Source organism: Momordica charantia (genome assembly GCF_013281855.1).
Source record: "Momordica charantia cultivar OHB3-1 chromosome 3 unlocalized genomic scaffold, Mcharantia_2.0 BLBB01000003.1, whole genome shotgun sequence".
Classification (NCBI taxonomy): domain Eukaryota; kingdom Viridiplantae; phylum Streptophyta; class Magnoliopsida; order Cucurbitales; family Cucurbitaceae; genus Momordica; species Momordica charantia.
In genome coordinates this window covers 19,611,828-19,756,006 of record NW_028275161.1, presented here as the reverse complement: position 1 = coordinate 19,756,006, position 144,179 = coordinate 19,611,828, and the positions used below count along the sequence as shown (strand labels likewise).

General features: G+C 34.0%; 11 protein-coding genes, 1 non-coding gene and 2 pseudogenes across 17 annotated transcripts; 6 read left to right on the top strand and 8 right to left on the bottom strand.

The window, feature by feature from the left end:
* The first annotated feature begins 4,430 nt into the window (after nt 1–4,430).
* Nucleotides 4,431–9,356, top strand: LOC111010623 (uncharacterized). 2 transcript variants are annotated; one of them, XM_088121324.1, is made up of 10 exons: nt 4,431–5,031; nt 5,157–5,213; nt 5,580–5,777; nt 6,077–6,172; nt 6,287–6,413; nt 6,485–8,027; nt 8,199–8,364; nt 8,453–8,617; nt 8,730–8,882; nt 8,966–9,356. In XM_088121324.1, the coding sequence occupies exons 1-10, from the start codon at nt 4,966–4,968 to the stop codon at nt 9,170–9,172; spliced, it is 2,778 nt and encodes a 925-aa protein (XP_087977450.1). In that variant the 5' UTR covers nt 4,431–4,965; the 3' UTR covers nt 9,173–9,356. The 2 variants fall into 2 exon arrangements, with proteins under 2 accessions (XP_087977450.1, XP_087977451.1); XM_088121325.1 differs by lacking the exon at nt 5,157–5,213 and having other exon boundaries at nt 4,432–5,031.
* Nucleotides 9,357–11,618: 2,262 nt separating this feature from the next.
* Nucleotides 11,619–15,322, bottom strand: LOC111010966 (polyphenol oxidase, chloroplastic-like; annotated as a pseudogene). Its single transcript, XR_015789819.1, has 2 exons — nt 14,251–15,322; nt 11,619–12,512 (listed from the first exon to the last, which is right to left on the bottom strand). The product of XR_015789819.1 is annotated as a polyphenol oxidase, chloroplastic-like (transcript).
* Nucleotides 15,323–27,976: 12,654 nt separating this feature from the next.
* LOC148212535 (polyphenol oxidase, chloroplastic-like) lies at nt 27,977–29,903 on the bottom strand (annotated as a pseudogene).
* A 13,895-nt stretch (nt 29,904–43,798) lies between these two features.
* Nucleotides 43,799–45,833, bottom strand: LOC111010634 (polyphenol oxidase, chloroplastic). Its single transcript, XM_022284116.2, is given in 3 exon segments — nt 43,799–44,421; nt 44,424–44,761; nt 44,915–45,833. Coding segments are annotated over 3 exon segments (1,752 nt in total). The 5' UTR covers nt 45,819–45,833; the 3' UTR covers nt 43,799–43,911.
* A 12,453-nt stretch (nt 45,834–58,286) lies between these two features.
* Nucleotides 58,287–60,367, bottom strand: LOC148212534 (polyphenol oxidase, chloroplastic-like). The gene is made up of 2 exons (XM_088121999.1): nt 59,393–60,367; nt 58,287–59,238 (listed from the first exon to the last, which is right to left on the bottom strand). Exons 1-2 carry the CDS (start codon nt 60,324–60,326, stop codon nt 58,388–58,390), a joined length of 1,785 nt encoding a protein of 594 aa, XP_087978125.1. The 5' UTR covers nt 60,327–60,367; the 3' UTR covers nt 58,287–58,387.
* An 11,460-nt stretch (nt 60,368–71,827) lies between these two features.
* LOC111010674 (polyphenol oxidase, chloroplastic) lies at nt 71,828–75,139 on the bottom strand. Its single transcript, XM_022284173.2, has 2 exons — nt 74,377–75,139; nt 71,828–72,807 (listed from the first exon to the last, which is right to left on the bottom strand). The coding sequence occupies exons 1-2, from the start codon at nt 74,855–74,857 to the stop codon at nt 71,945–71,947; spliced, it is 1,344 nt and encodes a 447-aa protein (XP_022139865.1). The 5' UTR covers nt 74,858–75,139; the 3' UTR covers nt 71,828–71,944.
* A 13,140-nt stretch (nt 75,140–88,279) lies between these two features.
* Nucleotides 88,280–90,457, top strand: LOC111010632 (uncharacterized). Of its 3 annotated transcripts, none has more exons than XM_022284113.2 (4): nt 88,280–88,436; nt 88,576–88,692; nt 89,314–89,513; nt 90,037–90,457. In XM_022284113.2, exons 2-4 carry the CDS (start codon nt 88,606–88,608, stop codon nt 90,290–90,292), a joined length of 543 nt encoding a protein of 180 aa, XP_022139805.1. In that variant the 5' UTR covers nt 88,280–88,436; nt 88,576–88,605; the 3' UTR covers nt 90,293–90,457. The 3 variants fall into 3 exon arrangements, with proteins under 3 accessions (XP_022139805.1, XP_022139806.1, XP_022139807.1); XM_022284114.2 differs by having other exon boundaries at nt 88,298–88,447; XM_022284115.2 differs by having other exon boundaries at nt 88,308–88,453.
* Nucleotides 90,458–92,796: 2,339 nt separating this feature from the next.
* Nucleotides 92,797–94,610, bottom strand: LOC111010894 (alpha 1,4-glycosyltransferase family protein). Its single transcript, XM_022284470.2, has one exon. It carries the CDS (start codon nt 94,159–94,161, stop codon nt 92,836–92,838), a length of 1,326 nt encoding a protein of 441 aa, XP_022140162.2. The 5' UTR covers nt 94,162–94,610; the 3' UTR covers nt 92,797–92,835.
* A 2,242-nt stretch (nt 94,611–96,852) lies between these two features.
* On the top strand, nt 96,853–98,212 carry LOC111010895 (epoxide hydrolase 2). The gene is made up of 4 exons (XM_088121705.1): nt 96,853–96,997; nt 97,079–97,458; nt 97,536–97,771; nt 97,868–98,212. Exons 2-4 carry the CDS (start codon nt 97,141–97,143, stop codon nt 98,115–98,117), a joined length of 804 nt encoding a protein of 267 aa, XP_087977831.1. The 5' UTR covers nt 96,853–96,997; nt 97,079–97,140; the 3' UTR covers nt 98,118–98,212.
* Nucleotides 98,213–98,291: 79 nt separating this feature from the next.
* On the bottom strand, nt 98,292–106,691 carry LOC111010745 (wings apart-like protein 1). Its single transcript, XM_022284272.2, has 13 exons — nt 105,892–106,691; nt 104,798–104,897; nt 104,274–104,613; nt 103,554–103,666; nt 101,734–101,862; nt 101,542–101,635; nt 101,349–101,459; nt 100,630–101,201; nt 100,205–100,470; nt 99,893–100,040; nt 99,132–99,229; nt 98,967–99,048; nt 98,292–98,784 (listed from the first exon to the last, which is right to left on the bottom strand). Exons 1-13 carry the CDS (start codon nt 106,413–106,415, stop codon nt 98,701–98,703), a joined length of 2,661 nt encoding a protein of 886 aa, XP_022139964.1. The 5' UTR covers nt 106,416–106,691; the 3' UTR covers nt 98,292–98,700.
* A 709-nt stretch (nt 106,692–107,400) lies between these two features.
* Nucleotides 107,401–114,827, bottom strand: LOC111010920 (cold-responsive protein kinase 1). 2 transcript variants are annotated; one of them, XM_088121794.1, is made up of 8 exons: nt 114,371–114,827; nt 114,094–114,160; nt 113,836–113,926; nt 113,510–113,622; nt 112,404–112,614; nt 111,826–112,063; nt 108,718–108,868; nt 107,401–107,969 (listed from the first exon to the last, which is right to left on the bottom strand). In XM_088121794.1, the coding sequence occupies exons 3-8, from the start codon at nt 113,909–113,911 to the stop codon at nt 107,643–107,645; spliced, it is 1,116 nt and encodes a 371-aa protein (XP_087977920.1). In that variant the 5' UTR covers nt 113,912–113,926; nt 114,094–114,160; nt 114,371–114,827; the 3' UTR covers nt 107,401–107,642. The 2 variants fall into 2 exon arrangements, with proteins under 2 accessions (XP_087977920.1, XP_022140192.1); XM_022284500.2 differs by lacking the exon at nt 114,094–114,160 and having other exon boundaries at nt 114,371–114,824.
* Nucleotides 114,828–115,247: 420 nt separating this feature from the next.
* On the top strand, nt 115,248–115,351 carry LOC148212533 (U6 spliceosomal RNA). The gene has a single exon (XR_015790050.1). It is a non-coding gene; the product is annotated as a U6 spliceosomal RNA (small nuclear RNA).
* A 5,943-nt stretch (nt 115,352–121,294) lies between these two features.
* Nucleotides 121,295–134,034, top strand: LOC111010722 (mediator of RNA polymerase II transcription subunit 16). Its single transcript, XM_088121706.1, is given in 18 exon segments — nt 121,295–121,960; nt 122,309–122,377; nt 122,768–122,856; nt 123,361–123,473; nt 123,691–123,792; nt 124,915–125,002; nt 125,451–126,047; nt 126,707–127,325; nt 127,459–127,538; nt 127,664–127,746; nt 129,211–129,447; nt 130,049–130,220; nt 130,483–130,994; nt 131,492–131,645; nt 131,648–131,667; nt 131,819–132,196; nt 132,570–133,027; nt 133,651–134,034. Coding segments are annotated over 17 exon segments (3,702 nt in total). The 5' UTR covers nt 121,295–121,718; the 3' UTR covers nt 132,717–133,027; nt 133,651–134,034.
* Nucleotides 134,035–135,029: 995 nt separating this feature from the next.
* LOC148212532 (uncharacterized) lies at nt 135,030–141,248 on the top strand. Its single transcript, XM_088121965.1, is given in 13 exon segments — nt 135,030–135,421; nt 135,527–135,611; nt 135,719–135,791; nt 135,794–135,848; nt 135,952–136,054; nt 136,247–136,261; nt 136,951–137,084; nt 137,221–137,419; nt 138,230–138,304; nt 138,517–138,633; nt 138,962–139,006; nt 139,501–139,602; nt 140,675–141,248. Coding segments are annotated over 13 exon segments (1,308 nt in total). The 5' UTR covers nt 135,030–135,137; the 3' UTR covers nt 140,696–141,248.
* Nucleotides 141,249–144,179: the final 2,931 nt, after the last annotated feature.

The window sequence follows — 144,179 nt, the reverse complement described above, 5'->3', positions numbered from 1 at the left end:
TTTAGGGGACATAATTAACAATAACATTATCATATATCAATATGTTACCGGTTCCTGATGTGACTTATTTCCCTTTTCTTTCCCTCTTTATGAATAAGTTATAGAGATTTTTAAACCCTCATGACACATGAATTGAAATTGAGTTCGTTGAGGAACAACGTCAAAATCAAAACTTAATATAAATTTTCAACTTGTGGGTTTTGAAACTAAGGAATGAATAAGAGTTATGTATTAATTAAAGAATGAAATTGATAAATAATTAAGAGGATAAAGACTACTATTTCATTCATTAATAGAAGTATGTGAAAAACATACTAAAATGGTATTAAAATGAAAGCGCTCAAATTTAGAGAAATGATAGAGATATCATAGTTACAAAAGAAGAGCGATACAAACAATCAAGACGAGACGATAATTTTAATATCGTCCAAAAGTTGAAGTTTAAGATCCGTAAACATTGTCGAAGGAATGATTATTTCTCTCCCACTAAAGATTCTACAAAACTGACTAGATTATGAAATATCTCGGCTTTCTCCTATGTTCTTTCTTTCTCAAAAATATTAGTTTTTTTTAGTTATGAAATAAATAAACTAATGTAAATAAATTATATTAAACAAGTTCTTAATACAAATGTATTAATTTTGAAAACAAATGATTCATTCCGAACCTCCCAAAAATCATCCATCACTAAAATTTTTTTATCGTTTTTGAGTGTTTCAAATCACAAATAAAAATTTTACTTGTAAAATTACGGTATGAATATTTGTCAAAACTAATATTAATTACTAGAGTATATTGAAATAATTATTCATACATGTGTGATTTTAGAAGTTTTAGAAGTGGTAATTTCTACAAAAAATTCAACCCGAATACATTTGAATATGATTTTTATTTTGTCTAAAAGAATAAAAAACTTGTTTAAGCCCTCAACAAACAAAACAGTGAAATTTTTGTTAACAAAATTGTATGGCTTCGCCGGCAAATAACGGTGGGTTAAAAAGGTAAAAAAGGTAAACCTTGCAATTGCATGGAGATTGAGATTGGTAAGAGAGAATCCACGTGATGTAAGCACGTGATGGTTTGACGGAGTAATATATTACCAGGAAATTGGGCCCTTATTAATCGTATATTTTGGTGACGAAAACTTCAATAGACTTTCCGCCTTCTTTTATATCTCAAAAAAGAAAAAAGAAACGGCTACCTTCTTTATGAAGCAATTGATTTGATATTTAATTTAACCACCACATAAGAATATTTAATTGACATTTAAGGAAAATCTTTTTTTTCCCAGTTATGTGCGCATGCCGATTATTCTTCATTATTTTTAATATTATTTTATAAGTAATCTTAAAAATATTCTTTAATTTAAATTTCCGTGCATTAATTTTATTTTTAGTTAAATTACGTTGTCAATATTTTGAAACTTTTTCAATTCTTTAAGTTTGACAAAATATTAATACTTTTATTTCATATTAGAGATGCGTAAATTAATAATTTATATGATCGATATTATATACTTGCATATTAACTTTGGTTTTTTTAATGTAATATTTAAACTATCTTTTTTTTTAATTTTTATGTAATATTTAAATTATCTTTTTTTTTAATTTATATGTAATACTTAGATTATCTTTTTTTTAATATTAAAAAATTAAACACCTATTAAAACTCATCAACTCTCATCTACCCAACACAAATAATCATAAAAGTTAATAATTATCAAATTATATTGAAAAATGATGGCTTACTATTTTATAGATCATTTATTTTCTGGTAAATATAAATTATTTGAGAGATGCTCCACTTTTTAAAAGTATAAAAATAAAATTGAGATACACGTGAAAGGCACGTGTTAAAATTAATACTAACTATAGGTCTAAATACAAATTTTGTTTATACTATTACACAATTTTTTTAATCTATTTTTAGTCTTTATATTTTTTAATATCTATTTTAATCCATATAATTTCTAACTTTATCTATTTTAACCATTGTAGTCTCAAAATATTTACTTTGGTCAACTATCGTTGATTCATTGGTTCAGAGGGGCTAAAGTAAATCAAAATGATAGAGATGGAATGAGTTCAAATTTCATGATACATCTCTGAAGATTATTTGATAATGATTGAATCTACCATCCATTCTGTTCACACGGGATGAGTAGAAAACCTTCAATCTAATTATCTTAGTTATTTTTCTTAATCTCATTAACTACCAATCGAATCTCCAATTTGCTTTTATGCCCGTAAAGGATGATTTTCTTCCACCTATATAATCATTCTATTCGAAGTACGAGACCTGCAAAATTTTAGCTGTGCCCTTTCCATCACCAAGGATAAGCCCCCACGACCTGCTATATCCATATTTTTGTCTTTTTTTTCCTTAATTTAAAAATGTGACGAGGAGATCAGATCTTTAACCTCATACCAGGTGTGTCAATATAGTAAGCATCGTATTTTTGTATTACGCTTAAAAAAGTAAAAACCAAATAAAAATATCTTCAAGCTCCCTTTGTCAAACAAAGAAAAGGATTGATAAAAAAATTTTTAATCAATGGAACTATGTTTATCATGACATTTATTCTTTTCACTGCATCTCACAGAATTTCTCCATATTATGCTCGTGCAAAATTTTCAATACACTCGTTGATTAACACATATGTCAATGCCACGTTTACAGGGTGGGGGCCTTTGGTTCTGTCTAAAACGAGAATTTTCAGCCTGATTCAAAAGCCCAACTTAATTCTGAAGAAAAGCCCAATTTTAGATTGTTGATGAACTTAAAAAAGTCCTTATATGACATAATCTTTTAAATTATTAGGCACGGCCACGGCATACTATTTTAAGTTTTATATCTAAATATCAAAACGAGCATAGCTCAAAGATTATTGACATATACTTCAAATCAAGAGGTTGTGAGTTCGATCCTCCACCCCACATATTGTACTAAAAAAATAAATCTATATCTAAACAATTTATATTCATATACATTCATGATATATTATTTGTGAAGTCTATTGAAATGAATATCTTAAATAATGATGCATAATCACGAGGGAAAAAACTTGAGAAATCAAAACATTTTATTCCAAACATGGCTAATTAGCATCATCAGAACAATGCAATTCGGATCTTTTATAGATGACATTGATCTAAGAATACAAATTAAAATCAATTTTCTAATCATCAATTTAATTCTACCGAGTAATGATAACTCTAAATCAGACAAAAATTTAACCAAATTAGACACGAATTACTTTTCATAATTCCTTTCAGAAAAAAAAGAAGTTATTGACATTTTGAGTTTCCATAGATTTGTGGGTGTGGAGTTGCAATAAAGAAAAAGGAAAAAGAAAATTATAATGGAGATTTGAAAGGGCAGCTAAAATAAATTGTTAATTTGTTTAAAAAAAAATTGTTAATTAAAACCAGTACTGTCCAGTGAAGGTCAATAGAATCTCTCAAATTATAGTTTGTGGAACCCATGATGCTTCTGCATGTCTGCCATTTATTTCCATAAATATTCACCATTTGTAATACCGTAATTAAAAAATAATTGTCACCAGTCTTTAGTTAAGAGGTTAAAACTGATAAAAATTATAGAGGTAAAAATGCACAAGTAACTTATAAAAAAATAAAAAAATTTGTTAACTCCTCTTTAAAATACGTTTCTATCTCTTGCAATTTGATAATAACTCTCAAAATTGAAACTCTTAAATTAAATAAAAAAAACTCATATTTAATTATTGATGAATATTAATATGTAACAATAGAAACTTTATAAAACTATTATGAACCACTCACAACTAGATTTATATAATTCGAGATAAAAAAAAGATTGTCTATGTAACATAATATTTAGCTCAGCATGTTACAAGAATATCAAACTCAAAATTTATAAAGTCTAAAGCCAAATACAAATTAAAAATATTCAAGTTTCTATCGTCCATGTTTTCACAATACAAACCCATATAACAAAAGTTAATTTTTATATCGAAATCGGATTGAACACCACATGGTTTATTACATTACATTCTGAATTGTGAAAACTGTGTAGTTTGAGGGGGAAAAAATAGAAGAGTTCCTATCCTATCCTACGTAAGTAGTGTGTAGAGGGAAGAGTCAAAGCAAAATGTGGTGCTGCTGCGAGAGAAAAGTTGGAAAATTTAGAAAGTTTGAAAGAATCTTGTAAGAACAACACAACAGCAATACGAATAAATATCTGAACAGAAAAAAGGTTTGGAAAATGAGTTTACTATGAATTGAATTGGCTGTCAAACCAAATCAAACCAAACATCCCAACCTTAGCCTTAAATTTAGGAGCCATGGATTGGTCATCCGTTTGTAATGCCACCTTCACTAAACCAATCCAATTTAATTAATTACCCAAAAACAAAACACACACACACAAACTAATTTTTTGCCTACCCTCCCTTAAAATCCCTACTCTCTTTCTCCCCTCTTGGCTTCTCTCTATTATAGAGAAAGTTCCAATACAGTAAAATCCATTTCCCCCTTTTTTCTTTCTTTCTTTCTTTCTTTTTTCTTCTTTTAGGATCTTCCTTCAATCCTTACCCAAATGCTCCCCACGCGATTAATTTTCCCATTTTGAATTTCCCATTCTGCTCTCTTCTCTTCTCTTGTGTTGTTCTTCAATTCCTTCACAAACGTTAGAAGAAAAAGAAAAGAAAAAAAAAAACAACAACATTAGGATATTTGTTTCTCTTTCGTTTTTCCTTTCTGTACATAAACTTCTGTGGGTGGTTTTCCTTTTCCCTTTGAGAAAACTTAAGCACCGCTGAGCAGAGGAATTCAAAGAAAAAACAAAAAATATATACATATACATATATATTCATTCTTTTATGTAAAAAGTTGAAATCCCCTCCACCCCAATATTTCATCTACGTTTTTTTTCATTGTTTTTGTGGCATTCAAGTCTTTTGAAGGCTTGTTTTGGCCACTTTTTATGGCTACCGGTGGCTGGTGTGGTTTAGGTCCTTTGCTGTTTCGTAAGAAGGCTTATGGGCTCGAGGTTTGTTCTACATTCTGTTGTGATATCTGATTCAAATCCATGGCTTTTTGTTTTTATCTGTCTATGTCTCTGTTCTCTGTCTCTCTCTGTCTTAATCATCTTCTAATGCTTCAATCCATTTCCAGACTCATTCTTCTCTTTCATTTTCCATCTGTCCTTTGGGGAAGTGGGTTTACAAAAAGGTCGAAGCTTTTTCCATTTCTTTCCTTTGATCTTTCCTTGTATTGTTCAATAATTTTATGCACCCTCAGATTTTATGGTGATCAGCATACGCGAAGACTTGGGCTGGATGGAGTGGAAAATGAAAAAGAAAAAGAAAAAAAAAAAAAGAAGGGGGATATTTTTTGTTTGGTTTTCCTTGAAAATGATTCTGTAGAAATTTTTAGAGAATCCAAGTTGGCTTCAAAACTTTATGATGCCTCATCATCATCTGGTTGTTTCTTCTTTGTAAAGCTTGTTTAATCCCCTTCTTGATCAAACCAAAACACCCAAATTTTGTTCTCTGAAGAAAAACCTCTGACAAGGCTTTTATGCTTTTCCTGTTGTAGACAATGAAGAGCTCGTCTTCTTACGCTTTCTCCAAATCCATTACAAAGAAACCAAAGTTGTCAAAAGTCGCCAGAAGTAAGAAGTCTTCGAGACGTAAAGATAACTTTGTTCAAATGATGGAGCTGCGGAAGAAAATCTTGATTCTCAGAGACATCATTGATTTGCCTCCTTTAGAAGGGGCTGCATCTATTAATGAGGTATTTATGAAATCTGTTGATGAATTCTTCTCCAAGTTAAATGTGTTTAGGAAATTTCTATTTCTAATGATAATGAAATTGACTTTTTGATCATATAACTGCGTTCAAACTTCATCTCTTTGACCAAATATTCTTTCAAAGTACTGAAATTTCCAGCTGCTTAATAGCTAAGGCATCAAGAACTTTTAAATACTTGTGATTTTATAATCAAATTTCTCCTACTATGAATGTTTGTTCCATTTCTTAACCATCATCTGGTATGAAATATCTTTGATCTGTGATATGGGGGATTCTGGCAGCTGGTGGTGGGAACGATGGAAGATCTTCAAAAACTCTATCCTGAAATCATATCAGAAATCCAATATTCCGAAATGAAAGCAACATGCATAGAACAGGTATTTTATGAAGGTCTTTTTCTTTTCCATATCTGGAATGAGTTCTTGAATTTATCATTTGGTGCTGTTTTTTTATAGAAGAAATAATGTTATCTCCATTGCATTCCATATCAGAGTCTGGCCTACTTCTGCACTGCATTGAAGTCGATTGGAGATTCGTGGATGCTGAATCATGAATGGAGGGACAAATCGAAATATAATCTGTCATCATGTCAGGAAAACTCCAGCTTCAATGAAATTGGTTAGTTTTCAAGTTTTCTTTCGAGTTTTTGTAGAGAGTATCAGGTTCATAATCGACTTTCCTTTGTGTAGTTGAATCTGTGTTGGGGATCATTGATTGCATCGTTAGTATGGCGAATGAAAGGTTCGATATGATGGACGAATACGTTCATTCAAAGGACTCCTCCTCTTATTCGCGAACTAGCTCCTTCGGGAAGAGCTCGAGCTCGTTGGATTCGTGCTCCGAAACCAATAGCTCTTGCTGCTCTTCTCCTGAAACTCCCACCTCCGTCCTAGCAAACTTTCGCAACAGCCAAAGAAAATTATCAGAAAAGAAATCTTCAGAAAAGGAGAATGTCTCTTGTAGTTCCCCCCTTTTGTGGTCTCTTAGAGTTCAAGCAGTGGAAAAGTTGAACCCCATTGATGTCAAGCACCTCTTGCTCCCCAGGTTGTCTCATTGTGGAGGCAATGTCTGCCCTGTTTCGAACAAGGCGACGACCGTTGAGGAATCGAGGATGGATATGGATGACAAGCTCCTCTCTAAAGAGATTGATGCTGCTGCTAGAAATGAAGAAATTGAAGTGAGTGATATCAAAGAGGAGAAGTTGGATACAAAAGAAGAAATTGAAGTGAGTGATATCAAAGAGGAGAAGTTGGATACAAATGAAGAAATTGAAGTGGGTGATATCAAAGAGGAGAAGTTGGAGACAAAGGAAGAAATTGAAGTGAGTGATGATATCAAAGAAGAGAAGTTGGAATTGAGCACGGCAGCAAGCCAAAAGAACATTGCTGAGACAAGTGATGATAATAATTCCCAAGCTGCTGAAACTGTTGAAGAGTTGCCTGCATCAAAATTACCTGATGTTGCATCAGAGCCATCACCACTGCTCGCCTCAGTGTTGCCTCCTCCACCGCCCCCTCCTCCACATTTTCCGCAACCCTTCGTAGTCGTAGTCGCCCTGCAACTACCAACACCACCTCCGCCACCACCACCAATGATGCAACAAAATCCAGTACTGGCTCCACCCCTTTCACGGCCGCCTCCTCCGCCACCATTGCCTCAGATCACAGTGCTGTCAACTGCAGCAGTTCCTATGGCACCTCCTCCACCAGCATTGCCTCAGATCACAGTATTGTCAACTGCAGCAGCGCCTACAGCGTCTGCTCCACCAGCATTGCCTCAGATCACAGTACTGCCAACTGCAGCAGCTCCTACAGCACCTCCTCCGCCTCCACAACTGTTGAATGTAATAGAAACGGTGATGAAAGTGGCTGTACCTCCACCACCACCGATGGTTTCAGGGACGACGGTAAAGCTGGTTGGACCACCACCACCTCCGCCCACGCCCTCAAAAGGAGGAGCTGCAGCTTCAGCTCCACCTCCTCCAATGCCCCTAGGAAATGGCTGTGCTCCACCACCACCTCCTCCGGGCGGTGCAATGAGATCCGTGCGCTCCAAGAAATCCTCTACTAAATTGAAGAGATCTCATCAATTGGGAAATCTGTACCGAACACTCAAAGGGAAGGTGGAGGGATCCAATCAAAATCTTAAATCGGCTGGGCGAAAAGGCGGTGTAGGGAGCAGTACAGGCGGAAAACAAGGAATGGCAGATGCATTGGCGGAGATGACAAAAAGGTATGAGCTTTTGCTAATATTTCTACGAGTCCATAGCAAATGTAAATAGAAACAGAGGAAAATGGTTAAACTACTCTGCATACATACACTAATAAGCATCTGATCATAAAGAAACAGAGGACAGAAATATGAAGCTATAACATAAATGTTGTTTCTTTTGGGGTGTTTCAGATCAGCATACTTTCAACAAATTGAAGAAGACGTTAAAAACCATGCAAAAGCAATCACAGAGCTTAAACCTTCCATTTCAACCTTCCAGTCATCGGACATGAATGAGCTGCTGAAGTTCCACAAGCATGTGGAGTCCATACTCGAGCATCTAACCGATGAATCGCAGGTTTGTGACTTGCCGAATTTTGTTATTGTTACATCCGAAATGTTATTAAAAAATATGGCCTGCCGCCTGCACTTTCTTATTTTGTAAGGTACTAGCAAGATTTGAAGGATTTCCCACAAAGAAGTTGGAAGCTATAAGGACTGCGGCTGCGTTATATTTAAAGTTAGATGCAATTGTGTATAACCTACAGAATTGGAAGATTGTTTCTCCCATGGGACAGCTTCTTGACAGAGTTGAAAACTACTTCACTAAGGTAGCTTTTGAATGCCTATTTAGATTTATCCTTAATATATGTTTTACTCCAAAAAACTCAATTGATGTTTTGCACCATGTCATCCATGAATCATTGAATTTTTCGTCTGTAGATCAAAGGAGAAATCGACGCACTCGAGCGAACGAAGGATGACGAATCAAAGAAATTCCGAAGTCACGGTATTCAATTCGATTTCAATATCTTAATACGCATCAAGGAATCAATGGTGGACGTCTCCTCCAGCTGCATGGAGTTGGCTCTAAAGGTGGTTTTCTAACAAAAACTGTGTCACTCAAAAGTTAGTTAACTGAACCGAATAACAATTTGGTTTTTTGGTTGTTGATATAGGAAAAGAGAGAGTTGAAAGCAGCAGCAGGGAAGACACAAAACAGAGCCAAATCCGAAAGGACGAACAAGGGATGTGCCAAGATGCTATGGAGGGCGTTTCAGTTCGCGTACCGAGTCTACACATTCGCCGGTGGACACGACGAGCGTGCCGATAGGCTGACCAGAGAATTGGCTCTAGAAATAGAGAGTGAGCCTCACAACCTATGATTCTCTTTTTCTTTGAAGTTGTTTTCTTCTTCTTCTTGTTCATCTTTTTGGCTGAAAAATGGCACACAACCATGAGATCAGTGGTTGGTCTTACACCAATCTAGCATTTTACCGTGTGGAATGGTATTTGAGTAATGTGTTTGGCGTTTATATGTTGCTTAACCTTTTTCCTCTGATATCTGGATAGGGCCTTTTGTAAAAATTATATGTAACAAATATACGTAATACAATATCGCGCTAATGATCTAATAATGCATAAAACCATTTATCAATTAACAAGCTCTCAATCATGTTAAAAAAAGATTTATGTATTAAGATGGTAATTGTGTCTAATTAGCTGTCGTACTAAAAGAGAGAGTGTGTGAACATATTTTTAGATGAAGTAATTATTGAGTATATGGCTAATATTTCCTTTCCTCAAGATAGATATGCATACCAAAGGCCAAAATTATAACTTACAAAAAGGAAAAGGGAACACAATTTACCCCTTCCTAATGAAAGAAAGAAATCGCCTTCATTTCTTAAGTTTCTCATTATCCGCAGGTGGCCCACTGCCATCCACTCAACCAACAAAGTTCCTTCCATACTCAAAGTGGAGTTATCGTATGCATTATCAAAATTAACGGTTCCAAAGGAGATATATTATTGTCTTTCCTCACAAGAAAAAAAGAAAAAAGAAAAAAAAAAGATATATTGTGATTATTTATGTACTAAAAATATTTTTCAGATTCTAATAAACATGGAGTTAATTGTATGCATTTAATTTCCACAAAACAGGAACGCTTAATTTTTAGACATTCTTCTTTGTCTTCTTATTTATTTTAGATAAATAATACTAGAGAAATTCCAAATATAGTAGGATTAAGATTTTATATGCGTTAACAGTGAAACTAAAATTCATGCGGCCATGGTCTTTACTTATCCACCAAGGCACCAAATTTACACAAAGGCCCTTAGTTCTTCAATTAAGACATGGAACCATAATATATGGTTCGTAAATCGTTAATGTTTATAATGTTAAAGAATATACCAAAACCTCTCTAAATTGAGACAAACTCAACGATAAATAGTATATATTCATTTCTCTAGAAGTTGGAAGTTCCAACATCCCTACCTCCCGTTTGTTGTATTAAAAAAAGAATATAAAATTTATTGAGTATAGTATTGGACTGGAATTGAAAAAAGTGAGATAAAAAAAATAGTCACTTTTTTAAAACCCCAAAGAAGAGACGTTTCAAAATTGCAAGAATGGTGTGGAATTAGGGATCTTAAGCTCCCCGTGGCTTCCGTTTATCATGGTTGTGGTGATGGGGTACGTTCACAAAGCTCCCAGCAAACTTAGTATTATCCGACTTACAGTTGACTTACCGGGTCATCTTCATCATTTAGTGTAGAACTTTATATTATTTGATTTTTTTTTTAAAAGACACCAAAACCATTTTCATATTTGATATCTTAAATTTGGAATAAGGTTCGAACCGAACTGATTCCAAGGATTTTTGGTTCGGTTCCCGAAAGTCCTTCTCTCTTTCAGCACAGGCAGCGGCAACCCAGATGTCTCTCTCGGTCGGTTTTTTTTTGCTGATCACAGCTTATTTATTTATTTTTTGTTTCCAATGAAAATAATCTTAGTTTCAAGTTTTTTTTTTTTTTTTTTTTTTTTTTTTTTTTTTAATTATACTCACTTTGGCCAAAGGTGGTTGTTAACGCTGCTTTTTTTTTTCTCTCTCTTTCTCAATTTTTTTCCTTTTTTCGATCTCTCTTTTTTTCTTCATATTATAACTATAAATTATATTTTCGGTTAAAAGTCTGTGGGTTCAAATCCTCACTTGTTGGAGGCTACTTATCGCTTACCATGTATCGACATATGGGAAAATTATTCAATGGAGAATTTGGGACTAATACAAGTCTCCTTGGCTCGATGTCATGTAGCCTAGCCAAGTTGTTTCTGCTTTCGGCTGACCTGTCTTAGGTACGAGCTGACCTTTGAAGAACATCTAGGGGTGCAAAGGTAACGAAGATATTTTCCAACAACACGGTACGTTTTCCAGGCTGTCAGAGTCGTTAGAGCATTGTTGGAAGCCCTGTTGGAGTTCATTCCTATAAATAGACACCTTAGCCTCCTATGCAAGGTATCCGAAATTCTCACTTTGACTCGTGGAAGCTCGGTTGGAGTGCTAACCTTATCTTGCAGGTACCTCGAGCGTCTGCGTCTCTCTTTTGAGCGACCTTGATCGACTTTTGGATAAACATCAACCACATATATTGTTGTACTAAAATAAATCGGAGGACGTTAAGTTCACACCAAGCTGCAAATATATATTTCAAAAAGATCTACAAATTAAAGCAATATGGTCAAACACTTTGAAGCTTTAAGAGTGAATTACTAGGTACTTATGTTGCATTGAAATTCTCATGTGGGAAAAGATAACACAAATACAGGTAATGATTTTATTGATCAAGCATAAACTAGGGAATTTGTTGCATGCATATATATATATTACATTACAAGAAACTAAAGGGCATCATATGTATAAAAATTACACAAAGCCCTCAATTATTTTTCAAACACACAAATGAGAAGATCAGAACTGTAATTTAGAAACAACACAAAACACACACTCATATAGTTCAATTTATGGGCTGAAGCTCAATCTTAATCCCTCCAATGGTGACGTTTTCCCCACCAAGCTTGGGAGCAATCTTGACATGCAAAGTCTCAGCATCATCCAAACCCAGCTCCTCAATCAGCTCCGTTATCACAAAACGTAAAGAATTCTTGGCATTGTTGTGGTTGTGAGCGTGGGGGATGTTTCTAAAGCTGCCCGCAAACTCAATATTCGCGGGGGACACGTCCAATCCTTCATCCAAAACGTTGACCAGCACATTAAAATGAACCCTCGAACTCCGATCGAACTCAATATCCTCGATCACCAGCACCTCATCCTCCTCACCCTTCTGCTCTATGGTCCTCGATCTACTCGGCCTCCCCACCACCGTGTTTATCTCCGAATTAAGCATCGCCGGAAAATAAACCTCCGGTGGGGGAGCCAGTGGCGGTTCCGGCGAGGAGCTGGTGGGCGGATTCTGGCGAGGGATTTGCCTGGTATTCAACCACGGAATGTCCACGTCTTGGTAAACGTATCCAAGGTTGACGCTGTCCACGCAATCACGAACTTTGATACGAACAGCGTTTTTATTCTCATCGTACAACACGAACGAGGAATCCAGCCAGTCGGGATCGGTGTAATCTCTGCGTTTCGTCTCAAGCTTCTGCCAAATGCTCCACATCCGGTCCACGTTGGCACCCCGTGGTGCCCATAGAACAACGGATCATTACCTGTGAGAAATAGAACGAGAGTTTATGAAAATAATTGCTGTGCTGTGAGATGAAGTCAATTTCGACACTACCACGTGCTAAATTGTTTATAGTTGGTGGGTTAACACCATACCATACACTCGTTAGAAGAATCGAAAAACATACCTAGAATCAAATTGAAAAAGCAAAGCCCACAAAAACATATATTTTCTCTATTTTTAGAGACACAAAAAGGAGAGATTTTTATGAAGGGTTCAAAAATAGTAAAATAAACCAATAACATTTTATAACGTTATATATAATTAATGAATTAACATTAAAATCATTAAAAACGTTAATTAATTTTTGAGAAATTGTATTGGGTAGCTAAACGTTTATACATATTTACAAAAATGTCAACCACTTTTGTATTTTGCAAATATGGCAAAATATTTGAAATTTTATTTTCGGAATTTTTATTATTCCAGTTTTACCCTTATGATATTTGATATACACCCGATGTATATCTGATAGACGCCCGATAGATGTATATCTGATAGACGCCCGATGGATGTATATCTGATAAACGCCCGATGGATGTATATCTAATAGACGTCCGATGGATGTATATCTGATATACGCACGATGGAAGTATATCTGATATACGTCCAATATATCTTTGATATACTTCCGATCTACATCTAACGTACATCCAATGTATCTCTGATATACATTAGATGTATGTATTATACATCTAATATACATCTGATGTACCTCAATTTATGATATACTAAATATATTTGTAATGATATACCTATGTCTATCTTATCTGATATATATCCAATGTATATCTGATGTATATTTGATGTACATCTAGTGACATACTGAATATATTTGTAACCAATATCTGATATACATCAGTAGATATCAGTAGATTACAGATGCATCAATGTTAGATATCACTAGATCTCATGGTTATATCAATGGTAAATTAGAGACATATTAAGTATATATCATAGATGCATCAAAGTTATATTAGTGGTAAATCATATAATCATATGAGAAGTTATATTAGTAGATATCATAGTTATATCAGTGGTAAATTAATGACATATTAAGTATATATCACAAATATATAAGTGTTATATCAGCATGGTAAATCGATGGTAAATTATATAATCATATAAGAACTTATATGAGTAGAAATCATAGTTATATCATACTAATATTAGTAGTAAATCATATTAGAAGTTATATTGGTAGATATCATAGATATATCAGAAGTAAATCAATTGTATATAAGTATTATATCAGTGGTATATCAAATACATATCAATAATATATTACACATATATTAGTGGTAAATCAATAAATAGTAAATAATATAATCACATAAGAAGTTATATTAGTAGATATCATAGTTATATAAATGATATATCAATTGTATATCAGTAGTAAATCAGATGTATATTAAGTATATATCAGATATATATATATATATATATATATATATATCAGTGCTATATCAATGGTATATCAATGCTACAAGGGTAAATTTGATATTTTATTATTGGACCTCCGTTTTTTTTAAAAATTTTGCTATATTTGCAAATGTAAAATGTAGATGCTAAATTTGTTATTTTCTTAAATTTTTTTGCCATATTTGCAACTCCCCCTTAATTTTTCATAAAAAGATTTTCCTACAAATTAATTAAAAAAAGAAGATATTTTTTATATATTTTTTTTGTAAAATACATTTTTCTTTTGTTTCTAACATTACCCGCCGAGTAAAACGTCCCCATATCCTCGTTATGTGGACTGTTGGGATCGCCAACCCAGTCGTGGAGGTTATTGTGGGGAGAGCTCTCTATGGACCCCATCCCAGCAGTCTTAGCCTCCTCCCCGCGCCTGATCAGCTGCCCCAGGAATCCTCTCGCCGACTTCCCAGCCACCTTCATCTGTTTATTCATCCAACGGAGATTGCAATCCACGACGTCGAAAGGAGGGTCCTCGTCACCGTCGTAGTTGAGGTAAGCCAATTTGGGGGGCACGTGGCGTGCATCACGGAGCCTGTCGTAGAGTGAGGAATCTGGGTTGTTGTAGATTTTGGGCATTTTCATGCCCGGGGGAGAATCCCAGTTCCAGAAGGGGATGGCGAAAGTTGGGTCGTCGATTAGGTACCCCAGGATTCGCTCGAAGAAGTAGAGGTAGCAACGGTGGAAAGGGAAGAACAAGGCGTTCCAGTGGACTTCGAGCTCGGCTTTGGGGACACTGTCCAATTGTTTGTAGGCGTAATTGCAATAGGCACAGTGAACTTGGGCTTGGTTAGAAAACCTACGAGGGTCGTCGTAAGGGAGATGTTTCATTAAATAAATGGCTTTTTCGAATTTAGCGAGTTGTTCCGGGGTGATCAAGTGGGCGGCCGGGCGGACGCGGGGATGTGGGATCATAGGAGGAGGGATGAAATCTATGATGTCGTGGATTTTGGGTGGGCAGCAGTTCCTTGGGCCAGCGGGTGTTCTGGCTGGCCCACAGTTGGCGGTATCAGGTGATATAGTGTGAGTATCGTCTGCCAACGCGAACCTATCGCCGCCGCTGAGACTGGCCACACCGTACAGCCCTCCAAGTCCAAACAGCACATCTCTGCGATCAAACTTGTTCACAGAAATTCCTACTTCGTCGGGGTTGGACTTAATTATTGGGGTTTCGTCTCCATTGTTATAAGAGGCTCTGCATGGCACGAAATGGTAACTAACACCATGTCTTCGATTTTGAGGGCGGGATTGTTGGGTTTTGCTGTGATAATATGGGGGAAGTGATAGAAGAGAGGATAGAGAAGCCATTTATTTGCTTACAATTGGGAATTGTGATTTGAGGCTAAGTGTGTTCAACTTGATCTTAAATAAGAGAACTTCGATGTACTGTTCAAGTCACTTTAAACAAGAGTATGGAAAAAGTCTAAACTTAAAAAAGAAAAAAAAAACATCATCTAAATGATCCCTATCTCACTTACCCTTTAGTTAACTAACAAAAAGGAAGAGACACGAAATATTAAAATAAACAGCTTACAAATTTGTAACGTTGCTGTTAGGGGTGAAATTATACTTGAGGTGGGATCGCGAAAGCCCTTTGAGTATTCAAAGGGGTAAGGTGAACGACCAATCCGACCAGATCTAGACGAGATCGTCGAACTACCCAAGACTCTACCCAAGACTTTGGGAGCAAGCTATGCTCTCACCACGCTACCCTTGTTACTTTCAACGAAACTCTTTTCTAGCTTCGAAGTGTCTTGGATTTAGCACCACATTGGTCATGTGCAGATCTCTTTCGTGCAGGTGTTCACTGAAGCTACCAACACAGGAGATCAAACCAAATTCCTACATCAAGTTGGTGTAGGAAGATACTTATAAGTACATAGGTTTAGAAAATACTTAGGTTTGAACAAAGTGAGAGCGTATTTCTATTCTTACTGTCATTGAAAAAACTAACAACTTATTATTTAAAAAAAAAATCTTTATTGTTTGTATTTCTCTTTTAATTGTCAAATATTTAATCATAACAAAGACAAGATGCCCTTAGGTTTTATCTATATCCAATAACTTCATAATAAAACAAAATGTGGGGCTTGTAATTTATTTTGGGAAGTTTGAAATTAAATATATTGAAATATAGTTTCTTTTGTCACGGTATAGTTCAATTGATTAGAAAATCAATAATATAGTGGTAGTTTTTTTTTCTCCTTTAGTACAACATGCGGGGAGAGAAATCGAATTCGCACTCTCTTTATTTGAGATATTTGGTAATTACCATTAAATTATACTCGTTGTTAATTATGGTAGGGCTTAAATTCTCCACATGAATCTTAGAATGGTAACACTTTTACAAAAAGTAAAACATGTGTTTCAACGTTTTATTTCAATTTTTAAAGACTGAAAATAATATAATTCTATTTCTAAATTTTGGCTAAAAACGTCTTACAAAATATATATAAAAAACAAAAAAAGTAAAATAATGATCAGACACCAACTTATTCGAAAGCAGATAGACACATAATTATATGTATAGTTGAATTTGACAATATATTGCATCTGAGAAGTCATTCTTTATATTACTGTCAAAAATAAAAATAAAAAAGAAAAAAAAAACAGAGAGAGAGTTATAATTCGTCTTTATATATTTAATTAGGATGGTGAGATATTAGTTCTCTATTTCATATTTTTTATTTTTCTTTCCCATTTTTATATATGTACAAAAGTCTGTCTTCATTTAATCATCATCACTTTGAAACAATACTGTAATTAAAAGTAAACTATCATAAAAAAGGCATATACTTCTTCAGAAGCAGATAAAGACACTTTACTATTATCATTATCATTTTGAAAATCAGCAAATAATTAAACACTTAATCATATATATATATGCACAATTGACTTTGACAATATGTTTTTATGTTAAATAAGGATGGTGAAAGACATTAGTTTTCTCTTATGATATATTTTTTTAAATTTTTCTTCCACAATATTATATATGCAAAAAGCCAAACTTTTCGTGTCATGCAGTAAGATATATTAAATTACTGGAGGAAATTTTCCATACAGTTCCATTATCTTTGCGATTTATTTACATATATTAATGCATTAAAAAATTGTCTCTTCTATACATATATTCACGATAAACTATCTTATAACTTTTTTTTTCCTACTTCTCCTAATGAGATGGTATTTCATTCCTTTTTTAACTATCTTATATCTATTAATATAATAACTACACCAAAGATTTTTGGTATATGAAAAAGGAAGAATATCTAAGAAATCTATAAAAATCTACTGAATTTTAGCTCAAAATTGACATATATCATAAATAGGGATGTACGAAGGTATCTATTATTCCAATAAGATAGGGAGGTCAAGAAATATTGAAATTTTAAATTATTTGAAGAGATAAATAAATAGGCGAGAACACCCATTATAGGTAATTCATTTGTCCAAAAAATGTCCAGGTAAATAAAAAATATTTAAAGAAAGTGAATTGAAATGAGGTCACACTACAAGAAATCTGAGATTCGGCTACCAAATCTTCGGCGACCAAATAAAATTTAGTCACTGAAAGTATCTTTCGGCGACCAAACGAACTTTCGTCGCCGAAGGTCTGGCTTTCGGCGACGAAATCTTATGTTGTCGCCGAAAGTAACAGCTTTCGGTGACTACGCCTAATTTCGTCGCCGATGGCAGGACCTTCGGCGACGATTTTAAAATCGTCGCCGACGGCGGGACTTTCAGCGACGAACAAACACCTTCGTCGCCGAAAGCACGTTCCAGAACCTTGACGAAGGTTCTGGATTGACATTTGACGACGAAACGTACATTTCGTCGCCGAAAGTCAAGGTCTCGGCGACCAAATCTTCATTTCGTCGCCGAAAGTCAAGGTTTCGGCGACCAAATCATTTGGTCGCCGAAAGTAATTTATTTCATGTTTTTGGCGGGCCTTTTCGGCGACGAAACCAAGATTTCGTCGCCAAAAGATATGTTCGAATTACCTTTCGGCCACCAAATTAGGACCTTCGGCGACTACTTTAAAATCGTTGCTGCTCCAGCCGTCCGCTGCCGCCGCCGCCGCCTCGACCCCGTGCCGTCTACCTCATATTCCGTCGCACTGCCCCTGCCTGCAGCCTCCGATACCTCCTTCGTATTCAGTTTTGCTGCCCGCTACCGCTGCACCGCCGTCCGCTGCTCCCAGCTGCTGCCCCGCCCACCGTTGCACGCCCGCCGCCACCGCCTCGGCCTTGTAAGGTTTTTTTTTCACTTTATTTATGTTAATTTTTTTATATTAAATTATATTTATTTAGGTTATTTTATTTTTAAAATATTATATTTATGTATATTATTTTGCTTTTTTAATCTATAACACAAGCTTGAGTTATTTGAGAAAATTTTGAATTATATTTGGTTGTGAATGCCATGTGAGAAATTGTGAATTATATTTGGGATATTGTGAATGCTATGGAGAAATTGTGAAGTTGATATTTTGTAATCTTGAACAAATGCTTAAGTTATATTTTGTATAGTAGTTGATGTTTTATATGAGTTATTGGAGAAAATATAAAAGTTATTTGTTTGATTTTGACATACTTTTTTTTGTTGTAAGTGTTGAAGTCTTGTTTGTTTGATTTAATTTATTGGGTTTGTAAGTATGATTGTTTTATTTATACTTAAATTAGTCGATGTTTGTGCACATGATTGTTTCATTTATATGTATTCTTTATAATTTTATTTTGTTAGTTTTGAATTTATAATGAATTATGAATGATTATTATGTTAGTTGTGACCGATGTTGATCTAGATTTTTAGATGACCTCTCTAAGTATATTTTAGTTCTTTTTTTAGTGGCTAGATCTTAGGAATATATCTAAGATCTCGTAATACTTTCAAACTCTTCTACTTTTAACTACAACACTTATAATCGACAATATAGTGTTGTTGGAATTCAATAACCGTAAATGTGGCTATCCTGAATGTGGCTATCCTGCAGTTATGGTAGCCATTTAGAACATATGTCATGTATAGTTTAGCTACGCTTATGTATAATGTGGTTTTGAATGATTTTGTTGAGTCTGTGAAATGAATTGGTGATTATGGATGTTTTACATAATAAAAGTAAGTTTTTAAAATTTGAAGTTTGAAGATGAGTTTTTCTTAATTTTGTGGGGTTTTATACACACCTCTCTATAATTTGGATTGAAGTTTGGATTGAAGTTAATGAGAGTTATATGGACATGAGAGAGTTGTGTGTGTGTTTTGATAGTGAGACTAAGTTTTGTGTATTTTAAGTTTGTTTGGGAGAGTTTTTATTGGCTTTAAATATATGAGAGTGTTGGAGGGGAGCGTTATTAAGTGTTTTTGGATAACGTTGTTGAATTTTAAGTGAATTGTGATAGAGTTTATGTGAATGTTTTTTAGATTCGGTGAGAGTAAGTTTTGTAAATTTGAAAATTGTTTTCATGAGTTTTTGTTAACTTTTAATGCTTACTTTGAGTTCATGCATATGCAAAGCTTGAATAACATTTTTAGTTCATGACATGTGCAATTAGTTTGTTATGTGGAATGAGTTAGAATTGAAAGTTTGTTTGAATAGAGGTGGTAAGTTAACTTGTGGAAGTATTTGTTAACATAAGTTTATTTGTTATTTATTTTTTCAGGTTCGTTCAATTTCTGTATCGAAAGCTTCTGAAAAGTTGATTATCTCTCGTGAAGAATTTGATGATATGAGACATTTTCATATGTTTAGTTTTTTTATTTGAGACTTCTTAGAATTCGTTTAATTTTTGTTTGTATGAACTTCTTGTATTTTTTGTAAAACTAAATTTTATTTAATATTATAAGTTTTATATTAAACTCAATGTATGACAAGGTTTATTGTTGAAAAAAAATAAAAAAATAAAAAACCCTTTCGGAGACTAAAAAGGATTTGGTCGCCGAAGGTCAGATACCTTCAGAGACGAAAACAGATTTGGTCGCCAAAGACACCTTCGACGTATTTGGTCGCCGAAGATACCTTCGGCGACGACTTTAAATTTGGTTGCCGAAGATATCTTCGGCGACCAAACCTATTTTCATCACCGAAGGTACCTTCGACGACGAAAAATATAAATCGTCGCCAAAACCCTATGGCGACGATTTAGGTGACGACTTTGTTTCGTCGCCAAAGACTTTCGGGGACGAAATTTGACCTTTTAGCGACGAAAATTGTCGTCGTCGAAACTCCGAATTCTTGTAGTATCCTACCTTTCCTATAAAAAATTATAGTTGTCTTAAATAATTTGTTTCAGCCAACATTATTTTCTTCTTCGAAATATATATCAATTATTTAATACATATTTTGCAAGTGACATATAAAGCTTAAGCTAATGGATTGAATAACAAATAATAGATGTTTATATATATTATTTAATGCTTTGACTACAAATATTTTAGTCGTTCTACAAGACTAAAAAATCTTCTACAAAATGAAATTATAAATTTTGTACGTATTTAGATGGATGTTAGCTAAAAGTTAGCAATTAGAACTACTTATACGTCTATGCTTCTTAAGAAAAACATATACCTTTGTATATATACATATAGTGAAATATTTGATATATAATTGGAAAAATTTCATTAAAATTATGCATTAAAAAATATTTGCTCCTTAAGTATAAAAAATTAAATCTCATGTCATATATGTATATAATTATTTTAATTAGTTTCATTTAAACCAGCTTAAATTTTTTATTTAATAAAAAAATTATACATTTATACAATTTTTGTGTAATGCTCCAGACAAAGGATTCGGAATCCGGATTCGGTCTAATAGATCAGGTATTTTCTTGCAACCTGACTGCGCCACCGTCTAATTCTGAACTACTTAGAAGAGTGTAGATTATCTTTTCAAACTAACACGAGTCAGTATACTTTGCTCTTATTCACATGTTTTTGAGTAAAGCAATTAGGAGGTGACAATTTTGAATGTAATTTTGAGTCTAGTGGATTGCGGGGTAAAATTATTGTTCTTTACTTACGAAAATGATGAAAATTTGTTTATAGAAAATATAATTAAAGGTAGATCACGATCTTAATAACATACTTGTAAATACCTATATAATTTATCAGTTATTTATAATTTTAACAAAACTATAACTAAACAACCGACACTTATTTTAAAACTAGACATTATTTAGTATTAACTTCTTGTAGGTAGATATGCATTCTTCGTAATTCATATTTAACAATTATGTCTTTTGATGGATGACATTTTGTGGGTGAACTATGTTTTTCTACCATCTATACTATTATATGTGGTGTAGATCTATAATTTTATATATAATATAAATTATTGATATTCACCATTTAATTCAAGTCGCCATCTTATACCTATCTTTAAAATTTTAAAAATAATTATGTTAAATTACATAAGGTTGATATCTCTAATGTATACAAAATTCGATGTTTTTAAATCATCTCCCAACCACACAACTTTTGTCTTTACTACTCGTCAACCCATGTGCTCTAATAACATAACATATCTTGAAAAGCTAATTTGAATTATGATATTGAGCGACTTACATTATATGTATAAAATGAATTTGAAACTCTCTGCATTTTGCTTTGTGTGGAACTTTCTCAAATATCTACTTGTAAGCATTTGATATGTTGGGTCCTAATGAGCTCATGGTAATAATCTGGGTCGCACAATAAATATACATAAATTGTATGTAGTGGGTCAAATAATACATGATATTAGATCTATTTGCAGGAGTCCATGAAAGTACGATTATGAGACAAAGATAGGTTTCTTGGCTTGTTACGAAGCAGAGATAGGTTTTCTATTAAGAAATCTTCGATGCTACCATCAAGAACGATTAGATAGCTAGAAATTTTTTAAAAGGAGATCATGCCAAAGAACGATGCTCTAAAGGGACAATGCAAGAACAGATGGTCCAAAAATTCTCTTGAACGATTGCATAAGACGCACCAAGTGGCTGATTTGTAGAGAAGGCAGTCAAGCCTACAGTTTGTCACGAGTTTTTAGGCCCATGATGGAAAGTGCACCAAATAAAGAAGAGAATTTATATATAATCTTTTATTTTTTGGTTAAAATTAATGGGTGAAACATAAATTTGCAATACCTAGCTAGACTAGACGTGCATTTTCCGGTTGCTAAAGACTAAAAACGATAATATTTCGAAGGTGGATATTTAATTAATCTACACATCTGAGACAAAATCGAAGTTTTTTTGGATTGGAGACTCACCTGATTGAGCTTACCAAGAAAGAAAGGAAATAAGTAACTCACGTGGTTGAAACTTTTAAAATAATAGAAATATTTTTTAAATAGAAGATAAAATTTAGGGGTACATTTTGTAATTCAACTTAAAAATTATAATCCTATCGTGTTTTTACCCTTTGTCCAAAAAATTAACAAAATAGTCCAAAACGAGCATAGTTCAACGGATATACTTCTAATCAAGAGATTGTGAGTTCGAATCCACCACTTCCCAATATATTGTACTAAAAAAACAAAATAGGTAATAATAAAATATAATTAAAATAACAAAATTCTATCACATCACATTAATTAAAAGTTTATAATAATTGAATGGATAAAAGATTAATCATTGATCACAAGCCATAAAACTAACCATGAAAATGAAGACATATTCTCTGTAGTTTTCACAATGGTTGTCCACAAAAAATATTATATATCCCCACAAAAAAAGTCATTCCTTATACAACATTTTCTTTTTTTGGGACTACCAAGTCATTGCTTATGTTTAATTAGGACGGTGAGACATTAGCTTTGTCTTTTGATGGATTTTAATTTTCTTCCACAATATTAAATATGCAAAAAGCCAAAACTTTCATGTCATGTGTTTATTACTGGACTAAATTTTCCATACGGTGTTCCATTAGTATTGTTGGGCAACTTATTTTCATGTTGATGCATTCAAAATTTGTCTCTTATATATATATATATATATATATATATATATATTCATGATTTTATCAGTATACATTTAATTTGAGAGTTTGTATTCAATTTGGATTTTGATACCTTGTCAAATGTTGAATTAGTTTAGTCTCTAAATTTTGAATAAAAAATTATTTTTGATCCTTACCTTTTAATTTCTTTTATTGATCCTTTGACAAGAATTTAAATATATTTAAAATCCAACCCCTAATCTATTATACGTCATTTTAAACATTTGTTCAGTAGACATCTCAAGTTAAATTTTTAAAAAGTTATGATAATTCTAGATTTTCTTGAAAGTCATTATATTGATACACTACAAAAATTATTATGTTTTAAGGCATAGAATGAAAACTTTTTTGTTATCTATTAATTTTGATATTTTAATGTTTGTGAGAATTGTTTATCAAAATTAAAATTAAGTATCATATGTTATATGGTGTGCTTTAGAATTTCACCAACCCTTCTATTCACTTTCTTCTTCTTTTACATCTCCATGAAATTACTTCTTTGCTTATGCCCTTTATGTCTTCCATTATTAATCCAAGCAAGAATATACAAAATTGAAGAACCATAGAAGTTATTGAGCATAAATTGAAGAAAGCCCATTTTTTTTTTCTTATAAAAAATACTTACGAGAGTTGAAATCGACTCACCAAACTAGAAATATTTGTCTATAAACTCCCTCCATCCATTTTCGATATCGACCATAAGTTTCCGGCGACTTTCCGGTAGCTTTTGAAGTCCTTCCTCTCCCCTTTCTCTTCTCCTTCTCCTTCTCCCTCTCGGGTTCATCTCTCCTTTCCCTCCTTTTTTTTTCATCTCTCTCTCTTTCCTTCTCCTTATCCTTATCTCTACTCTGTCTTCAGTTTTTTCCCCTTTTTTCTGGTTGTTTTGGTTTATTTTCTTTTAACTTTCAAATTAAGTTCCACGTCTTCCCACCTTTTTTATTTTTATTTTCTCTTTTTTTCTTATCTAGTTCGCAAGCACTAATTCTTAAATTTGTATTTATTTTTTAAACCAAAAATTAAATTAAAAAGAACATTGTACCAGTAGACTATAATCCGTAGAAAGAGTAAGTTTTTTAATTAAACATCCAAGAGAGTTTGGGAAATTGAGTAGATCCGTGTTGTCGAATTACTGTAAAATTTTCGGTATCATTTTCTCTGACCCTCATCTATTTAATTTTTACAATTAATTTTATTTATTATAAATTGCATGAAATTATTTGCTATAATTTATTATATGTTTATGTCAATATTTGCAATAGGATTAATTAGGGTGCTTGTGGTGTATTTCTAATTTATTGATTAATTTTGTGTTAAAATTAATTATTTGTAAAAAATTTACTTATTTTGTTTAAATTGTGCCCATTGTATTGAAAAAAGTTTTTAAATTGTAATTAAACCCTATTCACCCATCTACGGTTGTGTTATAAATTATGTTGTTTTCGATTTATTAATTAATTTAACTTTTTATTATGTTCAATGATTTATTGGACTCTTCTGACTCTAATGGTCTCGACCTACTTTTCTGGCTTCACTCAAGAGACAAGTCCATAAAATCTAAGCTTGCTGACCCTTCCTCTGCTCCAATTTCTGTCACCTTTATTAAGCTGTGGAGTATATAGCTTCCTAAAAAATGTAAGGTTTTTCTATGGTGCATCTTCTATCGTGGTATTAAACACATTTGATAAGATGCAGATCAAATTTCCATCTCTGAATATCAGTCCAAATTGGTGCGTTTTGTGCAATTATTCGGGAGAAACATTAGATCATTTGCTGCTCCATTGCTCTTTCACAACTACATTGTGGAATAATCTCTTTTCCTCTTTCAATATTTCCTCTACTCTTTCTGGGCGTATTGAGTTTTTCCTCATCGAGACTCTCTACCCTTTATCTGAAAGCAGTAGATCCATTCTTTGGAAAAATGGTATTGGTACTGTTCTTTGGAGTGTTTGGCTGGAAAGAAACAATCGATCTTTATTGGACAAATTTCGCTCTTCTGCTCAACTTTGGGAGGATATTTTTAGTCTTGGCATCAACTTCGTCCTCAAAATCCCATGTTTTTTATAATTATAATTTATCTACCATTTCGCTAAATTGGAGCGCTTTTATATAGCTTCATTCTTTTGTATGTTTCTCACGTACCCTCTCAATGAAATTGTTTCTCATTTCTAAAAATTGGACTAATCTTAATTTTTACTAAATTAATTTGCTTAATTTTCTTGCTACCAAATTTTACTTAGGTTAATTATTCTTTTGTTGGGCTAAACAAGAATAGGATGAGATCTTTTTCGTGGGAGAAATCCTAGCCACCACACTTGAAGCAAGAAAGAGAGAGAGATAAAGTCATGTCGTCCCGTCGCTGTCGTCGTTGTCGTGAGAGCTACAACTACTGCTGTTTCTTTTATGAGCATCGACGATATCGATCTTTGAAGAGGTTTTCGACTTGGTGTTGTAGCCATGAGTGTTTGATCTCGGAGTGGTCTAGCTAGACTAGATGCGCATTTTCCAACTGCTAAAGACCAAAAAAAGAGAACATTTCGGAGGTGGAATATATCTAAACTACACACCTCAAATGACATTGAAGTTTTTGAATTGAAGACTCACCAAAATTGAGCTTCACCGAGAAAGGGAATGAAGCAAGTCACGTACTTAAACTTTTGAGAGGATATAAATATTTTCTAGATAGAAGATAAAATTCAAGGGTACATTCTATAGTTTAGCTTAAAAACTATATCCCTATCATGTTTTTCCCTGTCCAAAAATATTAATAAAATAGGTAAATATAGTATATTTATTAAATATAATATAACTAAAATAACAAAATTGTATCACATCACATTAATTAAAAGTTTGTCATTTCAAAAGTCAATGTCACTATTTATAAGGGAGTACACATTACCTTCTCCAAACCTTATTATATGAGGTTATAATAATTCAATGTAGAAAAGATTAATAATCGATCACATGCCATAAAACTAACCATGAAAATAGGGACATCTTATTAAATTTCACAAGGGTTATCCACAAAAAAGTATTATATATCCCCACAAAAAAGTCATTCCTTATACAATATTTTATTTTTTTGCAACTACCCCGTCATTGTTTATGTTTAATTAGGATGGTGAGACATGTAAAAACGAGTATATAGTTATAACACTAATGTATCTTTAATTAAGAATTTGTGAGTGAGACGTTAATTTTATCTTCTAATGGATTTTAATTTTCTTCAACAATATTAAATATGCAAAATGTCAAACTTGTCATGTCATGTATATATTACTAGACCAAATTTTCCATACATTATTGTTGGGAACCTATTTTCATGTTGATTTGAAAAGTATTTAATTTTGATTTTGATACCTCGTCCCAATGTTCAATTAGTCTAGTCCCTCTAAATGATCTTGATCACCTTTTATGGACATCTTCTAGTGATGATCTTTTTTGTTGGGATTATGAAGTCAAATCGATCAATGACGGAACGAGTCAGATCGAAAAAGAATGAAAAATAGTTGAAGGCATAGGCAGTGCCGTGGTAATGCTGCAGGGCTCCGCGGCATGGTCATGAAGGTGGGTGCACTGAATTTCGTCTGTCCATAACACCATGACATTGTGTCGATATAATAAATACACAGTTTCAACGTTTTTTAGGTTTAATAAGTGTATTGTTGCACATTTGAGGGGTAGCCAGAACGTGTAGGTGCATGTTTTGAGTGGGTACTGAGGTAGAGTGTTGGCAGAGCGATAGAGACGAGATTTTGGGGTTGTAGACCATCGCCAATACGACCATCTCTCTAGGTTACACACCTCCTTTAGATCGTTCTATTCGTACTTGAAAAGACCCTGTCGGCACACTCCTTTCAAGGGACATTCTTAGCCGTCCTCCAAGAGTTAAAACACCTCATAGATTCGATTGTTCACTCTTTCAGACCCTTAGTTTCAATTGGTTGGGGTAGAGTCTTCCACCAAATATAAAAAACCCTTACAACTGCCTAACTTGCTGACATCCCGGGTAACCTATTCTCGTGGGTATTTGGTGAGATTTTTTATTCTTATTTCTAAGATTCTATGGTTATAGTTACTAGTTAAGTGGCTTTTGTTGAGACCTCTAAATTTGAGAAAGTATTGTATTAGTCCATTGTATTATCTCAATATTATAGTAGAACCCGTCGTCGCGAAAGACTGGACGTAGCTCATAATTGGGATGGAACTTGATTGTATCTCTTATTGCACTTTTCCTACATCTCTCTTAATTGGCTTAATTTTCACTGAAGAATTGTGGAAGAGAAATATATTATTGGTAAGCAATTTTGCAGACACTTTTTCACCTTGATTTGAACTCATTGGGGTCCATGAAAGAATTTTTAGCAAGCCAGACAGATCATCCATCTTCAGATATTTTCTCCAAGCTTTGAAAAACAACCCTTCCAAAAAATGTAAATTTTTCATATGGTATAACTTTACATTGTGGCATAAACACAAATGACAAAATGCAGGATCGTTTCCCGACCGTTTAATTGAGACCAAATTGGTGCGTCCTCTACGAGAAGAATTGTGAATCGTTGCTGGATAGCTTTTGTTTCACTGCTCCAACTCCTCATACATTTGGCACATTTTCTTTGATCTTTTCAGCTTATATATTCATAGCTTTGCCACGAGGAATAGATGAGAACCTTAGAGATTCCAGCACAAACAGAAGAAATATTTTACGACACAATGCTTTTGGACTGATTCTTTGGAACCTTTGGCGGGAGAGAAATAATATGCTTTTCTCAGAAGTTTTCAGGACCAAGAATCTGCTTTTGGACCATAATCGACGGATCCTTTTGGTCGAACAAAATCTCTCCTTTTGTAACTATGATATATCGACCCTTTCGAAAGCTCTCGGTATAGCTTTCTTTTATATTATGTGTCTTCCCTGCCTACTCCCTTTTGAATGAAATGATTTTTTTTTTTTTTTTAAAGTACTGATCTTATTAATTAAGGCAGAAAATAAGGTTTGTTACAATACAATACACCATGTACATATATATTGAGATGAAACTGAAATTCATGGAGTCTAGGGCATTGTCTTCTCACACACACACACAAAGCCCTCAATTATTCAAACACACACATGAGAATCAATCAGGACTGGAAGCCCTAGTTGAGTTGATCGTTCAGTGTAATTTAATATATGGGCTGAAGCTCAATCCTGATCCCTCCAATGGTGACCTTGTCTCCGCCAACCTGGGGGTCAATCCTGACCGCCAATTCCTCATTGCTCTCCAATCCTAACTCCCCAATCACATCACTTATCACCAAACGCAGAGAAGTTTTCACGCGGTGCCCATGACCGTGCGGGATATTGGTAAAATTACCCGCAAACTCAACATTTCCAGGGCAAATATCGGCTCCATCATCCAAAGCATTAACATTAACCAGCACATTGAAATGCACCCTCGCATCCGAATCAAATTCAATGTCCTCAATCACCAGCACCTCATCCGCCCCCCCCCATGTCCTTCCCAATCCACGGCGTCCGCTCCACCGACGCGTTTATCTGCGAATCCAGACTCAGCGGAAAGCTCACCACCTGGGGAGCTCCCGCCGCCCACAACGCCTCCCGCCGCTGCCGTGGGATCTGCTTTTCATACAGCCACGGAATGTCCACGTCTTGGTACACATACCCAAGGTCCTTACTTTCCAAACACTGCCTAACTGTGATCCTCACGGCTTTCTTATGCTCGTCGTAGAAAACGAACGACGAGTCCAACCAATCAGGGTCGGTGTAATCTCTGGGCACGTCCGTTAGGCCTCGCCAGATGCTCCACATGCGGTCCACGTTCCCATGGTGCGCGTAGAACACAGGATCCCGCCCCGCCGAGTAAAAATTCCCCATGTCCTCGCCGTATTTAGTGTTGGGAGGCGGATCGCCGACCCAGTCGTGGACGTTGTTGTGGGGAGATCTCTCGATGCTCCCCATGCCTTTTCCCTCAGCCTCATCGCCTCCTCTCAGTAGTTTCCCGAGGAATCCTTCCGCGGTATTGCCGTTCACCAAAACTTGCTTATTCATCCACCGGACGTTGCAGTCCGCCACGTCATAAGACGGGTCTTCGTTGTTGGGGTTGTAGTTGAGGTCGAGCAATTTGCCCGAGGTGTGACGTGCGTCGCGTAATTTGTCGTAGAGTGGGGAATTTGGGTCGTTGTAGATTTGTGGGAAGTACATGCCGGGCTTTGAATCCCAGTTCCAGAAGGGCATGGCGAAATCTGGGTCGCCGAGTAGATGCCCGCAGATTCGCTCGAAGAAGTAGAGGTACGCGCGGTGGAAAGGGAAGAACAGGGCGTTCCAATGGACTTCGAAATCCACGTCGTATTTTTCTTGTTTGTACGCGAAATTGCAATAGGCACAGTGAACGTTTGCTTGTTGGCAAAAGTGACGCGGGTCGTCCTTGTCGAGGCAGTTTTTCATTATATGAATGGCTTTTTCGAATTGGGCGACTTGGTGTGGGGTCATCAAATGGGCGGCTGGCCGGACGCGGAGTTTCCCGGTGGCCGGAGGGAGGACGAAATGGGTGATCTCGTCGGCTTGGAACGGAGGCCGTGGGCAGCAATCTACTGTACGGGGTTTTTCTATTATGGCTTGGTGACAGATGGTGACCTCAGGGATCTGAGGACTCGCCGACGCGGAGCTGTTGCCGCCGAGAGTGGCGGCGCTGTAAAGGCCTCCGAGTCCAAACAGCACATCTCTTCGATCAAACATGTTAAGGGAAATTTTTGCTTCTCGGGGGTTGCAGTTTATTGGGGTTTGATCTCCATTATTAGAGGCTCTACAGGGGACAACACAGTAATTAATACCTTGTCTTTGGTTTCGCAGGCTGGATGGTTGGTTTTTGGTTCGAGAGTATGGGGAAGAAAGTGAGAGTAGAGAAAGATAGAGAAGCCATTATTGCTTGGAGTTGAGAGATGTTTGTGTTTCGGGCTGTGGCCACATTGCATCTCTTAAATAAGAAAAAAAATGACCCATGGAAAATGTTTGAAGGTTGTATTTGGGAGTGATGGGATTTAAAAATTCATTTCAAGTGATTTTATGTTTTTCTTTCTAAAAATTTTAAGCTATCAAGCATAATCCGGGGAAATGAAAATGGAAGTGATTTGATTGATAGTAATATTTTCTATTATAACAATTTATTTAATATTATTATCAATAAAATATTAATAAAATAAATTAAAATGTATTATTATTATTGACGCCAAACTCGACACTGGCGTGATGTCCCGCCTAATAGACCCTGACAAAGTCAGTAATTGGAATAGAAAGGAATAGGAGTAGACACGAGGGTTTAGTGACAGATTTTTCAACTTACTTGGTAGTGATAGGATCCTTCCCTTTTATAGGTGTGGTGCGCTGACCAAGAAGGACGGTGGTTAGAGGTGCACGGACATGCCGAGTTGGGCAAACGCCCCTGACAGTCAGCGTGGGTGGTACCTCCCCCTTTGGGTTTGTCCCCTGCATTTAACCGCAGGTTACAGGTTGCAAGTTGTAGTCTTCGACGTCTCACCCATACAATTATTGTGGCGATGTGTTCGTATGTATGCGCAACGTATGATGATGCGAACCGTTTGTGGTCCACACCTTGTTGTCACCTCTAGCACTCCACGTATCTTGTCCGGACTTCTTCCTCAACAATTATAATTAAAAAAAGATTAGCAAACTAATGTATTTGTGTAATTAGTTAGAAATAAAAGTTGGTATATTAATAATGGCTATATATCTAATTCTTATTCCGATTTTAGATAGTTTTAGTAAACAACAATTTCTGATTTTGATTCTTGAAAATTTATAATAAACAAAATATCATTCTGATTCTCATTTGGATCTCATAAAAGTAAACCAGGCCAAAAATAAAATGGTCTGTTTCTCTCCACCACCAATATTCTATATAGAAAAATGTATTTCTCTCTGTAATATACTCCTGGTAAGGAGATATTGTTGGGAAGAAATTTTATATCCACAACCTCTCTGAATCTACATGAAAAGTTACAAGTACAGCGTTCATTTAATAATTTTTCTTCTTTTTTTATATACTCGTCTCCTTAAAAATATTTTCTGCTTCTCTCCAACCAGGACTCTCTAAGATAATCAATCCTAGTCTCTACAGAATTCTTATTAGAGATATGAAAAATATTGTTTAGGGAGGAAAACAGATTTTTTCAGGAAACTCCTTTTTTTCTTTCTTTTTGCTCCTTTCTTTCTGAAAAGAGTTGTTATAGAGCCTTCCTTAGTCCAAAAAAAAAATATTTATAGAGATCTTTTTGGGGGAAAATATGTAGCTAAGAAGGAGAGACATTTTTTAGAGAGTGGTGTGAGCCCAGATATTTTCTTGAGAGAAGTGTGGTAAAGAGATTTTTTGGGGCAAATATATCCAATATTGGTCCCCCGTGTTTTTGGTAACTCTCATTTTAGTCTTTTAATTTTTTAAAACTCTCAATTTTTACTCCTAATTGTATGATCGAATGGCAACATTAGAGGCGGGTGAATAGGGTTGCTTACCACTTTTTGAAAATTAAAAATAAATTTAAAGTAATGAACAATTATGCAACCAATAAAAGAAGATTAATAAGAAGAGGAAACATTGAGCAAAATATTTAAGTAAACCTATATGCAATCTACCAAGATTCAAAGTAGGTAAATACTAAATTTAAAAGAGATAAGAGAAGAGAGTGGTGACACTGAGAAATTTTATAGTGGTTCGGAAATTCCTACTCCACTCCCCAAGACTCCTTCTTGGGTATTTTAGTGCAGTGGCTCTCTTAATGGGTGAGAACCAAACCGATCGACCCTCTTTTTGTCGTAGGCTAAAGAGAAATCCAAAATCCTTTGGTTCAGGATCTAACCAATTTACTTTTCTCACAACCCAAGGTGCACCCACACCTTAATACAAAACCCAATTTGACAATATAGAATTCAAAAACAAAGTAGATTACACAAATTTTGCACCAAAGTAATGGCTAAAAAGCCACACTCTAATGAATCTCTCACAAAAAAAATTGAGCAAGTTATGTGTAGGAGAGAATGAAGATTTTGCAAAAGTTGAGAGGAGAATTTGAAAACAAATGATTTTGATTTGATAGTTGGTGTGTAGAATGATGGAATTTGGTGGCTTTAAATAGAGTTTCTATGATAAATTTTGGCCATTGGATTTAGGGCAACAAAGAATGAATGGTATAGATTAAGATGTGAGGTAAGGAAATGAAATGAAAACATAATTATGGTGATTAAAAGAAATTGGTGGAGATTGAGAAATCATTGAGATTGTGAGTGATTGAGGAGATTGAGAGTGATTGAGGAGATTGAGAGAAATTGGTGGAAATTGATTTGTGGAGATTGAAAGCGCCACATGTCATCTTCTCATTTGTTCGATTGTTGGATGCCACGTCAGCATAAGTATGTCATCTTGATGCCACATGTCAACTTCTAAACGGTCCACTTGTCCACGTCACCCACCATGTAGGATTTGTCCACGTCACCCGCTACGTAGAATTTTTCTCCTAACTTGTTTTGACCATAACTTCTTCGTTTAAACTCTGATTTGAATGATTTGACAGACATTTGTTTTGTCTTTTCGAGCTCTACACTATGGACACTTTGAAACACTCAAATTGTTAGTTTATACTTTGTTTGTGATCATCAAAATATTTGGAGTCATAAAGCTAACAATCTCCCCATTTTTTATGATGACAAACCACTCAGGAAGACATGTTCACAAAGTGGCTATATTCTCCCCCTTTTGTTATTATCAAAAAAAAATTTCATGAAATTCAGCTCCCCCTTAATAAGATAATTATTGCATGGTAAAAAGAAATTCTCCCCCTCAATCATACATACAGAAAAATTCTCTCCCTAACTAATACATTTAGACAATTAAATGCGAAGGATGCCAAGTACAAGTCTATTCCTACAAAATGCTTCTTCATTTAATGGTTTAGTAAGAATATCTGCTACTGTTTTTCTGTGCAAACATAATTAAGTACAATATTTCCATTTTGCACATGTTCTCTAAGAAAATGATGTCGGATATCTATATGTTTTGTCCTAGAATGCTGAATGGGATTCTTGGTTAAATTTATGGAACTAGTATTATCACAAAAGATTGGAACATGTTCAAAATTTAAACCAAAATCACGTAATGTTTGTTTCATCCATAAAACTTGAGAGCAACAGCTAGCAGCAGCAATATATTCAGCCTCAGTAGTAGATAATGCAACCGAATTTTGCTTTTTACTAAACCAAGACACTAAAGAGCTACCCAAAAACTGGCAACTTCCACTAGTACTCTTCCTATCGGTTAAACTACCAGCAAAATCAGCATCGGAATAAGCAATTAAATCAGCAGATGCATTCTTAGGATACCATAAGCCCAGGTCAACAGTTCCAAGCAAGTATTTAAAAATTCTTTTAATAGCATGAAAATGTGATTCTTTAGGACATGATTGAAATCTAGCACACATGCATACACTGAACATAATATCCGGTCTACTTGCAGTTAAGTAAAGCAAGGATCCGATCATACCTCTATAAGCTTTTATATCTACATTTTTACCTTTTTCATCTTTATCAAGCTTTGTAGTAGTGCTCATTGGAGTGTTTGCTATTTTGGCGTTATCGAACTTGAACCTCTTGAGCAGATCTCTTGTATATTTTTCTTGATTGATGAAGATTCCCTCTTTAAGTTGTTTGATTTGAAGCCCAAGGAAGAACTTGAGTTCTCCCATCATGCTCATCTCAAACTCACTGTGCATACACTTAGAGAATTCTTCACATAATGAAGTGTTAGTAGCACCAAAAATAATGTCATCTACATAAATTTGCACTAACAAAATATCATTTTCTTTGGTTTTAATAAAAAGTGTATTGTCAACAAGTCCCATTTTAAAACCTTGTTCAAGCAAAAATTTACTCAAACGGTCATACCAAGCTCTAGGAGCTTGTTTAAGACCATAAAGAGCTTTCTTTAATTTATAAACATGATTTGGATTTTCAACACTTTCAAAATCAGAAGGTTGTTCAACATATACTTCTTCCATTATAAAACCATTTAAGAAAGCACTTTTAACATCCATTTGATATAAAGTAAAGTTCTTATGAGATGCAAATGCAAGCAACATTCTAATTGATTCAAGTCTAGCAACAGGAGCAAAAGTTTCCTCATAATCTATTCCTTCTTCCTGACTATATCCTTGTGCAACTAACCTAGCTTTATTTCTAACAATATTACCAGACTCATCCATTTTATTTCTAAAGACCCATTTAGTACCAATAACAGGATGATCATTAGGACGTGGGACTAATTCCCAAACATTGTTTCTTTCGAACTGATTTAACTCATCTTGCATAGCAATTAACCAGAATTCATCAACTTCGGCTTCTTTAAAAGACTTTGGTTCAATTTGAGATACAAAAGCAACATTATTTAATGCATTTAAAGAAGATTGATTTCTTACCCCTTGGGATACATCACCTATAATTAACTCCTTCGGATGGTGAATTGAGAAACTCCAATCCTTAGGAAGGGTTTCCTCTGGCACTTGTTGAGTCTCATTTACTACAACTTCTGAGTTATTATCTTTAAAGTTCAAATTCTCAAAAGGCATTTCTAACTCATCACTAGTTGGAACTTGATTAGCAGTAATATGAAATTCATCAAAAACAACATCCATTGACTCTTCAACTACGGGGGTTCTTTTATTAAAAACTCTATATGTTTTACTACATGTTGAATATCCTAAAAATATGCCAATATCAGTTTTTGACTCAAACTTTCCAAGTTTCTCTTTATTTTTTAAAATAAAACATTTGCAACCAAAAACTTTGAAATAACTGATATTAGGAATTTTATCATTAAAAAGCTCATAAGGGGTTTTATTCAAAATTGGCCTTATTAAAACACGGTTCATCACATAAGAGGCAGTATTAACAGCTTCAGCCCAAAAATATTTTGGTAAATTATACTCATTTAACAAAGAAGTAGCTAATTCTTGCAAAGAGCGATTTTTCCTTTCTACAACACCATTTTGTTGTGGTGTTCTTCGAGAAGAAAAATCATGAGAAAAACCATTTTCATCACAAAATTTTTCAAAAGCTACATTGTCAAATTCTCCTCCATGATCACTTCTAATTTTTGAAATCATAAAACCTTTTTCATTTTGAATTTTCTTTGAAAAACTAATAAATGCTTTTATGGCCTCATCCTTATGAGATAAAAATAAAACCCAAGTAAATCTTGAAAAATCATCAACTATAACAAAAGCATAATGTTTTCCATTTAGACTTGCAACTCTAGTAGGTCCGAATAGATCCATATGTAATAATTGCAAAGGCCTAGAAGTAGAAACCATTTTCTTTGCTTTATAGGATGACTTAGTTTGTTTACCCATTTGACATGCATCACAAACTTTGTCTTTTTCAAAATTAATTTTGGAAGACCTCGAACAAGAGATTTCTTGGAAATATTTGAAATCAGATACATGCTAACATGACCTAATCTTCTATGCCACAACCAAGAATCATCATGCATAGCAGACAAACATTTATTAACAACGGGGCAGTCATTCAATTCAATAGTGTAAACATTTTTATCTCTATTTCCTACAAACAACTTTTGTCCATCACAAGCATTTTCAATTATGCAATTTTTATCATTAAATACTACTTTATAACCTTTATCACATAATTGACTAATACTTAAAAGATCATGCTTTAAGCCATCAACAAGCAACACATTCTCAATCATAAATTTTGAACCATTACCTATGTTACCTTTGCCAATGATTTTACCTCTTTTATTATCGCCAAAGGTAACGTATCCTCCATCTTTCATTTCTAGGTGCGTGAATTTTGTGTGGTCTCTGATCATGTGCTTTGAACATCCACTATCCAAGTACCACTTGTTCTTTATTGATCTCAAACATACCTAGAAGAAAGATGATACTCAAGATGTAACTTTAGGTACCCAAGCTTGTTTGGGTCCTTGAGGGTTAGTAAGCAAAAATTTAGGAATCCATCTCTTTTCATTTAATGCACCATTTTTCTTCAAGTTACAAGCATAAAGTTTATGACCAAGTTTTCCGCGTGCATTGCAAACAGTAGTAGACATTGAAGTTTTTTTAACAAAGTAGTTTACAAATTTCTTCTGTTTTTTATGAGGTTTATAGCCTAAGCCACTTTTATCAAAGATAGCTTGTTGTTTTCCCATCATCATGTCTAAGTTCTTTTTACCGTTTGTAAACTTTAAAAGAGTAGAAGATATATCTTTATTTTTTACTTCTAATAATTTATACTCCTCTTTTAAAACATGCAAATTTAACTTAGACATAACAAGATCTTTTCTAAACATCTCATTTTCTTTATTTATCCTATCATGCTCAACTAATAAATCATGGTTCTCATGAGCTAGCTTAGTATTCTTCTTTTTAAGAGCTAAATATTTGCTACCTAATTTTTCAAATTCTTCTTTAATCTCGTTGTAAGCATCCATAAGCTCATCAAAAGAAGGATTTTCAAAACATACCTCGTCGTCGTCATCTTCATCTCCAAAAGCCATGAAACAAATATTAGCTACTTCCTCTCCACTTTCAGAATCACTTCCTTCATCACTTTCATCCGAAGTAGCTTTCATAGCCTTCTTGTTTCTCCTTGAAGATGATTTACGTAGTAGAGGGCATTCAGATCTTACATGTCCAGCCTTTTTGCACTCGTAGCAGATGATGACGTCTCTAGTGCTCTTTTCTCCTTTAGCATCTTGACTGTTGGTTTTCTTTGGAAAGTGCCTCTTCTTGAAATGCTTCTTGAACCTCTTGGATAGGTAGGCAAGTTCTTCCTCGTTTAGTTCTTCCTCACTTTCAGAAGCCCCTTGGAAGGATGTAGACTTTAATGCCAAGGTTTTCTTCTTTTTGACGTCCTCTTCCATATTACCTTTCATGATTATCTCATGCGTCATGAGAGATCCAATGAGCTCCTCCAATGGAAGTTTTGAGAGATCCTTCGCTTCTTGAATTGCTGTCACTTTGGGTTCCCAACTTTTTGGTAGAGATCTTAGAATCTTCCTCACGTTCTCAGCTGTAGTATATTCCTTTCCTAAACCTTTCAAAGCATTAACAATATTGGTAAATCTAGTAAACATCTCAGTAATAGACTCGTTAGCATCCATTTTAAACAATTCATAATTATGAACAAGCATGCTAATTTTTTACTCTTTTACTTGATTTGTTCCTTCATGAGTTACTTCAAGCATATCCCATATTTCTTTAGCAGAGTTACATGCAGATACTCGATTAAATTCATCAGCACATAAAGCACAAAACAAACAATTCATTGCTTTAGCATTAATCGATATTTTTCTTTTATCATCATCATTAAACTCATTTTCATTTTTAGCTACATCTACATTCTCAACTTTCTTAATAGGAATAAAAGGACCTTTAGAAACAATTTCCCACAAGTTATAATCAATTGAAATCAAATAAATTCTCATCCTAGTTTTCCACCAAGTATAATTATTTCCATCAAAAAGAGGTGGTCTAGTGGTAGAATGACCCTCACTAAATCCATTAACCCCAATGTTTGCCATAAGCTCAAACAATTAAGTTTTAAGAAAAGATTCAAAGAAAATAAATTTAGAATTAAGAAAGGTTAACTTTCAAAGATATTAAATTTCAAAATAATTTCAAAGATTTATTCTAGACAAAATAAATTTCCAAGAGTGAAGAAAGAAAAATAGTTTTTAAAAGTCAATTTTTGAGGAAAATTAATTTCTAGTAAAATCGGCTCAAAAACTCAATTTAAACTCTTCTTCAATAATAAAGAAATTTACGGAAAAGAATAATAAATAGTATTAGAAAAAGATGGAATTTTTAGAAATCTTTTAAAAAAAAAATGAGCTACCTGCTCTGATACCAATTGTAGGATCGAATGGCAACACTAGAGGGGGGTGAATAAGGTTGCTTACCACTTTTTGAAAATTAAAAATAAATTTAAAGTAATGAACAATTATGCAACCAATAAAAGAAGATTAACAAGAGGAAACATTGAGCAAAATATTTAAGTAAACCTATATGCAATCTACCAAGATTCAAAGTAGGTAAATACTGAATTTAAAAGAGATAAGAGAAGAGAGTGGTGACACCGAGAAATTTTATAGTGGTTCGGAAATTCCTACTCCACTCCCCAAGACTCCTTCTTGGTTATTTTACTGCAGTGGCTCTCTTAATGGGTGAGAACCAAACCGATCGACCCTCTTTTTGTCCTAGGCTAAAGAGAAACCCAAAATCCTTTTTACTGGTTCAGGATCCAACCAATTTATTTTTCTCACAACCCAAGGTGCACCCACACCTTAATACAAAACCCAATTTGAAAATATAGAATTCAAAAACAAAGTAGATTACACAAATTTTGCACCAAAGTAATGGCTAAAAAGCCACACTCTAATGAATCTCTCACAAAAAAAATTGAGCAAGTTATGTGTAGGAGAGAATGAAGATTTTGCAAAAGTTGAGAGGAGAATTTGAAAACAAATGATTTTGATTTGATAGTTGGTGTGTAGAATGATGGAATTTGGTGGCTTTAAATAGAGTTTCTATGATAAATTTTGGCCATTGGATTTAGGGCAACAAAGAATGAATGGTATAGATTAAGATGTGAGGTAAGGAAATGAAATGAAAACATAATTATGGTGATTAAAAGAAATTGGTGGAGATTGAGAAATCATTGAGATTGTGAGTGATTGAGGAGATTGCGAGTGATTGAGGAGATTGAGAGAAATTGGTGGAAATTGATTTGTGGAGATTGAAAGCGCCACATGTCATCTTCTCATTTGTTCGATTGTTGGATGCCACGTCAGCATAAGTATGTCATCTTGATGCCACATGTCAACTTCTAAGCGGTCCACTTGTCCATGTCACCCACCATGTAGGATTTGTCCACGTCACCCGCTACGTAGAATTTTTCTCCTAACTTGTTTTGACCATAACTTCTTCGTTTAAACTCCGATTTGAATGATTTGACAGACATTTGTTTTGTCTTTTCGAGCTCTACACTATGGAAACTTTGAAACACTCAAATTGTTAGTTTATACTTTGTTTGTGATCATCAAAATATTTGGTTTGATTGAAGCCATAAAGCTAACACTATTATATCTCAAATACCTCAAATCGATTCTTCATTAAAAAAAAAAAGAATTTTTTAACAAAATATTAATGTATTATTAAATTATTTTATAGACACGCATAAATTTGGCACTCAAAAATATTACTTGACATATAAAATTTAACTCGTTCACCAACGGTCTATTTCTTATACATGATATTGTCTAAATTGCATGCATTTACATGTGTTCAAATATGTAAACAAAATAATAATTTAATAACATAACTGTCTTCTATTATCAGATTTCAACGTACTTTTTTATGAATGAATTAATTAAAAAAATTATTAAATCAAAAGTAAATTTGAGAATTAAAAAAATTAAGGACTAAATTAAGAAAAACAATAAAAGAAATGAGCGATGATTTGATAAGCTTAGTTTTTTAAGCTTAATTCAGTTACAGACTTCACCTATTAGCACTCTTGTAAGCTTTCTTATTGTTTTTATTATTAAAAAAAATAATAAGAGTGTGAAAGATTATCGCAAAAAACTCCAAAAGAAAAACTATAATTCAAAAGTTGTTTCTTTCTGCCATTTTTCCAAAAGTATCAATAAAATAGGTAAATATTTTTATATATAATAAAATTCAATCAGACATTACAGCGGTAACCAAAAGTTTCATTAAAAAAATAATAATAAATAAAAGTCTATATATTTTTATAGAAGGACTGCTCGTTAGTTTTACTGATGGGTACGGTAGAATTTTTCCCGGTATCTAAATGGCTAGGGACTTGTAGAGACAAGAATCCGTTCTTCGTCTTCTTTTTTTATTATTACAATATATGAAGGTGATGATCAAACTCACGACCTCTTAATTTGAGATATATGTCAATTATTGTTGAGTTATGCTTGTTTTATCTTTACTATCCTCTTTAATATATGTACACATATTAAAAAATTCATGTATTATTTTCTATCATACCTCATATATTTGTTTAAAAGTATTAAACTTTGTAAATGAGGTTTTATTTTTAGAAATTAAGTAATTAAATTAAAATCTTTTTAGAAAAAAATATTTATTGAAAATTTTAAAAATAAAAAAGAAATGGTAGGAGATTCTCTAAGAGAATCGAATCCCACAAATTTTCCACGAGGAATCCCCACCTCGATCTCCATAAAATTTCGTGGAGAATTTGAGATGAAAAATTAAATAAGCGTGCGAACGAGGATGGGAAAGTTTCCTCCATCACTATCCCGTGAAGATCCATCCCTACACATTAACCTCTCCAAACTTTTTACATAGTGTTATAATATTTTTTTTTTGAAGATGGTATTATAAAAATTGAATGAAGCAAGTCAAAGCGAGCCTAGCTCAGCAACAATTGGTATATATCTTCAATCAATAAGTTGTAAGTTTGATCATCACTCTACATATTGTAATTAAAAAAAAATTGGAAGACGGTGTTAAAATATTGATAATCGAGTTTATAAATTTAAATTTCTCACTCAAAATGAGCATAACTTAACAGTAATTATGTATCTCTAACTAAGAAGTTACAAATTCAAATATCTACCTCGTATGTTGTAGTAAAAGAAATTAAATTCCTCATTTTCATATTATTTAGAATTGTAGTACTAAAAAACACAAAAATTTTCATCGTTCATTTTCAATTTTGAAACACTGAAAATATAGTAAAAAATTTATTTCTAAATTTTAGAAAATTATTTCTTTAGAAAAAAAAAAGTTATATACATATATATAAACAACACTTTAATTAAATGTAAACTATCATCAAATGGACATATATATTTTTCGGGAAGCAGATAAAGGCCCTTTATTATTGTCATTATATATATATATATATATATATATATATATATAGTGACTTTGACAATATTATTAATTTTCAACTACCAAGTCATTCTTTTTTCTTTTCCTTTTCTTTTCTTCTTTCTTTTATTTTATTTTATTTTTTTTATTTCCCACCAGAAGAGGGTTGCAACCTGGATGGTGAGTCTTTGTCTTACGATATTTTTTATTTTTCTAAAACCCAAAATTTTCATGTCATGTAGTTAAGATATATTAATTAGTGGAGGAAGTTTTCCATACAGTTCCATTATCTTCGCGATTTATTTACACATTGATGCATGCAAAAATTGTCTCTTCTATACATATATTTATGATTTTAGCACAATAATTCATTTAATTTGGATAATACTTCTATACTCTTAGTTATCTGATAACCTTTTTTTTATTTTCCGATATTGATGTCGTGTGCTTACGTTATTGGTTCTCTATAAATAAAACTTGTTGCTTGAGTTCAGCAATACTATATCACTAGTGCATATGCTCGAATTTGAGACCATGATTGTCATGGTGCTTTCTCTCAAAGACTTTTTTCATTGTTATCGCATACTTTTTTTTTTTTTTACGGTATAACATTCAGAAAAGAAAATAACCACAAACTCACACAAAAGCTAGATGAATAATAGTACTTTTGAAAATAGAATTAGGGAAAACATTGTAATACGCATGTTCATAACGAAATGGCGGCCGGCCAAAGAGATCAAAAAAAGATCATTATATTGTACTTAAAAAAAAATGTCATTATATCTTTAACTTCTTATTAATTAGTTCAATAAAATCCTTACACTTTGATTATGGTAGTGTGTCTATTTAGTTATAAACATTAAAAAGTTTTTTAGTTATATTTTTTTAATATTCAGTTTATCCTTTGTCAGTGACAACTATCACTATAGTTCCCAACTAATGTATTGCATCATGTAAAAATATTTATATAATATTAAAAATACAACATAACCTTTTACATTTAAGCTTATATATTTAGAAATAATTGTTACATGTTAATGTTAGGATTGACATAAATGACTTATTATAATCAATATTATCATGTACTAAATTTATAATTTACAACGTATTGAAGTTGCTTTTGCCCACCATGGCGGGCGATGGCAGCAATAATTCAAATAATTACCTTAACTTATTATTTATCTGAATAATTTCACAGTTAGGCCAGTTTAAGATCATATTGAGAAAAAAAAAGATACAAACAAAAACAAAAGCAAAATTATAATTATAATTGACTTAATATCCGATAATTTGTTTATGTCGAATGAGTCTAACTCAGAAGTTAAGGTATCTTGTTTTTTCTTTAAAGTCGGAGTTCAATTCTCCATCTCCACATTTAGAGTATTAAGAAATAATAATTTGCTTCACAACACATTATTTTCATCTTACAAAAAATATACCAATTACTTAATACGTGTTTTGCAAGTGGTACGACTTTGTTGATAATATCTTATATAAAAATAAATTTTTATTAAGAGCTTAACAACCAAATATTATAGTCGTTTTACAAGACTACAAATCTTCTGCAAAATGAAATTATAAATTTTGCAAAAAAGTAATTAGCTATTACAATTACTTATATGTCTGCTTCTAAAAAAACATACACCTTTGTAGGGAAAAAAAAAACTACTATATGAATTATTAAAAATATCTTTATAGTTTATAATTGGTTAAATTTCATAATAAAAAAATATTTGCTCCTTCAGTATAAAAAAATTAAATATTTATGTCATAAATATATAATTTTCATTGTTTTCATTGCAACCAACTTAAAATTTTGATTTAAAAGAAAAACACATTTATACAATTTTTATTTTATTGAAAGATGGGTGCAATTTTGAGCCTAGTGTATTGTCTATAATATATTGGTAAACTTAATGTTCTTCACTTACGAAATTTATCAAATTTTATTCATAAAAAAATATAATTAAAGGTAGACGATCAACATTAATAACATATTTATAATTATTTAATTCTACAGTCATTTATAATTTTAACAAAACTATCAATAACCAACCGACATTTATTTTAAAATTAAACATTTTTAAAGTATAACTCGTTATAGATAGATATGTATTCTTCATAATTAATATTTAACAATTATGACTTCTGTATTTTGATCGATGACATTTTGTTTTCAACTATGTTTTTCTACCATCTATATTTTTATATGTTGGGTGGACCAATAATTTTACATGTAATATAAATGATTCATATTCACCCATTTAATTCAAGTCATCATGGATCTTATACCTATCTTTAAAATTTTAAAAATAATTATGATTATTTGAATATTTCTAAATTACATCCAGTAACACGAGAAGATACTAAATCTAATGGTCTCTGTACATCATGTAACATTTGTTTGGGAGTGATGGTAGAAGAAGTGATTTTGAGCAACGGTATTTAAGAATAATTAATTTTTCAAAATACCTTAAAAATCAATTTTAAGTGATTTTATGTTTTTCTAAAATCAATTTTTTAATCTGTGAAACATGTTGATGGAAATAGAAGTGAAATTAATTTTTTATATCATATCTCAACAGCACAATTTTTGTGTTTACCTTATGCTCAAACGCAATAACATAAAATGTATTGAAAAGTTAATTTGAATTATGCAAAAAGTTTATTTTAATCTCTAAAAAAGATATTCTTTTGTTCATCCAAGGATCTACAGCAATGTATGAAGCTCAAACCCCCGACCTTTGAAAATGATGGAGAAAAAAAACCTTTATTGTATACTAAAAAGTATAAACGAATTCAAAATTTCTCCGTGCAACTATATATATATTATTTAAAAATATAATTAAAGGAGGTTAAAGGAGAAGGTTAAAAGGAAGAAGCAAATATTTCAATTACCGATCAACTAAGTTCATATAGATCAGCAATTATACCGTGACATTTAGGAGAGAAGAAAAATAAAGATAAGTGGATCAGTTTGGTTAATCATCATCTGGGTCAAATTCAATCTCGATGCCGCCAATGGTAATGTTCTGATCCTTGATCCTAGGCACGAGAGTGACGACGACGCTGTCTTGATCCTCTATGCCCAAATCTTCAAGCAGTTCAGTTATCCCCAACCTCAGGCAGGTCTTGAGGTTGTTCATGTTGGCGTTCTGATGGGGCACGCTCGCGAAGCTGCCGGCAAACTCAGTGTTATCCGCCCGTATTTCCCTGTCCTCTTCGCTGTTGATCAAAACGTCGAACTTCACGGCCGTGTTGGGGTCAAATTCGATCCCAGAGATCACCAAAATCTCCTCTTCCTCCTCCTTCTCCTTGCTGCTCCTCGACTTCTTCGGCCGCTTCACGTCCGTCCTGATCACCGACTCCAGAGACAGCGGAAACTCCAACTCCGACTCCGCCGCCAGGGCTGCCCCGGTGCCCAGCAAGGATGGGAATTTCGGCATATTGTTATTGGCCACGCCACCCTTTCGAAGCTTCTTCCGACGTGGCGAGGGGCAGTTTTGAGCCACGGAATGTCCACGTCCTGGTAGACGTAGCCGAGGGCTGTGGTGTCGAGGCAGTCCCGGACGCGGACTCGCACGGCCTCCTTCTTCTCGTTGTAGAACACGAAAGATGCGTTGAGGAAATCGGGGTTTTGAATGTCCCTGCGCCGTCGGCCCAGGGTTTTCCAGATGCACCACATCCGGTCCACGTTTGCGTGGTGGGAGTAGAAAACCGGGTCTCGACCGGCGGAGTAGAAGTTTCCCATGTCCTCACCATTGGGCTGGTGCTTGTTGCCGCACCATCTGTGAATTGGGATGTGAGGAACGTTCTCCACGCTCCCAGCTCCTGTAATATTTATTATAATCAAGATTCATGGCTAGGATTGATTAACACCTCACACCTCTTATCGCTAGCTAAGAGATACAGAATTGAGATATGATTGTAATTTAAAAGGATAAAGTGTTAAAAGCTTAAAATATGTGGTTAGGAAAATGTGACCTGGTGATGGGTCGTCGCCCGCTCGATAAGGGCGGCCGAAAAACAGTGACCGCGTACGGCTGCCGGATACCATCTGCCGATACATAACCCGAAGGTTACTCCTTACTCTGGCCTCATCATCCATATTTACATCGGTGCCATTGTAATCCAGATCCACCACCGTCGGCGGCATATGATTCTCGTTACGAAATTCATCGTAAAGCGGCGAGTTCTGGTTGGCGAAGATGGCCGGAAATGTCATCCCCGCCGGAGCGTCGTAGTTCCAAAACGGCAAGGCGAAAGTGGGGTCCCCAATCAGCTCTCCCAAGATCTTCTCATGGAAGTAGAGATAAAAGCGATGGAAAGGGAAAAAAAGCCACGAATTATGAACCTGGAGCTCAACTGGGAACCCAAGTTGCTTGTAACCGCCGTTACAATAGGCACAGTGAATATTCGCCTGCTGCATGAAACTACGCGGGTCATGGTCTGGCAGGCCTCTCATCAACTCCACGGCTCTCTCATATTTTTTCAGGTAGTTTTTGTCGACTAAATGGGCGGCCGGCCGAACTCGTAATTTGCGGGGTGGAGTCGGCCGGAAGTCTTTGATTTTGATGGACGGCGGGGGGCAGCATTCGACCTTCTTGTCGCGCACCTGTGCTGGCCCGCACTTGGTAATTTGGGGGGTGTCCACCGGAGCGGCAATGGCAAAGGAATCATATTCTGGGGCAAAACTGGAAGCCCCGTACAGCCCGCCCAGCCCAATAAGCACGTCTCTCCGGTCCACCATATTCCCTGGGGACTGGGAATCATGCTTGTTGGAGCCGCTGCACACAACTCGAGCATGCTTATTATTTTTATTCACAACAAACTTTCTTCTGGATGATGGGAGAAGTGATGGCGGCAATGGAGGGCACACGGAAGCCATACTTCTTTGATTTACTTCACGCGATACTTATATAACCAAAACAAATATCTTGGTGCAGTTTATGTTAGGGGCCCTCCAATTTCCATCTGTGTTGGGTTTGTAAAGAGTGCAAACAAAGTTCTACGTTGTTAGGAAAATGAGTTTATATAATGTATATAAGAGAGGACAATTATCTTTATTGGTGTGAAGCATTTAGATAAAACTAAAAGTATAATCGTGAAAGTTATACTAAAAACTGTTCGAATACTTGGACAAGACGTTATTGTCCTTGTACCCTATATTGTCCTTCTCTCTCTTTTTCTACCTTTTTCTTCTCTCGGAACTGCCAAAACATAGTCATATCAAGAAGAGTTTTCGAAAAACTGTGATCTGTAGTTTTGATAAACAATTAAGTCATCAGACTCATAACCCATGTTTTGCTGGCCACTACTAAAAGAAATTTGAGAAATTATACTAATTAGCATAAAATTAATTATATGAAAATATCATGACTTTTTATTTTTGTTTAAGTTTTTTATAGTTCTCATATGTGATCATTTATGCTATTTTTGTAAAATTTTGAAATGTAAAAAGATAGAAATTTTTTATGATTTTAAGAAAATATCAAAATTGGTCAAATTTTTAGAAGTTTACCAACAAGATAGGTGTGGATGGAATTTTTCGTTTGATGATGTAAACATGGAGTTTATGGCTTTGATTAGTTATTTTTAAAAAAATAGTAACTCCTTTGCATTTTTCTTAATTCAATTTTGGTTAGTATTTAAATCACTAAAATGGTACTTCTCATACTATACCATTAGTATTTAACTCCTTTGCATTTCATCTTTTTGGTTTATCTTTTATCTTTTTCTATTTCTCTTTCTCTTCTTTTTTTTATAATGCATATTTCTTTTGTGGTACTTTTATAATTTCTCCTTAAATGTCTCAATTTTGACAAATTTTACTCAAAAAGAACTCAATTGAAATAATTGTCTTGGTCTCTGAAGATTCATGATCTTCCCTCTACCTCACTGATATAGATCTTTGTTTACTTTTTTTTGCCAACCCAATATTTGTAATTAATAATACAAATTTATAACGGATAGATATAAGTTTTTCTCTTTTTTTCTTCCTAGTCTAAAACCTAATACAAATTTCCCACGTGCTTCCTATATTTTTTTAGATGACGTTTACAAGATGTAAAGGAAATGTCATTTGAATACTTTTCGTGGGCCCGACCTGCTGAAAAACGTGTGGAAAAGTCATCTTTATGCCAGTAACTATAATTAGAAGTAACTTGAAAATTTAATGACATTGCCTTTGAGGTGGTTACAAATTTGAGAACTCTTCATTTTTTTAGTACGAAAAATATTTCGTTTCCTACATTTTTCTCCTCATAGAACTATCACAGTGGTCAATAAAAGGTAGTCTAGGTCAGTCTTATAGTATATATAAAAATTAAAAAAATAAAAAGAAAATGTGATTTGTAGTTTTGATAAGAAGTAAACTTCACGTGAACTCGGTTCAGATTTCTTTTGGACCCAACTTAATTGTTTGATTTATAAGTTTATAATCCAAATCGTTTTTAGTTGTATTGATCAATTTTTTCGAGTCACTCGAAATTTTTTAAACATTCATAACAAGAATGATGACTAATTTGAATTTTTTTTAATTGATTCTTTATTTAATTTCGTTGTATAAATAAATTGATTTGACTATAATGGTTAACCTAACTTTTGTTATTTTACTTCAAATTTAAATCTACACCATTTCCATACCTATTTTTAAATTAATTATCTATTCAACTTTTCCAATTTAATTTATATAATTTCTAAATATATTTTTAATTCACTTTCATGATTTTTTAACTTATTTATTTTTTACTTACTTTTCTTTAAAATTTAAATTTCACCATTTTCAAATGGATTCCTAAATCAATCATTCATTTAACTTTTTATTTAAATTTATATAATTTTTTTCTAATTCACTCCACTTGTTTTGTTTTGACATTTTCAAGAGAATATTATTTATATATAGGTAGATATAGTGGTTAAAATTTAAAAGGATCCATTATAATCTAATTAAAATATAATTAAATTCTTTTTACTAATTCATAATATTTGCACCAATTTTCGTTATTATCTCGAATATCTATCGATGTTTCAAATATTGAAGATATATTAATAAAAATAGTGCGCATATTCAAAGGCACAAAATTGTAATTTTTTTATTGGATGATCCAAAATATTAGGCCCGAATAAAATATGTATACCTGATTTTTTATTCTTTTCCTTATGTCACAGTGCATGTGAAGTTATATTTTTTTTCCTTTTGAGATACTTTTATGAATTCTCGTTCAGAAGTAGTACGAAGTCTCTTCAACAAAATTTATAGATCTATCCCTGGAAGTAATCTTGCTTTTTGAACATTTTCTATTTTTAGATTCTTATTCCTTGTTTTCTTGCTCCTTTTCTATTTCTCGTTTTTGTCCTCTTTTCTGTCTCTTGCTCTAATTATTGCTTTATGCTCTCCGTTCATAATGTGGTTGTAAAAGGTTAAACAAAAGTACAACTTTAATATTTTCAAAAATCAAATATTATTATTATTACTAGGTTAGATTTTCATCTTATCTCATCTTAGTTTTAGATTTTAAAAAAAAAATTACTATAATCTTAATAGAAATATTTTTTTTAAAAAAAAGGACATAACAAGAGATTATTCAACTCCATTTTAACAAACAAATTCTTATACTTAAAAATTTAATATAATTGCCTGTTGTGTTGCAGATTTATTTTATTTTTTTAACTATAATCATTGTAAAAACTCAGATAATAATAAAAAGAGGAATAATAACAAAAAGGTTAAAAAAAATTAAAAGAAAAGATTTAGAAAGAGAAATATGAACAGATATCTAAATATTTAAAAGAGAAAGATGGAAGATTTAAAATTATTTGGATACAAATGATGATCGATCCCACGTTGAAAAGACAAGAGTTTATAATATAGATGAATTACTCTTCTTATTGTCCATTGGTTTTGAGATAGAACCGCATGAATATTAATATGGTATCAGAGTCCAAAAAACTCAAACGAACATCCGATTTAAAAAGAGCCACCTCCCTCACTCACTCTAGCTTGTTTTCTTTCTTACTCATGCTCACCCAACGGTTGCCACAGACCTTCCATATCTCTTCTTTTTCATTCAAACAGTGGTATACTTATCCATGTATTTGAACAACTAATTTTTAGGTCGTGGTGAAGCATTATATTATCATTGACCGATCAAAGAGAATAACTGTAATTTTTCCAATTGTAATTTTGATTGGGGTGTATGGTTTTTAATCTCTTTACTTCTTGGATGTGGGAGAGGAATCGATTTTTTTTTTTTGAATATTAGAGAGAGGAATCGATTTGATTTTGATTTTCAACAGTAAAGTACGTATAATGTATATATAAGCAAAATGATTAAAAACATTTTTTGAAGCCTAATGTTTTTGGTCATCCAGTCAGCAAAAATCCGAACAAATTAAACTAAGAAATATACAAACTTTTATGTTAATTAATAAATGAATATTTTATACCTCTTTTTTTATAGCAATATTTTATACCACTTAAATAATATATAAATACTACCATTAATATTTATCAATTTGAATATATTTCAATTACTGGGGACATATATCTTCACTTCCGATTAAATTTATATAAAATAAACCTTATTACTAATATGCATACCCATATTAACTATTCTATATTTTCTTGACATTTGTATGTATGTATATATATATCTATATTTTGACATATATCTTAAAGACATTTGGTTATATATCAAATTGAATAAATTCTTAATATCAATATAAAATTTTCTTGATTTGTGAAAATGTGAATAAAAATATTGGCATGTACCCCACCTTTCTTTGAGGTCAGAGATTCGATGTCTATATTCTCAAACTTTTTATTTCAAGCGGGTAAAACTTTGTTATGGGTAATTTTTATATGTAATTTTTTTTTTAATTATGAAAATTAGAGGGAAGTTTTCAAATTAAATTTTAAATTAAAGACTATGCACTCTTCCTTTTCTTCTCTCGGCAACCGCTGTGGTGATGATAAGATAAGATGTCAGAATTTTATTTGGAAAGGCATCTACTTTTTTTCAAGTTGTACACACAATTTAAGTTTGGACAATAAATAATAATAGTTGAATTGAATGTTAAGTGCAACGTGCAGCAAAGTTTGAAAAAGCAAAACATAGTACGTCCTTTTACTGCCTACTATAATACATGTCTGTTTAATGCGACAAAGTGCAAGTCCTATATTATTAATATATTTATACTTATACGGTACAACAACTCTTCCCAGAATAGTTAGAGAAAAAAGTGAGAGGGATTGGACAGTGGCCAGTGGTCCACCTCTCCTGGAAAGGTACGTCTTTTTTTCTCAATTCTTCGATTAAATTCTTTTTCAAACGGTATTTTTATATACTTCGTTTAATTCTTTCGTGGTTTTTTAAGAAGTAGATAGCACGAATCAAGATATAATATAGATCTCTCTTGTTGCCGTAACTCTCTCAATCTCGTTTGCCTAGCTACTATAAAGGGGGAGAGGAAGGACTCCAAAAGTTACCGGAAAGTCGCCGGAAACTCATGGTCAATATCGAAAATGGATGGAACTTTCGTAAGCATTTTTTTATAAAAGAAAGTAAATGGGTTTTCTTCAAGTTATTCTCAATAACTTCTATGGGTTCTTCAATCTTGTATGTTCTTGCTTGGATTAATGGAAGACATAAAGGCGCATAAGCAAAGAAGTATTTTCATGGAGATGTAAAAGAAGAAGAAAGTGTATAGTAGAGTTGGTGAGAGTAAAAGTAATAATATATCAAGTACAAAAGATGGAAGAGTTCTTGTAAGAAGATAAAAGGAGATATTAAAGCTAATGAAAAGTTGAAGAATATGTGTAGTACAAAAAAAGTGAAACCACAAAGAGAAGAGAGATTGTCTTGTGTGAGTTTTATTTAAGATTATGTGGAGGAGTGGAAATTGAAGGGACGTTGATTGTTTTTCTTTAATGGTGAAAGAGTACTTTGGAGCTTATTGGACAGATAATGGTTTTAATTACATTATGTATACTAGCTTGGACCATTAGATAAATGAAAAGTTATTTTAGAAATCTCTTGATATAGCCTATTTGACAAAAGTCCCGCTTAAGACAAATTTAAGTATCCGCGAAATTGAAGTCACGGTTGATTGTTAAGCATTAGTTTTGGTTGAATTGAGAATTACAATCAGTTTCAATGATTGACGGCTATGGTATGAGATTTCTAAGTTATGATTTTAGTTAATATGACTCGTGAATTTAGAAATGTCTTAGGATTATCGAACTGCGGTTTTCGGTGATAGAATTGTTCTATTGGAATGATGGTTATTTGTGATTCCAAGTGAAATAGTGGAATATTGAATCATGAGACACTGATTTATAATGATTATAATTTATTGTGGTTTGATAAGTATTAAAAGCTATTATAGAAATTGTTTTCAAACCACTAGATATTCTTATATCCATGGTGACTTCCCTATACACTTACATGAATGTGTTCATGTATTGTATGTATGATCAGATTCGCTTTACTATACATCTTGAGTTTACTCGATGTGTAGTATGACCAGATAGTTCTGTTATGTGTTTTGAGGTTGCTCGATACCTAGTATGACCACGATTGCTCTGCTACATGTCTTAAGCTTGCTCGATATGTAGTATGACCAGATTTGCTTTGCTACACACACATCTTAAGGTTACTCGATATGTAGTATGACCAGTTTTGCTCTACTATGCATCTTAAATTTCTTGATGTATAGTATGACCAGTTGCTTTGCTATGTATGAGGGTTTAGCCTATACATAATATGACTAGTTTGCTCTGCTATATGCATTGAGATTCTCCATATATAGTATGATCAGTTTGCTCAAATGTCTATATTGAGACTACTTCGTGCTAGTATGACTAGTTTTGAGTATAGATTTATTGATGAGATTTCCTAGTCATGACTATGTTTTGAAGGTGATGTTCAAAAAGATCTATTACCATTAAGTATTTCAAGTGATTTATTCCTCAACGTATTCATGACGGTCTCACAAATTATAGTTTATTGTTGATTATGTTATCTATTACCATTAAGTATTTCAAGTGATTTATTGTTGATTAGGTTAATAGTTTCTTCAACATTATTTCCTTAAAAATTGCTTATACTCACTGAGCTTGTTATCTCACTCTTCTATCCTTAATTTTTCTTCTAGGTAGCAATTGAGTCTCCAACCATCCTATTGGGATCAAGATTTGTCACCAACCTCATCTAGATTGCATATTAGTTTGCATGAAAATGTTGTAGTGTTGTTTTCTCTCTGAAATTAGCGTGGCTAGCATTTTTTTTTTCCACGGGCCGCATTGCACTAACTATTTATTTTGGGTTTGATTATTAAATTGAGGCTAAAATGTGTTATGTTGATGGAATCTAATTGATGTGATTTTAATTTATGAGACGAGTCTTGAATAGTGTGCAAAGAGATATGCTTGGTTGTAATATGATGGTATCTTATATTATGAAGTGAACCATTTTTTTTTTGCCGTTGTGTTTTATCAATTCTTAGAGAAATCTCTGATTTTACTCCGCCAAATCTTCTAGCCACGATTTTTTCTTTTTTTTCAAAATATCAAATCAATTCATGTTAGTTTTGTTAAGGATCCCACGTTGGAAAGAAAAGGGACCTAATAATAGTTTATAATAGACATGGACTACTTCTCTCATAGCCAATTGGTTTTGAGATGGAACCCCATGAATATTGATAAGTTTGACAATAGATCATAGGTAGTTGGAATCCATTGTCGGCATGTCATGTCCTAAGTCTTTACATTTCTTTGGAAGAGTCGTTTTCCAAAAAAGAAAAAAAAAAAAAGCAACCCGGCAACCAAACCTGACCCAACCCGAAAATTCAAGTTGGTCCCAATAACACCCTCTAATCCGACCCAACCCAACCCATGAACAGCCATGTTTTGTACCCGTGGGATCTCGTTTAAATGAGTTTCAAATTTTCCATTTAAATTCTCTGCAAAATGGGGATGAGTGAATTTTTCCCGATATCTAAATGGCTATGGACTCAGTGGAGACAAGAATACATTGTTCGTCTCTTTTTTTTTCTTTTTATTATAACATGTGGGATGTGGATCAAACTCACAATCTCTTAGTTTGATATATATATCAATTACGGCTCAACTATGCTCGTTTTAGCTTTACTATCCTATTTATATATAGACATATTAAAAAATTCATGTATAAGAAATCTCCACCTCGATTCCCGTAAAACTTCATGGAGAACTTGAGACAGAAAATTAAATGGGTGTGGGAATAAGGATGGGAAAGCCTTCTCCATCTCTGTCCCGTGAAGATCCATCGTCCCTACACGTTAACCTCTCCAAACTTTTTACATAGTGTTATAATTTTTTATTTTTTTTGGAAGATGGTGTTATAATAATTTAAGGAAGTAAGTCAAAACGAACTCAGTAGTAATTGATATATATCTCCAATTAACAAGTTGTAAGTTCGATCTCCACTCTACATTGTAATAAAAAAATAATTGGAAGAAGGTGTTAAAATATTGATAATCGTATTTATAAATTTAAATTTCTTTGCCAAAGTGAGCATAGTTTAGCAGTAATTTGTATGTATATCTAATTAAGAAGTTGTGAATTCAAATCTCAACCCCGTACCTGCTAGAAAAATTAAATTTCTCATTTTCGTATTATTTAGAATTGTAATACTAAAAACGACAAAGATTTTCATCCTTGAATTTCAATTTTGAAACACTGAAAATACAGTGAAAATTTTCAATAACCATACTCAACTTTTATATCCGTTAATTGTGAGAGATTGCCCAACTTTTCTCCATCGATCATGAAAAGGAAGCGAAGTAAGAAAAAGTTGAAGCCCGTTTGGTATCATTTTCTTATTTCTGTTCCTTTTTAATAAATAAAGTAAAATTATATGGCCACAATCATCCATCGTTCAAGAATAATAAAACTATATTTTTATTTATATTTTGAAACAAATTGTAAATGGAAACAAGAAACAAAAAATTTGTTTTTGTTGTTTCTAAAATTTATATACAACTTTGAAAACGTTTCTAAAAAATGAGAAATAAAAAACATAAATTGTTGATGCATAAATTTGGCCTCTTGAGATTCCATCAAATTCTCTCAATTAAAGGGATCGACGTGACTGCAAAATAGCACTAAGACTGTTGTGACTTTTGCCACACGGGCTCCGATGTTTAAGTTAGTATTGGAGTAGTCGAGTAATAGAGAGTAGGGTATTTAGGCATACCTTTAGGATTTGGTTTACTTCCCTATTTATAGAAATTGAATCTTGATCCCTCTACGATTGTGGAATTCGAAGTCTGATACATCTAAGAAATTTGGGTCAGCGTCTCTTGTTATGAGTCTGTCGTCGGATCAAGAGTCGAGACGTGATGAGCTCGAGTCAGCATGCATCATGGTCGAGTCAGGTCTTCTAGAGTTCTTGGCCTCGGTCTTGACGCCGAGCCTTGGTCGGTCGGGGGGCCGACTAGGGATGCCGAGCACCGGCCTCATTTCTGGTTCGTGCCTTCTCTTGGCTCTTCTCCGGTCTTCTCTCGCTTCGTTGGATCTTCTCTTTCTCCCTATAACAATAGCCTCCACTCTCAATGTAGAAGGCAATAAGTATGAGCAAATGCTAAAGCTTTTATATTGAAAGTATTTGGCACTTGGTCGTTTCATGGATGACTATTTTTGTGGAATAGCCCTCATACCCTTTTGTCGCTGTTGGTTGTTGTTTCTCGGGCTGGCCTTGTTAGCCCAGATACCCTTCTCGTAGTTGGCTATAGTCAAGTCTCTTGGGCTCTACTGTTCAGTTAGTTTTAATAGTTTAGATTTTTGCCTTGGGATCTAACGTTTAGTTTGGCTAGCTATACCACCCCTAGGCTTTCTAAACTGTTTGGATTTTGCCCATGATGTTATACTCCAATGATCACTCTTGGTCTATTTGGTTTTTGTCAATGGCTTTATACCCTAGTCCAGTTTGATACCCTTTTGTCATTGTCAGTTGTCATTTCATGGGATAGTCTTCCAAGCTCCATATACTACTTTGACATAGTTAGCTGCAATCAAGTCTCTTGGACTCTGCTATACGGTTAGTTTTAACCGTTAGATTTTAGCTTTGGGATCTAACTTTTAGTTAGGTCGGCAGTACCATGCGTTTTCTAACTTGTTTGGCTTTTGTCCATGGTTTTCTACCCCAGGGTTTACTCTTGGGTTTCTAACGTACTTGACTTTCGCCAATGGTTTTATACCTTGAGTTTAGTTGGAACCGTTGGGTTTTTAACTTATTTGGCTTCTGCCAGTTTTTTACACTGAGTTTAATCAATACCCTCGAGTTTCTAACCTATTTTGGCTTTTGCCAAATGTTTTATACCCTAGATTTCCTTGATTGGTTTGGCTTGCCAGCTTTCTGTTTCATCAGGCCTGTACACATGCCTGCACCTTTGGGATTCTTTTCCCCGGTTTCACTCACTGGCTTCTAGCTTATCGGTCTGATTCTAGGTCTATCCCAGTTCGAGTTCCTTGACGATTGTTACTCACCTGGCCCCCACTTGAAGAGATTTTGTTTAACGTATCAAACGAAAATTTTCTCAAATACTTGAAGTTTTGTCATTTTCTTTTATCTGCTTGTGTCGACTAAGTCACTTCTCCTTGCCGAGCACAATTTATGGAGACCGAGTCGACTTTCCAAGTTGCTCCTACTGCTACGTGCTACTGACTTTTGTTGTCGTGCAGTTATCAGATCTGGTCAACGGAAGAGACCTGGTCGGCAGAAGATGCCAAGTCAAAATAAGGTCTGGTCAGTAGAATAAGCCTAATCGGGGGAAGACACCTGGTCGGAATCCAAAACTCAAAATTCCAAAACACACACCATTGAAATTACTGACACGTGCATGAAAGTTCGAAATCAATTTCTTCACAAAAATATCTTACGTTATGTTTGTAAAGTATGCAAACAAAGTCTCATATTGTCACACGATTATAAAGACAATTATCTCCAATAGCATGAGGTCTTTTGGGTGACACAAAAAATAAAGTCTTAAGAGTTATATCTAAAATAGACAGTATCATACCATTGGAGATACTTCATGAGTACAATAGTAACATTATGTCAAGGGCATGCTTATTCAACATATTCTAAAATTGAATGTAGATTCAAATGATAATGGAGGCTCTAATGAGATAAAAATGTGTTTACCAACTAGCTACACAAAGTCATGCCTTCCTTTATAATACAGATTAATACATTAATTTCACAAGCTCAAACTTTTTCAACCTAAACTTCATACCTTCAAACTTGTTAATTAGATTTTGGTAGAGTCAAACATCTCCTCTTGCTACTCTTCATCCAATTATATATGTGGGAGTATATTTGGCTTCCTTATTCTATCTCATTCCCCTAATAATATATATCAAACCCTCCGTCTCGAAATATATACTCTTTCAAAATATAAATTTTGGGTAAGTTTTTTCAAGGTTTGACAGATCGAAACCAAAATCACTTGAAAAAGGAAAGAACTTGAAACAAAATTTTAGAGTTTTTAAATGTGGGTTGAACTATCGGGATCTATTAGGAGTTTTAGAAAGAATCAACGAAAACCTTAAAAGTGTGCAGCATAAGTTTGAGTAATGCTTTTCAATAATAATTGATCTTCTGGAGAGAGTGAACCAAAAACCATGGTGTTTTTCTCTCAAATTTTATCGCTATTGATATTGATCCATTTTAAATAATATATGGTCATGGGTATAAAAATGAATCTGAAACTCTGTGCAATTATTCAACAACCAATGACTTGGTAAAGTCTTGAAAAGAAAACTGATCCAAATGGTTTTTCCACCTCCACCAATTAAGAATATTTTTCGTTGATTTTTTTCAAGAAAACATAGGCAAAATATTAAATTTTATGTATAAATTATTTACTTTATTTTGTACGAAACTTTCCCAAATATCTACTTGTACACATTCATATGTTGGGCCCAAATGAGCTCATGGTATCAAATATGATCTGGGCCGCACGATATTATACGGACTTATTTACATATATATAGGCGCCATTTTTACTTTTGAATTCTCAAAAAATGTCCGCATTTTCTAAACGTTTTGCATTTTCTCCGCCAAAGTTCGTAAATATAATCTAGTTAAAATTCCTCGGTTAACCTTTTGTAATCGAAAACAAAACAATTCATTAAATATATAATATATTTTTTTGAAAGAAATGGTTTCATTAATACAAGTATTTGAATAACGTACCAGAAGTTAGAGGCTAGATGGAAGTACTTCAATTAAGAGAAATGATGGAAATAGCAAAACTAAAAAAGAAATATAATGATTTCGACGATCAAGATGGAGTAACGATGAGACTTTTGAGAAGGAATGAGTTATTCCTTCGCAGCCAAATATTCTAAAGGATAGATCAGGGAAATAAAGATATTCAAGAATCCCTTTGTAAAATAAAAAATATTAATACAAATGAAGAAAATGTCCGTTCACGTAATTTTTTTTTAAAATAATGTTAGTTGAAAATACTAAATTATGAACCGACCATTGAAATGAGAGGAAAATCCTTACACTATGCAAACAGGGTTAAAAATATTTTAATAGAAATTCAAAACCAAACATGATAGTTTTGGAGCAATTTACATATTGAACGACCTCTTAAAAAATTTTCTGAAAAGTCACCGATCTGAATTCCAAATATTAATTTGAATTCTATACTTGCATGAAAAATAATATGTCGAATTTAATAAGGGGCACAATATATTTTTCTAAAAATTTATAAAGAGTAAAATTGAGAGTTTTAAAAGATTAAAATCCCGTCTTAAAAAATCCTAAAAGAATATTACCTTTGATACACATATTTAGTCCTTCCTTTTATGCATTAAGAAGATGGGTCACAAAAAATACAAAAGAAAAAAGAAAAAAAAAAGAAAGAAGATGGGTCACAAAAACAATCATGATTCAACCATGATCATGACTTATATTCTTGTTTTGAAAAATACTGTATCTTCTACGTGTCAAAACTTTAATGTTGTTTAAATATCCTTCGCTTTCTTCCATCAATTCTCTTTAATTCTCATTTTATTTTATATCTAAAAATAAATTCATGTACTAGTACATGTGATTAACTACATTTTTATATTAGATTTGGAAAAGTTACCCTTCTGAAGGGAGGGAACAGAGATACCATAGGCCCATAGCAGCTTGATTTATAACCTAGGGTTCTTGATGACTTTGGCTCTTTACCATTCAATTTCATCTTTATGGCTCGATATCGTCGACACAAACTAGAGTGTCGACAAATACTCTTCTGAGGGAAAATTTGTAAGGATAGTGTCAACATTAAATAAATGTGCGACGACAGAAAATTAAAAGAAGAAGCAAACATTTTAATTATCCATGAACACAGATTGGCAATTATACGGTGACATTTAGTAGAAGAAAAATAAAGATAAGTAGATGAGTTTGGTTAATCATCATCTTGGTCAAATTCAATCTCGATGCCACCAATGGTAATGTTCTGATCCTTGATCCTAGGCACGAGAGTGACGACGACGCTGTCTTGATCCTCTATGCCCAAATCTTCAAGCAGTTCAGTTATCCCCAACCTAAGGCAGGTCTTGAGGTTGTTCATGTTGGCGTTCTGATGGGGCACGCTCGCGAAGCTGCCGGCAAACTCAGTGTTATCCGCCCGTATTTCCCTGTCCTCTTCGCTGTTGATCAAAACGTCGAACTTCACGGCCGTGTTGGGGTCAAATTCGATCCCAGAGATCACCAAAATCTCCTCTTCCTCCTCCTTCTCCTTGCTGCTCCTCGACTTCTTCGGCCGCTTCACGTCCGTCCTGATCACCGACTCCAGAGACAGCGGAAACTCCAACTCCGACTCCGCCGCCAGGGCTGCCCCGGTGCCCAGCAAGGATGGGAATTTCGGCATATTGTTATTGGCCACGCCACCCTTTCGAAGCTTCTTCCGACGTGGCGAGGGGGCAGTTTTGAGCCACGGAATGTCCACGTCCTGGTAGACGTAGCCGAGGGCTGTGGTGTCGAGGCAGTCCCGGACGCGGACTCGCACGGCCTCCTTCTTCTCGTTGTAGAACACGAAAGATGCGTTGAGGAAATCGGGGTTTTGAATGTCCCTGCGCCGTCGGCCCAGGGTTTTCCAGATGCACCACATCCGGTCCACGTTTGCGTGGTGGGAGTAGAAAACCGGGTCTCGACCGGCGGAGTAGAAGTTTCCCATGTCCTCACCATTGGGCTGGTGCTTGTTGCCGCACCATCTGTGAATTGGGATGTGAGGAACGTTCTCCACGCTCCCAGCTCCTGTAATATTTATTATAATCAAGATTCATGGCTAGGATTGATTAACACCTCACACCTCTTATCGCTAGCTAAGAGATACAGAATTGAGATATGATTGTAATTTAAAAAGGATAAAGTGTTAAAAGCTTAAAATATGTGGTTAGGAAAATGTGACCTGGTGATGGGTCGTCGCCCGCTCGATAAGGGCGGCCGAAAAACAGTGACCGCGTACGGCTGCCGGATACCATCTGCCGATACATAACCCGAAGGTTACTCCTTACTCTGGCCTCATCATCCATATTTACATCGGTGCCATTGTAATCCAGATCCACCACCGTCGGCGGCATATGATTCTCGTTACGAAATTCATCGTAAAGCGGCGAGTTCTGGTTGGCGAAGATGGCCGGAAATGTCATCCCCGCCGGAGCGTCGTAGTTCCAAAACGGCAAGGCGAAAGTGGGGTCCCCAATCAGCTCTCCCAAGATCTTCTCATGGAAGTAGAGATAAAAGCGATGGAAAGGGAAAAAAAGCCACGAATTATGAACCTGGAGCTCAACTGGGAACCCAAGTTGCTTGTAACCGCCGTTACAATAGGCACAGTGAATATTCGCCTGCTGCATGAAACTACGCGGGTCATGGTCTGGCAGGCCTCTCATCAACTCCACGGCTCTCTCATATTTTTTCAGGTAGTTTTTGTCGACTAAATGGGCGGCCGGCCGAACTCGTAATTTGCGGGGTGGAGTCGGCCGGAAGTCTTTGATTTTGATGGACGGCGGGGGGCAGCATTCGACCTTCTTGTCGCGCACCTGTGCTGGCCCGCACTTGGTAATTTGGGGGGTGTCCACCGGAGCGGCAATGGCAAAGGAATCAGATTCTGGGGCAAAACTGGAAGCCCCGTACAGCCCGCCCAGCCCAATAAGCACGTCTCTCCGGTCCACCATATTGCCTGGGGACTGGGACTGGGAATCATGCTTATTGGAGGCGCTGCACACAACTCGACAATGCTTATTATTTTTATTCACAACAAACTTTCTTCTGAATGATGGGAGAAGTGATGGTGGTAATGGAGGGCACACAGAAGCCATAGCCATGCCAGCTTGGCCTTGCATTCTTCTTTGGGTTGGATCTAAGGTATTTACTTCACGTGATACTTATAACCAAAAGAACAAGAGGAGAAAAAATCTTGATGCAGTATATCTCCTGGGCCTTTCGATTTCCATATTTTTCGCATGCTGAAAAATGTGTGGACAACTCTCCAAGTTAGAGTACTCAAAAGTTTGGAAAAAGATGTTCCTGTCCTTGTCCCCTGTATTATTTTGAGGAAATAATTACAACTTTTATCTCTCTTGACTCTGTTATTGTGATGTTAGTAGAAATGTAAGAGACCTTTTGTGAAAATTAATGAGTTGTCAATTTTAAAATGATGTTAGTAGAAGATTTGGTCTTCAACTCAAATAAGAATGAGAAAGGTAGGAGCATAAATTTTTTTTATTCTTTTTAAGAATAATGAGTTGTCAGACATTTAACGACGATAAAGACAAATATTTGGTTATCAATGTTAAGGAGTGAAAGTATTTTCCTTTTCTTTGGAAATACTGATCTCTTAATGGTGAGGAGCAAACTCGTTCTCTTAAATATTTGACAATCAAAAATGAAAAATACAAAACCATAAACCTTTTAAAAAAGATAATGAGTTGTCAAAATTAAAGATTTGGTCGCTCTCGAGGAATCAAGTATTTTCATTTTTTCTTTTTTATTAAATATGGCATTGATTTGAAATTTGAAAACTCAGCATTTTTTTTTCCTCTGACAGAAAAAGTATCTCTTTTTCTATCTTTCTTTCCCCTCAAAATTATATAATAGTAGTCAACACAAAAGATAGTCTAACTATGATAAGTAGTTTTGATAAACAATTAAAGGCAGCCCCATGTTTTACTAACCACTGCTAAAAGAGATTATACGCATAACAATAATATGTATACATAAAAATATCATTTTTTTTATATATATCTGATGTGATTCTATAAATTTGGCCATTTTTAAAAATTTTAAACCTAATAGGATATATATGGTAGGAAAGATAAATCTAAAAAGATAGGTGTGAACGGTAGTTTTCCTTTGATGATGTAAACATGGAGTTTTATGGCTTTAATTAGTCATTTCTGCAAAAATAGTAAGTCCTCTTCTTTTTTATTTATTAATTAATAATACAAATTTATAGGAGATAGATATAAGTTTACTTTTTTTAATCTAAAACCTAGAACAAATTTCTCACGTGGTTCCTAAACTTTTTAGATGATATTTACAAGACGGGAAGGAAATGTCATTTCAATACTTCGTCTTGATGCATTTTTTCGTGAGTCCTACCTTTTTGGCCTGCTGAAAAAAGTGTGGACAAGTCTTTCCCAAGCTAGTCGAATACTCAAAACTTTGGAGTAAAATGTTCTTGTACCGTAAAATTTTTAATACCCCACCTATAACTAGAAGTAATCTGAAAATTGAATGAATGACACTGCCAGCTTTGACATGGTTAGAAATTTAAAGAATTCTTCATTTCTCCCCTCATGGTCAATAATGGTCAATAAGAGGAGCGTAAGTACGGTTTTCAAGTATATCAAGAAGATTTTCCGAAAATGTGTGGTAGTTTGGATAAAAACTAGTGGTATTCATGAATTGGACTAAGGTTTCTTTTAGACTCAACTCAATTATTTGGGTCGTAAGTTTATAATCCAAACCATTTTTGAGTTGGGTTGATCGATTTTTTTAAACACTCATAGTAAGAATAGTTACTTAAGTTAGAACCCATCTTTTGCTAATCATTATTAAAAAAAATTACAAGATATCATTGTTTTTTTTTTTCAAAAGTGTCATGAAAATAGTTTTTGTTGGTCTGGTGTGATTTTATAAATGTTCAATTATTTATATATATATAGATAGAGGTGTTAATGGTATTTTTCTCTTCAAATACATATTTCTTTTGCACCATTTTTGTAATTTTTCCTTAAAATTTTAAAAAGATAAGACTTTTCTGTGTTTTCCAAAAAAAATATAAGAATGTGTTACCAACTAGATAGGTGTTGATTGTTTTTTTTTACGATGTAGATAGATAAGTTTATATATTTTCAATTTTCTAACCTTCTAAAAACATAAAACTAAAAAAGGTTACTGTGAGAAAAAATAGTTATCAAAGCTTTTATTTTTTAAAAATAGAAAACATAAAAGTCAAAAACAAAAAACAAAAATCATTATCAAACCGTCCAAAAGAAAATCACAAGAGAGAGAGAATTTTGTTCTTTATATTGAAAGTGATCCAAGTGAAAGAAGAATGGAAAACTTCTCCACACATTTCTCTCCCTCTTTTCTTTAACACTTTGTTGTGTTCTTTTTGTGGCATTTTAAGATCCATTTCCACTACTACCTGTCTTTTAAATTTCATTTTAATAAATTAATTTGTCTATTAATATTTTTGATGAACCTCACCTGTTCAATATATATAACCTCAAATTAGAAAAACAACAAAATTATTTCATTTTAATAAATAAATTTGTCTATTAACATTTTTTGGTGAACGTTCAATATATATAACCTCAAATTAGAAAAAAAAAATTGAATTTGATAATCGTTTGTGTTTTTTAAAAACATAATGAACTTACTAGCCTAATAGATTTTTTAAGTTATCTTAAGAATTAATAAACCACGACTCAATCTAAAAATTTAAGTTGATAGGGTGGTAAATTTAATTTAACAAGTGGTATCTAACCGGCTAAAATTTAAAAGAAAAAACTAGATGAAGAATTTGAAAGTAGTTTAGAAAGTGGAAAATTTGTTCATTTCATGACTCAGCTCGACATTTCTATATGTTGGCCGGTCCTAGAACTCCTAAATATCGACGATACATTATTGACATTTCACAGTACCGTCAAAATATAGTTGAGAAAATTGAACTGCAAGCCTTAAACCTAAGCCTTATCCCCAATATATAAAAGTTAATGTAATTGATGAACAAAAAAGAAGGGAATGGATACCTTATCCATTTTGTCATTGATACTAGTAAACTATTCTAGTCAGTAAGAGTTCAACGGGATCTACATTTTTTTTTCTGATTCTAGGAGGATCTTGTTGAGTTCTTGGTTCATGTCTACAACTCAATTTATCTGATTATTACAGAAATGAACGTAATCTAAAATATGAAACATGAAAGAAAATACCGATTAAACCAATCACAATAACACGAGTCACAATGCCTATTATCCACAGAGGAATCGGATTCCTCTAGTCTGGATCATTTGTCTCATTTCCCTCTACCTTTCATCGAGTGATCTTGCTAGAGACAGAAACGGTCATAGATAATAATTGTGAGTTGATATCCTTCCAAATGAGATAAAATAATCGTACTATTTTTTAGAATTTCTTTTTAATTTTAATTGAAGAAATAATTAAAAATTTCATTTCTCAAACCTGGTGGACGTGGGATGCTAACTCAAACAACACAAATTTCATGACTTTTTTTTTTTTTTTGAAATTGGGTTGAATAGTCCTTTTACCGAGGCAGTATTGTTTTTTACCTACTTTTTTCAAAACATGTGTCACCACAAGGAAAATAAGCTTTCGTTGTTGAAGCTCTATTTTGGTCGCTAATGTGTGACTGTTGCATGAAAGGCGTCGTCAGTGGACCCGCGCCACGAAAAGGTGGGCGTCACTAACGGCAGCGACGAAATTTAAATTTTCGTCAAAATATTTTCGTTGCTAGGAGCAGCGACATATTATCATTTTCGTTGCTGGACATTGATTTTTTAGTCAAATTAAATTTCCATTGGTGGAATGCTATTGTGACGATTATTTTCATTGCTATTTATTTTTTTTCTATTTTTTTTTACTTGTACATTTTTTTCTTTTTTATTGCGTGACATTATGCGATTTCGTCGCTAAATATTACAACACTTTCATTATTTTGTGGCTAAATAAAAACCAAACTTCAATGTCATCCATCAGTATGACTATATTTCCTACAATTCTAAACAATACAATAAATGATAATAAAAGGATAAATCATATTAAACTTTAAAATTAAACATAGTGTAAATACATAATATATCCAAACTTGAAAAGACTAACATATGTCATATGTCTAAATATAAGTCTTTTACATATTGATCTAATACAATAATAATGACAAGTTTACCGAATCTTCGACCATAACACAGCACGATTATTAGGCTTTATGTTTCAATCCTGCATAAATAATTTCATGTGATCAATATTTTTGACCTTAAAAATATATTCGAAATCAAAATGATAATATGTAATATAACAAGCTACATAAACATATTCATGAAAATATTATATTCAAGTTCCAACAAGCAAAAAAAAAAAAAAATACACAACGACAACAACATTCTAACAACTATATAACAAACTTCATATTAAAAAATTTCAAGTTCCAATAATAAACATGAGTGACATTCATATATTTCAAACTTCAACAATAAAACATCAAACACATTCAAAAATTTAAACTTCAACAAAATTCGCATTCAAAAGCCTCCCTGAACTATATAACAAACTTCATGCTCAAACAATAAACATAAGTCACATTCATATCTTTCAAACTTCAACAATAAAACATCAAACACATCCAACAATTTAAACTCCAACAAAATTCGCATTCAAAAGCCTCCCCCTCAAGAACTATATAACAAACTTCATGCTCGAACAATAAACATAAGCCACATTCATATATTTCAAACTTCAACAATAAAATATCAAACACATACAAAAGTTTAATTTCTAAATCTAAAAGATACTCGTCCCAAACAACTACATAACAAACTTCATATTCATAAGTTTCAAGCATCCAATGCATACTCAAAAGTCCCCCCGCCCCATACTATACTCAAAATCAATAACTTAATCAAAATTCATATTCAATACCAAACACATAATAAAGACACATTACATGCGAGTACAAATGACCTTTCACATTGCATGGTCATTTCCATACTAAGTTTTGACATTTCCTACATGGGCAACGCGTAAACTCTCTCTTGTCGACATGGTTCTTCGAAAATTGAACGAATGACCTAATTCCTTCTGTAATCCTATACAAATTCTAATATTTAAGATCATCATTCTCTACCAAACAAAGGTAAATATGTTAAAAGTATAATTTTAAAGCAAATTATAAGCAACAAAACTAATTCCAAACATTTTTTTTAAGCAAATTTCATTATTCCAACTAAAAAAACTTACAAAGAATAATCTTAAAAGAAACTCTAAACAAACATATTTCATATAAAATTTAAACTAAATTTCAAACGTAATATATAAATCAATTCAAACAATAGACATACTTATTTTAATAAAATCAACCGAGAAAAATAATATGTTAAATTTTCAATGCACAACAGCTTAAGACAAATTTAATTATTGCACCCTACACAAGACATAACACAATTGTAAATCATTTGAAACAATAAACCTACTTTAAATAAAATCAAAAGAGAAAAATGTGTACCTAATAGTGCTAAATCTTTCATTGCACAAGAATGATCGATGAAAGAACTCCGGTGAAAAGAAGCCCCAAACCGTGAACGATTCTACAGACAAAACAGGACATATAAAGTATAAATCAACAAAAATAAACCTAGCTATTGAAATCGACAAACACCGGGTGATTATTGTGAAGAAACCAGCGGCAAGCAACCATAGAGGCGAGCAGCGGCGATGGAGAACGAAAATGGAAGAGGACTGAAGAGGCAAAACAAAATGGAGGAGAAAAGGGGCTGGGGCCGTGTTTAAGGGGGTTGGGCGTCGTCAAAACGTTGTCGTTTTGATGAGAAAATTAAATTTATTCATCAAAACGACAATGTTTTGACATATGCGACGAAAATTTTGCGTTGCATATGTCAAAATAGTGCCAAAATGGGCACCAAAATGTGTTTCGGCGTCTGCTTAACTTATGTGACGCAGGTTTTCGTCGCTTGTGAAGCAACGAATTTAATTTTCGTCACTTCTGCAGCGACGAATTTGTTTTTCGTCGCTTCTACAGCGATGATTTTGTTTTTCGTCACTTCTACAGCGACGATTTTGTTTTCATCTTTGCTAACATAAGCCTTTTTTTTGTTGTAGTGTGTTTTCTAATCTTTGCTAACATCATCTTTGAAATCAAATTACTTTCACTACCCCTCCACTTATTTTTTAGATTTCTCTCTTGTTCTCTCCCCCTCTTTTTCCATATCTTCAAAAAAAAGTCATCATTCTTCCTCTCCCCATTTTTCGTTTCTTTCTCTCTCATTCTGGTTCAATTTTTTCTCAAAAACATAAACAAAAACCCAATTAAATTGATTGACACACTTTCTCTCTCTGATTTAGAACGTAACAAAACTCAATTAATTTCATACACACTTTCTCTCTCTAAAAATAAGATTTAGAATGGAACAAAAATTCAATTAATTTCATAGACACACTTTCTCTCCTCTAATAATAAGACTGAGAGGAAGATCTGGCCTTCGAGATGGAGATCCAGCCGTTGAGAGCAAGATCCGACCGTGGGCAGCTCTGTTTTCCTTTTATTGGTCATCGGCATTTTCGCTGTTTTCCTCTAGCTCTCGATTTCGCTCAAAATCTCTACTCTCGCTCAAAATCTCGCTCTCGCTCTCGATCTCGCTCTCAATCTTGATCACGATCTCGCTTATGGTCTCAATCTCACTTGAGGAAGAGGAAGAGAAAAAGTCGCTAGATCTTTTACACGATGTGTGAGGAAGAGAGATAGATGTAGCCGTGGAGTGAGGGGTGTGAGAAAGAGAGAGGAAACCTATTTTTAGAGAGAGAAAGAGGGTGTGAAGAAGAGAGAGAAATTTTAATTTTTATGTTGAAAAAATCGAGAGAAAGATGAAAAGATAAAATAATAATAATGAAAATTAATTTCTCCCTTCCTGCCTCATCTCTCCTCTCCCCAGAGAAAATGAGAAGAAAATAAGGAAGAGAAAGAATGAGTTAAAGAAAAATGAGACAAAGAAAAAAAATTTGAAAAAAAAAGAAAGGGAAATAAGGAGAGTGAAAAAAATTCGGTAAAAAATGAAAGAAATAAGAGAGAGAAATCTAAAAAAAGAATAGAATGATAGTAAAAATAATTTGGTATGAAAAATGATGTAAACAAATATTAGAAAAATTTTGAAAAAAGTGGGTAAAAAATAATTTTACCTCAATTAGAAGGCTATAAGCCCAAAACCCATTTTTGGTTTTTTCCCTCCTCAATCCATCCAAATTTCTGTGAATCTCTTGCCTTTTTCGGTGCCTGTGAGTCTGTATAATTAAATCAGTTGATTTGACTTTTTTTTTTTCTAATTGATTCTTTTTCTAATTTGCAGGTACAAGTTTATTGATTTACTATGATGGCTCACCAAATTTAGTCCCTCGTTTTTCTAATTCTTCTGCACAATCAAATCTCTAGCTTGGTTTTTTTTTTCATATTACCTCCTCATGTGTTCTGTCTTCATATCTGAAATTTAGAATTTGAGTTGACCAGTTCTATTATTGGAAAGAATCAAATGATATTTGCAACCAATCCAACTCTTATATTTTTTAGTTGGGTTCGATTAGATTGTCCGATTTGAAATTATTAGAGAGGGAGATGAGGGGTAGGAGGAGGGAGACAAGGAAAAAGGAAGGTGGATGTTGGGTTTATAAAGTAATTACAAACCAAAAGCAAAGTTGTAAGGACTATGTCGGACAATATCATATCATTGTGAGATACGTCGAACGTAACAATGGCAACGAAAGGAAAGGGATAGAGAGACCTGAATGGTAGGCGGCAATAGAAGGGGTAGAAGACGGGTTTTTGAGCAAAGATAGAAACAAGAAAAAAAAAATCGGAGAGAGAGGATAGGGAAACGAAAAGGAGGGGATGCTCTCTTGTTCCTCGCTCTATCACATATTCGCTCTAGTTGCTTTATGCTCTCCGTTCCTTAAAAACATAACAATAGATTATCCAACTCTATTTTAACAAACAAATTCTTATACTTAAAAATTTAATATAATTGTCTATAGTGTTGTAGATTTGTTATCTTAAAACTATAATCGAAATAAAAACTCAAATAATTGTGAAAATAGAAATAATAACAAAAAAAATTAAAAAGAAAGATTTGGAGAGAGAAATATAAATAGAGATCCCAGAGATTTAAAAAGAGAAAGATGAAGATTTAAAATTATTTTGAAACACACATAGTCATGTCATCTCATTTCAATCTTTAGCTCAGTCTCGCTTGTTTTCTCCATCACTCTCGCTGGTTTTCTTTCACCCGACGGTTGCCACAGACCTCCAGATCTCTTCTTTTTCATTCAAATGGTGGTTTACTTATCTATGAATTTGAGCCACTAATTATTTCGGTCGTGGTGAAGGATTATATGATCATTGGCAGGTCGAAGTGGATAACTGTGGAGCAACTACTTTTATATTTGAGTTGCTTTTCTTTTGGATTTGGGTTAATTTGATTATGGTACCTGTTTGGAGTTTGATTTCATTTTTGTTTGTTATTTATTTGGGTTTGATTTTCTGGATCGGGTTGGTAATGGCTTACTCTTGGGTTTGTGATGGGAATACAAACAAAGTCTCACATCAACTAGAGAAAGCATGATCCATGATATATAGATGAGGACAATTATCTCTTTTGATATGAGGCATTTTGGCTTGAAATAAAAAACAAAGTCTGTGCGGATTATGCCAAAAGCGGATAATATCATACCATTATGAAGATACTTGGGGTATCATTGTCCTTAAAAAGTGGTATCAGAGTCATCATCTAAACCTAGCTATGTCGGTGAAATTCTAGGATGTCGAACAAAGAAGTGGTGAGTCTCAGAAGGTATAGTCATGGTGTAATTCATAGGTGTGTTATATCAAGGTGTGCAGAGCATTTGATAAGAGCAAATTCTCGTTCGAGTCCGAGAGTGGACGAATAAATGACTACTTAATGGAAGGCTCGGTGATACTTTGTTCGAGCGGAGGATTGTTAGGTTTGTAAAGTGAATACAAACAAAGTCCTATACTGGCTATAAATGACCTATAGGGAGTTGAAGTGAGGTCGGCCTATATAAGTCACTCAATATGTAGCGAAGGTGGTTGCGCACCTATAAACTACCCAATATGGGACCGAGGTGTTTGCCCCCTATAAGCCGCACTATTTCCACCCTAAATTCACCACGAACATATACATTCCTAAAAAAAAAAAGGAAGAAAAAAGTAAGTAAATAAAAAAAAATGTCTACTTTCTTAATATATTAATGCTGGCGAGTGTGGTTGTGTATGTGGGTAAAGGCCCGAATCAGAAACTTTTTATTGCAAGGGGTAAAATTTTGCGTTTGGTCTTTTTATATGTAAATTTTTTTAGTTATGAAAATTAGAGGAAAGTTTTCAAATTTTTAAATTTATATATAAATTTTTAAATTTAAGACTATGCACTCTTTCTTTTCTTCTCTCTGCTCCCTCTATGGGATGATAAAATAAGATGTCATACCTAACAGTTTATTGGCTGTCAGATTTTTATTTGGAAAAGAGTTTACTTTTTTTTTTTTTTTGAAGTTGTACACACAATTTAAGTTTGGACAATAATAAAAGTTTACTGTCTACTATAATGACATATCTCTTTAATGCGACGAAGTGCATCCCATATCATTAAGATGTTTGTATTTATATGGTAGAAGAACTATTTAATACTTTATAAAAAAAAACTATTTAATACGACTTTAATACAATGTATAAAAGAGGCAAAAAAGGTAAAATCAATCTACTCTTCACTATTAAACATTAAATATGTGACTATTGAAAGAAAAAAATAGAAAAAAGGAAAAGACTTGCACTCCATGGCACCGAAAATGTATCAGGGCTCAAGTGATTCATCGAAACGACGAGACCTTGAAAGCAGCTAGGGGGTACTGGGCAACTCACTCGTGGGGCATTTTATTGGATTTTGATCCGTCGGGATTGACGGGGCTCGAACCCACAACTTCCGCCTGAGGATTAGGACCCCAAAGCTCTAATAAGTTCACCGTTTTGAAAATTTTCTATTATTTTATTAAAATTCATATCTAATCAATATTTTTTCAATAAATCTTTTACTCTTTTTTTTAACACTCATTTGGCGTTTCTCCTCTCCTATTCTCTCTCCCTGCATTATCTCACATTCCTCTTTTTCCTCTCTTCTAGAAGGCATCTCTTTCACTTTTTTGTCCTAATTTACAATGTACTACATAATCATATTTTGCTTTTTATATTTTTTGGAAAACTTACTTATCAAAAATATATTCTTCCCACAGTTCAACTAAATCAATCACACAATAAGAGAAATAGAATGAAAGTGCAGTAAATGACACAAGAGATTTATACTGGTTCATCGCAATTATATGCTACATTTAGTCTTCCGTGACAACATGTTCCACTATGATATTAAGATAATATAATGGACAATACAATAATCTCTCAAATTTAGAGGTCTCAACAAAGTCATCAGGCTTCTAAGAACAACAGCAATAGAATCCTAAGAAACAGGAATGAAAAACCTTACCAAATACTCATGAGAATAGGTTGTCGACGATACTCTACAACTTCTAGATCTTGCCTCTAAATCTCTTCCAAATACTATCTCAGCATCCAACTGAAAAGCGTGCACCAACGCATTCTGGCCGCCCCTCAATTATGCACCAACATAATTGATTAAAGAAACCTAAAATGAATAAGGGGATTTTATATCCTCTACCCTCTCAGCCATTTTGGCTCATGTAGCGCTCAATTCCATTTTTCATCCCTTCTTCAATTCCTTCATTGTCCCGACTCATTCCAACACCGATTTGGCTCCATAATCCTAATAATTTTGTGTATCATTTATCGTTTGTCCTCATCTTTTAAATTACTACCTACATTTTCAACAATTCGATGTGAGAAACACATCAATAACTTTCTAATAATTGAGAATAAAGGACGGCTCATTTTGAACAAATGAGCAAGTTTTTTTAGTTCTTTTTATTTCAGAGAAGAGAAAAAAAAACAATATTTGGTTAAGCGACGTGGAAAGAGTATATTCTTGAAAGAAAAAAAAAGTAGCAAATAGAAAAGTCTGGAATGAGTAATTTACCGATTTCTCCCGCATGAAATTACTCCAATATTTTAATACAATAAAAATAAATACGTGATGGGTGAGATATTTAACATATTTGTGATTCTCGGTTTGATTTTTTTTTTCCTTTTTTTAAATTAGTCAAATAAAAGTGGAGACGATGCAATAAAAAAAATGGAGGGGAGGGAGAAAAAAGAGGAAGGTGAGAGATTAAAGATGAGAGGAGAAATATCAAATGAATTAAAAATAAATAAAAGAGATATTAACGAGATATAAATTTTAATAAAATAATAAAAAAAATATCAAAGTGAATACATGTTAACTTATTATCGATCTATATTATCAATCTATATCATTAATCAGTAGCGTGATGTTGAATCTTAATTTCTTCCATACAAATTCATAGATTTCTTTTAAAATTTTTATCTAGCTAGATAACCATATTTCTTTATATTATGTTGTCTTAAATCAAAATTTATTAATTCAATGAACGCCGCCGATAGTAAAGTTGAAGTGTATATTATAAAAGAAAGTTTAAGTTCAAGAACAAATAGGGTAGATATATTAATGGTTATATTATAGATAAACCTTATTGAGCCGAAAATTTAAAAAGTAATTTATTTATCAAATTCGATGTTGATCCCAGCAATGGTGACGAGGCCTCTTCCAAGCCTGGGCACGAGAGTCACCCTGACGGCGTCGTCTCCTTCAGCTTCCAAATCCTGAAGCAGTTCAGTTATGCCCAATCTCAGCCCCGTCTTCACTTTTTTCTTGTGACCGTGCTTATGCGGCACGTTCACAAAGCTGCCCGCAAACTCAGTGTTATCCGCCAGAATTTCCCTGTCATCTTCGTCGTTAATCAACACGTCGAACTTTATGGCCTCGTTGGCGTCGAATTCGATCCCACTGATCACCAAAATCTCCTCCTCTTCCTCCTTCTCCTTCTTGCTCCTCGACTTCCTCGGCCTCTTCACTTCCGTGCTCACCACCGAGTTCAGAGTCACCGGAAACTTGATCCTCGCAGGCCTCACGCGGCTCGACGACGGGCCTGTCTCGCCAGCGAGTGCGGGGCCCGCGCCGAAGAATGGTATGTTGGATGACCTGGCCACGGCCCTTTGGCTTCGAAGCGTCTGACGTGGCGTGGGGCGAGTCTGGAGCCAGGGGATTTGGACGTCTTGGTAGACGTAGCCGAGGTTTTTGGAGTCGAGGCAGTCGCGGACCGTGACGCGGACGGCCTGGGCTTTCTCGTCGTAGAAGATAAAGGAGGCGTTGAGCCAGTCGGGGGTTTGGAGATCCTGCCGCCTTCCGCCGAGGGTCTTCCAGACGGACCAGAGGCGGTCGATGTTTGCGTGGTGGGCGAAGAAGATGGGGTCGCGAGCGGCGGAGTAGAAGTTTCCCATGTTCTCGAAGTTGGGCTGCTCGTTGTCGCCACACCATACGTGAACCGGCCCGTGCGGAATGTTCTCCACGCTCCCGCCTCCTGTAATATTATTATATTGCATATATATTATTTTCCGACTACGATTTTAAAATATATTGTGTATATTGCATATATATTATTTTCCGACAACGATTTTAAAATATATTGTGTAAAATTCGTCATTGAATCACATCATAATTTGGAAAAAAAAAAGAAGTTAACTATACGTCTTAATTAGTTGAACTGGTTCAAATTTGGACATTGGTAAGAATTTCTTAGAGTATATTTTTGACACTACCGACATGAATATAATCTAGAAATATCAAGGCTAGCGCCATAAATTGGAAATTCAACTTCCCTCCACCTTGTATCGTTTTAGACTTTTTTATATATTGATTATGAGGTCTTCTTGAAAAAAAAATAATCACATCATTACGTTGTTATCTTTATTTTCACTTTATAATTGTTTAATTGATACCTAATCTAAATTTATTTCAAACAAAAGTCAAATAATTATATAAAATTATAACTGTTTAGGGATTACTTATTAATGATGTATTTCATATTTTTTGGGAATTTTTTAATGTTAAGTAATAATTTATTCAAATTCATAACATCTTAGTCATAGGCAATCGCTCATAATTATCAGGAGCTAAATTCATATTGACTCGATTAAATGATTAAATTTTGATTAGTTGCCATTTTTATAAATGTTTGCTTAGATTTGAAGTAATACAAAAGTCTACAAGGAGAGAGCAGGATTCCCAAACTTAATTATAGATCAACTGAATTTAAATGTCGTTGAAATTAGGAAAGTATGAATAAAAAATTGGCGCAGTTGGAAATATGACAATAATATTTAGTAAAATAGTAACCATGTTTAATATTTCAAATATAGCACTTTTTCGAAAAGATGGAGATCCAATATTAAAATGATGACTTTACTCAAATGATATATATCTACTGTTATATACATGTGATATACTACTGATATAAGTGTTTAATATACTACTGATATGAGTGAAAATTTGTATTATGTTTGAAAAAAAACATGTAATTTAAAAATATATATATTAGTATAGGAAAAATAAAATTGAGGTGCTTAATGTATTTCCTTCCACCATTAAAAAATAACAATTACAAAAAAAAAAAAAAAGAATGCATAAAAGAAGAGATACCCAACCTAGGATAAGCACCAAAATCTAATCTACATACAAATGGTAAATACTTTTAAGTGGTGAGTACTTATCTTTATACTAACCACTATTAAATATTTTATTGATAAGATATACAAATACATAAATTAGATTGTTTTTTTTAAATAAAATTTTCAATTGTGATCAGCAGCACCTAAATATTGTTTCTTATAAAACAAAATACTTATTTCCAACGAGTGAGAGACATATCCTATATGTTGACATGAAAAATTGATTGAAAGGAAATCTATATTTCTTCATTTATACTTTTGTTATCAAACATTTAATAACTGTCAATGTCAAGAATCTAAATATTTTCCGATAATAAATAAGGTTTAGAAGATTACTCAAAGAAAAGTGGTAGCATTCGCTGATTTGAAATAAATGAATGAAAATTTGAAATATCAACAAAAAAGAATCCCGAAAATCTCACCTGGTGATGGCTCGTCACCGGCACGATAAGCGCTACCCAAAAACAGCGACGGCGTACGGCTGTTGGATACCATCTGCCGATACATAACCCGAAGGTTACTCCTTATTTGGGCCTCATCGTCAATCGTGGGTTCGACGCCACCGTAATCTAGATCCACCAACGTCGGCGGCAGATGGTTGTCGTTTCGGAGCTCATCATAAAGCGACGACTTGTCGTCCGCGTAGATGGCCGGCATTCTCATCCCCTCCGGAGCGTCGTAGTTCCAAAACGGCAAGGCGAAGGTGGGGTCCCCAATCAGCTCTCCCATGATCTTCTCATGAAAGTAGAGATAATAGCGATGGAAAGGGAAAAAATGCCACGAATTATGAACCTGAACCTCCACTGGAAACCCAACTTGATCGTACGCGCCGTTACAATAGGCACAGTGAACGTTGGCCTGCTGCGTAAAGCTACGTGGGTCATCGTCGGGCAAGCCTTTCATAAGCTCCACGGCTCGCTTATATTTATCCACGTAGTTTTGGTCGGCCAAATGGGCGGCCGGGCGAACCCGTTATTGGCGGCGCTGCACAAAACTTTAGGAGCAAGAGCAACATTATTGAAGAGGAATTTTCTTGTTAGAAATTTGGATGATGGATATTTGGTAGCATGAAGAAGTTGGCCAAATGAGGTGGTTCCGGCGGAGGAAAGTGCCGGAGGAGATAGAGAAGTCATGGCTTTAAAGCTGGTTTTTTTATTTCAAAAACTCACTGATTTGTGTGAATTTTATAGCAAAAAATGATAGGGTTCGACTATTCTTCTCTTTTAATTTATCTCGATGCATTTTTGGTATTCGATTTAATCTGATGATTCGGTTGCCGACGCAACCTAATTTTGGACATTGGCAATTCCCTTCTAGCTAATCAATATTGAACAGTACTCAACTTTGAAAAAATGTTCATGTATGTTGTAATTTTTATTTTTCCTCCGACGGGCGTAAAGAAAAAGGGAGTTGAAAAAGAAAATCAATAAATACTAGCGGGTAGGACTGTGATAATTCTATGCCTAAGACCTATCTTAATTATACCTGCTACAAAGATGGTTAAATTACAAGTTTGGTTCAACTATTTCATTTTAGTTTTTTATTTTTAGAGATTATACATAACTTCCCATAACTTCATTGGTATCTTTTTTATCATTCTTAAAATCATATTTGAATCTCGAGAGAAATTCCAAAAATAAAAATGAGTTTTTAAAAACTATATTTATTATGTATTCATAATTTGGCTTAGGCTTTGAAAATATTTTTTAAAAAAGAAGTCGAAATTGTTATTAGGCTTCCTTCCTAAAGAACCAAAAACCAAAATTGAAATGATTATTGAACCGCATAAATTTTCAAAGTTGTTTATATTTTGAAATTTTTCTAATAAAAATCTTTTTTTTTTTTTGAAAAAGATCTAATAAATATTTGAACATTCAAAATTGTGTCTATCTAATACATGTCCTTAAAATTTTCTAATAGTATAGTTTTCAAGGTTGTCGTTAGCTTTTTTTTTTTTTTATATATAAATATTTATGTCACCAAACACACATAAAATATACGTCAGAAATCACAACATGCTTATGTAATTCTTAAATAATATACAGTATATGGATGAAATAGAAACAAAGTGGACAAACTTGAAAATTTGACTTTAAAATAATTTAACGGGAGTAAATGATGGAAATACATATGGATAAGTTACTTCTACCTATATTAGCCACCTAATACACTACCATTAAAAGTAATGTAAGATTTTATCAATATAATATTCATTTTAAGTGGATACGTGGATGAATGTTGCTCCTCTAGTGCAGAGAAGATTTCCATAAAATACGTGGTTCTTTTTTTGTTTAGTCTTTAATAATTTAAACCTAGCCTATTATCAAATAATAATAATAATTTAAATCTAACAAATCTATTGACTTTAATTTTGTCCTAAATTTTTTCTTGAACTTTTTTTCCGTTATTTCTCAATTCAATTTCAATTATAATTTAAATCACTGAAATGGGTGTTATGCCATTAGAAATCCATTTTGAGAACCACCTTCTTTTTTTATTTTCTGTTTTTATATATAAAATTGTTTACCAACATTTTCAGTGAGCCTCAATATCCAATAACCTTCATATAACAAAATTCAATTCGATAATCACTAGTTTTTTAAAAATACAAGCTTATCATCTCATAATTTTTAAATTTATGTATTTTTTTTAATAAATCTATTTGATATTCTAGCTAAGTTTTTTTTTTTAAATAATAATTCTCAAAAGTCTATATTAGAGAGAGAGAGAGAAAAAATAAAAAGAAATAAAAAACTTCAAAGTACTTTTGAAAGCGACAATCTGCTCATCTCCTAACTTGGAGTAATGATTTTTGTCAATATCTTCTATTTTGCAGTCAGAACGATGGGACGATGGTTGGTTTAAAATAATAAAAAAACAAAAGGTCAATATCTTCGAACATGATTTCAATTTAATGAAGATAGGGAAAATAAAAATTCCTTAGAAATAATTTATGAAAATTAAGAAATATACACAATTTATGTTAATTAATAAATAAATAATTTATATCTCTTAAATACTAGATTAATCTTAAGGTTTATATTTAATTGGCATGCTTAAAGCATATTAAAAATATCAAATGATTTCTAACACTAATGTAGTTTCTTTTAATTTTATAAAATATTAACTATGTATATTTTTTTATATTGAGAATCTAGCCCTAGATTTCTCTCCTATTTCCCTCTGTTTTGGCGTCAAAAAAATTTAAGAAATAATTTTAAATTATGTGATTTGAAATCCAATAAATTATTTTAAATTCTTTATTTTGTTTGGAAATTTGAGATCAAATAAAATAAATTTGTTTGTTTGGATGTTTGTTGGAAATTAAAAATAAAATAAAATTTTATTGAGTTTTTAATCTAAATTTAATATTTAAAAATTAAATTATGACAAAGTCAAATTATGTAACTTACTTTGGAATTTTATGAAATATTTTAAAAGCTGACAATTTTGATCCGAAAATTTTTATACATACAAACTGGATTTGAAATCGGATAAGATTTCAAATCTGTCAAAATCATGCGGTGTCAAACAGCTAAATTCATTTGAAATTCGTTATGATTTTGAAATCACTCAAAACATGGCGTTACTGTTGCCTTGGCAAAATTGGGTCTCCAACTCACAGCCACGTTTTCTTTTTTGACATCAAACTTTCCAATTTGGCTTTTGAATCTTGTAATGTGATACCCTTCCATTTGTTGTGGTCCATGCGGCAATTACGCCCATTAATTTTTTTCCTCAAAAGAAAAAAGGAAAATAAAATATATGTATATTTTATTTGCGATTTTAAAAAAAAAAATAGGTAGTGATGGTGGAAATAGAGAGAGATTGTCCGCTGGTTTTTGGATGTAACGATTTAATTTCATATAGCATTGTTTCTTTCTTTCTATTTTCCATCCTCACAAAGTTGTGCACGCAATCTAAGTTGGAAAAAAAGTTAGAGTTGAATTTGAATATTATTTCCAATGGTGAAAGAAAATTTGGAAATTTGAAAATCGAGTTCGTCCTTTACCGCCTAATTATAAAGTGAGCCCACTTATAATTAATATATTTTCATGTTCATTGCCCAAATTCAACCGTGGTATTCAATTGTATGGATTCTTTTTACTTTAGTTTATTTTCAATAATGGATTTCCTTTTTGGCATGAGATAAATAATGTAGTTTGGAAAGTATTTAAAAATCACAACTACATTTCATACACAGCGCGGCGCTTCTTCACCTTCTCCTTGTGATGTGCTTATGCAACACATTCACAAAGCTCCTTGCAAATTTTGGATCGGCTTCTATTTCTCTGTCATCCTCGTCGTTTCTAAAAACATCAAACTTTACAGGCATGCTTGCCTCAAATTTGAAGAAGAAATCCATAAACACACCCTAAGTAGATGGAAGGGTGGAAGGGTGTAAGGGTGTATTTGGGAATGATAGTAGAATGATTGATTTTAAAAAAAGAGATTTAAGTATAATTGATTTTTCAAAATTACAATCCAAGTGATACATTAAAAATCAATTTAAAATGATTTAAACTTTCCTAACATCACTCTTTTAATTTGTCAAACATGATCAATGGAGAGGGAAGTGAGTTTGACAATCACAAAAGGCCAAAATCATTATCATTTCAAAATTACACGTTTGACAATAATTCTCAAAAAATTTTAAATCACTTTAATGATTTATGATAGGAGGTGATTTCCAAGTAATTTTTAGTCAAAAAATTAATAGGAAATTAGTTTTAAATTTCAAGTTTATCTTTTTATTTCACCTTATTTCCGCTTTAAAATTTGAGAATTTTTTTTCATTTCTAAAATTTTTATCACTGTCTAACTTTATTTATCTACAACTTTATTTATTCTCTCTAATTTTTTTAATATCTCTCTAAATTTGCAGTAGATCCTAATATTAGTACCAAATTAATTTTTCATGTAAAAAATATCGATGAAAGTATGGACATTTAAATATATATTTTTATAACCTATTTGTGATTATAAAAAATATGTAAGAGAGGTGGTAACGTGGAAATTGCAATTGATAGAGAAAGTAGGTGGGTGACATGAAACAATACTATTTCATGGCTACAAATTTAACAACTCATTTATTTTATTGAAAGATAAATATATATATATATCATGGAAATATTTAATAGTGGCTAATAAAAAATAAATGCTTTGTTTCAAAAATAATAATAAGAAGAAGAAAAAATAAATGTTAACTAGTCATCACCTATGTATTGTTGGATTGTTGGGTACTGATGGCAGTGGGAACAGAAGAAAATAGAGAAGCCATAGGCTGACTGGTTTTTTTTCCTCCTTTTATTGGCATTCGAAGTACACCATCACAAATCTTCAACTCAGAATAAGAGTATCTTCTTTTATATATATATATATATATATTACTGCATCTTTTAAAAATATAATATTATAATTATGGAGGTTAAGATTTGAATAATAAAAATTATTGATGATGCAACTCTTTAATTAAACTCTAAACAAAGCTCGAATTAGCATAGCAGCCTAATTATCAGCCATATTCTCGATGTTACAATTTTATTTCCGAAGGCGTTAACTTTTTCCATCTTCACAAAGTTGACCCGCGATAAGTTTGGACAGATCTTATAAATTTAAACATTAATTGTAGTTGTACTCAAAGAAAATAAGTAAAATTATTGGTAACTTGAACCTAACTCAACTGTGAGTTCGAATCTTCATTCCATGTTGTATTAAAAAAAATTTAATATATTCATAATTACCATGAGTCCTATATTATTTATAAATATATATTTATATTTATTACACGAATTTAACGGTATTATTCTTTTTACAAGACTAATGTTTATTGCATGAATTTAATCGTATTGTTCTCTCCGTCCAGTATAGATAAGAGATTTGAATCTTCACTACACATGTCGTTGAACTAAAAAAACTATATAATTCTTATGAGAAAGAAAAAAAAAACAAGATAAAAAAATAGCCAATTGTATTACTCAATCACATTATTGGTGTATTTATGTTTATACGTGTATTTATTTATTTATTTTGTGATAAATGTGTGTACGTGTATTAATGCATAGTTGTTTTCTTGGAAAGTTTATTAAGTATTTTGGATTAGAAATTACTTAGAATAGTGACGTGGTTGAAAATTTTTAACCGTTAGATAAATAAAAGACAGATTGAAAAATATCTCGACTTTGCATTTAATAACCATAATCATATTAGGCTGGTTTTATTGGACAATATAAAAAATGGTTATATTGAATAATTTTTTATTTTGGAGATATGACTTTTACAATTTTATGTATGTTTTATGTTATAGGTTGTTTAAGTTGTACTCTTTGAAAAAGTGTACTTTTTGAATTTTTCTATTAAAATTATTTGGAAAACTGATTCTTCTAAAAGAAACTTTTATACTTTTTTTAATTTTAAAAACATTTGGTAAAAGTATCCTTTATTTATGTACTTTCATTTATTTCTCTAATACATTAGTATAAACATATGTAAATCAAGTTAATAACAATAAACTTAGAAAATACTAAATAAAACATATGAAAAGTGCAAAATAATAATTTTTTTTAATAGCATTATGAAAATTATCCTGCAAAAACAAGTTTTCTGCACATATATATGGATATATATAACTTTCACTGCAAAAAATAAAAGCCTATTCTAAATACTACTTTTCAAACAATACCTTCTATACTCGAAACCTATTTTTCAACATCAACGGTGGAGAAGAAAGAGCCCTTATCCAAATTAAAAGACAAAATTTAAAATAAAGAGAAAATATAAATCATTTTGAGATTTAGAGCACCAACCAACCATAGGGAGTGGTGGTAGAAACTAGAAAGTTGCAATAAGTTTTGCGTCCAAACAAATGTGTCAGATAAGGTGATAGTTTGATAATATTTTCATTTTTTGTTTTTTGTTTTTTACTTTTCGATTTCAATTTTTGAAAAATATAAGTGTTTGGTTACCATTCCTACGTCTTGTTTCTCATTTTCAAAAAAGTTTCTAAAATTGTGTAAAAATTTTAGAAACAACAGAATCTGGAGTCATTTGGTAATGGTTCGTCTCTTTTCCTATTTCCTATTTTTTAATAAAAAAAAATTATGATTGTAACACTCAAGGATTCAAGAATGATAAAACAATATTTTTATTATGATTTGGAACAAATTGGAAATAGGAACGAAAAACAAGATTCTTGTTTTTATCGTTTCTAAAACTTTTATACAATTTTGAGAATGTTTATAAATAAATGAGAAAAAAATAACATAAATAGTTGTCAAATACGTAGATTTCTTAATAAAATTGATAACGAGAAACAAAAAAGAAATAATAACGTTACCAAACGGGCTATTAAATGACATGTTTGGTAACGTTCTTATTTATTGTTTTTGTTTGATCTCCTTTTTAATATAAGAAAAATAGAATTACATCGCTTCTAACACCAAATTCAATAATGATATAACAATGTTTTGGAACCAATTAGAAAGAGAAACAAGAAATTTATTGTTTCCAAAATTTTTATACATTTTTTACAACGTTTTTAAAATATGAGGACAAGGAACATCAATAATTATCGGATGCCTAATTTTTTTAATAATACAAAAAAATGAAAATGTAACAAACGAGCCGCCTTTAGTTATCAGTTTTTGAACTTGTTGGTTGTCCCTGTTTGATGGAGTTTGGTTTGTTTGCGTAAATTGATTGGACGACGGAAAACGGACAAAGGATGGTGTTGTTTGACACTTGTTATTTTAATGCACAATTATCACACGATGTCTTTTAGCCAACATTTTTGGATAACGTTGAAATCACCAGCAGCCAATGCTTGATTTTTCTACGTGGATTTGGCAACTTTTATTTCATTTTAATTATTGGAACCTTCCCAAATGTACATTTAGGCCCTTTCTTTTAAGGAAATGAGAATCAAGAATTAAAATTAAAATTTTCAATTCTTCTCTATCGTGTTAACTAAATTGTAGGAAGGAAATTAATTTTCTATATTTAACCAAAGAGGTTATGAGTTCGAATAAATATAACAAGTAGAGACGCAAAATGACCTCTTGATCAGAGACATGTACCAATTATCACTAAGTTAAGCTTACATTAGCATGTAACAATTTAGTTTCTCTAGTTTAAAATTTGTAATAATTTAATCTCTATTGTTAAAAAGCTCATTAAAATTAAGTGTCAATTTTTATTATTACCAATTTGCAATTATAAGGACTAAACCCTAACATCAGTAGAGGACCAAAAGTGTTTTTTAACCTATATATAAACTTAACTAATTGAATATATTCATTATTGCATCATTTATTCAAGTGTGTAGGGTTTAACTTACACTATTTTTTAGTCAACCTGAACATAGCTTATATATTTCAATCAAAATGTTGTGGGTTCGAATCTCCATTCCCATATGCTATTATACTTTTAAAAAAATTTACTACGAGTATGGTTATAATATTGATGAAACTAAAATTTTAAGGTTAAAATAATTGACTCACTTAGCTTATCTAAATAAAGGGCAAAAATTAAATTGTTTTAAAAGGTCAAATATAAATAAGTTTAACAAGTCAATAGATCATGGCAATATCGGCCCCAACACAATCACAATGGTGATCCACCATAAATTTATAGGGATAAGTTTAAGCTAAATATATCGTCTGAAATTGTTTGGCTGAAAAGATGAAAATATTTGCGTGGGATCTCTTTTCTATGAATGCCTTTTTTAATTTTTGACACAAAGTAAAGAAAGTACCAAAATCGTACTCTTAAAATCACATGCATGTATAGGCAACAGATCTACCAAACAATAAGTACGATCAGTCCAATGTGAAGATGTATAATAATAATAAAAAAAAAAACTTGTAAGACACTTTTTCTATCATTGTAGAGCATAAAGTAGAAATAAGTAAATCGAGCAAGTCGAGCAAATTTAAAGGTAGTGAAGTTAACTAAAAATGTTAGTCAAAAAGTTAGCTTTAGCATTTTAATTAAAATAGTTGGAGGATGAATAATAGCATGCCACATGTCGTAAGAGGTCACATGTATTTCGAATAGGTAGACCTCGGAGCACGAGTTCGACCTATGAATTGACTATACCGGTCGACCTATTAGCAAAGAGGGAGGAAAAGCCGACCAGCCGAACTAAGAAGAATCGTTTCTCGACTCCCCACTTTTTACTAACACTAAATTTTTGTCGTCCTTTGCAGAACTTGTGTCGTGGTTATTCTATGTCTATAAATACCAGTTGTAACTTCATTCTCAAGTACGTGCAAATCATATATTTGATACAGAAATAGTTTGAACCTCTACTAATTTGAACGTAAGATTTCACCATGATTTTTTTTAGGTCCATTCTTTATTCCTCTTCTTAGAATCTATCGAGGGATCAGAATTCGGATCAACTAAGAGTGTTAAAAATTTAACGTGTGCATTTATACCTAAATTAGACCAAAAATACTTTGCTAACTTATTCTTTTTAAATTTTTTATATAATATATATTTTATTCTAATAAGGTAAGTTTGATGTGGTATAAAAATCTCGTGTCAGTACATTACATTATTTGTTATACAGTTGTTGTAAAAATAAGGTTTAGATATCATTTTGATCCCTATACTTTAAGCTATGGTTCATTTTGGTCCTTATATATTTTTTCAAGACCTACATTCTAGTTTTTGTGCTTTCAATTTTTTTTCATTTTAGTTTTTATATTTTTGAAACGTTTATTTTAATTCCTACAATTTTAAAAAAGTGACCATTTTGGTCAATCCATCTTCATTTGCATTTATTTCTTTCTATCACAATTTTAGCATTACACTTCATTCAATAAATTTAAATTTCTTGGATGTAACTAGAAATTTTACTAAAGAGTTTTCACTGTATATAAAACTGGTGTTAAAATCTTGCAAATAAATACCACAATGGCCACTTCTTAAAAAATACAAAGACTAAAATGAAAGGGAAAAAAAAAACTGAAAGATATTTTTTAAAAATAAAAATATAAGAATGAAACGAAGTCAAAAGAATATATACCATAGTATTTAGACCTAAAGATGATTACAAAAGTATAATTAGAGAGGATAAAGACTCGTGGAACCAATCTGGTAACTATTTTGCTTTTGATTTTTTATTTTTAAAGCCTATACTTGATTTCTCATAATTTGGTATGTTTTCCAACTTCTTTATAAACACATGTGAAGCTTTGACCAAATTCCAAATTCAAAGAACGACTTTTAAAAAATTACTTTTTTTTTTTTTTTCAAAACTGAACTTGGATAATGAAACACAAAGTAGTAAAAGTGTTTCTAGTTTAAATTTTTAGGACAAAAAATAAAAATAAAATGGTTATGGCCTAAGTAACTAATTTTGAAATTTCATAATCATCATGTAAATAAGGCAGCCACCTGAAATCTCACTAGCTTTGTCCCTTTTTTTTACATAAAAATTTTCCTAATTTACTGGTTATTTTGGATGGTTTTTAATTTTGTGAGACTGGTATCTGGATTTCCATGTTTATTTTGAAGTAATGTAAGATATCCGGGTATCTCGAGATGTTCGGGTATCCTAGAATGCCCATAAGAGAGGCATCTTAGGAGTTTTGGATACCCTTTTGAAACACGGGTTTCCAAGATTCCCGTGTTGAAGGCATCATCAAAATTTTTAAATTTTTTCTAAAAAATTTCTTTATTTTTATTTTTAAATTTATAATTAAAATAAACTAATATACTCATCCTTTAATAAATAATATTAAGTATATTTGTACATTAGATTTAAATGTAAAATAAACTACAATTAAATTAAATAATATATCTATTTATTTTTAATATTGTGAAGGAAATTATTAATAATATTTATTATCATAAATATATAATTGTAAAGCAACATTTTTTTACAGGCAACATATAACCTATAAAAAATAAAAAATATTAAATTAATTCAAATAAATCTATTATATTAGATGAATTTATAAATTATATAAATATTTATGAGGGTATTTTTGGAACATTTTATAAATTTAACACAGGATAAATCCTCCCTAACAAATGAGACTATCCAAATATTTCCAGATATCTTTAAAAATATTTCTACGAAACAAACATGGTTATCTGAAAATATCCAACATCTAACATTCTGAACATCTTCAGCTCTAGATGCCGGTCATCTACGTTCACAAGAAACAAACGGCACCTAACAGAGTAACAGTAATGCAACGAGATATGCGAATATCTGTTTCTATTTTCTAGACATGGGTATTTCATATTTTGGGCCAAGTGGGCTTTTGGTATAGGTCCTACGGAGGAACAATGAGGCCCAACAAATATGACTGGGCCCAACAATGTTAATCAAACTTATATACTAGTTAGTTACGACCTGTGTTAGCATATTTACTTTAGGAAATTTTAAAATATCCACATTTTTTAAACGCTACATATATGTCATATTTTTCCAAGGTTTGAAATATAATATAAATAAATGTCTCCATTAGATTATGCAATTAAAAAGAATTGTATAAACAAATGTATCTCTTTCATTATAGTTTTCAAGTCTCAGATAGATGCAGCACACCCATAGTATTATTTTAAAAGAATTGAAAACTAAAAATATATATGAAATAAGTGTGTTGTTTGAAAAGACGATAATAGTACTATAAAAGAATATGTTCAATTGTCGCAACTTCTTATACCTTTGTATGCAATACCCCGTTCAATTTCATTCTCAATTTTTAAGTTTCCAAGGCCAAATAATTCCAAAGATAATCAACCATGCTTAAATGAATCGATAAAAAATGTAGAGATTTGAGGTCATATACTCAACCAATATTTCAATAAATAATTGGTATATATCTCCAACTATGAGATTGTGAGTTCAATCTTCCACCCCATGTTGTACTAAAAAAAATACCGATAGAATCATATTTTTCGACCCATTCTTAGTGAACCACACTCAAATTCGTGAATTTTATTTTTTAATTGGATTCGATATAATTTTCTTTTAATTTGCCTAGATTAGTAGACAATTTAAATGTACTGTTTTTCTTCAATTTGAATGAGGAAGACGTTAACTCAAAATAAAAAGGGGAAATAGAAAAAAGATGTGGAAGACATCGAGAGGGAGGGATTATTGGTGAATTTTACTTTATTGTACACAAATTATCATATAAATTACTAAATTATTTGGTGAGGTTTATTTTCTCGTCAACCATTTTTTTTTTAGCTTAACACTATGTTTGGTGGAGATTCGAATCCAATTTTTTGGTCGGAGATATAAGTCTTAACCACTCGTTTTTTATATCTCATTAATTGGTCACTATCTTTTGAGTGCTTGTTAATTTATTCTTTCACGTCCAATTATTTTTATGCAAAATTTGAGATTTGTCATATCTCAAAGATCAACTCCACTCTTCCTCCACTAACATGAACTTGATTCAATAGTAATTGACACATGTTTTGACCAAGACGTCATGAGTTTGAATTTCTCCACCTGGACTTGTTGTGCTAATAAAATAAATAAATAACGTGACTTCTCTTCCTCGTGAAATACAACATTCAAGGATAAGAATTCTATGACAAAAGTGGTAACAAAAAAAAGGTAATTTATGATCCAAAATAGCAAATGTGAAGGTTCTTTCTCTCTCACACTCACTCTTCTCAAATCTTAGGTGTTGGCTACCATCGTTTTAAAGTTAATGTTACGAAACTCACCTTCTATTTATTTATTTTTTTTTTTATTCTACATCATGAAGTTTTGGATGCAAAGTGAAGATTCCCAAAAAAGCTTGTATAAAAAAAAAGTCCATTTTCTTTTCTTTTTTCCTCTTCAAAGGTATGAGATTCTAAAGTAAAAGCATATAAGAAGGGCCAAATGTGTTTGGATTATGTTCCAAACATTATCTACCATTTTTAAACAAATATAAAAAAATTATATCCAATATATCACGTATATACCAATTTTAATTTTATTTTTAATGTTGTAACATCTTCAAAATTGAGGTACACAATTTATTTAATTAAATTCCCAATTATTAACGAAATCGAATAATGAAATGATAACCTGTCACATAAAAATAGTTTTTTTTAAATGATTTTGCTTGATTAAATATATCCATCTCATTTAATTAAAAAACTTAATTGCAGTCATTCTTACTAAACACGAAAATAGTTCAACCATTAAGATATCTTACCTTTTTTAGATCTGGGAGGTTCAACCTTTCATTTCCATATTTATTGTACAAAAAAAAATAATTCTCATTTTCCATGAGTTTTTTCAATTAAATTATTGGATAATAAAAATTTTATTTAATTTTTTATCTAATATTTGAAATGAATATAAATTATGAATTAATTTTAGGTGAAAAAAAATCAATCTTTTTATTTATTTCTTTTCTTAGTGTTTCATTTCGAGTTCCGAAAAGAACAATATTTTAAATAAATATTTTAGTATTACTGTCTAAAATACTTCATGTATCATATATGGAAAGAGTTACTACTGGTGGGAGATGACCGAGAAAATTATATAAATCATATATAAATTCATGAAAACTTAGGTTGGCAATTTATTTCAACGGTTAAAGTATTTTACTCCCTCTTTAGTAGTTAGAGATCTAATCTCTCATCGTAACATTTATTGTATAAAAAAATAAACATTTTTAAATAAAGTAAATTCTATTATTAACTCGTGATAAAAAAAAGGTCATAGTTGTCAATCTAAGCATAACTAAATCGTTTAAGACACGGCTAGAAAGTTATGAGTTTGAATCTCGACTCTCACCTATTATACTAAAAAAAATCTCATAATTAACGTGTATTATTATATATATATATATATATATATATATACGAGAATTTTACCAACCGAATATTTATAATATACATTTGTTTTTAATACAACATGTGAGGATGAGAGATCGAACTCACAATCAAGACGATATATCGACCTATTCACTTTGTTGGTTGTTAATTGACCGATCATGAATATTTAATAAGAGATATTAATTATGAAGAGAAACCGAAACCGTAAAATTAGAGGCGAAAGAACTTCTTGTCGAATCCTTTGCGAAAAAAAAAAAAAAAAAAAAAAAGGACTTATTGTCGAATTAAGGGTCAGATGATTGTGTTTCGCAATTACGTGCATTGATTTCCAAATGATCCGAATCGACGGCTCAGAATCACTTCCTTATTGCAAAAGCAAAGCCCACGCTCTTTTTCCGCACGTGTACACACGCCTACACCATGTCTCAACTTAGTTGACGATCTTGGAAGCCGTGTCAAACACGCGACGCAAGAAACCCACCTTTCGTTCAAAAGGCAAAATAAGAATCATAAATAAATATTAATAAAATAAATAAGCTGCTCGAAGAAATGCCACCACTTTCCTTTCTTCTGCCCGCGCTTAAAAGAAGCAGAGGTATTTGCAGAGCCCGCGGCCATTGATTTTCCCATTCCTTTGTCCTATAACCGTCTTCAAGTAAAACCCATTTGCGGGATTGTAAGTTCAAAGTTGAGGTTCTTCTTTTTTTTCCCTTTTGAATTTAAAATTTCGGTTAAGTTCGACGATTGCCAACTTCTCTTGTCGTTTTATTTCTTGGGTTTCTCGTTGTAATACGCGATTTTGTTCTCCTTGTAAGGTTCTGATTAGGTTTTTGGATCTTTGAGGCATGGCGATGCTCGTTTTGGTTGTTGTGTTTGTCTTTGATCTGGTTGCTTTTGCGCTTGCTGTTGCCGCAGAGCAGAGAAGAACCACTGTAAGTTCTATATATCTTCTGGAACTCTCTATTAACCGTTGTTTGATAAATTGTATGTTTTCTGGAAAATATGATGGGAAATTTTGGAAATACTTTGTGATTTTGATACTGAAATGGCTTGGTTACTTCTCGGTTAAGTTATAAATGGCTTGCTTTGCCCCCTGAGGCAGGAAATTTCTTTTTTGGTTGATATAGGTCATGAGTTTGTGATTAGGTAAAATTAGTGGTTTTCTTTTCCCGCTAAACCACGTGGGATAAAGAAGAACCAACTCTAATGAAATGTTTTGGATGAATTTGTAATGCAATCCATCAGAGAGACAATTTTTAGCTTATAATTCTGCTTAATCTGACATGAAACGGCTTATTACTTATCGAAGTTCAGACAAATTTGATTCAACCATGTGGAGCTCATTAAGATTGCAGGAGTTTAAGCCTTGGGAGCTCCTTTGCCTTTTTTGTGTTCTTTTTCTCTGGGCTGTGGTGGAGGAATTGAATAGTTTGGTATATTAAGTTTCTGGTCATGGTTTCGTGATTCTGATCCGAATATTATTTGGAAATGAAGATAAGAGTTGGAGTATGATGTATGTACCTAATTCTTGAAACCGCTCCCTTCTTTGGCAGGCTGCGGTCGTTCAATCAGGCAATACTAGATTCTGTGCCTATGATTCTGATATTGCAACTGGCTTAGGTGTGGGTTCACTTCTGTTCCTATTTGCTAGCCAAGTGATCATAATGGTGGCAAGCCGATGCTTATGCTGCGGTAAGTCTTTGCGACCCAGCGGTTCGAGGGCTTGGGCAGTGACCCTTTTCATCACTTGCTGGTACATTCCATTGCTCAACCTTCAAAATTTACTAGTTTTTTTGTGATTGGCTTTGCAAAATCTAAATATTCTCAACAGTAAATATGATTCCACTCACTTGAAGGAGCGTTTTAAACTGCAATAATCTTCCCTCTTAAGGTTTTGGTAGATAGGCCTAAGCCCCAATGTGATATTTTTATGCAGTGTTAAAAAAAAACAGACACACCATGCTATCCATGAATCTCAAATGTTCAAGTGTAACATTTTAGGCCAAATTCCTCATTTTTCGAGACCGTCTTAGAGTCCGTCATGCTATCCATGAATCTCAAACAGCTCTTCAATGTGTTACATAAATTCTCTATCCAAAATCATTATACTTGATTTGAAATGGTAGCTTTATGACATTCAAGATCATTTAACATGTTATAATGTACCGAGAAACATGGAGTTCATCTATAGTTTCAGTTAGAGTTTTAAATTACCATGGATCAAATTCAAATTCCAAACTCTGTTTCTGGTGTGTTGCATTGCATGGACATTTCAGGGTATGTTTTCTCATTGCTGAGACATGTCTGCTGGCGGCTTCGGTGCGGAATGCCTATCATACCAAATATATGAGCTCTATTGTGAACGAGCAAATTTCGTGCAAGATGCTGAGGAAGGGAGTGTTCGGGGCCGGGGCTGCTTTCATTGTCTTCACATGTGTAGCGTCGGAGCTCTTCTATGTTAGCTTTTCCAAGGCTCATGACCAGACTTCCTCCTTCGCCAAGGACACTGGCATTAGAATGGCAAACCTATAGAAGGTGAGGAGCTCCTTTATTAGAGTTGGGATTTATAGGATTTTGTCAGTCATGTGTGACTTGTTCATATGAAAATGAACAACTTAGAATAACAGATTACTTGTTGAATATAGTTTGTACAAATATGATTGATAGTTGAGTGAAGATTTTATGTTGTTTGCCTTCTGTTGTATGCTGTGTCAATGACTCCGTCTCACTGAAGTTTATTACAGTTTGGACTGTTGCTTTGACAATTTTGAACTCTTCTTTTGTTCTCAAATTGAGGTCTTATATTGGACTTGTGATTGGGCTCCACAAATCACATAGATTTCAGTGAAAAAGTACAAAGCCCAAGATCAACGGTCACAATCCAATTGCCTACTAACTGTTAATGTAAAATTTCAATATGGTCCCAACCATTTAGCCTTGTTGGTTTGATTTGTGCAATCTGGATTAAAAGGTCAATTTTATATTTTGTAGGTAGTTTCTTATACTAAAAGCTGATGGTTAGTGCGAATTTAATCATTTATTAATTAGGAAAGAAATGATATAACAGGAGTTCGAACAAAAGACATCTTTGAACCAAAAAACTTACGCTGTCATTAGATTAAGGGTAACAAATTCACATTTCTATAACACTTCTCGTTATTCTTACTTAAACATACAATATACAAACTCAAACTTATCAAAATTCCAAATTTTACAGACCCACACTTGCTAAAACCACGGTCATACATTATCCCTAATGTCTTTTCATCCCATTAAAATAAAATTCAATTAAAAGATATTGAAACAGCCGCTTTTAACAGTAAGAATCTTTATATGTGAGGTTTGGTAGGACAAGACAGACATCAATATTTTACTACATAGTAATTAAAATAAGCTTTGCATATGTTGCCTGGTTTCTTGGTAACCCATGTAGAATATGCAACTTCTAAGACAAATCAACACTAAGTTCATGTCTTAACTAATTAATTTAACCCAAATTTTGTTTTCTTAAAGTAGATAGTTCACTCAACTGTTGCTGGAGCTGGAGTTGGAACTTTTCTAGTCAATCCAAACTCATGAACTTTTACCATTTTAATTATTCTTTGCTTAAATCATTTTGGAATAGAACTTTTGGATTTTCATACTTTTTTCTTGCCCTTTTCATTATGGAATAATTTAGAGCCTATAACTTTGTCAAAAAGCATAAGGTCTTGACATTTTCCGTTCGATTATTAGTACCAAAAGAGAGACTTTTCCCTTTATATTTCGGTAGATGCATATGTTATAAAAGCATTTTTTTTACTTCTCAACCATACATCTCCACAATCATAACGTAGATGCTACATTGAATAAGTATTGAACTTTAGAGTAAATAATTGTTGCATACTTTAAAGTAGGTTAAATTAAAAAAAAAAAAAAAAACACCCCTTAACTTTGTCATTTGTTCCAAAATACCTCTATCATTTCGAAAGTTTTAATACTGCTCTTGATCTATCTTAAATGTCTCAAAAATATTATTTGAGCAAACATCAGTTAATATTTTGAACGGAAGTTTGATATGGTAGAAAGTGGAACGATATGATAATTGACGTCCTATTTTTGTCGTCTTCTTCTTCCTTTGTTAACAGAGTTTGCTTCTTCACTGTCTTTCCAATTTTATTCAAATTCCCCTTTTAAAAATGATAGTATCTTCTACCTTTCCTCTCTTTTCAAACATAATCCAGGACAAGCTTCCACCTAATTGTTATGTTATTCCAAGTTCTGCCAAGTCAAATTTCCATTCACAATACTGACGGATGTTTGCTCAAAAAATATTTTTGAAACATTTATAAAAGGTCAACATAATATTAAAACTTGTATTTTTTAAATAATGACAAAGTTCATGAGTATTTTTTATAATTAAACCAAAGAAGTATAAGGAAGAGCGCTTTTGTAAAAATATCATCGTATAAATAAGTAGTAACTTTACAAGACCACCAACAATTTTATCGTACACAAAACAGCAATTAAGCTCGATATGGCATGTCCTCTCATGAAAAATAGGATTAGTGGCAATATGAACGACCACCTGATTATCACAAAAGAGGAGATCTTGAGGTCGAAAAGAAAGCTGCAAATCACCACAGAGATGAGTAAGCCATACCATCTCCACCATTTCTGTTGAATTAGATTTCTAAATTTTGACTATACTTCAATTTTAAAAAATATCTCTTCTCCAATAAAATGGGTACATGACTTCTCTAAAGTATGAACAATTTGGTTCTTTCAAAATAAATGTGAAGATAATGATGTAATTAAAGACACACCCACAGAAGTAGGTGACCTTCATGGGTTGGACGATGAGAATTCGCTTTCAGTTTTAATTCCTTCAGACATCCACAACGACATTGATTTTTATGTCATAACGTAACACAGAACAATTCAGTAAAAATCCCACAAAACAGTACCAATTCGACAGTAAATATGATATCTAAATTTCATACCTTTTCTTTGCATTATTACATTTCTTTATATAAATAAATTTTTTTAAAAAAAAAAAAAGTACTAAAACTTATCGTTTGAGTTCTGTTTGTTAATTATCGTAATCTGGAGGCAGAATCATTGCAGAAGACGCACGAATTCCACCTTATAAGATCAATAATGCTCCCCTTTTCAACTTCAAGCTTTCGGCTATGGCTGTTCCATAAATGCAGAGCCAAACTCTTGGACCGAATTTGCCTCAGTTTTGCAATCACCCATTTGGAATGAACCGCGTCTTTTGGACCTTGAAACAGACCTCTGACTCTGCTCCAAACAACTGGGTAAAACGCCGACGGCGGAAGAACACTGAAATTAAACCCAGGATTTTGATTCAATCTCGACACCACTCTCGATACCAAATACGGCCCGTTGTGACCCCATCTGTTCCCGTCGAAAGTTGACGCGAATTCTTTGATGAATTCAAGGAGAAGTGGGTGATTCTTGTCGAAAATCATCACTGCGTTGTTCAATCTGCTCCAATTTCCGGTTCTTAAATCCACGGTTTGAGCTCCGATTGCGTTTCTGAGATTTAAGAAGCTCTTCAGAATTATCACGTCGGCGTCGATGTAAATTCCGCCGAATTTGTACAACAGAGCGAGTCTGAGCAAGTTCGAGAGATTTTGACCTATGGCGATTTCGCCGGGCTTTATGATGCCTCGCCGGAGCTGATTGAACCAGGCCTCTGCTTCTGTATCTCTGAAAATCGAATCGAAATCCGGCGAGATTGCGATTACCCGGAATCCGTTCTCCGAGAATTGGCTCAGAATCTGTCTGCCTTCGGTGGAATCGAGGGAATTCGAGACGATGACCAAACAGGAATTTCCATTTCCATGGGCTTTGAATAAGCTCTGTATTGCCCACAATTCTCTGTCGCTAAACGAACTCAACGGAGAAATCCAAGTCATGAAAAATCTAAGCTTGCACAAATTCGCGCCGAAGAATTCTTCAATTCTTGCCGAGAATTCGTTCTCTCGTGATTCCGGGCGGAGGCTTCTCAGCCGGCGCTTGTGCCGCCCGACCCTCTTCGCCGTCCGGCCGGCAGAGTTACTGGCGCGTGGAATTTGAAAGCGGGGGTTGTGAAAAACAGAGGCATTTGATTCGAGAATCGCCGCTGGGTGTTCTTGTTCGAGGGAATAAGAAAGAGTGGACCATCGTTTGGCCGGCGAGAAAGCGGCGGCTTGTTGAACGGTGTTGGGCGGCGACGGCGGGCAAACGCAGAAAACGTAGAGGGCATTGTAAGCCAAAAGGAAGAGAAGGAGAAGGGAAAGAAGAGAAGTGGGAAGGGAGAAGAGGAAATGGAAGGCGGAATCCTTGAGAGTGTGTAAACGGTGAAGCAGAAGAATGAGAGAATGAGGAGGTTTGAAATTAGCAATCATTGGCATTGCAAATGTTAAACGGGGGAGTGTTGGGAAGTGGAGAAAGTTGCAGAGAATTTCAATGGTGAATGTGGAGTGTGGAGTGTGGAGTGGGGATGGAGGCGGCAAAGAAATTGAATTGAATTAAATCGAAAAAGAAGGTTTGAAAGAGAATGGGGGGTTTGTGCATGTGCCCGTGAGGAAACCAAAAAGTTGTGAAAATGAAGGGATTGGGGACGGGATTATACGTGGTCAGCATTTGCGTTTGCATTTCTTTTCATTTTTTCCCTTGGAATGTTATTTGCCTGTTGCTTTCCTATGTCAATGTGAATATGTTAAAAGGGAGAAGAGATTAGAAGAAGATTAGAAGAAGAGAGAGAGAGGTTCGATTAGAGACAATGCCAAGTTTCAATTTCACGCTTAAGATTTCAACCGAGTGATATGTTTGGTCCTAAAGTGTATATTATCTGTACTTTGATGATGTGTATTTTTAAATGATCAAGTTGGTAAGTTTTATTATTATTTTTTTTTCTTTTTTTTTTTGTCTAAGTGGCATATTTCTCTCCTCTTCTTCCTCCCTTTGATTCGTCTTTCTTTCTTCACACTTCTTCGACGGCACGACATGACTCTTCCTCTTCCTTTGTCTCTAATTTACATTCATATCAGCTAGGTTCTAACTTACATTACAATATGGAAGTACTAAAAAAAATACAATGTGAATCAACACGTTTTTTGGCAATCAACTAAATTCATCGATGTTTGTATTAAATCATTTTAGATATCTCTTGTTATCTAGTCAACATATGTTAACGGTCACTTATTAGAAACCAAATTCAAACTTCATAGAATTAAATTCAAATTTCATCAACAAAGCATGTTACTCTTGAAACTTGAGAACAAAATAGGAGAGAAACTAAATTTTAATGACCAAAAGTGGTGATTTTTTAAACTCGGGACCAAATAGAAATCAACTTCAAATTACCAAATTTGCCCTTTCCATCATTTGGGCCGGAACACTAGGCGCTGGCGAAGTGAACCCAATTGATCATCGTGTGATGGACTTTCAGCAACAGGTAATTACGAGAGGCCCACCTATTGAATCATTTTGGGCTTTGTGTTGCATTGGCCCAGATTGCAATTTAGGGTTAGAACCCTACTATGAAACTGTCAAACATTTATTTCGTTTTTTTTTTTTTTTGTGGGAACATTTATTTCGTTTCAATGTATATAATTAAGAAAAAATAAAGTGAAATGATCCAAATATTTTATGGAGTTACCTCAAAAGAAAAAAAAAAGAGTTATTTAATTCAGCCTTAACCTTTTTAAAAATTTTAATTTTATCTTTAATAGTTTGAACCTTTTCAATTAAGTTATTTCGTTAAAATTTGTTTAAAATGTAATTTATTCTCAAACGTGGAATGCTTTGAATTGATATCATTGTCGGAAAAAAAATTTGTAATTCGAATCAAGGAATTGACCGTGTTTATAATATTTCTATATAAAGAGAAAGTAATATCATCTCTTTTGTAAGACTATTAAATATTGTAATCAATATTCATGAGGTTCATCTCAAAACTAATTGGCTAAGAGGAGTAGCTCAAGACTATTATAAACCTAGGTAAGATCTCTCCTTTTATCAATGTGTGATCCTTAATATTTACTCTTATCTAGTGTATACATAGAGGTTTTTTTCATCCTAATATTCCACGACATTCTTCTTAAACATGTTTCTTCATTTGGTTCATTTTTTTTATTGTACGCATGTTTCTTTTTTTTTCTTTAACTTTTTTCCTTGGTATTCTACTCATTTCTATTTTAAACATTTTTCTCGATTATGTTATTCTGCTACTGTAGAAATAAATAAAATTACATGTGTATTTTTATGTATTATAAATTGGTTTGCATATTTATTCTTCTTTTTTTTTTTTTTTTGAAAATTGCCTAGTTTTTATGTATTTAGTAATAGATTTGTCTTTCATCCTCCCGTGTTGCAATAAAAACTATTTTTGTCGATTTATTTTGTAAAGAAACATATTTTCATCATTCAAAAACAGTAATTTTATTTACATCTCTAGTTTTTCGTTGAAAGTTATTTTTGGATGAACTGTTCTTGACGTTTTAAAAATGAGTTTAAAAATTAACTAAAAGTCCTGAGCATTGACCTGACAAGTTGAGTTGCCACAAAATATACTTTTTATAATTTTTTTTTGTGATGACATGGCAATATTTTATAAAATTTTTAAGAAAAAATAATTAAAAAGCCCATCTTCTCCCACACCTTCCAGGCTTGCACGTCCTCATGCCCCCACTCTCTTACCCTTCCTTTATTCCTCTTTCCATGTCTAAAAATTTTATATATATATTTCTAACTTGCCCTAAGTTTAACATATTTGTGGTAGAGGAATTCTTAAACTTGCCAACAAGAATTAATTCGACCGTAATGCCGTAATTGACATGTATTTCTCCTTTCTAAATCGGAGATTCAATTCTGATATCCCAAATTGTTGTGATAAGAAAAGGAACTTTTAAAATTTAGAAATTGGAAAAAGAAAATAACATCTGACCAACGGTTTGACTTTGAATAATTTTGTACTTGTCCTTTGTCGCTCTCATCTTCATTATGCAGCTGTGCAGGTACGTAAAAATTGACATATATATTATTTATTACTCAACGTCGCTCGCACTACACTTTCTTTCTTCCAAATCTACAACAAAAATAGAGAGATCAAAGTCAAAGAAACTCTCTCTCTCTCTCTCTCTCTCTCTCTCTCTCTCTCTCTCTCTCTCTCTCTCTTGGATCAGATTCAACACAAGTTCATTGATAGCAAAGGAGTGAAGCTTCACATTGCTGAAATTGGATCTGGTGTTCGCTTCGCCCTCTGTTTTTGAACATCATCAATTGGGTTTCCTTCTTTATTTCATTAATTTTCTCTAATCTCTACAGGCTCAACCGTCGTTGTGTTCGTTCATGGTTTCCCGGAGATATGGTACTCGTGGCGGCATCAGATGGTTGCGGCGGCGGCCGCCGGCTATCGTGCAATTTCTCCCGATTTAAGGGGCTACGGATTTTCAGACCCTCACCCACAACCTCAAAACGCATCGTTTGATGACTTTGTTCAAGACACTCTGGCAATCCTCGATTTTCTTCACATTCCAAAGGCTTTTCTCGTCGGAAAGGATTTCGGGTCTTGGGTTGTTTACTTGTTTTCTCTCATCTTTCCGGCGAGGGTCGCCGGAATTGTGTCTCTCGGTGTCCCCTTCTTTGCGCCGGATCCAAAACGTTACCAAAATCTTCCTGAGGATTTCTACATTTACCGGTGGAAGGTACTTTCAGTTTCCCGCCCTTCTCTTCGTCCAGATTACAAAATGCAATCGAAATGATTCCTTTTATTTTTCTTCAGGAAACTGGGAGAGCTGAGGCGGACTTCGGAAGATTTGATGTGAAGACTGTACTGAGAAGAATCTACACTCTCTTCGCCAGAAGTGAAATTCCCATCGCTGAGAAAGATCAAGAGATTATGGATATGGTGGACGAATCTACCCCGCTGCCGCCATGGCTGAACGAGGAAGATCTCGCCGCATATGCAACTGCATATCAAAATTCTGGGTTTCAATCTACGTTGCAAGTTCCTTACAGGTATGCAGTTTCTCCCTTTTTTTCCTTGAAAATTTTGACGCAGTGAGGAAAAGAAAGCAAGGAACTGAAAACAGAGAAAATTTGACTGAATTTTAGGAGAAAACATAAAGAGTTGGGCATTACCAATCCGAAGGTTGAAGTTCCAGTTCTGTTGATCATTGGTCGAAAGGACTATTTTCTGAAATTTCCAGGGATTGAAGACTATATAAAGAGTGAGAAAATGAGGGAGTTTGTGGCAGATTTGGAGGTTGCGGACTTGGCCGATGGAACTCATTTCATGCAGGAGCAGTTTCCAGCTCAACTCAATCACCTTCTCATTGCCTTTTTAAGTAATCATCATATCTGATTACAAGTTTTTATTTTTTCCAAATCCATATTGTTAATGACATGCTATGTTAGTTGACAATATCAAACCAAGTTTCAAAATATTGTTGGGAGTAATGTGCCTGTGAAATGGTCATAAATCAATTTCGAGAAACGTTAGAAATCGAAAAACGTAAGATCAACACAAAGATACCAATGAAGGAAGAAATGGGTTATATAAATTACAAACTCGAAAATGAATAATGATTTCATTCCACTATAGTTTTCGTATACAAGCATCTTACCATGCACTACAATGGTTGTGTAAACGAAAAGGAGAAGAAAATAGTAGAGATAAGAAAGGCTACCAAAAAGAAGAAAAAGAAGAAGAAATCCAGAACTCAATATGGGTGGAGATAGAACTCTTGAGAAAATTTTTATGAAGGAAGAAAACCCTGACTGGTGGAAAAAAGGTACAGAACAATGGTCAATCAGACAACAACATAAGCGATGAGCCCGCTGGTTTCTTCAGTATGTTGCAGCTTTCTATTTCTATGGTATCAATTAAAGATAAGCAATCCGGCTAAGGAGGGTTAAGAATTTACAGGATCTCCATGCTTCAATTATCAGGAGTTTCTACATGATTCGATCACTTCGGTTACAGCTTTATGCGTCTCAGGGGAAATCATGTTCAATGTCAAGTGAAATGCCTGAACAAGAAGAAGAAACTATATTACCGGCACAAGAATATTTAGTCATATTACACAGTTACATTACACTTGTTGAAGCCTTGTTAGTTCGTAAAATGGATGGACATGCAATAAAAAAAAATTGGGAGTAGTTCATGTTTTACTATTAGGAATGGCAAGTCAAAATAAATAAATATACATACCACGAATCGCTCCAAAACTGGCACAAGAATTGCTAGGTTGTGACCTGGAAGACAGTCGACAATGGCATCACGTATGCCCTGGCTGAAAACAGAGAGACAATCCCTTAAACAAAATCATAAGAAAACTTAGTTCATTTATATCAATCATTACACAAAGGTGCTAACCTCTCAGTTGAAAGAAATGCTAGAAGTAGCGCTGCATAAGCCTCAACAATCATTTTTTCTGCTTCCTTTTCACCTTCCAGAACAGCTACCTCCTCATTCTGCTCAAGGTCACAAATGTATAGCTTGGTATGGTATTATCGTATGTAAAATCCAAAATTATTAACATGGAAGCATATCCTTTTATGACTATGTCACTGCAAGACTTGCATTCCACGGGACCATAAAGACATGCGGGTAAGCATTGGCACCATAGGATCAAGATCTTTTTGGTATTCATTTAATATTTTTTTCAGAAAAGAGCAACATCCACAAATAGGAGTCTTCATCAGTTCGATTGGGTTGAGTTTGAGTGAAATTTCAGACACCACCAGAAGCGTTCAGGTTGTAAATTTCTCCAACCCAACATGTAAAAATTGGGTTGGGTTTTAAGAACGTGTTAAAAATAATTGATAGTATGATGCGCATTTTATTTCAAAAAGAAAATATTTTAAAGACTAAATTGGTCAGTAAAACTTGTAGAGAAGATAAAATCCAAATTCAAATAAAAGGTTTTCTTTTCTTTTTTAATTAATGAAAAGAACCACAATATAACCACCCAACACAAATAGCTTTAATTTACTTGAATCCAAACCACCTAAAAGACTTATCAACACAACCCAACTTGAATCTTGAGTTAGGATTGTATTTTTCAGGTTGGCAGGACTATTGCACACCCTCATTAACAAACAAACAGAAAAGCAATCGGTAATAATAGTACTAACCAATGGCGAAGATTGCCCTTCCTCAACTCCATCGCTTGCTCCTTGGTTGGCCAGAAAGATGGAACATATTAGTGGAATTACGTTGCTATGACTCTTTACTAGTCCATGTAAGCTAGGTATCAAAACAGTAGCTGAAGCAAGCCGTGATCTGCAATGGTTATTTTTGTCAGTACAACACTGTAATTTCCATTTTCTACAGCAACAATTCCATCCATTGGATTATTTAATAAATAATAATCATGTGATCTTTCTAGTAACTGTCCCTCAGGAAATAATTCTAAAGGATGTATTAAAAACTGAAGTAACACAGACCTGTTATGACCATCCTTCTCCACCAAGTTCACGAGCAGGCCCAAAATTGCAACAAGAAAATCAAGCTCTTGATCGGTTAGATGCTTGTCATTTTGAAGCTCAAATCCGAGAGTTAATGTATGTACTTTTAAGTCATTAAAGGTGGATGAAGTAGGGCAAAATGAAGGAAAATGATTGGCAATCAGTGAACACATAGTTTCTAATCCTCCACAGGAAGCAATTTGTTGACAGCCAACATGATTGTCATTGGTCAAGTTCATCAAAACCTGGGGGAAAAAAAGGTCATTGAAGGACTGCTGGTTATTCAAATAGGAGGGTATTCAACTCGATATTTACCGTAAACTTTAACATTCAAAAACTCAAGGAGAATGAATACTGGTAAGCATATAAAATGTTAAAGGAAAGTTCAAATAATATAAGTAAACCTTGATAGAAGCAAGAAGGCAGTCAGCCACTAGAATGAATCCCTCCTCATTCGGGGATGTTAAGCATGAAATTTCATTGGAGTGATGACTTCGTATCATTGATTCTTTCTCACCAAACATCATCTGAGATTTAAATCCATTCTCAAAATCTCTAAATTTGACAACCTCTTTTCTAGCCCGAGATTTCTTCTCTTTCTGCGAAAGTAACTCCCATTTAGAGGGTTCAAAATCACCCTCATCAAAAGCAAAAGGATCCTGGTCCTCCAAAAAGCTAAGCTCACCACCTTCTGTAAAGTCAAGATCATTAATTTTCCCCACATGTTGATTATTTAATGTAATTGCTCCACTTGACGTTACACTTGATGAACCAGATGTGGAAGATCTTTGTCTCATCTTGGATAAATTGCTATTTGCCAATGATGTGCCAGTAGTTCCAGAAGTTAAAGAACTGTCTAACCTAGCAGTGGCAATCCTCATGTTTTGGGATATAATGGAGCTCTTGTCAGATAAAGAACTCTTGGTGTTGCACAACATCTTTGAATTACCGCTTGATAGAGTTATCTTTCTGTTTGCTGCAAATTTAAGAGAGATTACATGTAAAAGACACTGATGGAGAATAAGATGCTGCGCCTAGAAAGCACTCCTCACGTTATTGTTCAACCATAAGATACTCTGCTATGAGATACAAAGACAGAATGGACAGATTGGAAAACCATTACCTCCACCATCGGCCTCCACAAACACTTTAGATGTATGACAAGACCCGTCAAGGAGATGGGCAGAATTCTCATTATTTAAAACAGCAGCAGAACTTTTGCGTAAAAAGAGACCTACAATGAAATGCCAATAAATGACTAAGAAAAACATCATATTAGATGAGGTTCAAAAGAAAACCCTTGAGTTATAAGTTACCTGAGAGGATCTTGATGACATTTAATATGATTTCCGTGAAAGATTGTGGGGTCCCTCGATCCTCTAAGTTTCTTTTAATTGCAAGCAAATGACTCTGTCATTATAAATTAAGAAAAAAAATGAAAGGAAATCCTAAGAACAATGTGTATTTGATTATATGGAGAGAGAGGGAGAGACTACTTTTCTGCATACCTGATTATCTTTGCTAAGGAATGTGGCATTTTCCATTATCTTTAAGCACTTCAAAAGTAGCATCAGGCTCTGCAAAAAGTTTTCACATCTGGCATCTTGTGTAGACAGTGAAACACGCTCTACACGACCCTGAAATATGTGTCCAAAATACAATCTCCTCATCTACCACAAATATTTGATTTAAAATGGATATTCTCATGTATTAAAGAGAATTAAAAAATCATCATATACCAAGAAATGGAGCTATAATTCATATGCTTATCATGACAAAAAGAATTGAATGTTTTTCATTGAAATAAAATGGAAACAGTTCTATACCATTTGGTAGCACACCTGTTAAAACCATGGGCCACAACTAATGGTATGGCCACTAACATTTGAACATTCAAATCATAGTACATTAAGATACCAATGACTACCACAGTTCTACATATATATTGGATTTTTTTTGTAGTACAACAAATTGCGAGGGTTTCAACCTTCAGGTAGGGAAGGAGTAGGTGCCCATTTGCTCATTTTGTCGCATATATATTAAAAATTGAAAGGCAAAAAAAATACCACTAAAGCAAAATGCATAAAATTACATTCCTTCTTTTCCTTTTTTAAGGGTTATTTTTCTAACATTAAAGGGAACATGCCAGCACACTTACTAATAGTAATACCAGTATCATTTCTCATTTCATTTTTCCAAGCAAATACACTGGTGCATTCTTTTCAAGAAGGCAGAGGAAAGTCAAGGACATCTGTTTTTGTGTCACATAGCCTACATGTTGGCGTTCTATTCTGCAATCAATTATTTAATTGTTCCTAGGTATTCGCAAAAACAGCAAAGAAAAATCAAATTCAATTACTCTGTGGCACTACATTCAGAAAGAAAGGAAAGGTTTGTGAATGAATGCAATTAAAGCTAACACATTTGCAGTTTATGGTTGGAAAGGAATGCTCGTAAATAAATATAATATGGAAAGGGAATGGGGTGAATTTATTTATTAGTTTTGTCTAAATTTGATTGCTCAGGTTGGCGTTCACTTTCAAATTCTCTTTTGTAATTGTTCTCCCTTCGTAATTTATTCAAACGGAGTCTTTCTTAAATTAAGAAACAAAAAAAAATATTATAAGAAACAATTTCATTGATATATGAAATTACAAAAAGAGGAGCTAACCCCAATCCAAAGGAGTTACAAAAAACTTGATAATAGAGATTAGAGAAGAATAGATATAGTAGTGGAAAAGGGAAGAGTATTTACACCAAGTGAAAACCAACTCAACTATAGCATCAAAAAAACGGTTGTACAATAGCTCATTATCTTTGAAGATTCTTTAATTTCTTTCTTGCCAAGTAACTCAAAAGAAAGCTCTAATGAAGTTCATCCAAAGAATCTTTTTCTCCTTTTTAAAAGGATGAGATCTAAGAACACTAGATAGGAGAGACATGGGGTTATTTGGGAGGACCATGTACCATCCAAAATATGACAAGAGAAAGTTCAAAAATCTTGCAGCATATTACTCCCTTCTTCAATGAAACTTTTCGTAATTTTCATAAAAAAGTTTAAGGAGGTTATTTTTATTTAGAGACTGCTCCCTTCTTCAATGAAAAGTTTTTGTTCCTTTTTAAGGAAAAAAGAGAAATCACAGACCAAATCTAAAATCATTAAGGTTTTTTATTTTACACCTTCACCTCATCACAAAAACTGCAATTTATAATTTTCCCCAAAAAAGAAACCAGCAAGGATCTCCAAATTTCCCTTCCCACATTGTAGCTACTGCAGATCTGTATATTGAAACAGTAATGAGATCCCAAATAACATACAGGCTCACACCTCCATATTGGAATGGCAATCCTTGACAACTTCAAAGACAGCATCAAGCCCTCCTAGCTCTCTGAATTTTTCCTTGAAGTCGCCACCTGTTTTTCTTATAGCACCAGATGTCTCTGAGATGATGAGGCAAGATGCACATGAATTAGTGATTTAAAAGGACACTATGATTTAGTTCAGACATATAGAATGTAAGGCTAACATATGAAGTAAACAAAACTACTGATTAGAGGAAGAATTCTATTCTTGTGAAGTTGGTAAATAGGCCAAGAATGTAAGTGAGCTATTTATACCATCTGCAGTAGAAGTAACTCCACATTGCAAGGTGGTCTAACATTCAAGTTGTAGATTCAAATCCATAATACCATCAAATAACATGAGTTAATCGAATTAAATAGAGCACATACTGAAACTATTTAGAGGATAGAATAAACTTTTAACAAACAGAACATTCATAATCAAACATCTAAAAGAAACCCTTGAAAATCTGGCAGGAGGAAATCCAAAAATGGCAACTAAACAATTGTTTATCGTCTATCTCTATTCAAGCTCATTGGTCAAGAGATTTCACATGCCGAATAGGTAGGCTTGATCTATCATGGTAAATGACTGCTTCACTCAGTACCTATCAAAGCTTGAAATTCTGATCACTATATTAAAAACAATGAAAAAATGAATTAATTTTTTACATTAGATGGAGAAGGGTATTTTCATCAGAATTACCTTCAAGGGAAATGGTAGTCAAGCAGGCTTTCTCTATAGTCAGTAAAGCAATCCATTTTGGACACAGTTCTGGCCTATCTGTTGTGGCAGAGTCAATGCATCTTGATTTTATTTCCTTGCAACTTACAAGAATTTCTTCAACTTTTGAAAAAATTACAGCAGAACTGGAATCCAGTCTTTTTGTTGTACTTTGTAACGTATCAGAATCCGTTCGAAGTACTAAAAGCTTATGGCCAATTCTCGGTGCTTTTACTTCAGCAGCCATAGAGACAATTGGTTTCAACAATTTAATTAAAAAACTAACACAATTTGGTGATTCCAGAAGGTGATCATCTTGACCCTGAGATTGTGACATGAAAAAGTTTGAGAGCCTTATCATAAAGCATGCAGCTTGAGAGAGTTTAATGTAGAATAAGTGAACATTATTGACAATCCAGCATAGAGATCCATGATGTTAAAAACCATAAAAGGTTGAATTCAAGAACTAATAAGAACACAATACATTAAAGAGCAAGATCACTTACATCGCCCGTCAAAATGTAAAAAAGAGTTGCAGCAGCTAGATTGCTGGCCGAGTCATCAAAGCTAAGACCTAAAACAGCATCAACTATTGTCTTGGCCATCCTAAAAATAATATGTTTGAGTTCAGATAAGCAGAAACATAAATCGTAACATAAGGAAAGTAGGAAACTAGCAATACATTCTATAGGGCCAGGGCAACTAGAAAAGCCACATGGAATTGGAGTACAAAAAGTGCCTCAGGCGGCCATTTAGGGTGAGAGTCTTTACTGTAAAAGGAAAATTCAAATATCCAAAAAAAAAACCAACTCCATATGCAGTTTCCTCCCATATCAAGTTCAACAAAAAAACGGTGTCGGAGACTTGAAGGTTCAAAATATTTTCTTCATATTCTATATACAGGCTACAGATTACAAGACTTTTTTGGTTGCTACCAATTGGAGTAGTTTCCTGTAAAGTCCTTTCGGTCGCCTTCTCTTATGTCCGTTTCATATTTTCAATGAAAGGTTTGTTTCCTTTTCCAATATACATATATATAAGCTACAACAGATAAATATTGCAAAAGGCACCCTAAGAATTTTCGTCTATAAATCCAAAATTTTGAGTTGGGGGGATTAACTATATGTGGAATGGTAGATCGCGAGCAGATGCCATACCCAACTTAATCGAGAAAGTACAAAGAGGACTAGAACAGTCATAAGCAGATATTTCTCTCCAGTGTCTAATACATTATCGGTGAAATTCAAATTTAAGTACACATTAACCTTTTCAATTATCACATCTTTTACTACAAACCAAAGAAATTCTTTCTAAATCAAAATAATTCATGTCTTAGGAGAAATTCTAAACCCTTTTTTTGGGGGGATAAGAAACAAGAAGAAATCCCAGTATAAGAATGAAATATACACACAGAATCCTTTTTTTTTTATATATAGGAACACAGTTTCCTTTTCAAAAACAATAATTAACTATACACCCAAAAAAAAACGGCGGTAGAGGAAAATTAAGCATCACACAAACTTTAGGAGACAAATTAAGAACTTGAAGAACTTTCTGCCATGACTAGGAGTAACCAAAAGCCAATAAAAATTATACATACCCATGAGTCCGTAGAAGCCGCCGCTGTTGCGCCGTACTGCAAATAGATAACAAGGAAATCAAACTCGCCCTTCTGATCCGAACTTGCTGACCCTTCCTAAGCCCGTCCAACGCGAAATTCACCTCATCTACGTGCTCCATCATCTCCCCGAACTCCTGGGCTTCCATCAAAGTCGATGTAGACGGGATCGCCGGCTGAGAACTCTTAAACGCCTCTAGTTCCCTTTTGTCAATCTTGACTTTCTTGGACTTCCTATTGCCTCCGGTCAGCGAATCGTCAAAAGAAGACCTTATAGGCTTTGCTGAAAACGAACCTTGAGAGGAATTTGTGCCGTACGGCTCAGAATCGAAAGTGGACCATCTAGTGGAAGAGTCTTGGGAGGAGAAGGCGATGCCAAATAGCTGGTCCTGAGAACTTTCCTGAGAAAGAGAGTCGCCGAAAGAATCGTGAATGGCGTCGCTAGAGGAGTCGGAGAAAGTCCTCGAAAGACCACGATTCCGGCGGCCGTAAGTCCTGACGATCATTGCTGGATCCCAGACGACAATCAGCTACCTCAGCTGCTTATCTTCTACCTCTGGAGCGTAACATTTGAAGAAAAGCGAGGGGCTTTTCGGGAAATCGAACTTTTGAAATCCGGGGAACAGAAAAACCGATGGAGTTGGTGGAACTGAGAACAATCGAAGACCTGGTCTGCTCTCACACTCTCGACTCAATAATCTTTCGGTCTGTAATTCTATATCGTATGATTAAAGAATAGAATTTGTTTGGTTCATCCAATTTCAGGGTTTTGATTTTGGATGTAAACTAAAAGACGTCTTCTTCTACCGATTGGCGTGAGATTATGAGGGTAATATGGTCATTCCGTCTTATAAACTAGACAGTTTTTGCTTTGAGCTATTTTCATAATATTCAATATGGCCTTTAAAACGTTTATTGACTCCAAAATTTGGATTAATCTAACCTAAATCCTTCGAGTTGAGTTGGATTATTATAAGGTTTATTTTCATTGGTTTTGATTTGAACCTCATATGAATTAGGTTGATTTATATGATTTCTAAAATGAGTTCAAGTAAAATCAAATTATTTTGTAGTTAAAAAAAATCCTGTTTATAATATAGTTACTTGTCTATATATTTTTATTTTTTCCTCACTTACTCTTCTATATTTTTTGCATTATGAGTATGACGTTAAAAAAATAAATTAAAAATTAAAAAATGGTTTAAGTGATCGGAAATTTTATATGTAAATTTGCAATCAAAATATTAGACTGAATTTAAAATACCCGGGTATCTCTATCTCACCATACTTATTGGAAATAGCCGAATAAAATGCACATATAATCATAGTAATTTTAAAATAAGCTTTCTGAATCAAAATTATTTCACACTGCTTCCAAGCAGCTCTTATTTCCTCCGCACTGTTATTGAGCTTCTTTTTTCTTTTTCTTTTTTTTTTTTTTTTCTGAGCTTTTATTTTGAGTGCTGGATCTGAAGCAGAGTGAGAAACAGATGAGAGTAATTGCAACATTCATTTCAATTGTGAACCATAAGAATGGAATAAACACAGTTAATAAAGGATCTCCTTGAAATCGATGTTGCAACCTGTTAAATATGGAGCAACTCAGACAAAATAAAGCTAATATTTACCCAATTTTAACAATGAGAGGCTTCAACAAAAACAAACTGAAGACTAACTAATCTCCGTGAAACTCAGCTTTTTATGATCTGCAAAAGTGGTAACTTGAATCTTCTTCATCTAGGGGTGATTTGAGTTATAGAGATAACAGCAGAGCTAATCTCGTTGCTAGTGGAAGTGTTGGAGGTCTTCTTGCTTACAGAAGGAATGTCGCTAAGCCCCGAGCCTCCGTAGAATCCCGGGGCGGTAAGTAGCTTCTCGTTAAGCTTGATCTTCTTTGTAAGCATGTCGAGGACTTGACTCATCACTGGCCGTCGTTTTGCAGCCGCTTGGGTGCAGAGAAGAGCCACCTTCATGTACCTAACCACTTCTTCCTGAGGATAGTCTCCTAGTCTTGGATCCACTATATCTAAGAGTTTACCTTCTTCGTATAACTCCCACACCTGTTGCAACAAGATAGATGGTAAGGAAATAAAAGAGATTCCGTATAAGGAAATACGAAAAGAAAATGCTCCGAACTAAGAATTCAAGTATGGAATTCTCCTTGTGTCTGATATTCTTCAATTTTTAATACAAGATTTTGCAGCTTTGTTGTGGAGGGAGGCTATAGCTCGAGAGGAACAAGAGAACCTTTCAAGGGGAGGAGACTAACCGAAAGGATATCTTTGGGATCTAGTAAAAATCTTTGCTTCTACTTGGTGCTCTCTTTCAAATTTGTTTTTTGTAATTATACTTTTTCTCAAAGTTAGGCCAACTGGGAAGCCTTTTTTAAATCCCCTTGGCTTGATAGGGATAGCTCGTCTCCATATCTTGTACCTCCTCCCCTCCTCTTTTGATAATGAAAATTTGAGTTTCTTAAGAGAGAATAAAATAAAAAGATTTTGTGCTGAACTTGTAACGACATCATGTTAAGTGCATGGTCCTAGCCAAATGAAAATTGCTAACTCATCTATTTGGCATGTCTTTCAGCAGATTTAAGGCATGGCACAATTACTCAATGTTCAAGAACTCGAAACTGAAGACAAGAATCTACAAATTCATAAATCTCAAGCGTCTTAGACGACCATCAGGTATATGGTGTACCCCAAACCCAGACCAACAGCAATTGTAAGGCAGTGAAGTACCAATAACGCAAATGGCTAGTAAATAAGAACAGAAGGAAGCTGTAAATTTGGATATGAACAAGCATACCCGTTCCAGCAAGAGTTTTGGTATTTCTCCCCCGAAAGCTGTACCGCTACGTCTACCACTAACTATTTCAAGTATGAGGACTCCAAAGCTATACACATCAGCCTTCAACGTTAGCTGACCTCCCAATGCATACTCCGGAGCCAAATAACCTCTGCAAACAACAATATGCCAAGAGGATAATAAATGTTATTCATGCAATTCTTGTTTAAGAATATACTTTTAAGAACATCAATACAACATAACATATTAAATGATGAATGTGTTCTGCTCTTCCTATGCTGAGACCTGCCAGCATAATAAAGACATCTGAGCCAAAAAACGTAATGAGATTGAATTAAACCTGGTTAAGGATATTTCACACAGCAAAGCATTTAATGCTTCTAAGTGTTGATGGTACTACTAACTCCCGAAGGTGGAACATAAAAACTAGTCATATTGATCATCGACTGAAACCAGTGGCCCTTGTTTTACTCTATGTAACATTTCCCTTCCTGTTGGTAATTTCATTCACTCATCTAATGATTTTTCTTTATTTTCTTCGAGGACGATTTTCTTCACATGATGAACACTCCAGTTGAAATGCACGTCCATCAATTCCCTATTCAAAAGAGATCAGACGTCTCGTACTCTCAACCAGCTCCTAAATGCTCAAGCCCATACCAATATGTTTTTCTCTGTGTCCTTATTTCGTTCTAGTTATTGCGCACTAATTCATAGGAACGGGTACTTACACCCAACAGATTTCTTGAATTTTAAAAATATAATATTTATTCCTCTTTTTTTTCTAGAACTGGGAGTCAGAGCTTTGCTCCCCTATACCTATGGGCACCCGCGCCCGCCACAAGGCCCAGACCCGGGAAACATCAAGAGTTTTTGATATTAAGGAAAGACCACCTATTTGTTCGTTTACCAGGTTCTCACCAGAAGGTTTGAACCTGAGACCTCTAAGTCAGTATAACCAAAAAACCCCAAGCCAAAGCTGCTCCTTGAGGGCAAAAATATAATATTTATTCTTCAAATCGGGACAACCGTCTGACCCTAGACATTTGGTGTCATGAAACAAATAGGAATTACTAATTCCTAAGGTAGTTGACCATCATGGGATTTAAACCCATTCCCTCTTAATTAACCCTAGCCCCTTTGAACCAATGAGCTACCCATGATGGTTCTTTTACCATCCTTTCTAGTCATACTTGCTATGATTTCCCTGCTTTCCCTTTTAAAGCATTACCTTATTCTGCATAGCTGTGTCATGTATAAACTATGTAAATGAATGAAGTCCTAATTATGAGAAAAAGCACAGAAACTAATTTCTTCATGGTATCAGATCTCCTCCAATCCTGTACTGTTTCTTCTCTACCTAATGGCCACAGTTTTCTCTTTCGCCCTCAATTCCAACACTTTTTGTCCCTATCCTAGAAGATCCTAGAAGATCCATTACACTACATATCTTTGCTATATCTGAATTAGTGAAGGGGAATCCCAAAAAAAAAACTGTCAGCCAAGTTCAAGATGCTAAATATTTCTGAAATCAGAACCACTAAACCAATACCAATAACTTACCACTCCAAATAGCTTCAACAAGCTCCATGGCTTGAATAGATTGAGATAGATGCAATATATCAAGATGATCTGTGGGGAAGAAAAAATTTGTAACTTGATTGGTACTCAAAATTTTCAATACAAAGAAGAGGCAACATTGTATACAGGTAATGTGAAGCTGAAACTAAATGATTATGTGTTAGGTTATCAACGCCATGGGCCAGGACACAAGTCAAATGTATCTCCTCCCTTTAACTGCTGAAGATATTTGGCATGCTGTAGGCCTGTGGGTGAAACTGTTTGTTGTAATCTCACTAATTCTTTCTTAGTATATGAGATAAAGACTAGGATCCAAGATGCCAAAACAAGGCTCCATGAATGTGTAGCATTCTTGAGGAATAATGTAATAAGTAAACATGGGCTATGAACCTGCTAAGATAGAAACTAGATAGGCAAAAGACAGCCTTGCCTCCTAGCACTCCTGGTCACTGCCAAGGCTCCTAAGATCTTGATCCTCAAGCCATCGAACATACCATTATGTCTCCAAATTTTTACTCTACCAATTTGGGCATTCCTATGAGTATTCATCCCAATTAACAATTACATCTTGCAAAAGTCTATTCCTGGCATATCAAGCACCTGTATCGCTAACCTAGCCAAAATCGAGATCTCGTAAAATGTGTAAGATGTTCTGAAAATGTCTAAGTGAAGGGATGCGGCTTTGGAGGAATTAAGAGTTTAAACTTTTAAGTTTTAATGGTCAACAACTCTCAAAAATTGGCAAATTCACCTCAAACAAAGAAAGAATTGGCCGGAAAATTGGTGTTTTACTGCTTTTCAAATAACAAACTAATATGATATAGCATAGAGAAACTAAATACACAAACAAATCCAAGAAGTTACATAAAAGCACTTCAATTTGGAAAAAACAAAGAGGGAAGCAATTACAACCCTCTTTTGAGGAAGAACTCACAAGCTCCCCACACAATAGGATCGCAGAAAACCTCACCCCCTCCCCCCCACCAAACATTTTGGAAAGCTCTATTTTTCCCCAACCAAATAGCTGATAGCTCTAATATTAGGCTAAATGATTTCCTTTTCTCTGTTGTGATTATTTGAATTCCATTTCCAAATTCATATTATACATTCACATAATTCATCAGCAGCTAGTGTGAGTCTACCAGATCTGATCCCTTCATCTTTACTTGCATTTTTATTCAAATTTGCTTCACATTTTTCTACTTTGCTTCTACACATGTTACCTTATCGAGTCCAGTTCCTAGGTGTTTTTCCTTTCCTTCTTACTTCATTTGTGTATACATCGCACTCGCACACATACCAACTAAATGTAGATATTTAATCAAGAGAAAAAGTATGGAAATCAATCTCCCTACAACCAAATTGAGGCAATTTTATCCACAACAGCCTATGATTTTTACAAAAATCAATAAAATTCAATATGGAAGTATGGTGCGACATAAGCATTAAGAAAACAACATTATAAAAGTAAGGACAGTCAATTTGGAAACACAGAGAAATGACATAAAAGCATGTAATATGACGTACGTAGTTCCGGCAATTCTTGTGCTAATGTGAGTAATATCATCTGGGAAAAGTTTGGCTAATCCAAAGTCACCAATTTTCGGATTGAAGTCCCCATCAAGGAGTATATTACTAGCCTTGATGTCTCTATGCACAATATGTGGAACAAGTTCCTCGTGAAGAAATTGAAGGCCCCTAGCAGTACCAATGCAAATAGAGGACCTCTTCCCCCAATCCAGTTTGACACTTTTATTCTTAGGATCTACATGAAAAAGGAAAAAAAAATTATTACTGCTGCAATGCTGCTTTACATATTAGGTCAAAATAAGAATGTCGCGTTTACTCCCGGGCTGCAAGTTCATATATTCCTTTGTGGGAAGGGTAGGAAGAGGTATCATCCTCCCAAACCACATAGAAGTGCTGAAATGGCATCACAGACTCATGCTGTACCTCCTTCCCTCAACCTCACCTTACAACACCCCCCCCCCCCCCCCCCCCCCCCCCCCAAAAGAGAAAATCCACTCATCCCCAAAAGGAAAATAAAGTACAAAGAAGAGTAAACATTATATGTGCTTTTTTATTTGGAGAATTTTCTTAAGTACCTAACAAAGCATGGTCAAGACTGTTATTTTCCAGATATTCATAGACCAAAATCCGGTTAGCTTTTTGGGAACAGCATCCAACCAACTCAACAAGGTTTGTATGCCGGACATTTGAAATGGTTTGGATCTCTGTCAAAAATTCCCGAGCCCCTTGCTTAGACTCTGTGGAAAGTTTCTTTATCGCTACTTGTACTCCACTCCTTAATGTGCCCTGGCAATATCCCACATGTTTGTACGGTAAGGTTCAATACACATGCAGGAAGAAGGGAAAGAAATCACTTCTGAGTTCTGTATTATATCATATTGATATTTTTCCTCATCAGAGCAACACTAGATCATGAACTAAGATGAAAATTAATATTCATGACACTGATTCTTTTATCTAGATTCAATGATCATAAAATTTGATCCAACAAATAGTGGAAGAGGACACTTCAGAATTGATATGATAGAGAACATAGCTCAGAAGAATTCAAGTCATAACTCATAACTATTAAAAAGAGTCACTAAATAAAATGCTATTGAATTTATCGAGCGCCAAACAGCTACCTACCTATGTAAATATTAGAACCAACATCAACCATTTTGTCAACATGTGATATGGTTCAGTTCTAAGGTGGTTATGATTCCAGCAATCTAGACCCATTTGATAATAATTTTGTTTTAAAAGTTAAACTTGTTTACTAACAACTTTTTTATTAGTTTTTCATTAAAAATAAATTCATAAATAAAATAACATTTTAAATATTGACCAAATGTCAAAATCCATAAACAGATTTTTGAAAAGTGCTTTCTAATTTTTAAATTTGACTGCCATTTTAAAAACATTTTTAAAAGTAGATTACAAACAAAAACAAATTGTTAGCAGGCAGCCATAGTTTTAAAAACAGATGCAATATTGAACAAGTTCTTAAGTCTTGAATAACTAATTTGATGTTGAACCTCTAGGATGCGGATTCCAGTAGTCTAACAGCTAGTTAAAAACTAAACTAACTCAGATAACTCATTGTTAAGTTAGTCAGATAATTTATATCATCTCAATTCTTAAATGCCTTCATTATTGCGTCTGGAGTACACAGGACATGACTGACGGAAATTATTTTTACCTTGTAAACAGTTCCAAAACCTCCACGTCCAATTCTATTGTCCAAATGGAAATCCTCTGTAGCAGATCTTAGTTCATTGAAGGAGAATTGTTTAACATTCTCAAGCAAGTCAACTAGGCAACACAAAACAAAGCAAAGAGGAAATCACATAAAACGTACACTAATGAGCCTGATATACATGCATAAATTGTATTTACAAAATATGAACGTCAATGATACCCATATATGTGCAAAATTTTGCAGATACGCTTTAAAAATAATGAATTTTCCATAGCTGTGTTTTCATTTGACTGAACTAAAGGAATTCTGATTATTCAAGTCCTTACCGTCCATCTCCTTATCAGCACGCGTAGAGATCCGTTTCCTCTCCACAGTAGAGGAACCGAAGCAGATGCAGCTCATACTTGGGCTGTATTTCTGTAAATTTATGCAGAAAGAAAACATGACTTCGATAAATAAACAATAGATTACCCTAAAACACAGATTTATAATATTGCAACTATGGTATTTCTATTGCCAACTTGAACTTTGGAGACTAATTAACCAAAATCTTTAAACTAGTGAGGGGACGAGATTTTGGCAACCAAGTAACCGCACGATTACTCTAGTCTGATCAAACTATCCGATGATTCCAGTCAAGCACGCGTCCACCTATGAATAAGTAGGTGTTTTCTCGATCACAGGGGAACAATCACCGAGTCTTTAACATAAATCAAATGAGAGAAAATATGAAACTGGACTAAGATAGTAATCGACCTCGAATCCTAATTCCTACCCATCATGAATAATATAAAAAGCCCCAGAACCCAGCAATGCAGTCAGCTTCGCATATAATCCACTACTTGATTGAGAAGAATTTACCTCCTTCAGAACGATAGTCAATACTCCATTAAGGGCTTAAAGCTTCTTCTCCCTCCAACCCACTGGGCTGTAGCTGTTCTCGGCAAATAATTATACCACAATAATTAGACAGATCGCCCCTTGTAGTTAATCGGCAAGCATTCGTCGAAGAGAAAAACGCAACGAAATGAACCACACGAATTAGAGGGATCATCCGTTGCAGCTAATCGTCTCCATTTCAGAGAGGAAGAAACAGTCAAGTATTGTTTCTTTCTTTCTTTTCCTTTTTTTTTTTTTCTTTTTTCCTTGTTTTGGTTTGACAAATATTGGTTGGCGGTGAGATGCTCCTTTGTTCGAAGTTCAACCAACCCCGTTCGACTAGTAAGAATTCGTCGCCGGGCCCTCTTGTTGCTCTTTGCGTGTTCTCACCTGCTCGGTTGTCCATGGCCACTTTCCCCTTCTCTCCACTGAAAGTGATGGTTTCAAACTTTACTGTAACCCATACAGCGAAATCTTGTAAGCTTTTGCAACCTGCCCCTCGTTCATCGGCCAGATAAGTCCTGGTTTCCACACGCACACCCAAAAGTAAATAAATAAAACTCAAAAGGCCATAGATCCGCAAGGTTTCGTCTAATAATTATTTTGTTTTCTATTTTTAGTTTTAAAAAAACACGAGTGTTGGATAACAAATTCAAATTTTCTGTTCTTTTGTTTTTCAACAAAATTTATGTAAATTTAAAAAACAAACAGAAATAGTTTTTAAAAACATATTTATGTTCTTCAAAATATAATTTTTTCCTTGTAATGCTCCACTTTTTTTTAACCTATTTACTTCTAACAAATTTATTTCAAATTCTAATGTTTTGTTTGGTAGCTCGTAGACTTTCGAAGTAAATTACCTTGCATATTCGAGGACATTCGATAAAATGAACAATACATAGAATATTAGCATGCCTCTGCGCAAGGATGACACGCTCAAATCGATAAATGGTCCGAATCCTGGACCTGGAGCGTTACGTAATGGGAGTCTTTTATATATCAATTACCGTTGAGCTATGCTCACTTTGTCATAATGGGAACCTTTTAATAACAAGTCACTACTATATTTCAACAAATATACTGAAGATAGTGTCTGGTTGATATTGTGATTGAAAAAATGAGATAAAAGGTAAAATGAATGGACAAAAACAATCATTTATGAAAAAGTGCATTGACCAAATCGAAGATTTTGAAAGTATAATGATTAAAATAAACCAAAATTCAAAGTATAAGAACTAAATAGAGTAGAAAAAATTCACTAAAAGTAAAAGTACAATGACCACCCTAGTATTTTAACAGCAATAATCTAATATTTAAAACTATTTACGTCGGGTAGGTTAAATATGTTTTCATGTAAAAAAATATCAAAATTAAAGCCATCCCATTTTGTAGTCTCATAGAATTTTAAAATACATTATTAATTTAACCTTGTCATATTTTCATTTGTAATTAATAAAGTAGGACTAAACGCCTGTATCAATCACACTTTTGTTTTATTTTCCTAACGACTGAAAATCCAAAAAAAAAAATTAATAATAATAATTATACAAATTTCAAATTGTTCTCCTACCAAAAAAAGTATTAAACAAAAAAAAAGGATAAAGAATTCAAATCACGTAAACAACTGCCAAATGGAGGATTAGTGAAGAGTTTATAATAAAATGCGTGTCATGTCATGCCGTCATGCATGCGTAATGACTACGAGAATCATATATTCGTGTTTGGAGACGAGACTTCGTGGACTTTGGAGAATTAGAAGTGGGGAAAGGACGTTGAATTTTGTTCATTTTCTTTATTTATTATTATATAGATATAAGTTTGTTGATAAAAATAAAAATAAAAATTTTGTTAGATACATATGTATTTAATATATTTTTTTTTTCTGTGAACCAACATGTATATATTTAATATTATATATAAAGTTTGTCTGTTTTTATTTTTTATTTCTTTTATTTTATCTAAAATCCTCCCGACTTTTCACTAATTCGACTTCCTTGATTAGAAAATATTGGGATTGGTCCTTGTTTTCTAACATTCACACGACACTTTCAAATAATCTTGCATTTGCAACCCAATCATTTTCTTGATTTTTATTCATTTTACCTTGTTCAAAATAATCTATCGCAGTTTTTATTTTTCAAGATAAAAATCCACGACTTTTTTTAATAATATAAATTATAAATTTATTTGCAAAACATTATTCTCTCAAAACTTATTAAAAAATAATGTTGGAAAAATTATAAATCGTATATTGAAAGCATGTGTTGCTAGTAAAGTGAAAATTGAAAATGGTGAAGTGGCATTTCTAAGCATTATTCATGAAATAAGTTTTGAAAGAGTAATACTAAAAAAAAGGTCTCAATTTATATGTGATCATTATTGAATGGTGATGATTTTTTTGTTTGTTAAAAAATAAATAAGTTGTTATAATCAAGCAAACTTTATTTTTCATCTAATTTTAATTTAGCATATGACAGTGAGATAAAACGATTCTGAGATCGTTCAGTAAAATTTTTCGTTTCTATTTTTCGTTTATAGTTTTCAAGAAACATAAATATTTGGTAATTGTTTTTGTTTCTCGTTTCTCATTTTCAAAAACATGTTTATAAAATTGTGTATAAATTTTTTTATTGTTATTATTTTTAGATTTTTATAAATAAATTAAAAAAAACCTTGGTAAAAATATCATTTTATCAAATTTTACTTATAAAATACATAATATAAAATATAAAATAATTATAACAATTTTTTATTTTTTTTTAAATTTTAGACAACAACAAGAAATTATCATCAACCATGTTTATGCTTATTTTCCTAATAAAAAATAAAGGCAAGAGAAGTTACCAGAAATCAGTTCTATTTTCATTTGTAAAAAAAAATAAAAACGAAGATGCTTTAAACCTTCGATCTGAAGGTTAAAATTGGCATATAATTTATTATTATTAGTCATAAGTTTGAATATATATATATATATATATATATATATATATATATATTTTACCAGAGTCCTAAGTTTAAATTACGACCCCTCAATGATATAACATTAAAAAAAAATTACAAGACTTTACTCCCATTTAGACCATCAATTCATCATACACAAACTTACTGTTAAGTGATTTATTACTTTCTCGAGATAAGCGTTTCAAATTATCTGCTCCTAATTTCTTTGTACTTTGGAAAAATAAAAGAGAACATTAATTCCTACTACAAAATTTGTTATAACTTTAAGAAAAAATACGTGGTGCAAGTGCATCATGAGTCGGAACTTTGTGGTGGTTCATATAACACAAAAGCCAAAATTATGGGGAAAGAAAAGTCAATAAGAAGAGGATAAGGGTGTCTTTTACTTATTTATTTATGAATTATGATTTCCCGTCAATTTTGCATCCAAAAAAGTATTTAGATATACATATATATATATATATATATATATATTTATTTATTTATTCTATACTCGTATTTTAACTATGTTTTAGAACTAATTTATTATTTAAATATATTTTTTTAATTATTAACCATGACATTTTTTTAATTGATTTCAGCATCACTATTATGATAAGTAATTAGTAGGCTTTAAGATGTGGTATAATAACAAACTATTGTCTACTAGAAAAACAAATTAGTTTTTCTTATGAGGCATTTAGATCTAGTATTAAAAGTAGCTTTTCTTCTTTTTTTTTTTATTGACAATAAATATACCTGACTCATATAATTCACATGAGTATGGTTTTACCAATTTTTACATAAACTTAAGTTGTGGTTGATACTATGATTAGCGTAGACTAAATCGAATTGATTGCAAGATGGATGGACTAATTTTAAGGACTACGGAGCCATGCTCCCAAAAATAGATTTTAAGCGTGTTTGGTATTTTTTTTTATATGGCCAAAATCACTTTCACCTTGTCAAAACAACCCCTTTTTCATTAATCATGTTTTGGCAAATTAAAATTTTGATTTTAAGAAAGTTTAAAATTACTTTTAAATTAATTTGTATGGTATCACTTGAATAGATATTTTGAAAATTCAATTATATTTAAATCTTTTTTTTTTCAAAATTATTCATTCTACCATTATTCGCAAACACACCATTAACCAAAAAAAAATGCATAGAGTTGAGCAATATTACCATAATTTCTAAAACAAAACAAAAAAAAATAATTTCCACTCTATATTCTGTGATTTCAAAAATAAAACCGCAAAAACTAGGTCCAAAATAGACAACATTATGGAGATATTTAGAAATATGTATAAATTTCACAGGTCACTCCCTGTTTCTTGAACAAACAATGGCCGGAGAATTGTAGTCACTGAATGGAAAACTGAATCAAATTATTTCCATAAAATAGTTTAAATGGGGCCTAAATTGACTAGGTCGAATGGACTAAATACCGTAGTGGCCAATCCGTCCACAATATTTAGACTTGATATTATTCTTTAAATTGGCTCAAAATATGGTTTGTCTTACTCTAGTTCGTTTTTCTGACAACACCAGTATCCTTTGTAGTTGGGATTTTCTTTCATCTACAAGCCCACGTGGCATTTGATTAGTAAAATCTTCTTCTTTTAAAAAAATATATATATATATATTTCAGGTCGGTGAACAAGTGGTATTCAATACAAATAACCCGGACCTAAACAAAAAATATATATATATATTCATAATTAGAATAATTACTCAATTATTCAAGTAATAAAGCGCGATTGGTCTGTGACATGCCACGATTCCTCTATTAATATAAACAATTCAAAATGTTGCCAAATGTTAATATTGTCACGTCATTTAAAATTTGTTAACTCAATTTACCACATTGTTAGTTAATCAACGGTCAAATAGGTTTATATACCATTTAGAATAATTTTTAAATGTTGATGATTAAATTGTCACTTTTTAAAAACTTAAAAGTGTATTTTAGATTTTATATAAGCTTAATCATGAATAATAAGAAAATGTTAATTTACTCTCAAATGCTAACAATAATAGCAATAACAATAATATATGCTAACAATTTCAAAGAAAAAAAATATAATTAGTTCACATTCAATTAATTATAAATCAATTAATTAAATTGTAACTTAATGGATAAGACATTTAATATATTTATTAGGATCGAAAATTCAATATCTGCCTATATTTGTTCAATTACACGTAATTAGGAACTCATAATTATAATAGGAACGAAACGTGTATATATTTTGTTTCCTCCCAATGTGTTGTTCATTAATTTTGCACACTTGAAGATGTAGAAAATGGGGGAAGAATATTACATTAAATAGTCACTTAAGTACATAATATATCATGAGAGAAGGTTGAGACATATATATTCAACAGGTTGCCTCAACACGTCGTTGAACTAAAAAAATGTAAGAAAGTTACACTTGGTGAAAATGTATTTCTATGTTACAAATTAAAAAACAGAGTAGTGTAAACACTCAAAAGATTTTATAACATGCCCAACATATTTCTTTTAACTACTTAAACAACAACAATAATTAATATATCTATCTAATCAATTCATTCAAATGGTTTTAATTGATTAATTGGTCCTATCAGTAGCGGTTTCATTTATTTATTGTTTTTAAATATTAAGCTTAGAAACGTTACTTTCATTTATACATTCACTCGTTTAAACATATGAAATAGATAAATAGATAAATCGATAAATTTTGATTTCCATGAATATCATAAAATGAAGCTCTACACGAACATTCATATAAGAATAATATTTAGGTGGCGATCCATCGCTAATATTCCTATAATAGGTTGACATATCATGTGATCGAGACCTAGATGGGCTGCCGAACTTTGGGCAATTGTGCGGGCTGCTTTGACTGTTTGCGGGTGAAAGAAATGTCCAAAACACGCTTAGTTGCTGCAATTGGGTGACTGATTTGCCTGTTAAAATGTTGTACAACAAAAAATTTGTGGGAGATTTTGAACCCTGCAAGTATAGAAATTAATGGATTATGGATATCATCATTTATACACTCCAAAGTCGGTTTTAAAAAGTTCGGTAATTTTTAAAAGGCTAGTTATTCTTGTTCTTTCTTTTTTTAATTTTTGGAGGGGCATTATTTGTTTATTTTTGGTCAAAGTATAAACTTGATTTTTTTCTCTCTCTGGTAACTAAAGTCACAGATAAAAATATAAAGAAAATTGAAATGTACTCCATTGTAATTTACAAAATTATAAGTCAATTCTATTTTTTTTTTATCGTAGTTGGTTATGAAATATGATTTATCAATATTAATTTTGTATCACTCGTAATAAACAAAAACATATATTTATACCATGCATTATAATTCTGGAAAATTGGTTGATAAATCTCATATATTAATCTCGACAAATAAAAAAAGAAATAAATTTATGGAGAGAAGTTATAAAGATTTATAAATAATTTTGGATAAAATCACAACCTGAAATTTATAAACATGCGTTTAATTCATAAAACTTATATTCGAATAAATAAAAAGGAGAGCATAAATTATTAGATAACCTATATTTGAAGAATACTCCAATCATATTAATTGTGTTCAAATTATCAAACAATATCCAGAAATTTAATTATAGAACTTAAATTTAAAATGTATTTTGAAAAATATCTAAATTTTATTTATTTTTTCAAATAGAACATAAATATAATTTTTGGCAGCGATAATTAACATATACCGGTTGTGAGTTTGATCCCACCTCATCATACTGTACTCGGAAAAAAAACATAAATATAATTTTTGATATTCTTTCACGTATTTACGTTTAAGTTTGACTGGATTTGAATTAGATTATTTACTATATATTTAGAAATACGCACACATATTTATTTCACGATATTTATGTAATTGTCCCACCAACACAATATCATCATCGACTACATAAACAGTAGATTAGATTAGAGAGGTGAATCAAAGTTATTGGTTCAAGAGGACAAGGTTGGAGCGGGAGTATTGGTTCTTCGGTTGACTGCACTGCAGGCCGAAACGGCAGCGCCCATTTTCGTTTCCACAAGAGATTTGTGTGTGTTTTTGGGGATCGAGAACGGAAGAGGGAGAAGCGCGGCGGAGGCGGAGGCCGTGAAGCGGAAGCGGCTGAGAAGTGAGAATGAGGAATCTGCTACTTTGTGTACGCTCGGGCAATGCCAAACCCTAAGAAGAAAGCAGGAAACCAAACCCACACCCACCAAAATTTAAAAAGGCCAAATCCAAAGCCACCCACATTAACCCCACTACTCTCTCAACAGTGATACCTGTCATCCTCAATTGCGACTTTCCACCACTTACGTCCTCTCTCTCTCTATCTCTCTCTATATAAATTAGGGTTCTCTTTCATTGCAATGAGTCAAGTTTCCAACCTTGCGGAAGGGGAGGAAGAACCCCTGGTTCAGCCTCTGGAGCTCCCCAAGGGGTCCGACAAGATTGAAACAGTGGCTGCTGAAGAGGAGGCCATGGAAAAACCCGAGGATCCAATGGACGAGGACTTGGTCACTCCGGCTACTGTTTTTCGAATCAAGCTTAAGCAGCCGAGATCGGATTTGCAGCACAAAATGAGTGTCCCTGAGCTTTGTCGCAATTTTAGGTTAGTTTTGCTTGGCTGGGTACTAACTTAACTTTCACGTGCTTTTGATTTTATGGGTATTGGATACTCATGCTCAGCGACTTGAATTTGAAGTTGATACGAGCTTGGAATCTTGTGATTATTGCTTTGAGTGGTAAATTGGATGTGTACTTCGTGCTTTTAGTTTTGGTGCGTATTTCTTGTTTCTGAAAGTTAATAGTCAAATGGTTCTGGCACGTGGAGTGATGGGTCCAATTGTCCGCAGTCTGGTTTCTCAAGTCGGTGGTTTTGTTCTTCAATCTGCGTCTTTTAAGTTTTAAGTTACTTCAGGGAGCTTCAATTTCAGCTTTTTCTGGTGATTTTTTTCAGTGCCGTTGCTTGGTGTGGAAAACTGAATGCCATCGCCTGTGCGTCGGAGACATGTGCGAGAATTCCGAGGTCGGCATTCTTTTATTTTCTGATCAATTTTTGGCTCCGTCGTGGGATTGTGGTTTTATCTCAAAGAAACAGACTATGAAATAAATTGTATCCCATCCTGAGTTGGTTCCACTTTTAGAAATTGTTTGTTCTATATGCCCAAAATTGAAGGAATCCACTCGTAAAATTAAAGTTCACCTTACGGCTAGTCTTATTTAATACTAGAACTTCTTGCTTCCCATCCATGCCAAGATATTTTTTCTCCTTTTCCAGACATGGTGTCTAATATGTACTCCAATTAGAGATTTATATTGTTGTTACCTTAGCTTCTAAACGTCTTTTATTATTTCGTGTTTTTAAAGTTCTTTTTTTTTTTTTTGGTGTAAGTGATCATCATGGTTTTTCTTTCAGTTCTAATGCAAACCCACCATTTTGGATTCCCATTCACATTGTGATTCCAGAACGACCGACAGAGTGTGCAGTGTTTAATGTCATTGCAGGTATGCCGTATGCTGATGTGCTGACATACCTCAGTGTTCTATGACTTCATTATCTGTATGATGATATTCTACTGGTGGATTATTTGTAATGGGTAAGCATGGAAATTTTGGTACGTCTGTTTGTAAAGCAGGGGAACCAAAACGCTTAGAGTTTTACAGTTTGATAGAAATCCTTTTATTGTTTATCCCCGATAGTTATTCTCAACACTTTTTTGTCCCTTGTATTGGTTTGTCATAGGATAACAGTTGGTAGCTATTTAATTAAGTCTAATGAGTGCAGAACTTGGGAGAAAGTTCAGTTTGTTAAGGATAATTGATGGATAGCTCTGTAAAGCACCATTGTTTCAAAAAGAAATAAACAATTTGAGAACATAAAATTTGATTCCTCCCAATATTCTTGTCTTTGCCAGTAGTATGTTGGAATGCTGAAGTATTTTATCTTCCTCGTTCAATTTTGTTTAACGTTCTTAACACTTTCAATGAAATGTATTTTATATTATGCAGATTCTCCTCGTGATTCTGTCCAATTTATTGAATGGTCCCCAACTTCATGCCCCCGTGCTTTGCTAATAGCTAATTTCCATGGGAGGACAACTATTTGGACTCAGCCTTCTCGGGTAAGCTCAAAACATATACTCCCTATACAAATTTAATGGTTGTGTTTTCGTTTTCCTTCTGGAATAAAGGTCTTGTAATCAATGTTTTTGGTGTAGGGTTCACATCACTAGCTTTGCCTATTAGTGGTCCTGGATGCTCTTGAACTATACTTGCTTATAACTGCAAGCATAAATATTTTCTGGTTTTTAATTGTTTTGCCGTTATGTATTCATTCAGGGTCAAGCTAACGTTGTTCGTGATGCTAGCTGTTGGCAGCTTGAGCATGAATGGCGACAGGATATTGCAGTTGTTACGAAATGGCTGTCAGGGTTGTCTGCAGTATGTTACTTTTTCTGTGTAGTTTGTATATCATTTAAATGGTGCATTTTAAGTTATGTTATTAGTTTGGAGCTTGAAATTAATTTTCCTTCTAGCATTTTCATTAAATTCTTATATGGTGGGAAGATGGTTGAAATGTAAGGCTGGTTTCTGCTATTAAAAATTTAAGATATGATTGCCTCTTCATTTCATTTGCTGAATTTGCTAGTTACTTTAAGGTTAAGACTTAAAAGACCTTTTTTTTATTTTTATCTTTTTTAACCAGAGACGAACTTTTCATCGATGAAATGAAATGAAGAGTGAAAATACAAAAAAGAGATAGAAAACATAAAAATACGAAGAAAATAAAGAAGGCGAATTCAAAAACTACTCTGGACTAATAAAAGCATACCAATTGTTAAAAATAGGAGAAGAGAAATAAAGGGAAAAGGAATAAACAAGAAAACACCAATGGAGGCCTTGAACTTGGCTGAAGTGAGACAATCAAACAAGGATATTATTTTGCCTTTGAAGAGCCTCATATCCCTATCAAACCATAATTCCAAAAGAAAACTTTTAACAACTTTTATCCATAAAAACCAAGCCATAGAAGACAGATGTGAAGACCCACAAAGCAATTGAACCAAGTTGGCTACTGCCTTCAAAAACCCAATCAACTTTGAACTGAACAAGAAGAGATGACCAGCCTTGACTCCCAAAAGAACAATGAAAGAAGAGATGATCAAGATCTTCCCCACTAGTCTCACAAAGAACGGATTTTTAGATTTACAGTTTATAATTTTGTATGAAACTGATCAAATTTCTTCCTCTTGGCAATGGTAAATGATGCTCAAGTACAAATAACCCAAGCATAATGGTAATATTTGAAGTTTCATTTGGTTTGTGGATGATTCATTGGAGTTTCTCTATTATGTTAAAATCTTAACGAGATGTTTAGTTAGACATTTATATGTGTTGTTTTTGTCGATAATACCATTACCCTGTATTCCCTATTTTTGGTGGTAATTTTCTTTTCTTTTACTTCCATTCCATCTCAGTAGCTGTAAACTTGTCTTCTTTTTCATTTTGGTAACTAAGGGCTCATTCTATAATTTTTTTTTTTTTAAATGTTCAAAATATCAGTATAGGTGGCTTTCGTCAAAATCCAGCACATCAAACTCCAAGCCAAATTTTGAGGAAAAATTTCTTCCACAGCAGTCACAAACGTCAGGTTGTTCCAGTTTTTACATCTTTTTCATATCAGTTACTTTTTCATTTATTAGTTACAGATTTAGTTCAGGTTCCAAGTATCAACTCTGGAACCTCTGTTTCGTGGCTGCTCTTTTGTTATTTATAAAATTATATAACTATATGTATTTTCCAATGTTTAGTTCTAAATGTCCACCGTGAACTATCCCAATGATCAAAAGAACAAACTACAAATCCAAATTTCTTTGAGTTAATGAGTTCAAACCATGGTGCCGCCTATTTTCGACATTCAATGCTTCATGAGTTTTGTAAATAACAAATATTGTATGATTTGGGCGGTTGTCTTGTGGGACTAGCCAAGGTGTGTGCACCGTCACTTGGATACCCATGGTTTTTGATAAAAAGACATGTTTAGTATTTGTTGAATGTTCTTGAGAAACGTCTAATACAGTAATCTGATTGTTTTTCAGCTAGGTGGCCAAATTTTCTTTGCGTTTGTTCGGTTTTCTCTTCAGGCTCTGTTCAACTTCATTGGTCCCAGTGGCCTCCTAGTCAAAATAGCTCACCGCCAAAATGGTTCTGCACAAGCAAAGGACTATTGGGTGCTGGACCAAGTGGTATCATGGCTGCTGATGCCATCATAACAGATAGTGGCGCCATGCATGTGGCAGGGGTTCCAATTGTAAATCCATCCACTGTTGTTGTCTGGGAGGTTACTCCTGGCCCTGGAAATGGATTTCAGGCCACCCCAAAGATGAGCACAAGCAATGGGGTCCCTGCTCCACTTAGTCCTCCTAATTGGTCTGGTTTTGCCCCCTTGGCTGCATATCTGTTTAGCTGGCAGGAATTTTTATTATCTGAGCTGAAGCAAGGAAAAAAGCAGACAGATCAAGATGTTAATGATACCATTCCACTTCACTGTTCACCAGTTTCTAACTTTTCTGCATACGTCTCTCCTGAGGCTGCAGCTCAATCTGCCACAACTACTACATGGGGTTCTGGAGTTACTGCTGTTGCTTTTGATCCAACTCGTGGTGGCTCTGTTATAGCTATTGTAATAGTCGAGGGTAATTATCTGTACGATCAATTTCTATGTAGCTTATTGTATCATTCATATTCTGAAATCTTTACTGTTTTTTATGGTTACTTTTTGAAAAACAGAAATGATCAATTTTTTGTATTATTTACTTTCACAGTTTTGTTTCTTCTTTTTGACTTTCCAAAGATCATTTTGTAATTTTTGAGTTGTTACTTAATAGTAATTTTTTTTCCAGAAAGTTTACATCTTTCCTTATACAGGGTGTTTTATCTACTTTGGGAATACAGAACTTGGTAAAGAATGATGTGCTTGTTCTTTTCTTTTCACTATGTTGGAAGTGTGGATGTTTTTAGAAATGTGGGAAGTGCGGACGTCCAGAAATAGATGCACTTTTTATGATGTATAGGGGATTGCTTAAGTTGCTTGGTATAGAGCTTAATTTAATAATGCCTTCCCATGTGTTTTCAACTTAAAATGTTTTTGCAATTGTCTGCTTTTTTTCTTTCCCCTCCTTTCTGGTATTTGGAATCCCTTTTGTTTTGTAATTTGTTCTTTTGGTGATCTCTTGTATATAACTCAGCCGTTAATATTATTGTTCTTTTATTGGTTAGAAGAAATTTAACCTCTTACTTCTAATTAGCTCTTGTTATATTTCTCAACCTGATGATGTCCTAATTACTCATGCAGGACAATACATGTCTCCTTATGACCCTGATGAAGGTCCTTCAATTTCTGGGTGGAGAGTGCAACGCTGGGAATCTTCACTTCAGCCTGTTGTTCTCCATCAGATTTTTGGAAATCCCACTGCCAGTTTTGGTGGTCAGGCACCAATGCAAACAGTTTGGTTGTCTAAAGTGGACACAAGCATTTCACCTACCAGTGACTTTAAATCTAATCAATCAACAGCATTGGGACCAAACTCTGATCTACGGAAGTTGTCTGGAGCTTATATCGATAAGGCAAAAAGAGTTTGTTTTGATCCATTTGATCTCCCGAGTGATGTCAGAACACTTGCTCGAATAGTGTATTCTGCTCATGGTGGTGAGATTGCCGTTGCTTTTCTATGTGGTGGAGTGCATATTTTCTCTGGTCCAAACTTTGCTCCTGTGGAGAACTACCAGATCAATGTTGGACCGGCCATTGCTGCCCCTGCTTTTTCTTCCACTAGCTGCTGTTCAGCATCTGTTTGGCATGATGTGAATAAGGACTGCACCATGTTGAAGATCATTCGTGTTCTTCCTCCTGCAGCTCCTAGCAACCAATTGAAGGCAAACTCTTCAACCTGGGAGCGTGCGATTGCTGAGAGGTGAACTGATGTGGTCATTCTTTGACATTTCTTGTATTTTAATGACAATGTTCTGTGCTTGTTATATCAGATGAAGTGTTGGATGATATTTCTATGTCATGGTTTTGATGTTGAATTTTTTGTGTTAGTGTAGATTTTGGTGGAGCCTTCTAGTTGGTGTTGATTGGTGGGATGCCGTTGGCTGTACTCAGAGTGCTGCTGAAGATGGCATTGGTATGAATGATTGAGTTTTGTGTTTGTCACAACAGAAATAACAATGCAAGATAGAGGTCAAGACTTGTCACAATAACATGATAGCTTTTACAAGCCATCTCTAATTGATGAATGTCTCATTTCAGTTTCACCGAACAGCGTTATAGCCGTCTTGGATGCAGATTTTCATTCACTTCCTTCTAGCCAGCACAGGCAGCAGTATGGTCCTGTAAGTTCTCCTTTGTTTTGTTATCACCCAAATCTCTAAGCAATTTGAGTCTATTCTTACTCTTTTTACATGGAGCTACCCAGATCTTAGAGTACATGTTATTTTGTTGTCATTTCACTGCATTTATGGAGGTTTTTATTTCTCAATTTAGGCTACCTTATGAATCCTTTATTTGTGTTTATTCTTCTCTCTTCCGTTAGATTGGAGGTTATGTACTGTGTTGACGTCATTTTCTGGCTTATTCTGGTAATTCATTATCACATAAGTTGTGGGATGATTTTCAATAAGAGATTACATCAGATATAAGTTTTATCCTGTTGATTGAAAAATGCTTTGAATTAAAGTTTCGTTGGCTACGTGGTTTCGGTGTTTTACTAAGGAGGAATGCCATGGAAGAAAGTTATGGTGAGTAACTTTGCCATAAAGGAGGGGTGGATGGTTCCCCATCTTGTGCTCTCCCTCTAGTTCTTGTAGTCATTCATGTGGTATTTTAAGCTCGAGAACCTTTTTTCTTAGAAATTTTAGATTGCAGTGAATGATAAGTGGTTCCCTGGAGAAGTTTATTTGGCCTTTTTACTTGACCATGGATAACAAGATAACAATGAAGGGATTCTGGTGTGCTTCCTTGAGCTTCTGGTCAATCCTCTTTACAAGATGCTTCTTTTCTCTTAGGGTCTTCAGGTTCCTTTTCTCTCAAGCTAGTGATGCTAGATATTAGCTTCTTGAAATATCAGGGTTCTCTTCGCCTCGATTTCACAAGGTCATTGTTTCCCTCTCTTTCACAAGGTCCTCAAGTTGTTTGGTTGGCTTTCTATAAAATTTTGTGGAACTCCTAAGAAATGTAAGGTGTCTCGATGGGCTCTCTATTTAGGTGGGATAAGTATTAATGGCAAAGTGCTACAAAGGTATCCTTGTTTGTCCCTCCAACACAACTGGTTGCTATTTAAGAAAGCTTTTTGAGGAAAGATCACCTGCTTCTTGTCTACCTAGTAGCTAAAGACCTTTTTTTGCAATCTGTTGTGCATTTTAAATTATCCCCATCCTGTCCCAGAAATGTGAGGGAATGACTTCTCTTAGATCTTTGTGGTCATAGCTTAAGGGTAAAAGCCAACATTTTATGTATTGATGCTTTCAAATGATTCTTCAATGTTACCTACCTTCAGGAACTTTGATCAGTAGTGAGAAGACATTTTCTTTATTTCTTCTTCTTGGTGCCTAAGGTTTTTGTTTCTTCGTAATCATTCTTTCGATGCTATATATCTCGCGTCTCAGCTGGAGTGCTTATTTCCAAAGCCATTTTGTATATTTAATCAGTAAATGGAGTTGTTTCTTATCTTAAAAATTTTTACAGTGACCTTCTTATGCTCTGAGTTCTAGTTAATCATATTGTAGGGAATTGTGACTTGTTTTCTTAACTTCCTACGTGCTTTTCATTTTTTTTTCTTGATCTTCTGTACAATACAGAGCTTAGACCGGATAAAGTGCAGATTACTGGAAGGCACAAATGCCCAAGAAGTCAGGGCAATGGTTCTAGATATGCAAGCAAGGTTATTGCTGGATATGCTGGGTAAAGGAATTGAATCTGCTTTAATAAACCCATCTGCTTTAATATCCGAGCCATGGCATGCATCTGGTGAAACATTATCTGGCATTGATCCTGAGACAATGGCTGTAGAACCAGCCCTGATTCCCAGCATTCAGGTTCGGTTTGTCTGGCTTCAAAATTGGTCTTAATAAATTTATTTATTTCAGTAAAGAGGCCGTGGTGTTGATGCATTCATAAGAACTTGTGAAGTTCTTTGGGATTTCACTATAATGGCTTCCTAATATGCCTAGCCACTTTTAAGCTGATAAGGGTGCTATAGCTTCTAATGACAATTGACTTTTGGGCATGAGTTATTGTTAGGCCACCAATTGTGTACTCGTATGCAATGAGGGGTAGGAAGGGAAATTGAGGAGAAAGTTGTATGGGGAGGGTGTTTTGGGAAGTTGTCACTCAAAGTTAGTTAGGATAGGGAAGTACGGAAGGGGGGCGTAGTGGAAGGTATATAAGGGACCCCTCGGGATTAGGGAGGGCAGCTTTTTGCTTTTTGGTGTAAGTAGTAGCATTGGCTATTAGGAGAGAACCCAGCCCTCTCGAATTGGCTGGTCTGTAAGCCTACGGGCACTTCTGTTTTTGAATATCAAGAATAGTGAGGAAGATACCTCACAGTTATTTGTCTCTCTCATTTTCTTTTTTAGTTTTAGAATTAATCAGAATCATATCTCTTGCTCTTATTTTGAGGGTTGCAAACTGATGCAGGCTTATGTTGATGCTGTTCTTGATCTTGCTTCACATTTCATCACACGTTTGCGACGGTATGCAAGTTTCTGCCGCACTTTGGCAAGTCATGCTGTTACTGCTGGAACTGGTAGCAACCGTAATATGGTGGCTAGTCCTACTCAAAGTTCTGCATCTCCTGCAACAAGTCAGGGTCAGTCTGCTCTGTTTCCTTACTCTGAATTGTTGAAAAAAAGATTTATGTATTTATTTTCCAATAACAAAAATATTCAACATTTTAGATTTCAATGAACTGCTTGTTTCTTGTTTTAAAGAAAAAAACTAGCAGCTTTAAGATGATTCATTTTCTTGGAACTTGTGGAATTGATGCCTAGGAAACTCCTAGGCTGCTTCACTCGAGAATGGAGGTGAATCTAGTCCTCATGTAATTTAAAAATTTTGTCTCATGTTTCCAGGTGCTCAAGGTGGTACAACAAGTTCTACAGGAAGCACCCAGATGCAGGCTTGGGTACAAGGTGCAATTGCTAAGATCAGTAGCACAACTGATGGAGTATCCAGTTCAACACCAAACCACATTAGTGGTTCATCTACCTTTATGCCAATAAGTATCAACACTGGAACTTTTCCTGGAACACCAGCTGTTCGGCTTATTGGGGACTGCCATTTCTTACACAGATTATGCCAACTTTTGCTCTTCTGTTTTTTCTTTCGCCGAGCACAGCTTCCCCGTTTTGTTGGTAATTCACAAAGAAATGCTGATACAAAACCTCAATCTGCTATTCCTGGGAAAGTGGAGGAGATCAGCTCCAATTCTGCCAAGCCAGTGCCAAACATAGTCAAGCCTGAAGAAAGTCAAATAGCCCGAGCTGGTCAGCTCGTAACTGGAGCTAAAGGAGCCGAAGAAGGGCTTGCTGGTAGGTCAAGAATAGGTACAGGAAATGCTGGTCAAGGATATACTTTTGAGGAGGTAGAACAAGTTACTTTTTCCAAGTTTTGTTACAGATTATCTATTCCTTTCCTCCTTGTTAGGCCAACTTGGGATAATTCCTAGTTTGCCCGAGCATATCTTGTTATATTTACAATTCATGGTATGAGCTTTTGGGTGAATTAATTTTATTTGGAAGGAAAATAGAACCTAATATGGTATGAACTTAATTAGACGAATTCAAGATTTTATAAAAAATGTAGGGATTCTTGGTTAAAAATTTAGACATTCTGAGTCATTCTCACATTACTCCTGCTCTTATATTTAACAATTGGGATGCTTTTATTTGTGGTTACTTAGCTTCTGTACTGGTCTTTTAGTTTCTGTATTTGTATCTTTATATTTTTATGCTTGCCTTTCACTCCAGAGAGTTTGTATCCTTGAACAATTTTTGTTCCTTTCCATTTCATAGATGAAAAGTTCGTATTTTGTTTAAAAAAAACATGGAGGCATGAACTGCTTTTACTTTTACTCTGCAGGTGAAAGTCCTTTTCCTCATACTTATGGATCTCTGCCGCCGTACTGCTGGTCTTCCACATCCATTACCTGTTTCCCAGGTTGGGAGTAGTAATATCCAAGTTCGTCTGCATTATATCGATGGCAACTATACTGTATTACCTGAAGTTGTGGAAGCATCCTTGGTCCACATATGCAGGTATTTAATGTTTCTTCCTGCCAAGGAAAGGATGCCCCCCCCCCCCCCCCCCCCCCCCCCCCCCCCCCCCCCCCCCCCCCCCCCCCCCCCCCCCCCCCAAAAAAAAAGGCACACTAATTACTCTTTCTTTTAAACTTCGAATGGGATACAGAATATGCCCCGGCCTAGAGGTGCAGATGCTGCTGGTCTGTTGCTCCGGGAATTAGAACTCCATCCTCCAGCTGAAGAATGGCACAGGCGAAATATGTATGGTGGGCCTTGGTCTGACGTAGATGATCTGGGTCCCACAGACGATACTCCCAAACTTAGTAATTTGGCAGACCCACTTGATCTCAACTCATTGGAGAATTGCAATGTTTATTATGGAGCTAATGGTCTGTGGCCTAGGAAGCGCCGGATGTCAGAAAGAGATGCTGCTTTTGGCTTGAATACGTCCATTGGCCTCGGTGCATATCTAGGTATAATGGGATCTCGTAGAGATGTTGTGACTGCTGTCTGGAAGACTGGTCTTGAAGGGGTTTGGTATAAGGTTCGATATGTAGTTTCCTTGACACTCTTCCCGTACTTATTTCAATGATTCTAGTGTAGAGAGTAGTATTTTCTTTAAAAGCATAGAGGTAATTGTTAGGTCGAACACTAAGAAAATTTTATCAAAATCACCCACATATTTCTTTTTTAATTCCACCCATTCAAATTCCGTCAACGTGTTAAGTAAGCAGAAGGCAATAAGTTGCCTTGAAATTATATCAGTTTACTGCAACATGCTTCTAGATTTTAGTGGCCTCATGTTGATGGTGTATTACTTGCTCTAAATTTGGAGGGATTTGACTATTTCTCCAGACTATGCGTTGCTGATATTTGTGTTGTATGCATTCTGAATCTTGTGACTTTGTGACATGCAGTGCATGAGATGCTTAAGGCAGACTTCAGCCTTTGCTTCACCTGGTGCTGCTCACGATAATACTCAAAACGAGAGGGAGACTTGGTGGATTAGCCGATGGGCTTATGGATGCCCAATGTGTGGTGGAACATGGGTTCGAGTTGTATAGTTATGCATTGCCAGTTGCCACATACAGCCCTGGCTTCAACAAGTGCTGCTTTGTTTTTAGGATCACAAATGCTCACTTCCATCCAGTGATATTCGCTGTGTCATTTATCATTTTGCGGACTCTCATCTACATCTGATCAGATTTTCAAAATCTTTTCCTCAATGCTGAACTAAGGGTTAAGTTCATGCAATCAAATTGTGTACGGTTACACTTGGCATAAATTACATCAGAATATGGCTACAGTTACACGAGTTAGGGGATGGGCTGCCTCTTCACCTTGTTTGGCACTGCATTTGCCAACTCACCTTAAGGTATGTTTTACTCGATCCTTCTATTCTCTGAATTTTCTAGTTTTGAAATTATTTTTTCACTATTTATTTTTCGAACTTTCCACGCTGTGATTCAAATTAGGCTACGAGTTTGTATGTCCTCTAGCCCTTTATTCCACTCCGGAAGATAAATGAAAGGAAAGTATGAAGTATCTAATTAATAGTCATTAGAGAGAGAGACAGAGAGAGAGAACCTCATTATTTGAACGTGTCCTGTAAGTTCTATTTTATCATGGTAAGCAGATTGAGGCAGAATGGTTATGGTTCTCGGTTTTGCTAGGTAGTTTATGAGATGGAAATCATATGGATGCAGGGAGGCCCGTATTCCTTCAATGCTCTGTTTTTTTTAAATAAATGAAATAGTTAAGTGTATCTTCTAAATGTGTTTTTTTGTACCAATGGCGCACACAATTTAGAGGTGTGCGTGACCTACCATTCCCTCTGTTTTCTCTGGCCAACCCGCTTTGTAGAACAAATGAAAAATTTTATGATTACTAAGAAATGACCAACTGTAGAAGATGCACTTACAGATTCTTGCCTTTTTTATCCTCCACCCTTTATTTTGTACTGGTATGATGTTGTGATTTATGGCCTTCAACCTTCAGGTACCTCTTAATTACAGGCCGGAGATTCTCTTGCGTGGGAAGCTCGACGAGTGTCACTCCTACATAAAAAAGCGCAGTACAGTGACAAATAATGAGAAGGATGTCCAGATTAGAACGCAAGCAAATTTTTGTTATTTCGTTGAAAATATTTATTAGATTCATTGCCATCAGAGTGGGCAGCGGGGCATGCAGAGGATTTCGTTCTTGGCATTAGGACATGATTGGACAAATGTACAGGGTAGATCTTCATCTTCATCTTCCTTGAATTATATAGTTTTGTACATGGTAGATCATTGTTTATAGAGTTGAGAATGGAGATAGATTATGGAAGCCTAAAGGCTCCTAGATTGCACATTGCAGCTGTACAATTGATATTATTATTCATGACTCGTGTAAAAAGTGGACACTCTGCAAAAAGTATTTGCGCAGAACAGTATGCCAATGAGAGAGACGAATGGAGAAAGTAGGAACCAACGAAGTTTTCTAAAATTTGTTTTTTCCTAATATAGACTAAGACCACAGGTAGTTTATAGAGGTCGCATTTGATGGGCTTGAGGGGAGGGTATGTTATCTTAAGATTGTGGCTGCAAGCTTGCAAGGAGAAGCAATTCTCTAACCAGAATTTTTGAACATATATCTTTGGTTATGCCTTTTGATTCTTTTTTGAAAAATTCTCTAGAGCTATTCTGCTCAAAAGGAACACATTTTAATTAAACATAACGTATTCTTCTAACATAAGAATAAATTTAGTTCTTTGGAAGAGATTTGAATTTATGATGAAATATTGATATCTAATTTAAGCATAGTTCGGTTGGTCAAAACACTTATTTTTAATGAGTTCAAATTTCTACTCTAAAAAAAAATTATAGATTTACTGTTAATGTAAATTTGTTTTTATTGGACGAGTATTTAGAGGTTTTTGCAAGATGTTTGAAGGGGTTTTCATTTTTATAGAAATTTAATTGAATTCCTTAAGCTTCAAATATGATATATAATAAATAATATGGAGTGGAAATTGTAATCCAACCCAAATGAAAATATGAAGACTTTCAATCGAGGAAGATAAATTGTATCTCTAACATAGTTGATCTGCAAAATGAAAATATGAAAATTTTCAACTTGAGGAAGATTATAGATGTCCTGTTGAGCTATGCTTATAGCTCAAATAAATGATTCATTAATCATATATTAAAATTATGGTTGAATCATTATTTATTTTTCGAAGAAGGTTGAATCTTGAACTACTATTATTTAAGCTAACCGTAGATTTACTAGGTTTAAAAAGAATGCTATATTTGGAATTAATTTTTAAAAAATGACATATTTATAATGAGTTTTGTTTCGTTTTTCGTTTTTTATAGGAAAATTTATAATTAGTTTTAGAAAATCACATATTTGCAAGTTTTATCTGAACCAACTTCTTCATCTGCCTCCTCCTGTTCTTCGCGGTCTCTGCAATTCTGTGTTTGTGAGAGAAAACGAGCAAGATGAGCGGTTCCCAGGGATCGCACTCACTCGCCTTCAGGGTCATGAGGCTTTGTAGGCCGTCATTTCAAGTCGAACCTCCTCTCCGCCTCGATCCGGTCGATTTAGTTGTCGGCGAGGACATCTTTGACGATCCAGAGGCCGCCAACCAACTCCCCCGTCTCTTAGAAGCTCAGTTGTCCGATAATTCCGACTCCGATCTCAGCTATAGTTCCAGATTCCTTCTTCATGACTTCTCTGATGCTATGGGCCTCACTGGCCTCCTCGTACTCCCCCAAGCATTCGGGTCTCTCTCTATTTCTTTACCCCTCTCTTCTTTCATTCAATGGATGGACTAATCTGTATGTTTCTTTCTTTATTTTTGGGCGTATGAACGGTGACCGTCTTCCAGGGCGATTTACTTGGGCGAGACTTTCTGTAGCTATATCAGTGTGAACAATAGCTCCAATTTTGAAGTCAGGGACGTTATAATCAAGGTCACCGGCAGTGGGAGTGTTTTCTTTTAAGTTTTAGAATTTGGGTTCTGCTTCATTCACTCTGATTTATGGTTTACGGGGAGTTTAGTTTAGAACTTTCTGTACAGGCAGAAATTCAAACGGAGAGGCAGAGGATTCTTCTTTTGGATTCATCAAAATCCCCTGTCGAAACAATTCGTGCTGGGGCCGTTATGACTTCATTGTCGAACACGATGTGAAGGAACTTGGAGCTCACACGTAAGCTTCAATTTCATCTTGAATGTTGGCGACTATGTCTGCTAATTGACCTCTTTGTTGATTAAATACGCATATGTGATGATGCTTCATCTCGTTATTGTAGGTTAGTGTGCACTGCATTGTACAATGATGGCGATGGTGAACGTAAATATCTTCCACAGTTTTTCAAGTTCATGGTTGCAAATCCACTTTCGGTCAGAACAAAGGTAATGTGCTCTTCGGATCCTACAATTATGACATACGGCTATTATTTAGATACGTCTTTGCTTTCTTTCTAAAAAATCAGTGGCCATTTTTTAGCTTTGGTGAATTTCTTTGAAAGCTTTCAGTGGCTTTAGTTGCTTTTTTCTTGGTTTTGAATGAAAGACCTGATATTCTTTCAACTACTTCATCTGCAGGTCCGCGTGGTGAAGGTATGTTTTTCTGACTAAAAGCAGTCAATGTAAGTTTAGAAAATGTCTCATAAGTGTTGTAGTTAAATTATATACATTGCTTTTAAATACCGTAGCATCAAATCCTTGAATTCGATTTGAGCACATTGTTTTACATCAAAAAAGAAATCCGTTTTTTCTCAGTACTCTGAACACTCGTTCTTCTTTCCTCATCATTCACACTAAAATAAATGGTAATTTGTGGCTGATGTTGGTTTCATTTTTCGGCAGGTTTTTGTCTTTTTGTATAGTTTGTGGTTTAAGTTAAATGATAAGTCAAGTGAGGAGGAATTGTTTGTATATATTTCATATCATTTATTAATTTTTTGTTGGACGACTTGTGTTGTATTTTAAGTTATGATTTTTATAGTTATGCTAGATTTTAGATTTTTGTTGTATTTTCTTTTATAAGAAACATAAACATTGTATTCCATATCAAAAGGAGCCAACAAAAGAGGCAAGAGAACAACCTAGAGGCGGAGGGTCAAGAAAACCCTCCCCAAGGGAACTAAATAAGTGCTAGATTCTAGATCTTTGTTGTATAAAGTATTAATGGTGGTAAATTATGCCATTGTTCTTTCTGATTTCTAGTTTTTCTGTGTTTGAAAGTTTTATAAAGATAGCACTTCCTTGCTAAAAGCTATCATATGATAGTTTACTTTCTATCTCAGGATAGTACATACTTAGAAGCTTGCATTGAAAATCATACAAAATCAAATCTATTTATGGACCAAGTTGACTTTGAGCCTTCTCCAAACTGGAATGCAGTGATAATAAATTCTGATGAACATAAACCTACTACAAGGTATGGATCATATGTCAATTCACTGGTATTAAAAAATTGATGATCGTGCTAATTCATGCCCATAAATTTATCATTTCGTGGTTTGAGTTTTTTGTTATTCATTTTCCCCTCATTATCAAGTTTTTTATGCTGGCAGAGAGGTATTCAAGCCCCCTATATTGGTCAGGTCAGGTGGAGGAATCCATAATTTTCTTTATCAATTGAAATTGTCAACACATGGTCCTTCTTCCCCGCTGAAAGTTGAGGGAAGTAATATTCTCGGTAAACTTCAGATAACGTGGCGTACAAATATGGGTGAACCTGGACGGCTACAAACACAACAGATTTTGGGTTCTGTGAGTGTCTTATTATCATAGAATAATTTAAAAAGAAAATCATCTATATGGAACTTTTGTTGATTGGTTATTGGTTACCCAACCTCTCGGGTTCTGCAGGAGACTTATCTTAATATGGTCAATTGATGACTGATGGCCTATGGTTGAAAATGAACATTTGAGTATTTCTCAGCTGAAAGATTGGATTTGAAATGATTTTAGGAAGATGATAGACTAGTAGTTTCATGTGGCTGTTAAAATCTTTTCTGCTCCTGCGATGATATTTCAGTTAGATTGTGCATGGAATGTTAAGTTTTAGACTATGTTAAAATCCTGGTATCCTTTCTGTATCTTGTGGAAACGATTTCCATGGGTGAGTAGATTCATTTCTTTGCAATGTATGAAATTTTACTTATGGCTGTCTTATCACTTGATATAAAAAATTTCATATATTTTTGTAAAACCTGGCTTGGATCTTTACACTTTTGTTACCCTGTCAAATGCCTCAGATGGATCCTGAGATATGGTTGACAGCGCATGGATGATTGTGAGTCTTGTTTTAATCATTTTGGAACGTAGTTAATAGTAAGGTGACAGTGGAAAACGTTTTTTCTATAAATAATGAAAGACTGGAAAATTTTAACTTTCATCATTTTTAAATTCTAATGCACAATAAATTGACGTTGACATCATCTGTTAAGTGTATGTTATATTGTTAGTCTGAGTATATATATGATATGTTTTATCGATGCTGTGGTTTGGTACTTTGTACCTTGTATGAATGATTTGCAGATTTATTAGCCGTTATTGGCTGTATATATTGTTTTGCAGCACGTTACTCGCAAGGAGCTTGAGTTGCATGTTGTTGAGATGCCAGATGTTATCAGATTGGAGAGGCCTTTTACAGTAATTCCTCTTTTGTTATTGTGTTCTCATGAAAAGTTCATCTAAAAAGGCCAATAGTAATTTAATACTCATTCTCCAGCGGTGGTTGGAAGTGATTACGACCAACTATCCCATCTTTAGCTGTCCCACTTAATTTCTTGAGGATACATATTTTACTATCTCTTTTCCAAGAGAGAAATACTTTGGAATTGATTGAACCATTGCTTCTCCAGTTACGTATGCGTCTCACAACTCAGATAGAGAGGGAATTGGGCCCTTTTGATGTGTGGATGACACAAAATGGTCCAGATGAGGAGAAAGTTGTCATGGTTAATGGTCTACAGACAATGGTATGTTTGTCATTCATCCAGTCGAAAAATTGTATCCTTTTATTAGAATTCATCATTTCTGATTATTCGTATGTTGGAAACTGCTATAATTTTTTTGGTGTGCTTAAATCAATACATTTGCCACTAACGTAATTGTTTTTTTTTTCCGTATTGAATTTTGTTTCTAAAATAGGGGAACTTTCGCATTGCATCAATACTGTCTCATTTTTTTTCCTTACTATTGTGGCATGATGAGGGATGACATGTTGACACCAGAATTCCGTATCACATATTTATTCATCCATTTTTTAAATATGTTTCTGATTTTCTTACATGAAATTTTCAACAGGTCATACCAAGAGTCGAGCCATATGGTTCCACAGATTTCCACCTGGTATGAATAACAAATTTATATGAAGAATTGTTATACGAGTTAGTCTGCAAGTGATTTAGTTTTATTAGTTCACGGTTTTCTTCATTTATTATGCAAATCTATGCATGTGTAGAATATAACCGTTCAAAGCAAATATGCTGAGATAGAAACAAACTATAGCCTTATGCCATTCCACTGTAGCTTGTGAGCTTCTGACCTTGTTTTGATGACGTGTAGTGCACACTACCTTTTGTATTTTTCTTTGGTCGTGCAATTTTTTCTTAGAAATTCCATTGCGAAAAAAGTTGATATTTTTGTCCTGCCATGTTGATGTTGTAGTCCACTATTGTACATCATAACTAGCATTAGCTCTAATTACAACATGTAACTTGTTCTCTTCTTTTTTGATCAAGTAAATGTGAAAGCCATACATTAAAAATGGTGTCTTTGAGAGGAGAAAGCTTGAAACTCCCCATGTTATTGACACCATCTGACTTCTGCCTTTGTTCGACCAGAACCTCATTGCCACTAAACCCGGAGTCCAGAGAATCGCAGGCATGAAAGTCTTTGACACAAGAGAGAAGAAAGCATATGACTACCCTTTGTCAGATCTAGAGGTTTAAATTCTCTTAATTATTTGATAGCGTTATTTTGAATGCCTTTCACGTGAATGTAAGAAATCTTGTTTGGGCACATTTGCAAATTCAAGGTTAGGTGTACCACGTTGAGAAATTGCCTTCATTTGGTAAAAGAGACCGAGTGAATTGCATTATATGTCAAATAGGAAGCATGGATACTATTTGACTAGTGTCGGTGTTGGACATTTGTTGAGAAAACATTATATTGTTGAGTGTCCATTTTATTTTATTAATTTTGGACCTGCAGAGGGGGACACGCAGGGGGATTGGGGATATTTAAGCACACTTAAGACACGTGGGGAACATATTGAGTAGAGACAACGAGGAAAGAAATTAAGAAAATATAGTTCTTTAATCACTTCTAGAACTATTTACACTAACGGATCTAAAAAATAAATAAAACCACAAAACATAAAAAGTTATTGAAACAAAATAAAGGAAAATAGATAAGTTTCACTTGATAAAGCTCATTGAAGTGGTACGGGATTATGTGAAAATAATGATGTTTGAGTTGCAAGTCCGTTTTATTTAGGAGATATCTTTTATTTTGTGGGACACTAGAATTTATTCTGCCGTTTATTAAAATCTCACATCCTTAAAGAATTGGGATTTATTTTATGACATTTAAATTTGCTTATAGATCAAATTGATAAGAGTAGAACTTAAGAAGTATATGTTTAAATCTTTATATCACATAATTTCATTATGTTTCCAAAGCATAAATAATATGCGCAGAAGTATATAAAATAAATTTCAAAGATATATATTACTGTACATCTCCTATCCTTGTTCTTGTTTTTATGCTTTTTAGGAAATGCCTTGCCACCATATTCATGCTTCTTTGGGTGGACCTCTGGATCATTTCATCATTAGATAATGCTTAGATCCTCTTGCATGTGCTGAAATTTCATATGTATGTGGGATTACTGCTGCTTAATATTGTGGTGATTCAACCTTGTAGGATTCATTTCCTCATTTTGTTTGAGGAACGCTGTTTAAACTATAACACTGTCAAACTCTAGCATGAAATGAAATCTATTTTTGGTTGCAGATTTATGTCGATTTGGAATGACATCTCAGCTCAACTGATTCACAATTATAGAGACTCGGTTCACTTCCTGCATTGTCTAAGGCGCGCACTGAGAAGTAAACATCCCATGATCTGCATCATTCCCGGAATTCAATTACCTCGTGGAACCAACGATCAAGGCCGACACTCATTCGCCACCAGTAGAGATGCTCTTATCAGATGCTATGTTACTTCATTCTCATTCTTTGGTAGATTTTGACAAAGATAATTGTTCCTTGTTGTCAGAAAGAAGCAACTGGTAGTAATATTCTGTCTAACTTGAAGCCCTCCTTGGTTTTGTTTTTTCAAATGGGAAAGAGGAATAGGAGTGAAATGGTGACAAAAATTGAAATGACCCTTCCTTGTTATGAAGAGACGGATATGGTTCATATAGCCGTACCGTACCAAATAATTCTCTTTTTTAAGTTGCAGGCACAGGCAGTGGGGCACATTTCTAATTTTGACTTAATTCAGCTTCAGCAAATGGATTTGTATCAACCAATCATTGATTATTGTTTCATTATGATTATGACTGTTGACCAATACGTTTTAATTTCGTGGCACTCTTGTAATTGTTGGGTTGCAATCATTGCATTAAATGATTATCATGCAATCTGATCTTAATCAGAATTTACATAAAATATAGCTCATCAATCTATAACTATTTTGTTTGTTTTTTTCTTCTGTCTGAAGTAAGGTTATTTAATTAATTTCCTACTTCTGGGTATGGAAGTGTTGAGGATAGTTTACAACTGTAAAAGTAAAGAGGACTTGAATATATAAGTAGGAAAAAAAAAATTCTTAAACATATTTTGGTAGCAAAATAGGAAAAAAAAGCATTATTAACAGAAAATAATAATGTAATTGTCAACCTGAATATAAAGATTTAAGATTGCAATTTTCACTTGGACGAGGACTATATTTGTCAATCTAAGAGGTAAATATCTTCAATAAAGAAAGTCAGAGGTTCGAATTCTCATCCTCCATTGGAATAGTTTATGTTTATTATAAACTATCGTAAAATTATTTTTCTTTCCAATTTGGGATTCTTAAAATGCTCCTTCAAGATCATGGCTCTTTTGGCTCATCAGTCTTGGTCAGATCAATTTTCAGACTAGACTGAGTAGGAAGAATGATATTCATATACGATTGGAAGATGTAAGTAACATTATAACATGCAAATTTGAGCATAGATTATCAATTAATCATAAACTTATACCAACAGAATCCACACTAATCTTTTTTTCTTTTTTTTTTAGTACACCATGTGAGATGGGGTGGGGGATCGAACTCACAACCTCATGGTTTGAGTTACATGTCAATTATCGTTGAACTATATTTAATTTGGCTATCCATATTAATCTAAAACTACAACCATACAAATAGAGTATAAATGAGAGTATATCCAAATTCCAGTGATCAATTTCCATACACGGTATGTACGCGTTACAATTTGGGAATGAACCGTGACCTCATTTTCCCTGTGGTGCTACTTGTCACAATCGCACCTTTTTAAAGCAGCTCGAGCGATTGTGCGGCACTTGCTCTAGCTCAAACGAGCAAGTCAGCCGGGAAAAACTGTAAGTTGCGGACAATCTCGGTCGTCGGCCTAGCCTCCGCTCACGTTTTAGGAGAAAATTGGTTTTAGAAAACGTGAGAGAGAAAAACAGTTGAAAACATCTTTAAAACAAGCATTGTAGACATTGGATGCAAGAAAGCTTTGATTGCAAGAAGTATACAACACTTGGTCGGGGGGAGGTTTGATGACTACTTGGTCCCCCCTAAGGTACATTATAAGGCATTTTTGGTGTGGCAGGTGTAGACGTCCTAAGTGGCGAGGAGTCACTCGGTGGCCTACAGGGCCCGTGTGAACTCCGATTGGCTTGAAATTTGGCGTGCTTACATATCTTACTAATACACACCTAGTTCCAAAGCCGCTCGGCCAAAATCCACCTACAACCCCAAAACCCGATACAAGAAAATTACACTAGAAAGCTTTAAAGACATGAAAGGAAAGCGAGTGGTGAGGATGGTTTGGACATGCGGCCATGGGTAACACACCCTGGACAAGCATGCCCACAACATTCTCCCCCACTTAAACGGTTGACGTCCCTGTCAACGCTGCAGCTTGAAGTCCTCGATCTTCGTCTTCCAGGCTTCAAGGTCTTCTTCTCGTTCCCAGCTGGTCTCTGCATCAGGTAGGTCCTTCCATTTGACGAGGAATTCTCGAACTTTTCGAACGGGTCTCCCCACCTTTCTGGTTCTCTCTGCAAGGATCTCTTCTGCTTCTTTGTCTTCCTTCTGTTTGAAGTCGATGGCGGGCCGCACAGCAGTATTGCGTTCGTCATCCTCAAGGTCGGGGTGGTAAGGTTTTAAATTGCTCACGTGGATCACCGGGTGAATCTTCATCCAAGCTGGTAACACCACCTTATACGAGACACTCCCCACCTTCTTAACGACTTCCACGGGTCCCTCGTACTTTCTCACGAGTCTCTGGTCTTTGCGTCCTCGGAAACGGATCTGTTCTGGCCTCAACTTGATAAGAACTTTGTCGCCTACTCGAAATTCGAGAGGGCGTCTCTTGCGGTCGGCCCATTTCTTCATATGCTTGGAAGCTTTTTCCAAATATGCTCGAGCAATTTCTGTCGTCTGCTTCCATTCCTTTGTGAAGTTGTGGGCTTGAGGGCTTTTCCCCGCATACGGGTGGTCAAGAATATGTGGCATAGACGGCTGTCTTCCGCACACAATCTCAAAGGGGCTCTTTCCTGTTGAGGAACTTGTCTGGCCGTTAAAACAGAATTGAGCCACATCTAACAGCTGGACCCAGTTCTTTTGTCTGGCATCGATGAAGTGACGCAGGTATTCCTCAAGCATGCTGTTGAATCTCTCTGTCTGACCATCAGTCTGTGGGTGATAACTCGAGGAAATGTTCAAGCTTGAACCCAGAATAGAAAAAAGTTCCGTCCAGAAGGTTCCAGTAAATCGGCCATCCCTGTCGCTAACGATGTTCGTCGGAACTCCCCATAGCTTTACTATATGTTTGAAGAACAGTTGCGCTGTCAGCTCGGCGGAACACGTCTTGGGAGTTGGAATGAAAGTTGCATATTTGGAAAATCGATCGATAACGACAAGAATGGCTTCATGTTCTCCTACCTTGGGCAAGTGAGAGATGAAGTCGAGCGACACACTCTCCCATGGTCTCATAGGAGTTGGTAGGGGTTCAAGCAACCCTGCTATTTTAGTCCTTTCTACCTTATCTTGCTGACAGGTAAGACAGGTCTTCGTGTATTGCATCACATCTTCCCGCATATTTGGCCAAAAGTACCCTTTTTCAGCAAGGCGCAAGTCCGTTGCCACCCCGGGTGACCAGCCCATAGTGTATCGTGACACTCATGTAGGAGCTTCTTTCTCAGGTCTCCCATTTTTGGCACGTACAGTCTGTTTCCTCTTGTAAATAATAGGTCCTCTTCAACCCAGAACTGGCGGG

Excerpts from the sequence above, each read along its gene's own strand:
- LOC111010623 (XM_088121324.1), top strand. The coding sequence starts at position 4,966 with ATGGCTACCGGTGGCTGGTGTGGTTTAGGTCCTTTGCTGTTTCGTAAG. Across the intron at positions 8,028-8,198 it reads TTGGCGGAGATGACAAAAAG|ATCAGCATACTTTCAACAAA; the intron begins GTATGAGCTTTT and ends GGGGTGTTTCAG. Across the intron at positions 8,883-8,965 it reads GCATGGAGTTGGCTCTAAAG|GAAAAGAGAGAGTTGAAAGC; the intron begins GTGGTTTTCTAA and ends TTGTTGATATAG.
- LOC148212534 (XM_088121999.1), bottom strand. The coding sequence starts at position 60,326 with ATGCAAGGCCAAGCTGGCATGGCTATGGCTTCTGTGTGCCCTCCATTA. Across the intron at positions 59,239-59,392 it reads GGGCGACGACCCATCACCAG|GAGCTGGGAGCGTGGAGAAC; the intron begins GTCACATTTTCC and ends TAAATATTACAG.
- LOC111010674 (XM_022284173.2), bottom strand. The coding sequence starts at position 74,857 with ATGAAAGGCTTGCCCGACGATGACCCACGTAGCTTTACGCAGCAGGCC. Across the intron at positions 72,808-74,376 it reads CGGTGACGAGCCATCACCAG|GAGGCGGGAGCGTGGAGAAC; the intron begins GTGAGATTTTCG and ends ATAATATTACAG.
- LOC111010632 (XM_022284113.2), top strand. The coding sequence starts at position 88,606 with ATGGCGATGCTCGTTTTGGTTGTTGTGTTTGTCTTTGATCTGGTTGCT. Across the intron at positions 88,693-89,313 it reads CAGAGCAGAGAAGAACCACT|GCTGCGGTCGTTCAATCAGG; the intron begins GTAAGTTCTATA and ends CTTCTTTGGCAG. Across the intron at positions 89,514-90,036 it reads ACCCTTTTCATCACTTGCTG|GGTATGTTTTCTCATTGCTG; the intron begins GTACATTCCATT and ends TGGACATTTCAG.
- LOC111010894 (XM_022284470.2), bottom strand. The coding sequence starts at position 94,161 with ATGCCAATGATTGCTAATTTCAAACCTCCTCATTCTCTCATTCTTCTG.
- LOC111010895 (XM_088121705.1), top strand. The coding sequence starts at position 97,141 with ATGGTTGCGGCGGCGGCCGCCGGCTATCGTGCAATTTCTCCCGATTTA. Across the intron at positions 97,459-97,535 it reads TCTACATTTACCGGTGGAAG|GAAACTGGGAGAGCTGAGGC; the intron begins GTACTTTCAGTT and ends ATTTTTCTTCAG. Across the intron at positions 97,772-97,867 it reads ACGTTGCAAGTTCCTTACAG|GAGAAAACATAAAGAGTTGG; the intron begins GTATGCAGTTTC and ends ACTGAATTTTAG.
- LOC111010745 (XM_022284272.2), bottom strand. The coding sequence starts at position 106,415 with ATGATCGTCAGGACTTACGGCCGCCGGAATCGTGGTCTTTCGAGGACT. Across the intron at positions 103,667-104,273 it reads GACTACCATTTCCCTTGAAG|AGACATCTGGTGCTATAAGA; the intron begins GTAATTCTGATG and ends TCATCATCTCAG. Across the intron at positions 101,202-101,348 it reads TGTGGAGGCCGATGGTGGAG|CAAACAGAAAGATAACTCTA; the intron begins GTAATGGTTTTC and ends TTAAATTTGCAG.
- LOC111010920 (XM_088121794.1), bottom strand. The coding sequence starts at position 113,911 with ATGAGCTGCATCTGCTTCGGTTCCTCTACTGTGGAGAGGAAACGGATC. Across the intron at positions 113,623-113,835 it reads TGCTGATAAGGAGATGGACG|TTGACTTGCTTGAGAATGTT; the intron begins GTAAGGACTTGA and ends TGTGTTGCCTAG. Across the intron at positions 112,615-113,509 it reads GTTTTGGAACTGTTTACAAG|GGCACATTAAGGAGTGGAGT; the intron begins GTAAAAATAATT and ends GGATATTGCCAG.